At 39.8% G+C, this 124,032-nt stretch overlaps 2 protein-coding genes, 1 non-coding gene and 1 pseudogene across 6 annotated transcripts; 2 read left to right on the top strand and 2 right to left on the bottom strand.

Moving 5' to 3' along the window:
* Window positions 1-6,516: 6,516 nt before the first annotated feature.
* On the top strand, window positions 6,517-18,129 carry Tor3a (torsin family 3 member A). Its single transcript, XM_026388473.2, has 6 exons — window positions 6,517-6,757; window positions 7,255-7,368; window positions 9,519-9,784; window positions 11,674-11,852; window positions 16,723-16,847; window positions 17,336-18,129. The coding sequence occupies exons 1-6, from the start codon at window positions 6,517-6,519 to the stop codon at window positions 17,584-17,586; spliced, it is 1,176 nt and encodes a 391-aa protein (XP_026244258.2). The 3' UTR covers window positions 17,587-18,129.
* Window positions 15,735-15,806, bottom strand: Trnaa-agc (transfer RNA alanine (anticodon AGC)). The gene has a single exon. It is a non-coding gene; the product is annotated as a tRNA-Ala (tRNA).
* A 9,275-nt stretch (window positions 18,130-27,404) lies between the features above and the next one.
* On the bottom strand, window positions 27,405-122,815 carry Abl2 (ABL proto-oncogene 2, non-receptor tyrosine kinase). Of its 4 annotated transcripts, none has more exons than XM_026388426.2 (13): window positions 122,431-122,815; window positions 48,551-48,613; window positions 47,240-47,410; window positions 44,150-44,445; window positions 40,654-40,926; window positions 39,510-39,594; window positions 38,202-38,379; window positions 37,411-37,595; window positions 35,984-36,136; window positions 35,177-35,266; window positions 33,406-33,579; window positions 32,641-32,874; window positions 27,405-32,331 (listed from the first exon to the last, which is right to left on the bottom strand). In XM_026388426.2, exons 1-13 carry the CDS (start codon window positions 122,585-122,587, stop codon window positions 31,151-31,153), a joined length of 3,240 nt encoding a protein of 1,079 aa, XP_026244211.1. In that variant the 5' UTR covers window positions 122,588-122,815; the 3' UTR covers window positions 27,405-31,150. The 4 variants fall into 4 exon arrangements, with proteins under 4 accessions (XP_026244211.1, XP_026244212.1, XP_026244209.1 ...); XM_026388427.2 differs by lacking the exon at window positions 122,431-122,815 and adding an exon at window positions 53,488-53,599; XM_026388424.2 differs by having other exon boundaries at window positions 27,405-32,874.
* LOC113182521 (ATP synthase F(0) complex subunit C3, mitochondrial pseudogene) lies at window positions 85,573-85,965 on the top strand (annotated as a pseudogene).
* Window positions 122,816-124,032: the final 1,217 nt, after the last annotated feature.

The following is a 124,032-nucleotide window of genomic DNA, read 5'->3' as shown; positions in this document are numbered from 1 at the left end:
GAACTAAATTGTGGATTAGTGTTCTTTTCAAGTATATGCTGCCTTTGGTGTACAACAAAGAGATGAATAAGAATTGTTCTCAGAACAGGAAATTTATTCATAACATCAAAGGCAGAAGATTCTGCTAAGGGAAAAAACAGGAGGGAAAGCTTTTTTGGCAAATGTTCTATCTGACACATGCCTGTATTCCTAGCTACTCACAAGACTGAGGCAGGAGGATCATAAGTTCAAGGCCAGCCTCAGCAACTTAGGGAGACCCTGTATCAAAATAAAAACAGCAGAGAATGTTGTTGAGTGGAAGGGTGCCACTGGGTTCAATCCCCAGTACTGTGCAAAAAAAAATCTCGTGCTTTCTTCAGAGCATTTGTAGAAATTGTACCATTTCATTCTTTTCAAACTCATGATCTTAAAATGTGTTCAGAGCCATAGAGGTCAGAATTAGTACTGAGCTGAAAGAGTGGTATGACATGCTGAGAACATAAATTTATGTTCTAAGTTAGAATTGGATTAAGCTGGAAAAGTGTGTTTAGGTCAATCTTAGAAAAAAATCACCATAATCTTATAGCCCTAAAACACAAATGCTATGTTCTGTTTAAAAAAGATCTTTTTAAAAGTTTTGTAACACTGGCCTCCTTGGGTTTGTTATTAGAATCTGGGGCTATTGCAGTCGAACCATTGGAAGGTTTTTGTCAGCTCTAAGTTACGTATGCCCACTGAACATCTAGATAGATGCAGATATATTTAATACTATAAAAATAGGAAAATCAGAACTGATTGTCATTTTTGCTCTCCTCCTCTCCTCCCACTCCTTAAAAATATGTTTTCCAAAGTTTGTAGAAATTTGGGCATATAGTTTTCATTTTTAAACTGTTCTTTAATGATATAAGACTGAATTGTGATTTGGCAGGAAAGGTATAAATAATTCTCTGTGTAAAAAAAATAACATTGTTGAATATAGTTTAAGGCATTTCTCCCTATTGGCATTCAGGGTTAATATGTCAGATGAAATGCAAGAAGAAAATGGGGAAAGTCAATCCTGTACAAGCCAATTTTTTAATGTCACTTGAAGGCAGCATTTTCTTCCACAGAAATCCATCTTTTCTTTAAAAAAGAAAAAAGCACTTTGGCCTTTCATTCCCTTGCACTGTATTCCCCCAGCCTCCCTTCCCAGTCTTCCCTGTATCTATTCTCTTTGCCAAGTAACTGATCACCCTTTGGGGATGGTAATGCCTCCCTTGGTGAGTTGTCTTGTGCAAGCGGTCCTGTGATCTTGAGCTTCAGGAAACATGGGTGAAGTTGTTTGTATTGATAGTCACATAATTCTAGCAAGGAAAATGTATTTATTTTGACACAGGAAAACACTGGCTTACATTGCGGAAGGACTTGAAGTTTATAAAATGTTTTCTTCTCAGTCTCTGTGCGTGGACCTTCAGTAATACATAGACCATCCGTTCTGCACACACCTGCCAGGCAGGCCTGGTAAGCCAGTTGGGGACACTTGTCCCCGGGAAGCTTGCTTGGGGTTGGGAGGTGGGGGCTGGGGCAGCTTTTCTCCCTTCCACTCTTTCAGTCTGGGCGAGAATAGGGTTTGGGTACTGTACTGAAACAGAACATTGGGGGAAACAAAATATTACTCGGAAGCTAATTTATTTGCTTAAAAGGAGGTGTAAGAATCATCACCCTCATGTTTGATCTGCCAAGGATTTCCTCTCAGAGCTGTTGCACAAATAGAGGATGTGCTTGGTAAGACACCACACAATACAACTAATGTGTTCTATGGGTTTTGATGCTGAAAATAAAAGATTTTAATAAATATTGGGGTATCATCTTTTCCTATGAATCTCTTTTCCTGACTTTCAGGATTTTACCAGTGTTTTCTATTCCAGTTTCCTCCTTGTTTTTGGCGAATAGATTCTATCTTTTGCCCCCACTTAAACTTCCACAGGATTACTTCACAGCATCTTATGGATAAGACCTTTGAATTTCCTTACTAATCTAAAGGTCCCTACAGTTGTAACTATACCAAGTTTCTCATAGAATCATTTATCGTCGGGTCAGGCATGGTGGCATATGCCTGTAATCCCAGCCACTGAGGCTGGAGGATGGCAGGTTCAAAGCCAGCCTCAGCAACTTATCAAGGACCTAAGCAACTTAGCAAGGCCCTATCTCAACATAAAAAAATAAAGGTCTGGGATGTGGCTCAGTGGTTAACCACCCTTGGGTTCAATCCCTGGTACAAAAAAAGAATTCTCTTTGCTTTTTGTATATTAGTAGTTAACTTCATTCTTGCATCTTCTTAGAGGTAAGCATTTTGAGTTCTAAAGAACTTGTCAACATAGTACCATACAGGCAGAAGAGAAGGCTGATTGTCCTGATTAGAATTCTTAGAACACACAGATTTTTAACTTGGGACATGGAAATTCATCCTAAACCTCAACCAGACAACTGTGCAGAGTTCTTGAGATTTTTCCCTTTAGTTGCAGCGTATCTGCCAGTTTGGTCATGTGTCCTTAAATACATGCAGGAGGCCAAAGCCTGATTTGTGTTCCTCACAGGCTCACCACATACAAATCCTCTTGCAGGCTAAGTTTCAGGGTCTGTGTGCTTCTCAAATGTATTAGAATGACTGGTATTAGAATTTGAAAAGGGCAGCCAGGAGTGAGGGGAGATGTTCTGTTACTGGGTAGATCTTACCTATTGTGTTTGCCTAAAAAACAAACTCCTGCAGCCCTCATTTTGTAAGATTGGTTTCCATAGTGGGGTTTTGTGGGGTAAATAGCAATAAAAACCCCAGGGAACCATGGCATTAAGTCACCATTTGTAAGGTTTTGGTCTTGCGTAGACATTGGATATTGTGCTGTGAAATGGAAATGACAGTGACATCCCACTTTTAAAGAGCCCCTAATCTCATCCTGACAGAGCCACCAAATGCTTCAGGAATGATGTAAATTAACTTGAAAATGAAGGAGCAGGAACGCAGCAGGTGTGGGGTTGGCAGTAGGCACACCACAGAAGGGGACGTAGATCCAGACTTGACAGGTGGCATGTGGAGAGCCCCTCGCTGAACAAATGTAGTGTCTCCCAGGCCTCCAATAAGTTTAGAACCTGAGTGGCCAGGAAGACCCTCAGGAGTGTCCATGGTCTCATCAGGAAGCCTGGCTGTGCCCTGCCTATAGAGGGGTCAGGCTCCACCCATGATGCCCCCCAGTGTACCATGGCAGAGATGTTAAAGCAACTATTGGCTTATAGATGAACCAGGAAACATTCATCTCCTGTTTTCAGAGTTTTATTGATTGAGAGAGAGAGACTTGATTTGTACCCGAAGATCATTTTCAAGACAGATGGTTCTGCCCGCCTTCAGCAAGTTTGGGAATATCACATAAAGCTTGTTCTACTCAGATGACTTCAGAAAATGTGTCACATACCCACTTTATTTTAGGAAGACATTATTAAAATGAAGATTTTGATTCTGTAGGTCCAAGAGTCTGAGAGTGCCTTTCTGACAAGCTCCCACACAGTGCCAATGCCAGGATGCTTGCTGAGGAATCCTAGCTGTTTGTAGTTCTCACAATGGCCTCTAGATGTCCCCATCATCCTAGATACTACAGCCACTACTCTCCAGCCTCTGAGAATACTGTGCTAACAGTTTGTTGAAATATTCAGAGATTTGTCTAGATGCTGGTGTTTGGATTTATTGTCTCTATTTAGGACTCTTTGGTGAAAAGAATTTGCTGCTGCTTTTTTTTTTTGGTATCAGGAATGATGTAAATTAATTACCTGAAATTGAACTCAGGCACTCAACCACTGAGCCACACCCCAAACCTATTTTTTATTTTATTTAGAGACAGGGTCTCACTGATTTGCTTAGTGCTTCACCATTGCTGAGGCTGATTTTGAACTCAAAGGCCTCCTGCCTTAGTCCTGAGCCACTGGGATTAAGGTATGCACCACCACACCCAGTTCCTCTTTTTTTTTTTTTTTTTTAGGAAAAAAAGTTTCTTGAAATCAAGTTCCTATTAACCTAGTTTATTTACCATTAAATGCTAAATCCAAACTAGAGCATCTCAGAAATTAGCAGTTATCACTAGATGACAGTTGTAAGTAGAGATAGTTGTTTCCATAGTCTTAAAACTTGTTTTTGTTTTGTTTTTTTGTACTGGGATTGAACTGAGTGGCACATAACCACTGAGCTACAGTCCCAAACGTTATTTTTATTATTTTTTTTTTAATTTTGAGACAGTCTCTTACTAAGTTTCTTTAGGGCCTCACTAAATTGCTCAGGCTGGCTTTGAACTTGAGATGCTTCTCCTCAGCCTCCCAAGCCACTGGGATTACAGCTGAGGGCCACTGGTTTGTTATCATAATTTGAGAATAAGTACAAGAGATTGAACCCAGAGCTTTATGCATGCTAAGCAGACTCTCTACCATGAGCTTCACCCCAGCCCTGTTATTAGTAATTTTATTACCATAAATTCACCTATAAATATCAATATTAACTAATGGCAAGCAAGCTTCCTCCAGTAGTCTATTTTATATATCATATAAACAAATATGTATGAAAATAAAGTATTGAGTGTTTATGATGCACTCAAATTAGCTCATTTAATCTTAGCAGCATTCCCATGACTGTTTTATGAGTGGGGAAATTGAAGTTACACAAATAGAAAGTGGTAGAACCTGTTGAGTTATTCACTATGCTAAATTGCCTTTCATGCTCAAAACAATATTTGCTGAATGAGTTAATGTTTTTAGTTTTCAAATAAGCAGAAAGATATATTAGCTCCTTGCCACTATAACAAATACCTGAGATAATTATAAAGGAAAATTTATTTTGGCTCATGGTGTGGGAGATTCTATCCATGGTCAGGCAGACCCATTGCTTTTAGGCCTCTGGTTGGGGTAAGAAGGAAGCAGTGCATCATGGCAGGAATATGTGGCAGAGCAGAACTGCCCACTTCATGGTCAGGGAGCAAAAAAGGAAGAAAACAGGATCCCATAGTCCCTTTGGTCATGTCCAGTTATTCAAAGACGTCCCACTGGCCTCCAACTACCTCCCAATAGCACCAAGCTGAGGACCAGTTCTCTACCATGTGGGTCTTGGGGTGGCACTTAAGATCCAAACTATAAGACTGGGGATGTAACTCAGTTGGTAGAGTGCTTGCCTTGGGTTCTATCCCCAGCACCATCACCACCAAAAAAAAAAAAAAAAAAAAAAAAAAATCCAAAACTATAGTGTGGTGGGTCAAGTTAGCTGTCCTCTGAATGATTCTACTTGGTTTTTCCAAGTAAGTCATGCTGTACTGGTGGCTTTAACTGCTGCTCTGTGAAAAGTTTAGGTTCCCTTTTGACATCACTGTGAGACACAAAATACATAACTTTGCTTGTCAACTGAGTTTTCATGGTGTCCTGACAAAGGTGCTTATCTGGCCTCTGTGGCTATTTGAATAAAAAGGTAAATTTGGTGAGCTGTTGAGATTGGAGCAGACCTGGCATTGAGTGTGATCTAAGATTGGCATGAACCGAGGGGGCAGTTTGTGATGTTTGCAAGGTCTGGTGCTCAGATTCATTGACCAACTGGAGAGCCCAGCCTCAAAGTCACCAAACAAGATAGTGGCCAGGTGGGTCCCTTGATCTGACTCTAGAGTGGTTTCCAATGAGGACAAGATAACTCTGAAAACTGCTTTAGGCTCTTCTGAAATTTAAAACAATCTGTCCTGTGCTTCATATTATGAAGAAGGAAATCCAAGGGAAAGAGGCCCTCAAAGGCATGCTGGTGGTGTCTGATGGCTGCTCATAGTCACAAACACTTGAAAGTTACAAACCTAGCTGAGAGTGCACAGAGCTTGTAGCCTTCTTTTTCATGAGATATAATTACTCAACAGGAGACCTCATGATTTCCCCAGAACTTGGAGGGTGGTTTCCAAACCCCAAATAGCTCCAAACTTGAAACCTTTAGCTTCCTCTTGTTTTTGGTGGAAGCCTGCTGGTTATTTGCTGCAGTGTTTCATTTCCCTCTGCAGAGGATCAAGGGCCCCCTCCGCCTGCACGTTCTTCCCAGGGCCTCTGCTCAGTTGACTCCCCTGGCTGAGAGGGTATCCCCAGCTGCCTCTAATAGTTTGGCAGGAAGTTGACTGTAGACAAGGGGCCATGCACGAAAGTGTGTCCTTATTTGGTAGACCTCAGATGGACCAACAGAGCTACCCGAAAATAATAAGAGAATGATTGACAGTGGGCATTTCAAGGCCTGGTGTCACCGCCTTTGCAACCGCAATCGTGCCCCAGAAATAGACTACCCTGGAAGCTGTCGGGGTGGACAGGACCTGAAGTCGGCCTCAGGACGCCATCCCGGGACACCAGCCCGGTTTCGGTTTCCCGCCCGGGTCACGGGTTGAGAGAGCAGGCAGCCGGGCGGCGGTCGCCGTGGCAACACCCACCCCGGGCCCACGCCCGCCTCACGGCCCCGCCCGGGCCTTAAAGAGCCGCAGCGGCCGCGGCGGGAGGCGGCAGAGCCCGGCCATGCCCCGCGGCCCGCGGCCCCCGCTCGGCCTCGGCCTCGGCCTCCTGCTGCTGCTGCCGCTCGCCGCCGCACCTGGGCACGGCGGCTTCGAGAGGCCGTGGGAGGGGACGGACGAGCCGGGCTCGGCGAGGGCCTGGCTGCGGGCGGCCGGAGCCCTCTCCAGGCGGTACTGGACGCTCTTCAGCTGCCAGCTGTGGCCCGACGACTGTGACGAGGCCGACGCCGCCGCGGGGCCCGGGGGTAAGCGCCGTCCGCGCGGCCGACCGCCGGGGCCACCTGCCGCTCCGGGCGCGGGGTGCCCCTCCTCGCGGCACCCGGCTGCCCCATCGGCCAGCGCCGGGCTCGCCAGCCTGTGGCTCGCGGCTGGGGGCAGGGGCCGCCCGCCGCCCCACCCGGTCCCTGCGCCTCCAGACCCGCCTCCGCCGCGTCCTGCGCGGTCTCCAGCCCGCCCCGCAAGCCCAGGGTGCTGCCCTTTCCCGCCTTCTGGGGACTTTAAGGAAGGTCCGCCGCGGACGCAGCTGGTGACTGCCCTCCAGCCCCGGAACCTCTCCTCCCCAGCTGCTCGCGGAGACGCGCTGGAGCACGTGCAGTGGGCGGAACCTGGGCAGGGGGCGTGGGGACTCGAGTTTGGGTTCTGGCGTTGTCATTAACAAATGGCGTGGTATGGCTGTCGCTTCTCTGTTCACTGCCGTGGGCCAAAGGCTCTTGTCCTTGTCTCACAGCCCCTCTTTTTCCAGGCTGGAGCCTCCCTGGTTTGGGTCAACGGTACCTGGATATCCTCACTACGTGGTACTGTGGCTTCCAGGACTGCTGCAGTGGCGGGGACTGCAGGATCTCCAACAACTTTCCAGGTTGGACCCAGGCTTGGTTTCCAAAGTCAGGGATGTACGGGGGCGGGGGGGGGGGGGGCGGGGGGAGGCGAGGTCACTACTGGGGTGCAACTCCCCTAATGCAGGAATTGTCACACTGAAATTGCACTCAGGTCTGCAGTTATTTGAGAATCTTCTTTGGACAAGACATGAAACTACTAGGCTTTCCAGAAATAACACCCTCCAAAATGGGAACAATGTGAGACCAACATTAGTGGTGTCCTTAATGGATTTTGCATTCACTCATTTAAACACAGAGGCCAGAGCACTTCTATTCTCTGTGGGTTTTTTGTTTGTGTTGTACTGAAGATGGAACCCAGTGAGTGACACTGTTACTTGAATCAAGGAGAAGTCCCTTTTTTACCTATTGTTTCATGGCTCAGCTTGTTGGAATCCATGGGAATACCATGACCATGTCATACCAGACTTAAGACGGGAGGAAGGGACACTACCAGGGTAGGCCAGGCTGCTGAATGCCACTGGCGGTCCCTTGTTGAGACTGAAGATTGTCCTCTGCCTATTTGCCATCTCTCACCATGTTCTACCATGGGAATTGGTCCTAGGAAAAAGAGAAGCTAATGTCTATGGAGCTCCAACTATATACTAAGCATGGTGCTAGGAGTTTTGCTGGGATTAACCCTTAATACAACATATCTGTGACCCTTGGGAGAGTCAGGCCCAGAGCACCTTGCTTCTCTGAACAATAATAGTAACCTCGCAGAGGTTCAAGCAAGAGAACCAATCAGAATTGTGTTGTGATTCCAAGTGTCCCTTTCTAACCTTTAGCCAATAAATGTCTGGGGGAAACAACTTGGGTTTCCAGTTTATTTTGGATCAGTGACGATGTGTCAGCAGCTGACAGAAATAGGAGATGGTTTCTCATTATAAACGAATCCATATTAGCGATCACATGGATTGAAAACTGTTCTACCCATGTGCCTGCAAATGTTCTCCTTCAAGTTCAACTGCATGTGAAGTTCTGCTAAGTAATCTTCCTCTCTTGGATGTTTTATTCAGTTCAGGTGACTTTATTTGCATACTAAAGGGATTTGCATTTAACTCTCAGAGGGCAATTCTTAGTCTAGCCTGTTAAGGGACTGCTGCATTGGTGGTTTGCAGAAGTTCCCTCTTTTCCCCAGGAGTAGTTTCCTGCCTAGAGTTTCCCTGATCCCAGCATTTCCATCTCCAGAAATGAGACCCACCCTAGATATTAGGCCACTTAATTGGAAGAAGTGCCAGTGACACAGTATGTCTAGGGACATGGCCTGGCACAAGACCGAATACCAGACTGCACAGAGATCAGGGAGTGTGAATTTGGATTTCTGCTGATCAGAATAAGACTTTAGATGTGAGTCGGCAGGTTACCTCTCTGAAAGGTCTGGGAGTCCAGATTGTTCTGCTAGGGAATCAGAAACACCTGTGCCGGCAAATTTTGGACAGTCCTTCCCAAGTCTGTTTCCTCCACTTTAAAGGGGGAATAATAGTACGTGCCTTACAGAATTACTGTGAAAATCAAATATAAAACAGCACAGTTTTGAATACAGGAAAAATAGCAGTAGAAGTTAATTTTCCCTCCTGTGACACTACTAGTTTTGAAGTGATGTGATACTTCCAGTAGACCTTGACCTGGTTGGCTCAAGGTGCCAAACCAGTTGATCCAGAACTCAGAATGGCAGTGCCTCAGGCCAGCTGGCAGCACACCTCACCTCCACCAGGATGCCCAGCGCAGGGCTGTGTTCCCAGCCGGCATTATGGACAAAGAGTTTGCTGAATTGAAATAGAATGAATAAACTGAGGTTTCTCCATAAAGCTTTCCAGGAGGCCTGAAGATAAAGAATGGGGGCAGCCTAGGGTGCGGGCAGGGTCCTTCCTCCAAACTGGTCTGTGCCCACATCTGGGATGTCTTCAGAAAGGGTGATTCTGTTCTCTCCCTGAGTTCAATCTTGATTTCTCAAACTTCAGAAAATGGCCCTTGAATCCATTCTGCTGCAAGGTCTGCCCCCTAAGGCCAAATGGCATGAATCAGTGATCCACCTTAGGAATGACCAGAGATGCTTGGCTGACCACACCCCTACCTGCAGGAGTCATGCCCCTGTGTGCCTCTCACTGTGGCCTCCTCTTTCCTGCCCCAGGCTTGGAATCGAACCTGAGTGTGCGCCTGCATGGCCAGCATCTGGCCCGTGAGCTGGTCCTGAGAACGGTGAGGGGCTACTTAGAGAGGCCCTGGCCAGAGAAGGCCCTGGCTCTGTCGTTCCATGGCTGGTCTGGCACAGGCAAGAACTTTGTGGCGCGCATGCTGGCAGAGAACCTGTATCGGGAGGGGCTGAGGAGCGAGTGTGTCAAGATGTTCATCGCCACGTTCCATTTCCCACACCCCAAGTATGTGGACCTGTACCAGGTGAGGCGGGCGCACTGGGAATGCACCCAGGGCTGGGGCTGGAGCGAGGCCTCTGCTGAGGGAGACCCCGAGCCTGAAAGGAGGTGGGCTCTGGGAAGCCTCGGGAAGGGCAGGACCAGGACGCAGGCAGCGGTGTGTGACAGAACCTGTGACAGTGGCCCCGATCCTTCAGAGGAACAACTGCTGTTTTAGACTCCACAGTCATGCATGAGAGAGAAGCCAGACGCAGCTTCCCAGAATCAGTGGTGTATTGACTTTTGTGTTAGGGAAGTGGGGAAATGAGAGGAAAGCAAAACCTTTGCCATGATCTCCGGGCACGGACCCAACCTGGCTGGCTCGCAGCAGTGTCCGCATGTCTGCCCTTGCCCCGAGCTGTCCCACACTATTGCAGTTTTCTTTTTTTTAGAGAGAGAGAGAGAGAGAATTTTAATATTTATTTTTCAGTTTTTGGCGGACACAACATCTTTGTTGGTATGTGGTGCTGAGGATCGAACCCGGGCCGCACGCGTGCCAGGCGAGCGCGCTACCGCTTGAGCCACATCCCCAGCCCAACTATTGCAATTTTATTGGACAGAAAGTTGCATATCCTGGGCTGGGGTTGTGGCTCAGTGGTAGAGCGCTCACCTTGCACGCACGAGACCCTGGGTTTGATCCTCAGCACCACATAAAAATAAGTCAGTGAAATAAAGGTATGTGTCCAACTACAACTAAAAAATAAATATTAAAAAAAAGAAGCATATCCTGCCTTTTTAAAACAAAAAAATGTGGTGCTGGGGAGGGAACCCAGGGCCTCCAGCATGCTGGGCCAGCCCCATCCCCCGTGGTGTTGTGTTTTAAAAGGAGGCAGCCCTATCAGGTGGTTTCCGTGTCTTCCCGTAACCGCTCATCGTAGCCACAAGTGGGTGGACAGAAGGTTCCCTTGCTGCTCTGCTGGTCCGGTTTCTTCCCTGTCAGACCTGCAGCACTTAAAATTGGTCAGGAAAATGTGCAAACTCCTTCAGCTGCAAGACTAAGGACATGACTGCTCCTGGCTTTAGCTTTTAGTTGTCACAGACGTCTCTGAGAACGGAGGTTGCCCTTTCAGTATGACCTAGAGGGCAAGGGCAGGGTGGACTGTCCTGAACTCCAGATGGCCTCAAGGCAGGCGGCCAACAGCTGGGCCTTCTCAGGAGAAATTACCTGACTCTGTGGATCCCAACTTCCCTGCTGTAAAAATTGGCGTGTCCACACACACCCGTGCACTTGGGTGATGGGGCGCTGAAGTCAGACTCCGAGGAGGTTAGAGAGGGACAGGGAGTGTAGGCCAGGCTAAGAAGTTGGGAACAACAGCTCTGGGAACACAAAGCAGCTTCTGTTCCATTGAGGGTTTACTCTCTTGGCGGTAACAGGAGCCCACCATCTCTGGGAGCCCCTGCATTACAGGTTGTCTGGGCCCCAGAAGGCGCTCAGGAGTGTCACCTCCCTGAGATCTTGGCCCAGCCTGGGAGCGGTGGGCTGCTCCTGGGAGCGCAGGCAGGGGAGTGGCTGCCTCTGGCCCTTGAGCCCCTCCTGCCTGTCACCCCCACAGCAGAGCCTGACCCCTGCCCTTGGGGAGTTGACAGGTACTTCCAGGACCAGGACGGGACCTAGGCCTGGAGAGGAGGGAGAAGGCTGGAGTGGGGGCTTGTGCCCAGGGACACAAGGGGTTCTTTCCATTGCCCCCAGGCCCCTTCCTCTCCCCAGACTAGGGCTGCCGACCTTCAGGTTCAGGAAAATCGCCTCCAGGGCATGGATCCCAGTCCCAGGCAACCCACGTGGGAAGTGCTGGGGAAACTGGTGCCCTGACCCGGACTGTGGCTGGAGGGTGGGATGTGTCCCCAGGTCTCCACAGCTCCCTGTGTCCTGTGCAGGAGCAGCTGACCAGCCAGATCCAGGGGACGCAGCAGCGCTGCCCACAGAGCCTGTTCATCTTTGACGAGGCTGAGAAGCTGCACCCGGGGCTGCTAGAGCTCCTAGGGCCACACTTGGAACGCCACGCCACTGAGGGCCACAGCACTGAGTCTCCGAGGAACATCTTTCTTTTTCTCAGGTGAGTCTGAGTGAGGGGAGGTGTGGCGGGTGTTGGAGGGCTTCTTTGCTATTCCAGACAGCAGACAGCTCATTAACTCAAAACCAAGTACCCATGACCCTGAGAGCTCCCAAGGCAGCTGCTCAGAGGGCCGAGTAGTTCTTCCCCAGCCCCAGAGGCCTGAAGGTCTCTTTCTGCCAAGAGGAAGCGCTGGCCAAACCCTGGGTGAGTGTGGTTAGATCTGTGATACCTGCAGGACTTGCCACAGGGCTACATTTCCCTGCTTCTGTTTTGCTGAGTGTCCCAGGCTCTTGAAGTGGCCCTGCAGGAAGCAAACAGAAATAACTTGTTCCACTCTGTCTCTTTATGGAGGCTTTGGCTTGAAGCTTTGCACCAGCTTCTTGCAGACTCCCTAGAAGTCAAACCAGTTGCTTCCCCACAGGCTGCAGGCTCCTCCTCCCCACCCCTGGCCGCCCCTGTTGCAGGGGGTTTTCAGGGCACACCTGGTGAGGACGGGGAGTGGGGACGATTTCGCCCAGGCTGGGAGCATGGAGGGGTGAGCTGCGGACAGCAGACCTGGCTTCCTGCGGACCCTTGGGACAGGTTTAAACTAGTGCCAGGTCAGGATTCTGGTGTGATGGCGAGTCCACCCTGCTGTGCAGGCTTGTGGGACGTGAGCTGTGAGGCGGAGGACGAGGGTCCCCGAGTGAGTTGAAGAGAGACGTCTGATATAGTCTGCGTGCCCAGAGTCAGGAGTTGAGGACAGGTCGCCTCTTGGGTTCTCAACCTTCTCCCCAGGTTCTAAGCAGCAGGCTCAGGGCTCCTCCTGGGGCAGTGAGTCAGAGGAGGCCAGATAGAGGAGTGGCCTTGGCCCTAAGGCTTCTCCACGGAAGCCCCCAGGTCGTGGGGCACGGGTGCTGGGGACCCTCTGAACTGCTGCTGCAGAAGCCAGTCCCCTCCTGCAGGATGAAGCTTGGGGACCACCTTTCACTTTTTTAAATGATTTGTTAGAATGTGTCTTTAGATGTAGATGGACACACGCCTTTATTTTATGTATTTTTGTGTGGTGCCGAGGATGGAACCCACAGCCCCACACATGGCCTGCGAGCGCCTGCCACTGACCGCAGCCAGTCCACCCCCGGTCACGCAGGGCCACATCCAGCAGCCCCACCCCCACCCCCGGCTGCCCTGAACTCCTGAGGCCAGGCATCCAGCGACGGTGGGTGGGGAAGACGTGTATGTGGGAGCTGAGGTCCATCGTGGAATCTCCTCCCCTTGGTGGTGAGGAGTACTGTCCTGGGTGACAAGCAATTTGAGCTGCAACGTGACTGAGTCACACCCGGGGAACACCTGCCATTTAACCCTGGGAAATAGCCTCACCTGCTGTTTGCACTGAGGCCCCAGTGGCTTTGGTGGCCTGCCCTCTGTGGCACCTGATGGCAGGTAGGAAGGGGCGACACCTGGCAGGACCCATGCCCAGCGCCTGTAGAAGCCAACATGGTGGCCCCAGCTGTGAGCAGGAGCTGGGTCGGCTCCCCCAACAGACCTCCTGCCCTCGGGAGGTGTGGCTCCGGAGGCCGGGCACACTGGCCTGCACCTGTACACCAGGCCGGGGACTGGTGGGCGCCCTGGTCCATCCTGCGACCACCAAGGGTGCCCCTTCTAATTTAGGTTCTGTCCTTCAGGTTCTGTTTGGGGACACTTCCCGCTCTTCCCCCCCCCCCTCGGGAGGTCGTTTTAGGGCGGGTCCAGGGCCTGTCCTGAAGCACTGCTCACTGGTGGTCAGAGCCTGGAGGTGCTGTTCCAGGGTGCGGTTCCCGAGTGGCAGTGAAGCAGGGAGTGAGCCTGTGGGGCTTGGGGTGTCGGAGCCTGGCCCTAGGTCGCCAGAACTCGGTGCCTCCTGTCTGGTTGCCAGAAACCGACCTCGACTACTCCTGCTCGTTTCTACCCGGGTAGAAGGCTCGGGAAGGGTCATGGGCAGGACCCCTGTGGGGCCGGGGAGCTGTAAAGGAAGAGGGAATGAGGCCCATTTACCTGGGCGGCTGCCAGGCGAGGCAGGGACAGTGCCAGCACAGGTGGGGAGGCCTGCGACTCTGAGAGCTCCGGACCTCCCCCAGTGACCTGTGTGTGGTGGCTGCCTTTTCTGACTCGGGCACCTTTGGTCAGGTTTCCTTCTCTCAAAGAGATCAGGGTCGACCTGCCTCTGTTCTCCAGGGAGGAGCAGTTGGTGCTGCTCTGTTCCGGGTCGTTGTCGGGGATGGCTGGTCCTGGAGAGAACCTGAGTCCCTTCCTCGGGGTCTCGGGCCGAGGGCTGCGAGCTTGGACGTTGTCCTGTCCCAGGCCCTCAGAGGGCTGGTGAATAGAGGTGCCTGCTGGGCCGGGTTGGCAGGGGGCCTGGGGGGTGAGGTCCTTCCTGGGGGAAGTGTCTGTCTATAGGTGGCCTGGTGGTGGCAGCCCTGAGGAGCTGAAGACGAGGGGAGGGGGCATAGAGAGGGGCCTCCTGGTCGTGCCTCCTGGTGAGGTAAAGACGGCAGCGTGGCCTGGGGAGGGGGAGGCAGACCAGAGGGGCCATTCAGAAGGGAGTTGGAGGTGGCATGGACAGATGTGCAGCCATGTCCATTTATCTAATGCGCACTGTGGAGCCCCTGCTGTGTGCCGAGCACTGGGCTAGGTGCTGGGGCTCCTTAGAGAAGCAGGCCACGCTTCCTGTTCCCCACCCACTTGGAGTCTGGTGGCCTCCTGGGTGGAAGCGGGAAGGCCCTGGGGTCTGCCCAGGAGCTGGTAGTCAGCCCCGCTGGTCTGGCCCTTATCCCAGGAGCGGCCTTCATGCCAGTGGAGACACAAGCACTTGCCTCTGCCTCCTGTGGGGAACGCGGGAGGGGGCAGTCCCTTGGCAGCAGGGTGACCTTGCCTCTGCTGAAGGCCCTCGGGCGTCCAGATGACCTGTGGCCCTTCCTACAGAGGTGGGGGCTGGGGAGCAGGAGCAGTGCTGTGAGCAGCTTCTCCACACGCAGGTGTCTGGACAAGTCTGGCTGAGCACTGACCTGGAGGAAGGGGAGGGGACTGCCCTTGTCCCTGCAGTGCCCACAGCCCCCGGTAAAGTCTGTCTTCAGAAGTACATTGGTCCCTTCAGGAAGGAGGCTGTGGACCATGTGGTGAGACAGCCCGTCCGTTCTGGCTTAGCTGCTGGGCAGGGGGGTGCCCCCGGCTGGGGAGATGTGAGGGGGAGCACCCAGCCCCTCTCCCTGCCTGGGCGCCTTGCTCAGGGGTGTGCTCAGATGCTAAATGAGCCCAGAAGTGAGTTGACACACAGGAGGGTGTCCCAGGGGACTCCGGGTCGACTGGAGGGGAGGAATGGAGGCGCTGGACCCTGCTCCTTGCTGCCTGCGTGCCGCAGTCCCTCGTTGCTACCTTCCCCGTCCGGCTGTGGAGAGGCAGGTGGCAGAGCCAGAGAGGCCCAGGCGGAGGTGGCCAAGGAGCTGCCTGGGGCTGCAGCCTAGGTCGGGGGCGGGGGTGGGAGGGAGGTGGGTGCTGCCCTGGGAGGGGGCTGCGCTCCGGCCCCAGGTCTGTGCACCTCTGTGCTAGCTCCTGTTGGTGGCTCTCTGGGTTCCTCGCCTTATCCCCTGACTAACCCCATCCTGTTCTGTGCTCCAGACCCCTAATTCCCATTGCCCAGTGACATCCCAGTCCCCCAGAGCCATGGAAGAACACTGGAGCGTGGGGAGCACATTGGCGCCTGTGACGGGAGCACATTGGCGCCTGTGACGGGAGCAGTTGGAAGCCCAGGGCAGACGCGTGTCCTCTCTCACTTCTCGTGTCCATCAGTGACAGGGTCTTGTCAGTGGTGTTTTCTTTCTTTCTATTTTTTTTTTGTAGTGAGACACAGTACCTTTATTTATTTTTATGGGGTGCTGAGGATCGAACCCAGGGCCTCGCACGTGCTAGGCGAGCGCTCTACCACTGAGCCACACCCCAGCCCCTCTTTCGTTTTTTTTTGGTACCAGGGATGAACCCAGGGGCACTTTACCACTGAGCCACATCCCTCAGCCGTATTTATTTTTTATTTTGAGGTAAGGTCTCACTAAGTTGCTTAGGGCCTTGCGAAGTTGCTGAGGCTGGCCTTGATCTTGTGGTCCTCCAGCCTCAGCCTTCCCGGTGGCTGGGATCACAGACAGGCACCACCACACCCGGCTCAGTGGTATTTCTTAATTCTTCTGTCCTTCTCTCCATCACCTGTCACCTCTGAGTGTGGACTGCTGGCAGAAGGCTTGGGGACTAGCTCTCTGCAACCATCCATGGCCCTTCAATCAGTCTCTGTAGCCCTGAAATGATCTTCTCAGAACGTAAAACCGACCAGGTCGCCACCTGACGCTCCCCAGCTCCAAGCCCTTCGGTGGTTCCGTGGCCCGTATCTGCAAACATGGCGAGGGCCCCCCAGAGTCTCAGCCTGCCTTTGATGCTTTGCTGCACAGCCCCCTGGGCCTCTGCGTCGGGCCACGCCCCTCCTCCTCGGCTCTGAGGACCGTTACTCGCCCTCTGCCTCAACGCGAGGCTCTCCTTGGGTCAGACACTTGCCATGCTGTCCTGGAGCCTCACACACGTGGCCCTTGTCCCACAGAACTCAGAGGAGGAACCACATCTAACCATTGCTGTGCCCTCTGCGCCTGGCAGTTTCCTAAGCTTTTGTCAAAGGGAGCTGGGGTGGCAAGGCAGGACGTCCTCTTTTCTGTGCAGATGCTAGTTGTGCCAAGGTCTCCCCCGGAGGGCTGAGGCCGGCCCGCAGCCTCCACTCTTCCCACACCGGGGTTTTGGCCTCGTGGTCAGGGAACCCATTGGGAATCTAGGCTTAAAAATACAGCCTCTGTCAACAGGCCCTTCGTGTCTCTTTCAGTAACCTCGGGGGCAACGTTGTCAACGAGGTGGTCCTGACACGGCTTAAGGCTGGACGGCCCCGGGAAGAAATTACGATGGAAGACTTAGAGCCCCGCCTCCGAGCCGAGATCATGGGGTCCACAGGTGAGTGACCCACGCACAAGACAAGCCACAGTTGGAGGTGATTAGCGTGAACGCTGGTGGTGTGATTGTGAGGTGCACAGGGGCCCTGACCATCCAGAAGACACGCTCCAGTCATCCCGTGTTGTCAACTGTGGGTGGCACAGGAAGAGCGCCTTTCTGAAAATGCTTTGAAAGAGGCATTGGCACTGGCCCAGGAGACACAGAGGCTCTGAGCAGAGTGTCACTGTGAGACCCTCAGCGGTCAGCCTCCACGGCCTTGTCCAATGGAGGATTGCTCCTGCCACTGGACAAGGCCAGGCACCAGCCACCGCTCCCTGCTCACCTGCTCCAGGAGACCCAGTGGTGTGGCTCTTGGCACGCGCTGCAGACAGCCCCCCTGGGGCTTCACACGAGACCAAATCTGCCCATGCTGCGGGTCCTGGGACTCAGTAGAGCCCCACTGGGTTCAGCCTCGGGGCAGCTTCCATGTGACTTTGTCTTGATTTCAGACAGTGGCTTTGGCCGCAGCCGTCTGGTGAAAGAAGACCTGATTGACGTCTTTGTCCCCTTCCTGCCGCTGGAATACCATCACGTGAGGCTGTGTGCTCGCGACGCCTTCCTGAGCCAGGAGCTCCCGCACACAGAAGAGTCCCTGGACGAGATCGCCAAGATGATGACCTATGTCCCCCAGGAGGAACGACTCTTTTCCTCCCAGGGCTGCAAGTCTGTTGCTCAGAGAATTACCTACATCCTGCCCTGAAGACAGACTGAGGACTTCCCGGAGCTGCCGGGGTGCCAGCGCATCCAGCAGTTACTAACTAACGAGTAACAGGAAGGCCTTGATCAGAAACAGAGCCAGTTCTTCAATCACTTGGTGCCTTAAAGACCCACGTTCCACAACGTGGGCCAGGAGGCTGGAGAAGGTCAGCAGGAGGCCACAGATCCCGGGCTCGCAGCCCTGCGGGTGCTCTCCCTGGACGGCCCCCTGGCCTCGCAGCTGTCCTGGCAGATGGCTGGACTTGGGGGTTGGGCCCGAGGCTGCAGGGTTCTTGGGTTACAGAACAGGGCTGTGGTGGCCCAGCATGGGACTCACCTGGGCTGGCAGGATGGGCAGGCTGGCTTTCAAGCCGCTACCCCCAGAGCAATGATGAGCAGCGAGTGGGTGGGTCAGCACAGAGCCTTGGGCTAAGAGGAAAAAGGCAGAGAGTGCCCGCAAAGTTCTGAGTGGAGGCTCAGCCCTGTTCTGCTCTGCAGGTTGGAAAAAAAAGTTTTTAATTCGGGGCTTTGACAAGACTGTCATAAGTAGAGATTAAAATTTTGTATTTTTCTAACCTCCTTGGCCTGCTTGCTCACTGAAACCTAGTATTGTGCTCACTTAGCAAAATTTCAAATCCAGGGCATCCTGACGGGGACTGGCAGAGAAGATGGATGCTGGCACCCGGAGCTGGCAGTGTGTGTGGCGGGTCTGCCAGCTTCTGCTTGCTTTGGGACCATGTCAGCTGAGCTGGGTTACACCAGCCTCTTACTGAAGAGGCTCCCAAGGCACGGCGCTCTTGCACATGAGAACAGTCCCTGCCGTGGCCTGGAACAGGAACGAGTCCCTCAGGTCTGAACTCGCGGCCCCATGCCTCTCCACCTCCGTGGTCCCCTCCGTGTCCCCCTCCGTGTCCCTTCCCTTCTGCAGTCCTGGAATACCCCGCAGGCCTGTGCTTCTTTTGTCGTCATCTTTTCATTTGAAGTCCTCCTTGACCCTCTCATCTTCAGCCCTGTGAAATGGAACACGTCTCTCTCCCTCGCTTAACACTTTATCAGGCTCAAGAACCCAAATAACTGCCCAAGGTTAGGGAGTACTAGCCCTGGCTACGTTAGGCACTCAAGAAGCTGCCCAATAAATGAATCAAAGGAACTTAGTTTCATACCACTCACGGGACAAAAGTAAACTTGGCCTGACTGCACAATCCGATGAGGCCAGTGGGTTTTCCCCCTTCTTGATACCAGGGATTCAACTCAGGCACTCAGCACTGAGCCACATCCCCAGCCCTATTTTGTATTTGATTTAGAGACAGGGTCTCACTGAGTTGCTTATTAGCACCTGGCTTTTGCTGAGGCTGGCTTTGAACTTGCCATCCTCCTGCCTCAGCCTCCCAAGCAGCATATGCCATGGTGCCCGCCAGATGAGGCCAGTCTTAGCTGCAGGTTAGCTGTCCTCCGGTCTGGAGCACCTCTGGAAGAATGTGCACCCAGCACTAAATGCTAAATACACACTTCAGAAAGAATGTTCTGTGTTTGTTTTTAAGTCTCGAGACACAAAACAAAACAACCCACATTCTTTTAGCACTGGCCGTTCTTTTGGTGTCACAACTACAGGCTCTGGACCGCCCACATGGGAACAGAGACAAGCAGTGGCACACGGTGTTCTGGACACATTCCCCGCCAGCCTCCCTGGGCTGGGGTTGTGGCTCCACCAGTCACCTCTGTGAGACACCAGGGAACTATTTAACCTCATTTTAACTTTGACTTCCATTTGGGCTCAACCACCAACCTTCCTGAAAGATCTGATGAGTTCATCTTCACGAAGTGCTCAGGACACAGCTTGAGGTGTAGTCAGAAAAACTTCCTGTTCCCTGTGGATACCAACTGGGCATCCTGCAGCTGAGTTCTGACATCAACTACCTGGAGTGAGAGTAGGTTACGGGCTGGGTCCTGCAAGACCGCCTCCCGTCACGAAGCAATTGTGGGGCTGGGGCTCAGTGGAGGAGCCCTTGCCTAGCATGTGGGAGGCACTGAGTTTGATTTTCAGCACTGCACATAAATAAATAAGGTCTATCCAACTAAAAAAAAAAAGACACAATTGGGGGTTGGGGTTGTGCTCAGTGGTAGAGCACTCGCCTAGCACATTCAAGGCCCTGGGTTGGATCCTCAGCACCACATAAAAATAAATAAAACAAAGATATTGTGTCCAACTGCAACTAGAAAATAAATCTAAAAAAAAAAAAAAAAAAAAAGATGCAATTGCAAGTAGTGGTTACCCACACTTCTGTCCAACTTGGTTACCAGTCAAGGTGCCCACAGCCCTGGAGATACAGGAAAACCCTTCACTGTTGCTGGCCTGTTACAAAGGATATCGCTCAGGAGCAACCAGAGGAGGAGAGGCTCTGAGCCGAGCCTGGGCGCCAGCTGCAGTGCGGCTCTTCCAGCCTGCTCCAGGCGCCACCCTCCCTGTGCTCCTGCGAGCTCTCTGAGCCCGGCACTGGAGGTTTCTATGGAGGCTTTATTGTGCATTCACAAGGGATGAGATCATTGGCGGCTGGTGATGAAGTCCAAGTCCAGCCTTCTCCTCCCACCACAGGTCGGGGAGTGGGGCTGAAGCTTCTAGACCTCTGAGCACGTGGTGGCTTCCTCTGGCGGCCAGTCCCCGTTCTTCAAGAGTCAACATGTTAGCACAAACTCTGGAGGGCCTGGGAAAGGTTTGGAATAACAAAAGGGTTTGGGAATAACAAAAATAAAATAAAGATATTGTATCCAACTACAACCAAAAAATAAATATTAAGGAAAAAAAAGCAAACATCCCAACAGGCTCCTGCCTGCCACTTACACACATTTCACAAGTGCCTAATGCATTGCAGGCAATGACACTTGTCCAAATTTAAGACCAAGTCAAACAAGAATAGAACGTTCCTGTAGAAGGATCTTCACTTAATCTATTAATACTGCTTTGCCTCAAAACATTTTTAGAACTTAATTGAAGTTGTCCTCATAATGGATTTTAAAATAATTAAATGTCTCTTTGTAGTCAACACATGTTGGAGACACACAAACACATACACACAAAAAAAATTCACCTGGGCACCAGCCTGGGCTCCAGAGAATGCCTTCTGTCCACTTCCAGAGATGAAGACAGGATATGCAAGGTGCTTCAAATAGAAGACAACTAGAAGACAACAAAATGGCAGTGATAGTCCTCACCTCTCAATGATCACCTTGAATGTAAATGGATTAAGTTCTCCAATTAAAAGACACAATGGATTAAAAGCTAAAGATTCCATGTGTCCTCAAGAGCGTCACTTCACTGGTAAGGACACAGTGGACTGAAAGGGAGTGACGGGGGAAAAAAAAAAAAAAAAAGATTCCATGTGACCAGAAACCAAAGAGCAGGAGTATATCAGACAAAACAGACTTTAAATAAAAACCATAAAAAAAACAAAAGGGCACCACACTGTCATCAAGGGGACAGTCCTGCTAGAGGTATGACTGTGAGTGCATAGGTACCCAGCATCAGAGCACCTGAGTACACAAAGCAAACACCAATAGAGCTAACGGAGAGAGCGGCTGCAAGAAAATAATGGGTGGGGGACCTCAACACCCCAAGTTCAGCAATGGACAGATCATCCAGACGGCAATCGACAAGGAAAGGCCAGACTTAAACTGCACTCCAGCCCAAACAACCTAACAACATGTATGCGACTCTCCACTCGCCTGCTGTAGAACACACATCCTTCTCAACTGCACCTGGAGCCGCTTCCAGGATGGATCACAAGTTGGACCCAAAACAAATCTTAGCCGGAGCAGTGGCGCAATCCGGTAATCCCAGAGGCTCAGCCAAAAAAGTGAGGCGCTAAGCAACTCAGTGAGGCCCTGTCTTTAAATAAAGTACAAAATAGGGCTGGGGATGTGGCTTAGTGGTCGAGTGCCCCTGAGTTCAATCCCTGATCCCCACCCACCCACAAAAGATAAACATAATAAAAACCTTAGCCAGATTAAGAAAAAAAGAACCAAATAAAAACAGTAATGAAAAAGGACACGTTACTAGAGATGCTACAGAAACACAGAAGATCATAAGAAACCATTATAAACAATTAAACACCGACGAATCACTCCTGGACATATACAACCTACCAAGAATTGAATCATAAAGAAGCAGAGAATCTGTACGCCTAGAAGGATTAATGAGATTGGATCAACAATAAAAAGTTGCCCATCAAACCGAGCTCTTCATGCTGAATTCTCCCCTTTAAAGAACATCAGTTTTAGTCAAACAAACTACTCCAAAAAAAAAAAAAAAAAAAAACTGAAGAGGAGGGTGTACTTCCAGACTTGGAAAAAAAAAAAAAAACAGACAAGGGCATAACAATAAAAGAAAAGTAAAAGCTAATAACCCTGATGAACATAGATACAAAAACCCTAAAAAAAAAAAAATACTACAAAACCAAATTCAATAGCACATTAAAGAGATCACCTGCCATGACCAGATAAGATTCAGCCCAGGTATGCAAGGTGGTTCAAAATATGCAAAGCAATAAATGTGACTCATCACAGCAACAGAATGAAGGACAAAAACCATATGATCACTTCAAGAGATGCAGAAAAAAAATCATTTGACAAATTCAACATCCCTTCATGATAAAAGCTCCCAACAAATTAGGTACAGAAGCCCATATATCATAGGTCCACAGCTCATATGTTGAAAGTGTTTCCTGTATGGCCCATGACAAGACAAGGGTACGTCCTTTCGTGTTATTAGCGTAGTACTGCAAGTTCTAGCCAGAGCAATCAGGCACCAGAAAGAGACGGCATCCAACTTAGAAAGGAAGAAATTAAACTATCACTGTTTGCAGATGACAAGAGAAAATCCTAAGACTCCACTAAAAAAAAAATTTAAAAATAACTTAAAACACTCCAACTGTTAAACAAATTTAGTAAAGTTGCAGGATACAACGTCAACATAGAAAAATCAGGAGTGGTGTAATATTGAGATATTGTCCTCGCATGTGCTAGGAAAGTGCTCTACCACTGAGTTGCATCCCCAGCCTTTTAAATTTTTTTATTCAGAGACAATGTCTCACTAAGTTGCCCAAAATGAAAAAATAAAAAGGGCTCAGTAGTAAAAAAAAAAAAAAAAAAAAAGAAAAAGAAAAGAAAGTTCCCTCCTGTGTGTCTATATTTATCCTATTAATGTTACTTTGGCTCAGAGTATTTTTAGAACTTTGTATTGTCCTCAGTGTTGGGAAAAGGTATAAGGGCAGCCACACCCCAAAAACCCCAACATGGTGCCTGAGGAGCTTCTCTTCCTTTCTCTTTCACACCAGCGGCGCCAATATTCAAACCCTGCTAGCGGGAAACCTTAGCCCCAATAGGAACTAATTTTGTGGGCCTCGGAACTGACATCTGGAAGAACTTACCAATAAAAGTGACCCGTCATTCTCCTAAGCCCTGCCACCTCTCCTTAGATCTTTATAAGCCCATAGCCTTTTGTAATAAAGTGGAACTCCTCCCGTGACTTGTCTCGAGTCGGTTCTTCTTCCACTCAGGATGGATTTTGAGTCAGGTTTGCTTTTATAGTCATCTCACGTTGGAGAGTCACACTACCTACCTTATGTACACCAGCCTGGCTCCAGGCCTTATGTAAAAAATGTGAACCACCAAAAGATGAGATTTACCCTTCGCTCCAGAGTTCACTAGAGGGATGCTTGCTAAAATCCGCTTCTTTACATTAAAAATGACATTTATTTTATGTAAAGGGAAATTCTGCTTAGATTTCCTGTCAATTAAAATCATGGGAGAAACACTTCAAACTCAAGTTCACTTTGTCAATAAAATATTGCAACCTTTATTTAAAACAAAACACAACTTGCAAACCTTGTGAGACGACAGGCAGAGAGCAGTCCCTTTCAAGGGCATTATTTATTTACATCAAGTTTAACACTGTTAGCAGTTCACAGTCAGACAACAGAGTGAGAATTAAATTAGAAAAACAATTGAAAATATATTACAATAACAATAAAGAACAAATACCTGACAACACTGGTAGTGTGACCCATGATTGAAGTGTTTTCAGTTAAATCCCATACTGTCTCACTGTGCACTGTGTCCCCGTAGCAACACATAGCACCCTCTGTGCACCACACACCTGCAGAGCATAACCTTTGGTATAAACATTGAACACTTTTTCTGAATTAGCATGTTTCAGGACAAAGTTCTGTCAACAACCATGAAATGTCCAAACTTTTTTTTTAATCAAGCAAGCACAAAACTGGGGTTTCTCCACTGATAGTCTTTATAAAATCAGAAAGCAAAGAAGGAAAAGTGCAGGGTCTGTGAGGGAGACGGGCTGTCTGCATCAGTGGCTCAGCCAGCCTGCCTGTGGCCAACACACCAACCCCGCCACTGCCCCTGTGCACAAGGCAAGATGCGACTCACTCCCCTTGCACTTACACCCCTGCTTCTCAGGGAGGGCGCACAATAGTGCGCATGCGCTGACTACATAAATGTGTGCACAGGTCTGACAGGGGAGGGTTTTCAAACACAGTTCCTTAGGGAACTACAAGGTAAGTGCCTCATTGTTCTATTTCTGTATACTAATTCCCTGGAAGACAGTCAGCCTGATCAAGGTGATTTCTCAAGATCTCAGAAAATTCTTCTCATAATGGAGTCCAAGTGGCCACAATGAAAACTGGCTGTCTAAATGAAGAAAGCTGGTTTAGGGAGCCCTCATCTATCAGGAGTGTCTCTCAGATCTCTCTCTCTCTCTCTCTGCATTCTTGCCACGCACAATACATGGTGTGGGACTTACAAACGACAGAGCAGTACTTGGAGTTCATTACCAAGGACCCTAAAGCACTGAGCATCATGCGTTCAATTTCTAAACAAGATTAAATTTATTTGGCTTACTTATTTTTGTTGTATAATAATTACTGAAAATTAGGTACCCATATGTGGAAAAAAATTATTAAGCACAAGTCCTCTTCTCCAACTAAATTTTATGGTACCTAAACATGATTTAAACCTCCTATTCTGAGGCTCGGAAGCAAATCTAACCCAGTTCCAACCAAAGAACTCCTGCATTTCCTTTATAACACTTGTTGGCATGTGACAGTTTGCCTTTACCAGTTCCTTAAAGGGTTAAGTAGTATGTTTGGAGACCTCAAGCTCTGTGTGCACAGCTCAGTCACTTGCAGAAACTTATACGACCTTGAAATTTGCTCTTGCAATGGTGAAAAAAGAATCTCCCAGAAAGTGCAGAGTTCAGGTATCACAATTCTGCCCTAAACGTGGTCTAGTCCGGGGACAAGACTGTGCCTAGCCTTTCAACTTAAAGACTGTGTCCCCTTATATGGTCTGCAGGTTTGAAGACCCACTCAACATGCCATCTGTCCACTCTGTCCCAGTTGAAAGGGCTTTGCTACCGTGTTCAGTTTGATTAGTAATGGGGAGGTGAAAAGACATTTTCCTAGGAGAGGTAAACAATTTCAAATCTATAGCTGTACATAGGAGGAAAGAAGTACATGCATCTGGAGGGGGGGCAGGGTCCAGGAAGAGCTCCCCTCCCTCGGCTCACTCAGGGACAGAGAAACCTGCAGCGTTCCTTCCCATCAGGGCTAGCTGTGAGGAAAGCCCTCAGTGGCGGTGTCTCACCGCCTGAGGCTTTGAGCTCCACTGAAGCCCATTTCTCCCAGACCTAGCTCAATCATGACGGCAACCGAGCAGACAAACCTTTTCTACTGCAAATCATAAACCCATCTTTGAAGGTACAAATCTTTATGGGTGGCCTCTGCTGCTCCAAGTCAGCTTAGAATCCAGATGCCTGCTGTAGGCCTCCTTACTCAAGGAGAAGCACTGGATCTTCTTTTACCCCAATTACAAGGGTAGAGCTTCCTAATTTCCTGGCCTATACATCTAGGATCATGAGTCAGAAACAAAGGAAATACTATCGTGCCCACACTCAGGTCCAGTCCCTAGCCCTGAAACTTGCCCATGCTTCCTAAGAGGAGGGTAGGGATGGCAGTGAGGTTGTGCTTAACATGGCAGTAACAGTCACCATTATTCCAGGCACTGCTGACTGGCATCCAACCCCCAAAAAGCTGGCCTTGAATTATTGGACTTTGAAAAGTCTGGAAGTTAGAAAACTGGAACTCTATACAAAAGATGTAGATATCCTGTTAAGAACAGAAGTTTTAGAACCAGCCCAAGACCTGGCCTTTCCGGTGAGGTTGTAGCCAGCAGTTTCCCGAGGTTGTCACATGGAAGGTCCCTAGATCTCTCGCTTGCCCACAAACTGAAGTAGGCATTTTCAAAGAAGCTGAGCTACTGATTTAATAGAAGCTAAGAAATACAGCCTGGGGAGTCTATCAGTCCCTGAAAGGAAACTTAACCCAGAGACCCACCTACTTAAGAAGGACTGGTCATAACAGATGCTTGAGACACAAAGATGGACCCCAGTCCTGGTGGAACAGGTGAATGCAAGCAAAAATGGAAAGGGGTGGGAGGGGTCAGAATGAAGCACAGCTGTAACCCACAGCAGCCCCACTGCAATTTACTCTTCAGTATTTAATAATCTAACAGGTAAATTAAGTTCATCTACTCTTCCTGGGATAAAAACAAAGATGATAAATGTCAATGTCACAACTAGTAGGAAATCCTAGAAGTAATAACCCAATGCCCTGGTCCTAAGGTCATCCAGCCCCATGCATCCTCCCACCACAAAACCACAAAGGACGTAGGTTAAAAAAGACACTGTCAACACTAACAGATAACGAGTCTGCTCCACCACATTTAGGATACCAATGGCTGGGCAGGTTGTAGACAAATATTCAAGAGTAAGAGGCCTCATCCTTCTTGAGCCAAGGTCCCCAGAAGAGCTTCTGTATTCTGAAGCCAAGTACACTTCATTACTTTTTAAAGAGCACAATTAAACCAAAAAGTTGGTCCCTAGTTTTCCTGAATTTATTCAGCTCTGAACTACAACTGTAGCAAACCATGTGCTATACCTGCACATATTCTTGTAGCAGTTTCATGTTTATAAATGTATAAATTACACAGGTGATTCTTCATATAGCTGCAGTTTCAGGTCCCCCCCCAGGTAAAAGCGTTTAGGTCAATCAGCACTAGTGAAATGTTTTCTCTTCTACACAGACATTCATAATACAACTTTATAGTTATATTAGATTTGATACTTTTCCAAAGTGCTTTCATATACATTATCTCAGTCATTAAAGTGATATTGAACAATAAAGTCGTTTAAGAAAAAGGAATGTAGGACTAGTTAAAAAAAAAAAAAAACAACTTTTAAGTTGATATTCCTTTACTACAAAGTGCAGACGGTTGTTGGTGAGATCAGTCCAAAAGAACGACCCCAAATAATCTTTTAAATCACGGAGTTCTCCTGAACGCTGCTCTGCCAGAGCTGCCATTTCTCAACAGTCAAGCCCCTGAAGGTCAGAGTGTGCCACAAGCCTGTGCTTTAGAGAGTGTGCAGCGCCCTGCACACTGATTGTCTCTCTGAGCCACTTTCTTCACAGTGTCCCACAAGGCAGCAGGTGTGGTGAAGAGCCACAACCAGCAGTCAGAAGCCCTGAATTCAGCCTTGGCCCAGTCATTGACTGTTAAGATAATGCTAGAGTGACTTGACCATCCTCTCCTCTGATCTCCTAATCTATGAAGAAAAGGTCACTGACAGTTTTCAGATAGTGTTGGGTATCTCAAATACCTGGTGAGATTCTTTGAAAGCACACTGGCTGAGATCTCACCCCACTGGGAATTCTGATCTGGAATGGGAATAATTCATCAGTTTTTCTTAAAAAAAAGCAAAACAAAACAAAAAAAACCCCTAAACGATTCTGTTGTACTTTCCTGGATTAGGTGTTAATAATAATACTAGTTGACAGTTATGGAGTGCCATTGTGGGCTAGGCACTTGAGCTAAGGATTTTATAAACATTACCTCATTTAATCCTTACAACAACCCTGAGGTAGTTACTATTATCATCCCTGTTTTACAACGAGGAAACTGAGGCTCAGCAAAGTTAAATGACTTGTCTTCTTCACTGGTTTTGAGCCCGAACTCTAAACCACTATCTATACTGCATCTTTTAAACGCAAAAGATCTATGACTTTAGTTAAATAAACATGGGCTGTGCCTTAGCATAGGCAGCATGTTTTATGAACTAAGAACTATTTTACTGCCAACTTTCAATTGAATTGTAAGAAAATTTTTATTTTAAACCTTAAAATGCATCTGGGAAAGGGTGTCAGCTTTAATGACCTCTATGTATATATAAGTCATCTAGAAAAACATTCTTGCATAACAGAGCTCACAGCTTGGTATCAAGTTCACTGTAAGAACACATAAAACATCTTTTTGGCCCTGGGTACTTAATCCAGGGGTACTTTACCACTAAGCTACATCCCCAGCCCTTTTGTTTTTTGAGACATGCTGCAAATTGCTGAGGGCCTCACTAAGTTGCTGAGGCTGGCCTCAAATTTATGATCCTCATGTCTCAGCCTCTTAAGTGGCTCGGATTATAGGTGTGCACCACTGCACCCCAACTGGGCCAAAATTTTTAAGGCTGTATCTCTGAAAGTCATGATAGGAGTCTGTAGGAAAAACTGTACATGTTAACTTTACACAAAGCCTTTTAGAAGAAAACTCTGTGTAATGCACAATTGATATAGTCAACACAAAACATTGCATTTTAAGGTAGAAAATTTAAACTCAAATCATATTACCTGTACATGAAAGGAAAACACGCCATGGCAACCCAAAGGTATGCACATCTATAGAGCCACTTCAGACACTCGTCAACACAATGTACAAGGCCTTTTCCCTTACTACCTGCTTTTAGATTAGATAAATTAAACGACATTTTTAATCTCTAGAAGCAGTTTTCTCTGCTTTGGATTCAAACCTTTTAATTCACATAAAGTTTTGATTCTTTTTTTTTCTCTTTAAAACTGGTCCTTTACAAGCGTAAAAAGGAAAATCATAACTTGTACTTTTATAGCAAGTTGACAGTGCCTCTTCAACCTGAGCCCTGAGCCCTCACCCCTGACGTCACACAGTCCAAGCATCATGTGGATGGGGTGTGCTGCGATAGTTAATGCTACTTGTGACAGTGCTGAGAAGAATCAATTCAATTTATGGATTTATTGAGCACCCACTGTAAGCAAGACAGAAATAGGTGCTGCCCTGAGTAAGATGCAGCCCCCACCCACCACCCTCAAGATCGTTTTTCAGTGAGAAAACCAGGGAGCTGAAATACACTCAGTAGTGTTTCTGCAAGGCTTATTTTCAGAACTCTTAAGAAAAAAATACAGCCTTTGTTAAAAAAAAAAAAAAAACTCCCTTGAAAACAATTATAATCCCTTAACTTGCATTCTACAACAGCAGGGATAAACTTAAAAAGCAGCATAACAATATTCTAAATTTCAGCTTTCTCTTCTCCACCTTTAAAAGACTAACTACTAAAATAAGTTCAAGTTTATGGTATTTGATAAGGGGGAGCAGTAAGGAAAAAGGGTGGTTTCAAATCCAAGTTCTCTTCCAATTACTACAAAGATATTAACAGGACCACCAGTTGCTTTTGTTACAGCTACTGGTCACATACTGACACGGATCACTCAACACGTGCCAGCATACCTGGTACTGTCTCCTCCCTGCGAATCCTTCTCTTAACCTGAGCCTCCTTTGGAGCAGCAGTGATAAAAAACTAACTTGGTCAAAAAAATGCCAAACTCTGATGAAAACAGTTTCTTCCTCAGTATTCTAGCTTAATTAACACAGCTCAGCAGTTCTAAATTCAGTAGCATCTGCCACTCTGCAAAGAAAGAAAAACAATTCAACATAACAATGCATTAAAGAGCTTTCCAGGGAGGCTATCAAAGGGTTAGCTATACATTTATTTGAAAATGCCCTTGAGAACATGCACTGTTACCATCATTTAATGGATTAAGAGACAGGGCTGAGGCCTGACAGGGGATCGATTGGACGGCCAGGAAGAAAACTCTCTGCTCAATGTTGAATTCCTATCTTCCTATGCTAATATTCCTTTGGGAGAAGAAAATAAAAATACTTTGTACTGGGTTCTCTTTGTACTGGTTCCTCCCTGTGAATGGAGGGAGGGTTCATAAAGCTTTCTAAAAAGAATGAAGCAGTAACTGGAATTAGACCTGATACCAAGAACATTAATAATATTTAACCCATTAGACTCAACTCTATGCCATAGTTTTCCATAATCATATCGAATAGGGAAGAGAAAGGCCTATTTTTCAAGGACAAAACCTATTTAAGGGTAAGTCATTAGGTTTCCAGGATCTAACTGGTACTCCCTGAAAAGGACCTACTCCTTCAATTACGTACTCTTAAAACAGAGATGAAATGGTAAAATAAATAAAGAATATTCCCAACATGAACTACACAAGTACAACGATGGGGGATGGGGCAGATATGTGAGAAGAGAAAAGCATAATGGGGTAATTCAAGTGGGGTGGGGGGGTTGCAGGGCTGGGGGATGCCTTCCCCTACTGTCTACCCGGTTGGGCTGAAGGTGATGAGGGAGGGAGAAACAGTCATTACAACCAAGCCAGCTTCTCCTCTGTCACAGGCTTGGCTGTGCAGTTTCAAGAAAGGACCACCTCCTTGGTATTCTAGTTGGTAAAGAAATATGCAGTCCTCGGCCAGTGTGTCAATATGCAGGGGCACTATGTCAGCAAAGGCTTCCCCTGTGAGAACCTGCAGTGACCCCTGCTTTCAAGATCAATGAGTGAATGCCCTGAATGCTGCCAGAAATAAAGGAAGACAGCCTGCCCTGCAAGGGACAGGGCAGAACCACTAAGGAGACCCCTACACCTACAGTAAACAGACAGCCACCAACAAGCAGTCAGCCAGTCCTGGTCCATGAATAATGTATCGACTGGGGATGGGACCGATAAGGAGCATTTCAGGAGGAGGCTTCAACTTCCCAGACGACACCTCCCAGCACTCTTTACCCCCTGCACCAATGCACCAAAGGCAGGCAGACAGGGGCAGGCAGGCGGCCACGTTTCCCAGTCTGTGCTCTAGCAACCTGACCCGCAGTTCTTACCTCAGCAGCGATGACCTGTGGAAGCAAAGCAAACAGGGCTCCCAGCTGCCTGGAGCAAACCTGCTCTTGGCACAGGCCCAGCTTTCCTTTTCTTATCCCACCGAAGCTGCCAGGTGAACCGGAGCACAGTCACCCTTAGTCCTACCAGTGGCCCAGTCCAGCACCTCACAGGGTTCCAGGTAGGGACGGACTGCATTTCTGTCACACCCAAGTTCCCCGAATTCCGGTGCGTTTCCTTGTGCACCACTGCGCCTTGCCCCTACCTAATTCACCTCTCCTATGTTCACGTGATTTGTGTTTTATTTTTGAGATGAACCTGTAAACGTGAGAACTCAGGGATCTGAGGTACTTCACATAAACACACTCAAGTATCAGTCTTTCATTTTTTGAAAACAAGAACACAGGAAAACATGTCCCTTTCCCTCTCCCCCAGAAATGTGTACGCATCTTCCCACCAGGCTAACAGTGGCTACCTCTGTACCACATCACTGATTTCCTGTACACAGGACAGTAAGTTATTAAGGACAGGGTTTGCCCCGGGCACACCAGCAGCTGCTGAGGACACCTGCAGCTCCTGCAGGCTGAGCTCCAGTTTGCTCACAGCCTCTCGGAAGGCGAATTTGTTGCGAGTCTGGGGGATGCAGTCCACGTAGCCTGAGCAGTAGTCGAGCAGCTGGTGTCCAGTGTCGACCAGCTGGCTATTGGGCACAGGTTCCGTGATTGCACTGGACAGTAGGTCAGCACATTCCAGCAGGGCCTCTTTGCTGATTTTGTCTGCTGAGATTTTCTCAGCTGCCTGTTTGGTTTTTCTCAGAGCCACCTTAGTACCTGCTGTGCCATTGGCCATCTTGGCTGGCGAGACGGAAGATGTGGGCAGAGGCACTTGGGGTGGAGGCATCACCGGCCTCCCAGCTTTCCCACTGATGGGCACTGCCCCTGGAGCTGCCTTTTTCCCTCCTTCCTGTGTTTCTGACGTGGACTGTCCTGCAGTCAGGGCAGCTGGCTCTTCCGCAGGGTCTGAGCACACGGACGGATGCTGCAGGAGTCTCATCACCGGCGGTGGAGGTGGGGCACACTTTGGTTTTACCCGTCGGGGGCGATCCTTGTCTGCAGAGGATGTGACCTGATGCTCAGATAAGAGCTTGAATTTATTCCCCTGAGAGTCTGTGCCAATGAGCTGCACGTCTGCTGGAGTGTGTTTGAGAGTGGGCGAGATGAGGACTGGCACTTTGTGGTTGTGAGTGGTTGGAAGGACGGCCGCAGCCTTGGCTGGAGAAGACCAGCCTGGCTGCTCTCCATCCTCTGGGACTCCAGCAGTCCCAAGGCGTGCCCCACCATTCCTCTCCTTGCCCTTGGGTGCAGCTGCCACTCCAGCCGCTCCCACCCCTGGAGAGTCCTTCTCGGTCATGGCTGGGTCCCCAGAAGGGGCTCTCAGAGGAAGCGCTGTGGCTCCTCTGGGCAACAGTTTGGCTTTTGGTCTCTCCCTGGCTGGAGCAGCACCTTCCTCTGATTTTTTTGGAAGCATGTCACTGGCCCTGTCCACATTCTCTTCTGGCTGAGAAGAGGCGGACACTGTCCTTTCCAGCTGGAGTTTGGACCTCTGGCAGTTCCTGGGAAGGGTCATTGCCATCCTATCCTGCTCTGGAAGCCCTGAGGACATGGAAGATGTAGAGTTGGACCTTGGAAAAGGCTTGGAAGTGTCATCACTGGCTGTAGGTTTACCTGCTCGTAAGCCCAGTGTCTTTTTGATTAAGCGAGGTGTAAAGAAGCCTGTGATGCCAGACCACCCACCCCCAGCAGCGCCACTGCCCCCACCCCCGCCACCGTCGTCATTACAGAGGTTCCTCTGTGCAAAGCTCCCCCCATAGCATTTGGGTGGCACCAGGTTCGTCTCTTGCTGGGCAGGAGTGAAAGAGAACCCGTCAGCATGCTGTAGAGAAGCAACAGGTGAGAAGTTACCCGTGAGTTCATATTTCTTGTGGGGCTGATTCTCCATTTCTCGGAAAGAGCTGCTGCGTTTAGGGGGTGTGGGAGCATTTCTCTTTTTCATGAAGGAACTGAAGAAGCCTCCCTTCCTATCCCTGGTGAAGCATGTCTCTTTGGCATCTTCCAAGAGGCTGCTGGGTGACTTGTCTCTCTGTTTTCGAGGCAGTGCTGGGGACCCACTGGAGGCCTGTGCACTTCTAATGAACCCTAATGAGAAATGGACAATCAGTATGATGTAAAAGACAAGAAGAGAATCCATTAGAGTAACTAAGACTGAATTGTAAAATTTTGTCAGCATCAATAAAGTGTCAAGTGTTGGGGTACTTAGAGGAAATTAATAAATACATTATCATTTCATGGTGATTACTCTTCCAAATGTGGTGTGGGTGTAAGTGAGGGGAAATACCCTGCTGGTTCTTACCTCAGTATTCATTTTGTTTCTAAAAACAAATGTACCTGGCATCACCTATCCGGCTTAATGAAGACATTTTCACCAGAACTGTAAAGATGGTAACTATGCAGGAGCCAGGGCTGAGGAAATGGAGCCGGTGACAGAGTCTTATGTTGGACAGACAGATCAGAACTACTAGCAATAGCAATGCAGGACCAGCACTAGAGGTAGAACAGAAGCCACACTGTCTTCAGGGAAGACGGGCATAAAACGGGCACAAAAGCATCGTATCTACGCTTCTTTAAAAAAGGCAGTTTCAGCTTTGGTTCTACCTCCTCGGGCCTCACCTGGTGCTGAACTGGAGGCAGGATTTTCTGCGGCATCTTGTGCTCCTTCAATGTTCTCTTTGTTCTCCGCCTGTTTTTTCAGGGTCCGCATCTTGGAAGGAAGTATAGGTAATCGGGGCAGGTATGGAACCACCGACGAGGAGGAGGCAGCTCTCCCAAGCTCCTCGGCTACCTCTGTGAAGAAGACAAGAGGCCTGATGAAAAGAACAATTTTATGACAGAGAAAGGGAGTTTTTCTTTTCAAAAAAAAAAAAAAACACACAGCTAATGGAAAGCTGAGACAGGAGGATCATGAGTTCAAAGCCAGACTCAGCAACTTAGCAAGGCCCTAAGAAACTTAGTGAGACCCTGTCTCAACATAAAATATAAAAGGGGCTGGGATTATAACAAATTAAAAACCAAAACAACTAAAGAAATTTAAAAATGGGGGGAGGGTTAGGGTTGTGGCTCAGGTCAAGCACCCCTGGGTTCAATTCCTAATACCAAGATAAGAAAGAAAGGAAAAGAAAAATCAAAAACCATACAATTGAGAAAGAAATGAAGAATAGATTGCTAAAGTACAAAATTCACCTGGGTGTAGTGGTGTATGCTTACAGCTCCAGCTACTTGGGAAGCTGAAGCTGGAGGATGGTTTAAGCTCACTAAATTGCATGGGGCCTCACTAAGTTGCCCAGATTGGCCTCAAACTCGATAATCTCCTGCCTGAACTTCCCGAGTGGCTGGGATTACAGGTGTTGTGCCACCATTCCTGCCCATACCTTGTTTTTTAAATAAGAAGTGGTTTATCTCTGTTGATAGCTTAATTTATCTCTTCTAAACCTCTTTCCATGCCAACAGGTTTAAGAATACAATTCAAAGTATTCAATAATAATATAATAATTAACAGCACAGTAGATGTTTGGTTGTTCTTAAATTTTTATACCTTGTAGCTAAATTTATGCTCTTATTTTCTTAAGATATAGTTCTAGAAGATGAATGATAGAATATTGCTTTCTTTTATTAGACACAATAACTTTATTTTATTAATTTATTTTTATGTGGTGCTGAGGATTGAATCCAGTGACTCTCACATACTAGGCAAGTGCTCCATCACTGAGCTACAGCCCCAGCCCTGAATATTGCTTTTATGACTTGGTATGTGGTTCAAATAATTTGGTATTTTCATATTACTTTTTCTTCTTTTCTTCCCTTTATCATAAATGTTGATACATAAAGAATTTTCAAACTTGTTTTCTTTATGAAGAGACTACTTTCTTTATTTTTGAGACACCATATTTCTTTAAATATTTATTTTTTACTTGTAGTTGAACATAATATCTTTATTTTATTTATTTATTTTTTTATGTGGCACTGAGGATCAAACCCAAGGCCTCGCAAGTGCTAAGCGAGTGCTCTATCACTGAGCCACAATCCCAGCCTTAACCGAATATCTTGAAACAGAGCTGTCAAGTGTAAGAGCAGATCCCTTTTTTTGTTTTGTTTTGTTTTGTTTTACTTGAGTACTGGGGCCAGTACGAAAAAACCCAGGAATGTTTTACTGCTGAGCTACACCCTTAACCCTTTTTATTTTTTAATTTGAGAAAGGATCTCGATAACTTACTGAAGCTAGCCTTGTGTTCGGATCCTCCAGCCTCATTCTCCCAAGTCACAGGGATTATAGGCAAGCAAGTGTCACCATGGCCAGAGGAGCTGAATACTTTTGGAATGTAATGACCCACCACTCCCCACAGGCCAGAACTAGCTACCAACACTAAATCCACCAGATTCTTACCTTCAGAAATGCTAGAGTCATGGAACATGGTTTCAAAAGCTTGATGTGTTTCAGCAAAAGAGGGCCTGTCAGCAGGGCTCCATTTCCAGCCTATGTGACAGAAGAGAATTAGTTCCTTGCCAGAATTACATATCCAATGGCATAGCAGACAATGAGGCTCATGCATCATGATGTGGGTTTATTAGTTACAACATGTTCATTATGGCAGACATGTAACTACCTCTCAATTCTAGACCCAGAGGTGTAAGAATCCACTTAGTAAGGCTGGTCCTTCTATCCAGCCTCAGTTCCCATTCCCTCTACTGTAAAAATGAGAAGGGGTGTAAAATCACTTAGAAAATGGCAAGTTTTCTTCCAGCAGAAAAATGAAACAAGTGAAAACTGTCTTTAAACGTTGTGAAGAAACAAGTCCAAATATATCCAGAAATTTAATAGGGTATAAGAAAGGAAACATTTAAAATTCACTTTTGCCAATGCTCAATGAGAAAATAATATAAAACCTGTATTTGAACACAACTGTAATTTAATCTACTACTCAACACTCCTCTACAAACCCAATTCTTGTGATCTTATTAAATACACAATTTTTTGAGAAATTGGGTCAATATTTGGGCTGCAGACAACTATTCTTAGGATTCCAGTAAGTCTCATTGGTAGAGCCTATCCTGTTTCAGCTAGCTGATAAATGACAAACTTTTAAAATGCCATGAAGCTAGATTCAATCTAATACTCAAAGGAATATTTCTAATTTTGTTAACCATCCCAACTTGTTGGCATTTCAAAATTAAAATATGCACAAATACTCACATGCCCTCATAAGTTCATAAACTTTAGGAGGGCATCCCTCAGGTTGTTCCATTCGATATCCTTTTTCCAGTAGATCATAGACCTGAGACAGGTCAATACCTGGGTATGGTGACATTCCATATGTAGCGATTTCCCATAATAGTACCCCAAAAGCTGCATAAGGAATAAGGGGGGGGAAAAAAAGCTTAGTGTTTTGTCTTATTGTTTATTTTCTATCACTAGGTAACGTCTCTTTTGATTCACAGTCAGGCACAATGATGTACATCTGTAATCCCAGTGACTTGGGAGGCTGAGGCAGGATGACTTCAAGTTCAAGGTCAGTCTCAGCAATTTAGGGTCTTGCTAAGTTGCTTAGGGCCTCCCTATCTCAAAATTAAAAATTAAAAAAGGATGGGAATGTAGCTCAGTGGTAAAGTGCTAGAACCAAAAGAAAAAAAAAATTGTTAATTCCCAGTACCCCGCTATCCAATTTTTTTTTGGTTCATAATCACACAGCAACATTAATATACCCTTTTGCCAATTTTTATAGCATGATTTATTTGTCTAAGGTATCTGCCACAGAAATGCTGCCCCCCCCCCACAAAAAATAATCTCAGGACAATTCTAAAATTCACAATTTTTATTTAGGTTTTTCCTTTATTATACTAAAGTATAACAAACTAAGATGATATAAAGCCTATGACATAATCTAACTACTCTTAGAACAGTCTCTGATCTATTTAATGAATTACATGATTTTTAAAGTTGGCTAATAATCAGAAAAGTAATGAAAAATAGATTCATTTAAAATCAGGCAAAATTAACAGAAAAAAAAAGAATTTGCTTGATTATATCACAATTTGATTATCTTTGAGTTGGAGCTTTCTGGAAAGAAGTGACTTAGAATCCTACAACAATTTCTGCCTACCCACAATCTACATTTTCGGACTTGCTCAGTCTGCTAGGTAGACTCTATCTAATAAGTCCTTCTGCTCTCAGGGTACTAGAAACAAGATCTATTAGAAGGACTAATACTAGATGTAACCTCCTCATGCCTTCCTTGAAAAGAGTGTTCTGTGTCACATGCTCTGGAAATGAGCAATAAAACCTATGTGAACAGCAGGGAGCTTTACAAAGAATGGATCATTAGCACTCCAATGCATATGAGTTCTATTCTGTGACTTCTTTGAAGGTCTAGACCTTCCCCCCCCCCCCCCCCCCCCGACATAGGGTCCTGTTATGTTATCCAGGCTGTTCTTAAACTCCTAGTCTCAAGTGATTTTTATGCCTCTGCCTCATGGAGTACAGACATGAGATACTATGCCCAGGGTCAGTGCCCTTTTTTGATTGACTTTTTAAAGGTCATATAAAAGAGAAACTCAAACGAATTAAAAGGATTTATAAAGAAAATAAAATGACACACAGGAAAATCTCTCTTCCAACCTTACCCCAGACATCTGATTTAATTGAGAAAGTATTGTAGGCAAGACTCTCTGGTGCTGTCCATTTAATAGGAAATTTGGCTCCAGCATGAGCAGTATAGGTATCTCCAGTCATCAGTCTACTTAAGCCAAAGTCAGCCACTTTTACCACATGGTTTTCTCCCACTAGGCAGTTTCGTGCTGCAAGATCTCTGTGGGAAAGAGAATAAATTCCAATGTGATCCTACTCACATGGTGAGAAAAATGGTCATAAATCTTCTATTCTTGCTTGTTTGTGCTCTAAGAGTTGGTAAGTACTAACAATCATGGTAGTTATTTTATGATAATCACTAACAAAGACAAAAGGCACTAATTTGTAACACTTATAGAACAGTCATCAAGAGGCAGTTATATGATGCTAGGATAGAGCAGGTTGTATAAAATGGGTTTATAAGTATTGGGTCAGGTTTCAAAAGTAAGTTAGAGATGCTTACGAGGCTTTATCCTCAGCACCACATAAAAATTAACAAAATACTTCCAGAGACAGATGCTATTTTTTTTTAATTCAGCCACTAGATGGAGCAAAAGGACCTTGGATACAGTGCTGGGAAAAACAGGAGCTAGTACATGTTGAGAATAACAAAGATCTCTCATTAGTACTTTTAATCAGAGCACAATAAGTTTACAAGCTAGAAATTACATTTAATGAGCCCTGTGATAGAGATAATTACTTTCTTTAATTATCTGAAAATTTCTGGGAAGGTTTTCTTTTCTTCATCTTCATATCAAGCAAGAAGGCAATAACAGGTTTCACACACCTATGGATAAAATTCTTCTTCTCTAAATACTCCATTGCAGAAGAGATCTGAGTGGCCATGTAAAGCAGTACAACTGCAGTCACCTCTTCTCGGTTGCATTCTCTGAGATAATCAAGCAGATTTCCATATGGCATGTATTCAGTCACAATATAAAATGGTGGCTCCAAAGTACACACACCTGATAGATGAAGAGAGAGGCTGTTTTATTAGTATACATTCCAATAATCCAAGTCATTATGGCCAAGAATATTTCAACAATTCTTTGTCTGGTTTGGCTAATTTTTACCACATTCTGTGAAATTAACATAGCAAAAATTAAGAAATTGGTTGATAAGGAAGTCTTTGCTTCCATTTATATTATTCTCTGGAAACTCATCTGCCTTTGTGTAAAAGAGGTACTTGTGTTAATTCCGCAATGGGAAAAGATGACCACATTTTATAGAGTTCTGGACATGCCTTTGATTCTCCCACTCAACTACATTCTAACAATGCTTATCTAGAAGTAATAATAGTTTGTGAAAAGATTTTAATTGTTTCCATAGTCAAGAATTTTCACACAGCAGATTCCTCATGAAGAGCCAACAAGAAATTATTTTCTTTCAGATAGTTTGATTCTATTTGAACATCCACAGAAACTGGCCCAATTTTATATAGAGAAAATAAGGGTTTAGTCAAAAGCTTCTCTGTGATCTGAATGGGTGAAATCAATCTATCACAGTATAGCATTTCCTGCTTGGGTAAAGTGATGGGTGTGGTAACAATTTTCTAATCTGTTTCTTTTTTTACTGTAAAAGTTTCCTTATTTTGTGAAATTATTGTGATAAGTTTTTGACTTAGTACCATTTTGAATGCTTCTGAATTTTGAATGGGGCAGCCATCATTTATGCTTGGCAGTTTCCTACACAGAAATGAACCTAGGCCACTGTCTTTTTCTTTAATTTTTGGTACTGCTGGGTATTTAATCCAGGGCCTCATATGTGCTATGCAAGCACTCTATTGTCAGCTATATCCCAGCCCTGCCCTGTTTTTTTTTTTGTTTGTTTGTTTGTTTGTTTTCAACCCAACCCCTACTGTTCAAAATAACATTTGGGGGGGGTGGTGGTGGTGCTGCTGGAGTTTGAACCTAGGGCCAAATGCATGCCAAGCAAGAATTCTACTACTGAGCTATACCCCCAGTCCATGACAACCATTTTCTGAAATGGATTCTCATTGGGAGTTTTTATCACAATGATTCCAAAGAATGATTAGAAGACAACAGGGGCTGGGGGCAAGCATCTTTATGAAAACTTATGGTTCGGGTTTATTCACCTAATAGTTGCACCAGATTAGGATGCTTGATTTCCTTCATCACTGCAGCTTCTTTTAGGAATTCTTCAACCTCCATGGTATCTTCCTGGAAAACAGGGAAGGTAAGATAGAAAAAAAACAAAGAGATAGATCCTTATCTTAATCATTTGAATCAACTAATAATTCTATGGCTTTAGTTTTAAAAGTAAAAGGGAGTGTCCCTTGAATATTTTAGCATTTCACTTTAAGAAATTTTATTACAACCAAAATTTTTTTTCCTGACAACTTAATATGTTCAACAGAAGTTCCTGAATTTATCCAATATTAGAAACTGGAATAAAAATTAGGAGGGTGAGCAAAATTCAATAGCACATCCTATATCAACCAAAACACAGGAGACTTAGATTGGAAATTCTTTACTTCTTTAGATACTTTGGCATTTCAATGAAAAGCGCAATTAGCTGTTTACCTGTTTATCTTCTAATTAAATCACACACTTAAGGAGCAATGCATATTTGCAAAGCCTCACATATTGTCTCACACTCAAAATATGCTTAATAAACAGAACTGACAACTACTCATTGTTGGAAAGTAACCTGTATGAGTGATTTCCCAGTCACTGAGATTCTGGGATAAGATCAGTAAATTCCATGAGTGATGACCCTGTAATCTGATCCTGGGATGCTTAAAGAAGAGAGAGTAGTATTAGGAAAAAGATTTCTGCAAATTTAAGAACAAGAAAAAACTATGTAATTGCATGGAGATAGGAGGAGCAAGAGGCAGGGAGATATAGAACAGAATAAGAAAGACCCATGATTCATAGACAATGCATGAAGAATTCTGTCCAGCAGGGGTCTTTGACAGGAAGCAAAACAGCTTGTTTTGTTTTTGTAACTTATAATTTGCTTTTCAACTCCCACCAAGATCTACATAAACATTCTCCAGAAACGAACCTTTCCCACATGTGGGTTTCACTGCATTGCAGTGAATAATCTGCCCTGTGTTGTCAGCAATGTCACTAGGGTTAATCATCACGATTTGCTGATGTGTTTGGCACCAGTGGGTGGAAAGTGTTCCAAAGTTAAAAAAGAGCACACTGGTACTTCCAAGTGATTCAGTACACAGGCAAAAAGATGCCTGAAAACTGTAATTCTCAGCAACCCACCTTCAGTGTTTTCACAGCAACTGTAAGGCTATATTTTTTCCAGACACCAACATAAACCTCTCCATACTGACCGCCCCCAAGTTTGTGCTTCATGGTAATATCTGTTCGTTCCATTTCCCATTTGTCATGGATGGGGGATACACCATAGACTGTTGGCTTATTACACTTGGGTGCTGGGTAGTGTAATGTTGTCACCAGCCCATCAGCCACTGTAGAATGATGGTGAACAAGCTCTGCCAAAGTGCTAAAGCGGCTCTCAGCAGTCACATACACCTGGTGAAAAAGAAAAAATAAACAAACTTGAAAGACATTAGGATTTTTTAAAAAGCCTTAAGATATGAAGATGGAAGATATATATATTAGTTGTAGATGGACACAACACCTTTATTTAAATTCATTTTTATGTGGTGCCGAGGATCAAAGCCAGTGAAGTGCCTCACCATGGTAGGCAAGCACTCTACCACTGAGCCATAATCCCAGGCACCCCCCTTACATCTTAATTGAGGTAAACTGTTAAATGCTGATGGCCAGGGGCAACAACAGAACTTCAGTTTAATGTTTAAATCACCCCCTATTTTTAAAGTTGAAAGAGACTTCCAACATGTCTCTCTGGATCATCAAGCTCACTGGTCTTCAAGTAGTTTCTAAACAATAATGTTATAGAATCCAAATATATAAGGTGGGTAAAAAGAGAGATGTTCTGATTAAAGTAGATAAGCAGGGGTTGGTCTCCTGTCAAAGTTAATGAAATATTACCCCCAAATCTTACAGAGAACATAAATTGATAACCACTGATTTAGACTGGAGGGGGGTGAGGAAGGCATTATGATTCTTATTTAATTATCTTAATCATTTTTAATTACAACATGTAAGGGGTTTTTGTTTTGTTTGGTTTGGTTTGGTATTGGAGATTGAACCCGAGGCCCCCACTGAGCTACATCCCCAGCCATTTATTTTTTAATGGCTCACTAAATGGGGGGAAAGTGGGAATAATTACTAATGGTCCCCTAAGGGACCCTGCTAACTTCTGAGGCTGGCCTTGAACTTGTGATCCGCCTGACCCAACCTCCTGAGCCAATGGGAATACAGGCTACAATGTGTTTTCTTGAATGCCTAAGCTGTTTTAAAAAAGAGAAAGGGAGAGAGAGAGAGTGCACAAGAAAGCCCTCGCATGCTACATTTGGGTTTCAGGGTTATTAACAAAACAGTTGTTTATTTGTGATAAGCAATAAGAAATGTAAAGGAACGCAGTCTTTGGCTTTATCTACCATGGGAGCTTATTTTTAAAAAAGAAACTTTTACTTGATTACATACAGAAAAGTATATCAAAAATAGAGAATCGGTGATTTTTATAAAATAAACTCACTCATGAAAATATCACCCACACCAAAAACATCATAAGCACTCCTGAATCCTCCCTCTACCTACTTAGTCCTGCAAAGGTAACCACTAGCTGACTTCAAACATCTTAGATAGCTTTGACTGAACAGTATACAAATGAACTATACAGTATGTCTGGTGTCTGCTTTCTTTCATTCAACGTTTGTGTTGTAAGATAGCATAAAATTCACCATTTTAAAGTTTATAATCCAGTAGTTTTTAGTGTATTTTAAAACTGCCCAACCTTCACAACTCCAGAATATTTTTAATCACCCCCTGCCAAAGAAAACCCATGCCTATCAGTAATTATTCCCACTTTCCCGACATCCCGACCCCCAGGCAATCACTAATCCCTTTCAATCGGCTTCATGTGTATGAGACTTTTTGTAGCAGAAGCCAGCAAACTTTTCTGTAAAGACGTAAAAAAATAAATATTTTAGGCTTTTGGCCATAGGGTCTCTTGACACAACTATTCAGCTCCGCCTAGTAACAGAAAGTAACTACAGATGAATACATGTATGAATACATATATAAATGGATGTGGCTGCATTTCAATAAAATTTTACTTATAAAAGCAGGCAGTTGTAAGCCATAGATTTCCACATGGTGTTGGGTATAGAACTTTATGTTCATTTTGTTGTTAAAAGACATTTCATTTTATGAACGCACCACAATTTGTTAATCCATTCTACTGTTGTTAGACAACTGATTCTACTTGCTTGGGCCATGATACAACATACTACGTCTGTATGGTGGGGCAAAAGAGAAATAGAACTAGTAATTTATTTATTTCTTATTTTGTACCAGCTATTATATTTTACATAAATTACTTTATTTAATCTTTACAACAACCTATAATGTGGGACATTTTTCCCTCTCAGGGAACACTATGAATGAGCTACAATCTCAGCCCTTTGTTTATTTTTTATTTATTTTTTTATTTTTATTAATTTTTTTAAAGAGAGAGAGGGGGGGGGAGGGAGGGAGAGAGAGAGAGAATAAGAATTTTTAATATTTATTTTTTAATTTTCGGCAGATACAACATCTTTGTTTGTATGTGGTGCTGAGGATTGAACCCGGGCTGCACGCATGCCAGGCGAGCATGCTACCGCTTGAGCCACATCCTCAGCCCCTTATTTTTTATTTTGAGACAAGGTCTCACTAAGTTGACGAGGCTGGCCTTGAACTTGTGTCTACCTCAGTCTCCCAAGTATCTGAAATTACAGGCAAACAGGAATGCTTGGTCTAAAGCCCATGCTTTTTCCCTGTTATGCATATCACACAGGGAAAAAAAATGGAAAAAAGGGTTTGATCTAAATTTTCAACAGAAGAACTGACACAAGCTCTCAGACTTCCTAATTTATAAAATATAATAATTCCATTCTAAATACATTCATTCTGGCTAGACATGGTGGTGCAGACCTGTAATCCCAGCAACTGTCCCTGGTTCAAAGCCAGCCTTAGCAACTTGGCAAGGCCCTAAGTAACTTAGTGAGACAGGTCTCAAAAGATAAAAAAAAAAAAAAAAAAAAAAAAGGCTTGGGAGGGTGGCTCAATGGTTAAAGCCTCTGGGTTCAATTCCCAGTACCCCCCACCAAATACAAATAAATAAATAAGTTCATTCTAATTTGTGATCTTCCCAACATAAAAACTACTAAATGACTAAAATGATCTATTTATATCAACATACAAACATACATTTAATGATCAACGCCAGTCTCAAAAGTCTTAACTCATACTCCATGAACTTTCTAGAGATCATTTTTATTTTCCATGAAACAGGGTTAATATAAATTCTTTGTCAATATACTGGGTGTATTTTTTTGTGTTGATGATTAGAACAGCTTACATAGCAGTTCCCTTCATTCTTTACCTTCGCATGTAACTCATCTTTAAACTATTAATATAGTCTTCTTTTTACTTTATATTACTTTATTGTTTTGAAAAGAGCAAGCTCTAACATGCCAAATATCCTAAACTCACAAATTCAGCAAATATCTTATTTCATGTGAGACCAAAAAAAAAAAAAAAAACTATACTCCACTTTAGTCAGTGAGAGTACTCTTTATACAGAGCAGCCAGTCCACAAGTAGCAGTGGTTACTGGCAAGTCTTACCTTGCCATCTGTGGTGGTATTGATCCTGTAGTGATACACACGCCCCTCATACCTGAGCGAGATGGAAAGCTGCCCAGGGCTGCTCTCACTTTCTCGCACCAGGAAACTGCCATTGATTAGACTGCTGAGTAGATACTCGGCTGCACTGCGTGATACAGGCCCATGGTACCAGGAATGTTTTTCCAGGCTATTTACTGGGGTGATATAGTTGCTTGGCACCCAACCCTGTCCATTCTTAGAACGAACTTCACTCCACTCGCCATTCTGGTTATAACCAAGAACTCGTAGTTTTTCACCTAACCGTGAAATAATCACAGAACAAAAAGAAAAGAGAAGACTTTATTTCAAACCAATGCAGTGCATTGTCAAACTTAAAACTCACTTAAAAAGAAAATAAGAATTTGATGGCAAGATGTTTCGTAAATAACAAAAGCTGGCCATGTCCTGATTGATCTCTGATTTGTAGCTTGAACTATAAGAACAGAAAATATTTTCTGGCATTTATTACAAAATTTTAAAAGTTTATATAACCCCTTAAAAATGTTCCCAAGAACCTCTATGGTGCTAAGAAACATACAAGACAGAACAGTTACTCAACTGGCTAGAAAATGATAGTGCAAGAAAAATAAAATTCACTTTCCCTCAAAATAGCTTATTATGATAATGATAATCGAGAATTAGAGGTAAGATGTGAAATACCAAGTTGCTTCTAAATATCATTTGGCACCAAGGCAACAAAACTACGGATATAAACAAATAATAATAAAAAAACACACACACACAAGAACAAAGAGTTTTCAGCAATGTTTTCTCTAAGAAAACTAGGAGAGCAGGAGAAGGCAGAGAGGACTCCCAAAGCACAGCTACTTCCAGGATGGTATAGTTTCCCAATATAGCTATGGTTTCCCTCCTACTCTCCACAAAGAATGAATCCCCTATCTTTTCCTCTAAAATTAGTGTATGGAAAGGGAAGATGACTTTGAAGATGGAACCCAAATCCCAAGTCACTTAGTGAATCTTTGCTACCAATTTCCATGTTCTTGATTTCTCTAGTAAAGTTGTAACATAAAACTTAGATTTTTAAAAATTTTTTGCATTACAATTCTTAATACACCATTATAAACTTAAGATTTTAATGTACATTTTGTCCCTGTATTTTCAGGTATAGATTAGAAGTGTCTTTGGCAAAACAGGGAAGGTAAAAAAGATACCATTATTATTTAGGTAATGTATAAGTATTACTAATATATAGCTCTATTTATGTACTAATATATAACTCTATTTATGCATTATTTAGTAATGCATAAAAGTTAATCTAATGAAATATTGTAGTGCCTTAGGCTCTTATCTCTAACAGATGCAAGGCTTTCTATACAGAGTTCACTCCTACTTTCTGAGGGTCAAAAATCAGAAGGATGCCAAATCAATCACATGGCCCAGAAGTTACCAGTCAAAGGCTATTGAAGAAAAATTCAAAATAATTTCTCTGGTAGCCATCTATCTTTTCCCAGTGACCTCCAGAAACTTTTACCATAGCATAACTTTGTAGTCCCTACTATCTTACCTGAAACACCTAGATGGGAAGAAAAACCCAAAAGCACACGTATACACACACATGGGTATATAATATACATACAATGTACACAGACAAAAGTGTGTCTTTTGTGGCAGTGGACATGCACGAGTGCACAGATGAATACTAGCCAACTATATTTCTGTACTTATAGGAAAACTTGTTGCCCTGCTGCTTTTCTATATTAGTCCACAGAACTAGAAGACCAAGTTTTGTGTATTTTCATACTGCCTCTTCCTTAAATAGAACTGGTAATTACAGACCATCATAATTAGGATACAAACATGACAGGTTTTTTTTTTTTTTTTTTACCTTTTTGGCAGTTAGGAGAATTTTCAACTCTAGAAATTTTGACTACCATAAAAATTGGGCCTATTGGCAGAGGAATTCTAAAAAGAACTTTCTTTTCTTTCCTTTCTTGAGACAGAGTCTTGCCTGTTGCTTGGGCTAGTCTCAAGGTCTTGGGCTCAAATGATCGTCTTATCTCAGTGTCACTAAGTAGCTGGGCTATAGGCAGGCACTGAGTTCAGCAGAATTCTTCTTTTTACTGTAAGCAAAGTATCACCTTCAAAGAAGAAGGAACTAGCCAGGCACACACCTGTAATCCCATCTACATGGTAGGCTGAAGCAGAGGATCCCAAATTGCAGGGCAGCCTGGGCAACTTAGCAAGACCATGCCTCAAAAAAAAAATAAAAAGGACTGGGGATGTAGCTCAGTGGCAGAGCACCCCCGGGTTTAATCCCCAGTACCAAAATACAAGGGAAAGAAAGATAAGAAAAATCTGACATTTCATGGATTTTAAGAGAAACTACTCTTGGCCATAGATAAAGGGAATCCTAGTCCTTAAGCAGTAGACTAGCAGCTGCTCTAACTCGTAAATGAGAAATTAAGACTTTCTATATTGATGTTCCCTTGGTGACTGCGCTATCTTGGAAAATACCGACAAGAAATATAAGGGTAGCATTCCTCAAATGGGGAAGGGCTGCCTTCCTTACAGATGGGTGACCTTCCTTGAGTGGGGACAGGCTGCCTTCTTGGAATGACCACTCTCATTTAATTCTCCATTCTTAAACTTGTAAGCAAGAGGCATCTGTTTGACAAATAATCATTTAAGTTCCAATTTTATTTAGTTAAAAATTATCCTGAAATACATTTTCCCCAGTGGGAGCCTTTATAGATTCAAGAGGCAAGAACAAACTTAGATTTTAATATATATGTGTACATACATATATACATATATATATATATATATATATATATATATATTACATACATAACATATACAGTACAGATTTCTGAGAATTCCTAAGGTGTTTTAATTCGGTTTTATCCTTAATAAACCCTAAAAAATAGAGTTACACTTTATAGGGCAGAACTCTTACACAGCTAAAAAAAGGAACAAACCAAAAGTATCTGGGCCCAAATCAGAAAGCTAATTATAGTCAGTGGCAGAAGCCAGACAGTCTCCTTTATTCTTAACCACTAATAGAAACTGGATGTTATATAGAAGCCTCACCTTTAGTGATGCTGAGTGTGTTATCACCACTCGCTACAAAATCATAAAGTGCAACAAAGAGATTAGGGTCACTCTCAGTGGCTCCAAGCAAGTTCTCCTTGGAACTCCACCTGATAGCTTCGTTCAGTGCCTGGGATTCAACATCACAACCATAAGGGCGGTGCAAAGCTTCTGAAAGACACAAAAAGGGAAAAGAATTCACAATGAGTTCCAGCAGCTGAAAATTCACTTGAATTCAGTACATACACATTATTTCACTTGCTGGCCTATACTGACAACTCCAAAGAGAGACAGAACTGTACAGTTAATGGAGTCATGAAGAATGAGCAATTAGGCACTGTGTCTCCTGAGCATTAGACAGAGAATTACTTTTTGAAATGGTAACAAGATAGAGAAAGGACCACAAAGTTTAGCTCTGATTTATATGCATGCACCAAAATCAGATATGGCATAGTTTTCTTAAAATGTAAAAAAGAAAGCTCAGAAAGAAGAGGCTCCTACCTTTAAAAAACACACAGCATATTTTGTTGTGGTGATGGCTTTAAATAAAGAATAGTTATGTTTTATAAATTCTAAACTACACTTCTTCCATTACTCTTTCCAAAGAAATCTAACTATAGGAAAAAGAAATATTTCAGAAATATAGAAGTACTGAATAAATCCAGACCTTCCATCATGTATAAAAATTACAGAAATAATGCTTTCAGCAAAATAGTCCCAAATTTCTGCAAAGTGAAAGAAACATGTTTTGGTACAATACAAAGTATTCTTGACATTTCAAACAATCTTTTTAGGTTAAGAACAGTTTGTAACTGTTCATGGTTTTAATGACTTAAAAAACCCTCTAATTTCTTTTCCTGAGCATTTATCTGTAAAATATTGAAAATTTAATCAGTGAATATTTACTGAGTTTCTATCATGTGCAGTGGATGAAGCCTAGTAAGACCGGTTTCTTCCTCAAGGCTTTATAGTTCCTAATTTATTCATACGCATAGACAGGTGATACCTATATTGTCTGAAAGATCACCTGTCTCACATAGCCCAGATTGGCTATACAAAAAATAATTGTTCTTCCAAAATTTTCTAGATTTCTGGGACTGATTTTAGTGGCTGTCTGCTAAGGCAAACCATCCAATTGTCTGTTATAGAACAACATTTTTGTATTAAGTCTCTCCTGACTTTTAATTTAAAATTATTTTTTAACATATTTGAAGGGAAAAACCTTTAAATCTGGGGTCTTATTTTGTTTCAAATCCATTCTTCTTTCCACCTCTACTTTCAAGACCTCGGTTCAGATCCCCAACATCTCACCTGGACTATTGCCTCCAGTCTTGTCTCCCTCAAATCCATCCTCCACACAGCTGGCAAAGTGATCTATTTAAGACAAAAATTTGACCACATCACTCTTCTTAAGCCACTTCAAGAGTTCACCATCAAGCTGAAGTCTCCTTATCATGCATGGCCTTTGAGACCTTTCACAATTAGTAGATGGTTGAGATCTACTTCTCCAACTTTGTCTCTCCCCACTCCACACCTCACATTTAACATATGCCACTCTGCTTCCCACCTCTTGGTCTTTGTTGAGTCCTGTATACCTAGAATGGGTTCTCATTCCACTTTCTTCTGACTAGCTGGCTTCTCACCTTACCACACTAGTTAGCTCCCCTATAAATCTATAACTTCCCCTAGGAAACCACACACCTCTCTATGCTTTCAAAACCTGACATTTGTCCCATCAATCACCTCCATCTATGTCTATTTCCCACACTTTACAATGGAGACTCCTTAAGGATAAGAACTGAATCTTCTGTCTAGTTTTCATAATATGTGTTCAGTAACTATTAGCTGAATGAATTGCTAATTACACAAAAATATATGACAGGAAACAAATGAATTTTAATCTTAAAATCACACTAAACAATGTTTCATAACTATCTACATGATATTGACAGAAATTCCTACTGCAGGCGGATCTGTAATTATCTAAAGAGTGGCATAGTTTCACTTTATCACATTCATTTCTTCTCTGAAAAGAAAGAAATGTCTGAATTTCTAGAGTTAAATTTTGTTTTGTATTAAAAGTATTATGATAGACTTAAAAGGTATGTTCAGGTGTCCCAAAAAGTCAATTTAAAGCAAATACTTGCTCCCTGTTTAAACAAAGTTACAATGGATGAAACAGTTAAATTATATATAAGATAACTAATTTAGGATTACCAAATAAACAACAACAACAAATCATAAGAAACATTCTTTGAAGTGGTCACATGTACTATATTTTTATTTTAATGAAAAAATTACTTGCTCTAGCAGATGTTCCACTGGGTCACAAATGCCAGTCCTTCATTAAAATCAAGAGCATTGTCAAAAAAAAAAAAATAACCCATAGTAAATATTCACTTTTATCAATTTAACAAGGCCACACTAAACACCCCAAGATCCATACTGATAAATGATTTTGTCAGAAATAATGTGATAACACATTACAATGTTTTGTAATTATTATTGTCTAATGATTATCAAAGTACAGTTTCAAATACACTTCATTCTTTTTAGATACAAGCTGCCTGTTTGAAATTATATAAAAATCTCACCTCTGGAGAACTTTTCTATCATCAATGACAAGGTTAAAGATACTGTAGTATTAAGCAGACATTGTAGCCAACTTAAATCCTATTAGGACAAAAACAGCAAATGCTATACATTTATACCTAACTTTGTGAAATCCAGCATATTAGAGTTTAAGATTAGGGCTGGGGATGTAGCTCAGTAGTATAGCACTTGCCTAGGCCAACCTTTGCACCTCCCCCCCCCAAAAAAAAAAAAAAGTTTTAAGATTTACAAAACTAGTAACTTGTGTGAACATTTACTATATGCTAGATATTATGCTGGATTTCAGAACATAAAAGACTAGAAATCTCTAATAACACTGTTCAACTTAATATACAAAACTACTCTCTATTCTCCCCACCACCACCGCAAATCTGTTTCTCCTACAGAATTCCCATCTCAGCTGATGATAATTTCATCTTTTCAGGTGCTAAGGCCAAAAACGTTGTAATCATTCATGACTTCTTTCTTGCTCACACATACCACATCCAATTCACAGAACTTCTATTGGCACTCCTTTCAGAAATATCCAGTCTATCCATCTCTCACTCACCCTCTCCACTACCACCATCCTGTTACAATAATCTGTCACCTAGATTATTTCATGAAGCTACTGATTTCCATGCTTCTATATTGTCTTCTTATTGTTTGTCAACACTCCAGTTATCTCTTAATGCATAAACCAAACTGTTTAAAACTCTTTCAATGGCTCCCCATTTTAGAGTAAAAACCAAAATCCTTAAAGAGCCTATGAGGTCCTTCACTCTGTGTCTTGTGCTCTCTTAACTACTCTCGCCTTAGTTTATATCATTCTGACCACTGGCCTCCCTGCTATCATTTAAACATGGCAGACACACTCCTGCTTCGGGATCTTTGTGCTGGTTTTCCTTCTGCCTAAACACTTGTCCCCATGACATTTTACTCAAATACTACCCTTCCCAGTATGGCATTTTCTGATTACTCTATTTTAAAGTTCAACTATTCCTAACAACGCTTCCACATCTTCCACATTTCCTTTCTTGATATATATTTTTCTCCACAGCTCTTACTACCAAACATATAATTTACTTATTAATTACTATACTTATGCATATCATCTAACTTCCCCTACTAGAATACAAGTTTCACGAGGACAGGAATTTTCTGTTTTGTTCACTGAACAGTGAATGCCAAACAGTGCCTGTATATAAGAGGTTTCAAAAAAGAATAAATCATGTAGACTGCCATACTCAGAGGATACTATAAGAGGACAAAATATAAAACAAAACTCTGGAGTCAGGCAAGGTTTCAAACTTTGAATTAAATAAGCATTTAAAATGGATGAGTAAGAATTCTGTTCTGATGACTGTCAATGTGCAAGGACATGTTCATAACATGTGATTCATCTATCGGGGGAGGAACTCCAAGCCCAAGGGAAGATTTTTAAAGGCAAAGTTAGCTTCTTTAAAACCATGTTATTTAGCTAGGTGCAGGGGCACATGTCTATAATCAGGAAACTGAGGCAGGAGAATTTCAAGTCCAAGGCCAGATTCAGCAATTTAGCAAGACGCTGTCTCAAAATTAAAAAGAAAAAAGACTAAAGATGTAGCTCAGAGGTGAAGTGTTCCTGGGTTCAATTACTAGTACTAAAAAAAAAAAAAAAAAAACAAAAGAAGAAGTTATCTGACAAAAGGAGAAAACAGGATAAGACCCACAACACAATGTAACATAAATTTTAAAATATCTAAAGGTCAAACAATACTACATATTTCTTAAATATACAAATCAATAAACACAGGATAAAAATAAATTTTTTTTTAGGCAAAAATACTAAAAGAACCACTATTTGGAAAACAAACCTTTTCATTTCCCACCACCCCCTCTTCCCATCTCTGGTTTTATGGTCCTTCTGACTGAGTCAAAAGATCTTCCTTCCTTCTTTTCTTCTTTCTTCCCACTCACTCTTCTGTTCTCATAGAACTGAGGGTCAATTTCCTGTAAACCAGTCTACACAGGATATCCCACTGAAATCCCATCCTACCTACTGGTACCAAACAAAAAGAGAACTTTTTTAAAGAAAAGAAATTCAACATTTTTCTGGGGACGAGAATGAACATGTATTGAATCACAGTGTTAAAAGAAATAAATAGAAAAGAATCAGCTAAGGGTTAATGCAAAACCAAAATGAAACAAAAGCCTATGGGCAGAGCAAGTAAAGTCAGTGGGCCTAGTCTGTGGCACTTTCCTCATCAGTTAAGATAGACATGTCTGGATGATTCAGATGTACTGCGCAAGCCTCAATGGAGATGTGTAGGCTGCGAAGTTTCATTTTTGAACAATGTGAAGTGACTGCTCTATACTAAATTAGATAGCAACTGAACTAATCTTCTAGTTAATTACTGCTTTTTTTATAGAGGTAGATGATGGACTTAAGACAAAACATTAGAAAACTGAATTTTACTTATGTATGTAAAGGAATCAAGTGGCAGAACTATTTTATGACAATTTTAAAAAGGGAATTTTGTTACTTCTTTCTTTCTCCATCCCCTATGCTCCTTTTTTTTTTTTTTCTTTAGTACTAGGATGTTGGGACTGAACCCAGAGGCTCTCTAGAACTGAGTTACATCCCCAGCCCTTTTAATTTTTTCTTTTTTGAGACAGGGTTTCAATAAACTACCCAGACTGGCCTCAAACTTCTAGTCCTCTTGTCTCAGCCTCCCAAGTCACTGGGCTATAGGTATGTGCCACTGCACTGGGCTTTGTTAATTTTTTAAAAAATTTTATTTTAGTTGTAGATGGACACAATATCTTTATTTTGTTTGTTTTTATGTGGATCGAACCCAGTGCAAGTGTTCTGCCACTGAGCCTCAACCCCAGCCCTATTAACTTTTTCCTATTGATAAATGTGCAATATACAACAAAAGTAAAGCAAAACAGCAATAATAGCTTGTTCAAAATAAATTACTATGATTAAACAAGTTAAAACCTAGAATAATAAACTCACAGAGAAATCCAAAACTTTTTTAATACCTTTGTTTTATTTTTATTTATTTTTATGTGATGCTGAGGATCAAACCCAGTGCCTCACATGTGCCAGGCAAGCACTCCTACCACTGAGCTACAACTCCAGCCCCAGTAATCTGAAACTTAATGCTTAATTTTATAAAAACACTTCCAACAATTAGTTATTCAATAACTCTTTATCAGTTTTATTACAAATCTTTCAGGTAGTAATTGGAAAAATTAAAATACAAATTTTTCAGGTTAGGTAGTTTCGAGTATTTTATAAACCTTTCTCTTCACAGAATTCTACTTCACCTGACTATATTCTCTACAAGCTAAAAATTTTAATCTCTTTTAAAAACTAAGTTGGATAAAGTATTCAACAGTTTTTAACACAGCTTAAGTTCTTCACATCAAGACATATATACAACTTCATATCATAAAATATCATTTATATATTCTTCCATTTGCTAACTATTCAATAAATATTCAATAAACATTACACTATGAAATACTAACAAAAAAAAACAACATAAACCTTTACTGACAAAACATGTGGATGATAACAATAGCAGGTAAGATTAATTTTTTAACATCTCCACACTTGACTCTTGTGGTTATCCACCCTTTCTCCAACTTCCAACTCTGACCCATACCTGTCAAGTTGGGTACAGCAGATCCTGAGGCCTCACTGCACAGGCAGCAAAGTGATGTGTTCTGATCTCTGCCATAACTATTAGGTGGAAGCAGAACTGTCCCCAAGACCATGCCGCTGGTCAGAAGCACAAAGTTAAACTGCTCTATGTAAAGAGGAAGTCTTAGAATTCCACTCTGACAAGCAACACCACATGCATGTGACATTTACTCATGTACTCAGTGGCCAGAGTTAACCAATAAGAGGATAAACACTCACAACTCCCAAAATGGGTGGAGGGTAGCCTAAAGGAAAATGTCTTGTAATCAGCACAAGACTGAGTCAGAATTGAGTTACTTCTGAAAGTTCTGGGAATATTAAATGTAGAAATGTGCGTGTGTGTATAAAATAAAAACACAAGGCTATTTTCATCACACATGTGAGTAACATATAGCTTCGTAATAAACTAAGTTATCAGTTCATATAGGAAGGTTTTCATTTCTAAGGGTGATGAGGTAAGACTACAGAGAAATGTTTCCTTGGAGAAAATCTGTTTATAATAAAACACTAAATAAATTTTTAAAAGAGGAAACGCCTAACAAGACTCATCTTTTACATCACTCAAGTTAGCTCAAGAAACCACAATTTCAAAACCAAAGAAATAGTTACTATCTGATTCATAGCCAAAAGCCAGGAAATAACTGCCTCCACTAACATTTTTGGCTCTATAGCTTAATACAGGTTAAAGAATAGCATGATTATATTGAAAAATTTTCAGTGTTAAAACTTTCAAAAACAAAGCCTAATCTTTGTTAATAATAGAGGAAGAAAGTTAAATAAAATTTAAGAACTTGAAAATAAGAGTGTCTTACAAAAAATTAGTAAAATCTATAAATAAGGGATGACTTTAATGATATGATCTACAAAAATACAAGGGTGTTTATAACTGTGTAGCTGAGAACACTCACTGATTTAATATCTATCAAGCACTTACTATATACATCAGCACTATTCTAGATCAATAAAAATAATAAGGTAAAATTATAGATGGCCAGACTGAAGTAGCCTGCAATAAAGTAAAACATAAATTATAATTTAATATTATTATGTATAGGTAATTGTTAACAGTTAAAAAAAAAAAAAACACAAAGCTTGCCAGGTGTGATGGCACATGCCTGTAATCCCAGCTACTCTGGAGACTGAGACAGGAGGATCACAAGTTCAAGGTAGCCTCTCAGCAACTTAGTGAGACCTTGTCTGGACATGGCTCATCCCTGGGTTCATTCCTTAGCAACAAACAACAACAACAAATAAACTAACTTATGCTTTCAATGAAATTAATCTTGATAAAGCCAATGCTGTCCATATCATGGAGAAAACAAGAATTAAATGACTAATGGTAACCTCAAATAATGACTCAGAATTTCAAATACTAGGTTGACTTTCTCCTCTGGATTATAAAAAAATCTATGGTGAAATATGTAGATTCTAAACCACATGATTTACTACTTAATTATTTGCTATTTACGTTATCAATACATTTAAATTGCTCTTGTATTGTAACTAAGAGTAAAGAAGAGATAAACGAATAAACAAAATGTATCCTATACATTTAATGGAATATTATTCAACTCTAATAAGGAATGGACTTTTGATATGTGATACAACACAGATGGATTTTAAAAACAAACTAAGTGAAATTAGAGACACAAAAGGCAAATATTGTATAATTCCATTAATATGAAACATCTGGAATATTCTTCTCATTCTCAAAACCTACTTCTGCAAATATTGTTGTACAACATTGTAAATTTATTTATGTATACCTAAAAGTAGTTAAAATTGTAAATTGTGTTATGAATATTTTATCACAATAAAAACTAAAATTAAAAATATGCAACAGATCTCCAAAGATCTTTGGTTTATGTGGGTTAAAAAATTTGTCATTACACATTACCATAGCTAAAATTAAAGCTGAGAAATCTTAACAATATTTATTAATTCTAAAACAACAGTAAACCCATTATTTAACATAAAACATTTTGTTTAATAAATAACTTTCAGGGCTAGGGTTGTAGCTCAGTGGTAGAGTGCCTGCCTTGCATGTGTGAAGCACTGGGTTCAATCCTCAGCACCACATAAAAAATAAATAAATAAATAAATAACTTTCTTTCAGGGCTGGGATTGTGGCTCAGTGGTAGAGCACTCACCTAGCACGTGTGAGGCCCTGGGTTTGATCCTCAGCATCACATAAAAAGAAATAAAATAAAGATATTGTGTCCAACTACAACTAAAAAATAAATATTTTTTAAAAATTAAAAAATAGGCTGGGGATGTGGCTCAAGCAGTAGCGCGCTCGCCTGGCATGCGTGCGGCCGAGGTTCGATTCTCAGCGCCACATACAGACAAAGATGTTGTGTCTGCCGAAAACTAAAAAATAAAAAAATATTAAAATTCTCTCTCTTTAAAAAAAAATTAAAAATAACTTTCAGAAGAGAATTAAAAGAACAGCATTGTTATTTTTTGCAAATCTCGTTAATAACAGGTTAAGGCAGGAAATTATACTACTTAAATAAAGTGACAAACTAAAGCTGGAAGCAAAAGGAGCATCCAAGCAAAGAATGGATGGGGAGGGAGGGCAGGGAGAATGAAGCACATGCAAAAACCCTAAGAGAGGAAAGAACCTGGTATGCAAAGAAAATGAAAAAAGTACTACTGTGGATGTCAGGAGTTGACCAGATCAAATACTTAAGGGTTTAGGCTTCTATTCCAAGTATAAAGGAAATCCAGTGAATGGTTTTAAGCAAGGAGATCAGATGGTTTGACTTCCATCTTTAAAAAATTAGAAACAGAAAAATATGCAGAAAAGGATCATGTTGGCTTGGAATAGGATGGTAACAGCAGAGACAGAAAAGTAGAAGAACATAAAAGATATGGTTTGCAGATGGAAATCCACAGGACTTGCAGATAATGTACATGATACAACATACATGGGGGTGCTTGGGTGGTTTGTTGGCTACTAAGTTTCAGGCTTAAGTACATGGTAGATGGCCATGTCACTCACTCAGAATAGTAGTATATCTCAAGTTCCATGGACAAGTAAGTTTGAGAGAGATAACTAAGATCTGTGATATATAAATCAGGAGATCAGAGATAATCCTGGGCTGTAGTCTTCAGCATTATATGGTATTTAAAATTATGGACCTGGATGAGATCACTTAGGGAGACAACAGTCAGACAAAAGTGTAGAATCAGATTTATAGAACGATGATTCAAGTCACTTAAGATTTCTCATCTGAAACTATGGAGCCTAGAAAGCAGAACACATAATCTTAAGTGCTAAGAAAAACAAAGACTGGGGAGGTAGCTTAATGTTAGAGCATTTACTTGAAGCCCTAGGTTCAACTCCCAGCACTGAAACAAACAAACAAAAATTCTGTCATAACCCAAAATTCTATATCCATTATCCTTCCAAAATGAAGATAAGATAAACACATTTTCAGTTGAAAGCAAAAACTTGTTGCCAGAAGACTTGCTCTAAAGGAATTGTCAAAGGTTTTTCTGATAAAATGGGCAAGAATATTAGAAGGAAATTTTGGAACATTAAGAATAAATAACTAGGGGCTGGAGGTGTGGCTCAGAGGTAGAGCGCTGGCCTACCATGCCTGAGGCACTGGGTTCGATCCTCAGCACTACATAAAAATAAAATGAAGATATTGTACCCACCTATAACTAAAAAATAAATATTAAAAAAAGAATAAACAACTACAAAAATTGATTAACATCTGGGCAAACAAAATACACTATTCTCTTGGGTTGTTTAAAATATGTTTGATGACTAGAAACATAAAGTATGTAGTACCATCTGTATGGGCCCTTCAATTTATGTACATATAATAGATATAACATGTAACAATTATAACATAAAGATGAAAAAATAAAAAAGAACTATATGATGATAAGGTTTCCATACTTCACTTAAAGTGGTAAACACTCAGTCTAAGCAGTATGTGAAAAGTTCAACATATATATTGAAATCCCTATATGGACAATCAAACGAGAGATACAAACATACATAAAATAAATAAAATGGAACACTAAATAACAAGGTTCAAATAATTCAAGACAGAAAAGAGCAAACAAGAAATGATAGACCTGGAGGCTGGGGTTGTAGCTCAGTGGTAAAGCACTTTCCTAGCACATGTGAGCCACTGGGTTCAATCCTCAGCACTACATAAACATAAATTAATTGAAGGTATTGTGTCCATCTACAACTAAGAAAAAAATATTTTAAAATATTATGGACCCAAATTCCAAAATAATTTGGATTATATTATACCACATACAAATGATCTAATCACATTTATACGAGATTGTCAAAATGAATGTGTAACAATCCAATGAAAGGCTGTCAAAAAGAAAAATATAGGGCTGGGGTTATGGCTCAACTGTAGAGCGCTCGCCTCACATATGCGAGACCCTGGTTCAATCCTCAGCAACACATTAAAAAAAAAAGCGAATGAATAAAATAAAGGTATTATGTCCAACTATAACTAAAAAAATAAAGAAAAATATAATCATACAGGTAGTAGAAAAATTAAAGGATGAAGTGCCTGATTTGCTCTGGAATTTTTCCATGTGCTTTTTCCTTTTGATGGTTCTGCTGCATTTCCTTCCACTTTAATAAATCATAGCCATTAGCATAACCAAAAAAATTTTAAAGATGAAAATATATCCACACAAAATTTGCACACTATGATTCACAGCATTATTCATAATGACCCAAAGTGGAAATAACCCATGTTCACCAACTGATGAATGGACATATAAAACTATTCAGGAATAAATAGGAATGAAGTACTCATACATGCTGAAACAGACATGCCTTGAAAACCTTATGCCAAATGAAAGAAGTCAGTCAAAAACTAATACATACTACATGGTTCCGTTTAGTGAAAGGTGAAAGATACAATCTGAAGAGAAATCAGAGTATTGTGATTCCATTCAGGTGAAACATCTAGAATAGGTAAATTCATAGAGAAAGTACATAATGATAGCCTAGAGCAGAGGTGAGGAGAGGAACACAGAATAACTGTTAAGAGTTTCAAGGTTTCTTTCAGGGGATGAAAAAAAAATTTCTAAGATCTTAAAAAAAAAATTAGATTGTGCTGATGGGTTGAAAAATTCTGTTAATGTACTAATAAAAACCACTGAATTCTAATAGTATAAATGGGTAAATTTTATGATGTATACTACATCTCCATAAAACAATTTTAAAAGCCTACATATTTCAGAACTCCATTCATATGAAATGACCAGAAAGCACATTATTGTTACCTGGGACTAGAGATAGGAACACAGACCAACTAGTACAAGAGATCCACTGGGTGATAAGAGATGCTCTAAAACAGGACTGTGGTAAGGGTTGCACAATTCTGTACATTTACTTAAAATTATTGAATTGTACACATTTTAAGACAGATGAATTTTATGGAATGTAAACTATAACTCAACAAAACTGTTTTTAGAAATGTATATATTCTGAGACTTTGTTAGGAGAATAAAAAGAAAAGCTATAACCTGATAAAAAAAATTTGCAAATTATATACCTAAGGACACACATTCAGAACATTTAAAAAAACCTCAAACTTAAAAATATGAAAATAACTTAATTTTAAAATGGGTTAAAAATCAACTATAAACTCAGTTACTCAGAGAGAGCACCAAGGGAACAGGCAAGCAAACCTTACTCCTTCCTTCAGCCAAGAGGATATAGGAATGATAAATAAAATGTTCAACATCACAGACACTAAAGAATGCAAATTAAAGCCGCAAAAAGATACTACTACATATCTATTACAGTGACTAACAAAAATATTATAATACCAAATGCTAACCTAGGATAGTTAGACAAAACCTTCACACATTGATAGGCGAAATGCAAAATGGTACCACTACCTTGGAAAATAATTTGGCAATTTCTCAGAAAGTACACCATATACTTATCATATGATCCAACAATCCATTCATGAGCAGTATTTGTCCTGGAGAAATGAAAATTATGTTCAAACAAAAACCTGCACACAAAGTTTACAGCAGCTCTATTCATACTTATTGAAAACAACCTAAATGTCCATCTACAGACAAATTGGATGAACATATTGTGGAACAAATACATAACAGAAAATATACAGTAATAAAAAGGAAAAAATAAAAAAGATATCTGAAGTACTGATACGCACAACTTGGATCAATCTCAAAAGCATTATGCTGAGTTTCCCAAAGAAGCCAGTAACAAAAGGCTACATTTTCCAAAAGATAAAACCATTGTGGTTGCCAAGGGTTAGGAAAGGTGTGATCCGCAAGGTGTTTTTATGATTATTATTTTTTAATGGGGTAATGGAACTACTCAGTATCCTAAGTGCAGTGACAATTACACAAATCTATACATGGACTGAAATTTATCAAACTGTATACCGCAAAAGGTCCATTTTATTGGATGTAAATTTTAAAAATTTAAAAATTAAAGTGAAGAATTTAGGAATAAGCACTGAAAAACTACACTTAGAAAGCTCACACAAAAAGACAAGGAATCAGAAAAGGAGACTAACAACATCAAGCAAGGACGGATGAGAAAGTTACCAGAGACTAAAAAGGGATGACGGAATGACCAAAAGTCACCTCCTATTGAGGTATTAATAAGTGAGTAAAGCACTTATTTCTTTTAAAAACTACATTGTAGGGCTGGGGATGTGGCTCAAGCGGTAGCGTGCTCGCCTGGCATGCGTGCAGCCCGGGTTCGATCCTCAGCACCACATACCAACAAAGATGTTGTGTCTGCCGAGAACTAAAAAATAAATATTAAAAAAAAATTCTCTCTCTCTCTCTCCTCTCTCTCTCTTTAAAAAAAAAAAAACTACATTGTAAGAATTTTCTCATATTCTAATAAATCTCTGAAAATTTATATTTCATCTTGCAGATGAACACCATCATTTCCAACTCTGGACTATTATCAAATAACATACATTTGTACATCCTAATTTTTTTTCTAATATTACTTCATTAGGACAAATTTTCAGGTTAAGGGTATTTTCAAAGCTCATGATAAAGCCCTCAAAAAATGTACATCATAATAACCTTCAGCTATATATGAATACTCACTTCACTAGGGTGAAGAGAAAGTTGTATAGGAAACAACAGTAAGTTATTTAAAATTCATTAGTAAAGAAAACCAGAATGTTGCCCCAAAATATGCCTCTGACATACAGATTATTTTTTAGTTAAAAACAATTAAGATATAACAAGTAGAGGAAACCTCTTCTCATCCTCCTGCTTTTTCACCTAATGGTAGAACAGAAATCCTTCTTCACTGGTGATATGTCTATAAACTCAGTTACCCAGAGAGCGCATCAAGGGAACAGGCAAGCAAACCTTACTCCTTCCTTCCATAAATTTATCTTTCCACAAAATGTAGACTGTAGTAAGAATTCAAAGTCAAATGAAAGCCGTTCTAGATTTGTAGAAGGAGTAACACATTGATTATGCTCTGGTCTAGAAGACTCCAGGTACATCACCTGGAGTTAAGAGATAACTCAAAGTCTACAACAGCAAACTGAACTGAGGTGAGGAGGACCTGACCACAGAACAGAATAATATACAAATTCAAGAAATCTTTTGAAACAAATTGGATAATTACTTGGAAAGAGGTTATGGTAACAAATATTAAATCTCTAGTTTGGAGCAAGATGAATATAAAGTAACATCCAGAAGATATCTAAGTAAGAGTGACAAAAGCAAGACTAGAAATCACTAAGATGCAAATTTGGAAGTTAACATAGTTCAACATCTAATCAAAAGATAAAGGAAATTATTAGCATTCCATCAAAAACTTTTTATCAATTAAAAAACTGGCAATAATTATAAGGTTTTATATTCAGTTTCTGAAATACTAATTCAAAATAACATGTCTGAGTGGTACCAGATTACAAAAACATCGCCTCTTCTTCTCATGCTGTGCATTCTCCACAGGTGAAGTCATTCATACCTCTCTTTGTCATTATAAACTAGACAACTGGCTGCTGTATTAGTTTCCCTATCTGCTATAACCATAAAATAGATGGCTTAAGGCAACAGAAATGCTTTCTTTAATAATTCAGGAAGCCAGAAGACTGAAACTGGCACACTGGGACAAAAATCAAAGGGTCAACATGGCCACAGCTCCTTTGGAGGCTCTCTGGGAGAATCCATTGCTGGCTTCCTCCAGCTTTCAGTGGCTTGTGGACACATCACTCAAATCATCGAAAGCAGCACCTTCAGATCTCTCTGCTTTATCTGCACATTGTCTTCTCCTTTCTCTCTGCTTTATCTTAACATTGTCTTTTCCTTTCTGTCCCTTACACAGCCATGGCATTTAGGGCCCAACTCAATAATCCAGGATAAGCTCCTCATCATACCTCTAAAAGACACACACACACACACACACACCTTTCTCCCCACTCTCCCTCTCCCTTTGGCCACAGGAGTTAACATTTACAGGTTCTGGGAATTAGGACAAGGCTATCTTTTAAAGATATTGGCCTACCACAACTGCCAAATAAATCCTACTGGTCCGAAACACTCTCCTGAGTAATAGATCACTTGACTCTTATGGCCTTTGGATAAATACACTTAAGACATCCTTAAAAGCAACCAAACTCATTTTGCTCCTAATTCTGTCTTATTTCTTAGCTCTCTCTGACCTCCCTGACTTCCACCTCACTCTGCTCCAATCTAATATTCCAAATTGTCTCTAAACTTGCATTTTGAAAAGGCAAATCTCAAGTTACATTTCTATAAAACCTTTGATGGGTGTATAGTAAACAGAATCCTCAGTATACAAAAATCTTTAGTACCCTTAGTATACAAAAGATGCTCCATGGTCTGGCCCTTCCTTACCTTTCCAATCTCATTTATTATCATTCCCTTTCTCAGACTTTAAGCTATACAGTAGTCCCTCAGTAACCATGAGGGATTGGTTCTCAGAACTCTTGAAGATATCAAAATCTGTGAATGTTCGAGTCTCTTATATAAAATGATATAGAATTTAAACTAAACACATCTTCTAGTACACTTCAAATCATCTTTTGATTCCTTATAATGCCTGAAACAATACAATGTACATGCTACGTAAATAGGTGTATTTATAATGTATAAAATATTGCAAAATACAGAAAAATATAAAGTACTATTACTTATATGTCTGTCCCACTCCCATTTCTGCCCATTCCTACCCAATCCCACTCAGTGGCAGATATTACATGTCTTATTCATATTCATTTTCCTAGCATATGTATTTAATAAATATTGGTTGACATCATTTTTCCTTACTTATAGAAGTGTGTAAGTGCCTATTTTCTAGAATTTTGAACACAAAGCAATGAAGGCAACTGAAAGCAATTAGGATCCCTATACTTATGGTTTGACTGTGTCCCCAAATTTCATGCATTAGAAACTTAATCTTCAAATTAATATGTAAATGATGCTTAAGAGGTGGAACCTTAGGGAAGTCTTTGAGTTGTAAGGGCTCTGCCCTGTTAACAGATTAATCCATCTGTGGATTAATGGATTATCTCAGGAGTGATTTCATTATAAAAGTGAGCTTTCTCTGGTTCACTAGCCCTATTGCACCATGAATGCTGTCTATGACCTAGCAATAACGCCTTCACCAGATGCTAAGCAGATTCCAGCACTAAGCTCTTAGACTTCCCAGCCCTCCAGAACCATCAGCTAAATAAATCCCTATTCTTTAGAAATTATGGATTCTCAGGTATTCATCATAGCAAATGGACTAAGGGAATTCCATTATCCAGAAATAATTACTGATAACATTTTTCATACATTTTAATCCAGTCTTTTCCATATCCTGTTCTTAAAGACTTCTCTAAGGCATACTCAGCAATTTTTAGTTTTCAGGCTAAAATTAAAATACCAATTCCTATAATTTAAGATTTGAGGGATAAAGATGTAGTGGTAAAGTATGTGCAAGGCCCTACGTTTGATCTTCAGTAGGGGGGGGGAGGGACACTTGGCAATAGAAGAAATTTAATTTATGTGGACTCCATGCTAATTTATTTATTTATTTATTTCAAGGTTTTGTTATATATTCCTATACATAGATCTACAAACAGTGATAGTTTTATTTTTTTTAATTTTTTTTCAGTGATAGTTTTAAAAACGAAATTCAAAGCAAATTCTACCAGTGGCCAAGGAGTTTTTAGGAAAATATAATTGGTTTAACCATTCTTCAATTTATAAACAATGAACAAAATTTAAAATAAGACATATTGTGATCGATTTCTAAAGTACACCCACACATTCCATTGTGTGACCAAAATACTAACTACCAGAAAGTATGAATAGGTCTCCAAATCAAGTAAAATTTTAAAGTTGGAATATTTCAGAAACTAATGAATTTAAAATTTTACTTATACAGAATGCTTAATTATGTACTGGTCTCTGTGAAAGAGAAGCTGAATTTTTCCTCTCTCTTCACCCAGCTCTTCATTCTTCTCACAAGAATTATCTTTTGACTCTACTTTCAAGCAAATGGAAAACTTGTTATGATTTGTTATATTCAGAGACAATGATTGTGCCACACTTTTTTCTGTCCTGCTTCTTTAAAAGAACAGTCTTTTCATCCAACAAGGAAGGTTAAAAAAAAAAAATGTATAATTCAGTCCTAGCTAACTAAATTTCTTCAATGGTGTTTGAAATAAAAAATTACTGCTGATGACAGAATGTGTTACCCTGGCTTGCTTAATTCCATGTGCAGATGTCATTCTTGAAAGAGAATCTTGGATGAATGAATGATCTAGGGTGGGACTCAGGAATTCAAGTGTTTTGTCCCAAAGAATCTCTTAATCATCTCCCTAAAAGCATTCCTTTTTGATTATTTATTACATTTTCATTTGCCCTCCCACCCCCACAATTTTTTAAAAAAATCGGTGCACCGTAGTTGTACATGATAGTTGCCCTCTTTTTGAAAGTGTACTAATTCTGAGAAAATATCAAGGTATTTGCATTCAGGAAGAACTCATCTAGCCATCTGTAGATAAGTTTCTTTAAACAGCTGCTTGCATTCCACAATAAGATCACTGGTTTTCCTCTGTGTTAACACTGTAGTTTGCACATAGCAGGCACTCCAGTAATTTAGACATATTAAAACTTATGATATCACTACCTAGAGCTCTGAAGGACAGGCATTATCACCAATCTACAAATGCTCAGAAATGTCAAGTCATTTATTTAAGTCCAGGGCTAACTGGTGAAATCAGGATTCAAAACACAGGTCTTACTGAACTCAAGGCCCATGTGCTTTTCACTATATCAGGAAACCTCTCTAATGCAATAGAAACAGCACAAAAAGAACTGGAAAAAGTTCTTGCTATAGTTTGGATCTTTAATGTCCCCCAAGGGCCTATGCACTAAAGGTTTGATTACAAGTTAATGGCACTACAGGAGGTAGCGGAACCTTCAGTTGGTGAGGTCTAGTGGAAAGAAATTAGAGGTCACTGGAGATAAGCCCTTGAAGGGAATATTCACATCTCTTGAGTCCCTTTCCATCTCTCTGATTCCTGGCCATCATGTGAGTAAGCAGCTTTACTGTATCATGTGCTTCCTGCCATGATGTTCTCCATTACTGCAAAAGCAATGGAGTCAACTCACCATGGACTGATAACTCTGAAACTGTGTGCCAAAATAAAACTTTCTTCCTTTAAGTTAATTCATCTCAGGTATTCTGTCACAGTGATGGAAATCTGAATAACAATCAAGTTCCCAAAGTGGGCTGATTGTGATCCATCCATCCATACACAGGATAACATTTTAAGAGTCAACCCAAAGAGACTAATTAGAATGATATGCATATGCTTACCAGTCTGTTCCATCAAAGGAAACTGGGACTATCTACCATTTACTTCCAACAAAATAATCACAATTTTTTCCTGAGTTGATGCAAAATGATGCATTAAAGTTTTCAGAAATTTGTACGAGTCATTCCAGAACGTAGCATCCATTCAAAAATATAATCTTTTCTCTAGTGATTGGACAATTTTCATCTCTTCTTCAAACAACCTTATTTAGACCAAAAATGGAATAGAGTATGCTTCCTTTTAATTTTTCCTCAAAGAAAGGATGATTAAAAACAAAAAAGTCTTCCCTTCATGTATGACTTTCTCTCTTTTTTTTGGGGGGGGGGGGTGTACTGAGATAAACTTGGGGCATTTAACCACTGAGCCACATCCTCAGCCCTTTTTATGTTTTATTTAGAGACAGGGTCTCACCAAGTTGCTAAGGCTGGCTTTAAACTTGTGATCCTCCTGCCTCAGCTTCCCAAGCCACTGGGATTACAGGCCAGCATGACCACACCCAGTTATGACTTATCTTAACAACATCGCAGCTAAAAAGTAATATATATGTGGGTATTCATTAGGAGATAATATACTTCTAGTTTCTGTGTGTGTGTTTGTGTGTTGCTGGGATTGGATGTGAGGCAAGCACTATACCATCTGAGCTATATCCCCGCCCTAGTTCTAGTTTCTTTAACCCAATTCTATTTGGTTATCTTCACTGCCTTGTTATAGACAACAATCCTATCATGCATGTGATGCCAAAAGGTAAAAAAAAAAAAAAAAGTTGGCTCTTCCTGTTTCAGACTTAAAGTGCTAGTTCTCCAATATCTATGAAGAGGTATGTTTATGCGAACATACACTCACCATATTACTTGGGTCCTGGCTACAATGGCTAAACACAGATAATTGGAATGCTTTAACTAAGATAAAAGACCCTGTTCATTATCTTATTTCAGCAGCTACTGGCTGTCAAAAGCAATAGAATCTTTTTTTTTTTTCCCCCTCTTTTCTGTTTTTACAGTACTAGAGACCAAACCCAGGGCCTTATGCATACTGGACAAGTGCTCTACCACCAAGTAAAACACCCAGCAATAGAATCCTAATCCTCCCTATAGCATGAATGGTACAAGCAAGAAGAAAAAAAATCATAACTTCAAACTACAAAATTCCTTTGGTTCAGAACATAAATTAATCTTCTGTTGTCCTGATAAATTAATGAAAGTTTGGAATTCAATCTCTGTTATGTTCACTGCTGACCTCTATTCTTCTACAACCTAAAACAAGACTATCAGTGAAATTACCAAATTAATGGACAACTTCATGACATACTTTAGTAAAGCTCTCTATGAAATTCATTTTAATAGAAGATCCATCAATATCAAACTATTAATGATTCATAGTAAAGATCATCACTGTCACCTTTTAATCTTACATTATATTACACATAACCAAAATCTGCTTTCACTCTACCATCATCATTAATTGTGTCCTTCCAGTTCACTGATTCACAGACCAGGTGAGAACTGAAAGGGGTTTTAAAAAAATAAAGAAAACAATTCTTTTTTTGTGGGGGCGGTGTGGGGGTATACTGGGGATTGAACTTGGGGCACTCAACCACTGAGCCACATCTCCAACCCTATTTTTGTGTTTTATTTAGAGACAGGGTCTCACTGAGTGCTAAGCGCCTAGCCATTGCTCTTCCTGCCTCAGCCTCCCAAGCTGCTGGGATTATAGGCATACGCCACCATGCCTGGCTAGGAAAACAATCTTTCAAGGACTGGAAATGTAGCTTAGTGGTAGAGCACTTGCCTAGCATGTACAAGGGTTCAAAACCTAGTACTGAGAAAAGAAAGAAACAATGGAGGGAAGGGAACAGAAAACAAAAAAGAGAAAGCATGTATGTGCATTTCTAATATCACTCAGAGATGATATTGATGCTACTAGTCTGAGGACCAAACTTTCAAACCCTGCCTAGAACTTGTTTTAGAAATGGGAGGAGTCAAAAACAGAAAACAGTTGAAAAAAGAAAACCTGGGGCTGGGGTTGTGGCTCAGTGGTAGAGCGCTAGCTTAGCATGCATGAGGCACTGGGTTCGATTCTCAGCACCACATACAAATAAATAAAATAAAGGTCCATCAACAACTAAAAAATTAAAAAAAAAAAAAAAAGAAAACCTCAGTAAGCTGCATAACCCATCTCAAGATAATACTTAATATATTCTAAATGCTTATTTCAAGTCTTAAAAGCTAAATTAGATCATGCATCTATCTCTTAAGTTTGATAAACAATGAGTATTTATTGTATGCCACACGATGTGGAACAACATGCTAAGTAAATCAATATTTGCCAAAGTGTGTTCCATAACAGTACATTAAAGAGATGTCACAAGACTATTAAACCACTGACAAGAAAATGCTGAATTACAAGTCGTACAACAAAGAAATGTCTGATTTTTAAAACCACTAGTACTCCCATGTTTATAGTAATCCTCCAAAAGCCATCTACAGCATGCAGCATGTGTCAGGTTTCTTTTCTCACACTCTTTTCACTCAGCATCTCAAAAGACTAGCAATCCAGGAACTGAGTCTAGGAAATGAGAGAAAGGACAAAGTTTTAGTACAGCTGTGTATCAAGCACTTCATTAATTAAAATTATTCAATTCTCATAATAATCCTTCAGGTAACTAATCTAAGATCACAAGGTGATTCAGAGGACCAACAGTTAAACTTGGCCTTTGTTCCATCTCTGAAGTTCTAAGACATCGTCTTTTAATAAGACAGTAAAAAAAGTGATGAGAACAAGAAACATTATTTACTGATGTTGTTTACAAAGGCCAAACAAAAATGGGTTGAGGCACTAAGTAAACAACTTTTTAAAAAGTAGGCTGATGACCTGAACAGACACTTTACCAGAGATTCTATGAATAACAAATAGGCACATGAAAAGGGTTCAACCTTAGTATCCTTTACAGAAACACAAATTAAAATCACAAAATGCAGGAGGCTCTGGGTTCCATCCCTGACACAGCAAAAACAAAACAAAACAAAACAAAAAAACCCACAATGAGATACTACTAAATGCCTATTAGAACTGCTAATATAAAAAAATACAATATCAAGTACTGGGGGGAATGAAAAATGGTTCAGCCATTCTGGAAAGTAGTTTCTTATAAAGTAAAACATTTGCAGTATGACCTAGCAATCCCATTTCTGAGTATTTAGACTTGAGAAATGAAAATATAATTTGACACAAAAATCCATACACAAATGTTTATTGCAGTTGTATTTGAAATTACCTTAAATAATATTCATGTCTTTCAATAAATGAAAAGATATGCAAAATGTGCTACATCCCCACAAGGGAATACTACTCAATAATAAAAAGAAATAAACTCATGATACATATGTGGATGAATGTAAAAGTCATTATGAAGAAGCTATTCTCAAAAGGTTGTAAACTGTATGGTTTCATTTATATGACATTCTTGAAGAGACAGAACTATAGTGATGGATGACAGATAGGTGGTTGCCAGGGGTTAAGGCTGAGGAAAGATGTGACTACAGAGGGATTCACTACATGAGGACATCTTGGATGATGGAACTGTTCTGCTGATCGTGGGGTAACATGAATTTACACACGTTAAAATTCACAGATAAACAAAAAAATACAATTTTATTATAACTTTAAAAATAAAGAGAAAAAAACAAAAAAGTGTTGACTATGTTGAATTACATTTTCATACCAGTTATGTGAAAAATAATACAAAATCATATCTTAACTATCACAGAACACTAAATTTTAGCAATACTCAAAGATGAGAATTTGAAGCTTAACCTGAATTGTAAATTTCCACATTTATTTTAGATACAAATAAATACTTCTGCTCATATTGTGACAAAGGTTTAGGTGAGGTTAAGGTCCTTCCTTAAATACCAGTCTGTGGTTAACAGAAACACATCACTGCCTGTGTTGCTGAGGCAAAAGATAATGAAATATCTAAGGGATGAAAGGAATGTGCCAATCCTCTTTCCTTCGTGGAATTCCCAGTCAGTGTAGCTAGCACCTGGTACAATGACTTCAATGCAAGCTCAGAGCTGACATTCCTAAGAAGAGACTAGCAAATAAACCTAGATCATTCCTAAAGATCTATAATACATCCTTTGTAATCTAAGCAGTCAGCTGTTCCACTGAGACTACGGAAGCATGCAACAACTGCTTACACACACACACACAAGCACACTACTATAGCTTCTGTGCATGGAATGCATATGAAGGTATTTGTGTACACATAAAGAAACAAAGCAACTCAATACATAGGAAATTCTAAAATGTAAAACGATCCACAATCCTTCAATTAATTATTAAAATATCTGTTGAACTTTGTACAAAGCACTATAATAAGAATCAGGAATATATCAGTAAGATGAAAAGATGAGATCTATGACTCCATGTATCACATCCAGTTTAATACACCAGCAAGTTATTTTTCCCACTACATATTTATTTTTAATTTTTTGTCATTTTAGTTATACATAACAGTAGAATATATTTTGACATATAACACAATCATGGAGTATACCTTCCCATTTTTGTGGTTGTTCAAACATAGGAAAGTTATGTCCGATTAATTCTACTGTCTTTCCCATTCCTAACTCTCTCCGGCCACTTCCCCCTATCCAATCCAGTGACCCTCTCCCCACTCCCCGCCTATTGTAAGTCAGCATCCACAGATCAGAGAGTACATTCAGCCTTTGGTTTTTTGGGATTGGCTTTTTTCACTTAGCATGATAGTCTCAGGTTTCATCCATTTACTAGCAAATGCCATAATTTCATTCTTCTTTATGGCTGAGTAATATTCTATAGTGTATATGTACCACATTAGCAAGTTGTTTTTATATTAACCATCTAAAGCTTAGGTAAAGTGAAGAAGAAGAAGGCATTCCAGATAAAGAATAACAACAAAACAGTATATTATATATTACATTCTAGAAATAAAAAATTATTATGACCCTGGGACTTCTAATTGTTTTTGTGTCAGTGATGTGTATGTATGAAGTGAAGTACTAGTGAAGCAAAAATAGGAAAAGTAAGCACAGATTTTATTGGGGGGAGGGGTACTGGGGATTGAACCCAGGGGTGCTTTGCCACTAAACTACATTTCCAGTCCTTTTTTGGGGGGGGTTCTGAGGATTGAACTCAGGGGGCACTTGATCACTGAGCCACATCCCCAGACCTCCTGCTTCAGCCTCCCAAGCTGGTAGGATTACAGGCGTGCACCACTGCACCCAGCTCACTTAGTAATATTAATAGGACAAAAATATTTGATAAGCAATGGTAGAAATCTACTCTATGAACCAAAATAATATACAGTATTGAGTTCAAAGCCAGCCTCAGCAATTTAGTGAGGTGCTAAGCAACTCAATGAGACCCTGTCTCTAAATAATACAAAATAGGTCTGGGGATGTGGCTCAGTGATCAAGTTGGGCATTAATTCAAATAAATCTAAAAAATGATATTTGACACTGAATGGATATATGACTATACAAAAACAAAACATAAATGTAAAATAAAAAGTAAATTACAATGCTACCTATCCTCTCCAAAAATAAAAAAATAAAACCATTCTGAAGCATGATAAGGCTACTTGTAGGAAAAAAAATTACATTTTCATTGAGCATCTCAAAAGACTAGTAGTCCAGGGAACTGCCATATATATATGCCTTACAAGCAGCTATATAACACCCCCCCCTCACTTAAAGTCCTTTGTTGTCCTCTGGCTTTTCTTTTCCTACCCTCATATCCTGGGAATATAGCACAGTCTTCCCTTAGTATTCATGAAGGGTATTGGTTTCAGGACACCCTATCCCACATAGGATACCAAAATAAAGGATGTACAAGTGTCTTTATATAAAAATGCATAGTATTTGCATATAACCTATATATGTCTTCCCACATACTTTCAATCACCTCTAGATTACTTATAATACCTAATACCATGTAAATGCTAATGCTTATAGAATAAGGACAAGGGAAAAATGTCTTACATATTCAACATACACAAAATTTTTTTTAATATTTTTCATTATCAGTTGGTTGAAAGCATGGATACAGAATTCTTTTCCTCACCTTGGGATCAAGGACTAAGAAATTTACCCCACCTTCAAATGTGCATATAGTTTTTGGTATTCCTCAATGACCTCCCCTGTTCCTATATGTACAACTAAGAATGAGTCTGAAATACTTTGATATATACATATATATATATATATGTGAATAAATTATTACTTCAAATTCAGTGCACAGTATAGTTTTAAAAGCTCTGACATCTATTTTAAGCCTTATTGGTTTTATTATTTTTATTATTTTCCTATTGGTTCTAAATAAAAAGGAGAATTTGGAGAAATACAAGAGCTCACTCTGACCTCCTCTTAATACCTTTCACCTTTCTTACTCCCTGTGAAACTTCTTTCCTTTCCTTTCTTTTCTTTCCTTTTTCCTTTTTGTGGTGCTGGGGAATCAAACCCAGAGCTGCACACATGTTAGACAAATGCATTTACTCTGAGATACAGGCCCAGCCCCTCTCTGTGAAATTTCTTAAACCATGATTTATTTCAAAAGCAGAATAAAGATATGAGGTAGGGGTTTTTGTTTGTTTCCTTTGTTTTGGTACCAGGGATTGAACCCAGGGGTGCTTAACCACTGAGCCACATCCCTAGCCCTTTTTAAAAAATATTTTATTTAGAGACAGGGTCTCAATGAGTTGCTCAGGGCCTAACTAAGTTGCTGAAGCTGACTCTGAACTCCAATCCTCCAGCCTCAGCCCCCTGAGCTCCTGAGAGGAAGGGGGTTTATGTTTGCATTTTGTGGGTTGTTTTGTTCTTAACAATGGGTAAGGTAGATGTATGTTTATACATGGCCACGGAAGCAATAGAATGCTAAAGACAAAGAAAGAAAATAAAAAGGGACAAAATGTTATACCAGCTGACAGATGTTGAGCTAGATCCTTGATTCACTATACCCCTTCTGTTCCTTGCACTGCCCCCAGAACAGAAAGGCTACACCAGTCCCTTGGAACTGGTAAACACCATACTTCTACTCCCAAAATATTTCACAATAAAAGCTGCAGGCTTAATCAGAATACTAGACAAGTCTGAGGCTACCTAAAGAAAATAAATTAGCTATTTAAAAAAGAAGGGCAGGAGAGGGGAACTCCTTTCCTTAATTGGCTATCCTTAAGGAATAAACATCTAGCTCTTAATATAGTCTCCTGGCAGACAGATTTCCTACAAAGTTTTACTATTGTCGGGCATGTCTAATAAATGAGAATAAATAATGCAAATTAACAATGAAGATCACGTATTAAACAAAATTTTTCCATAATCTCTATGGTCAGAAGGAGTTATAAGGACTTGATCAATATCAATCACCATTCCTTTTTAACTATTTGCATGAAAGATTTCTTAACATTCTGTTTAGAGTATCTCACTTTGGGAGATGAAGACAAATATCTGGCATATTCAAGTGCTAATCAAGAAAGCAAAAATAACAAGGCTTTTATTAACAAGTTTTAGAGTTTAAAGCCATTACATTTTCTTAGCTTAGGAAAAAGGTAAGCAGTTGAACATTTTTTGAAGTAAAATCATGCTTTTGATGTACAAAACCTAGGACTGACTGAATCAAGGGAAAAATAAACCTTATAATCCTGGCCTAGGAAAAGAACTAGATGAATGAGGAACAGGTTCCTATTTCTTACAAGTAAGGATTGAAAATACTTTGAGATTAAAAAAAAAAAAAAAGCACTGTCAGAGCACTGAGCCTTGGCTGCAATTCAGGCTGTTACTACAAGCATCCCAATTATTTCAAAGATGCCCTGAAATCCAACCCAACCCTTCTACTTTCTGCCAGAGGCTCAGAAACAACCAAGTCAAGTTCCAAGAATAGTCATGAATGACATACCATATCCTTTCAATTAAAGTCACCTTCAGGGAGACTGTTGGTCTTTGGGAAGTTATCTTGTTCTATTTCCTACCTTATCCACTTAGAACCCAGTAAACGTAGAATAAGAAACCTGAAATTGAACAGCAATTAATTAATGGCAATTGATTCTATTTGGAGGATGAGTGGCTAAAACTGCTACCTCTTTGGTAAATCTGGTCTCCCAGGCTATCTGGAAAGCCACAGGTGCTAATATCAACTTTCAAAATATTTAAGTATAAGGAAACAAGAATGTGAAGAGATAACCTATAGAATGTTAGAAAAATCTTTGCTAGCTACTCTTCTGACAGAGGATTACTATCCAGAATATATAAAGAACTCAAAAGCTTAACATCAAAAAAACTCAATAAATGAGCAAACAAATTAAACAGACATTTTTCCAAAGAGAAATACAAACAAACAACAAATAAATGAAAAAAAAATCCCAATATTCAAAATGTCAATCAGAGGGGTCTCCAGGCCAATCCTAGATCCTAGCCAGCTCGCCCCCCCCACCAACTCCAGTAGGACAAGGGACTCTAAAAACCCCTTTTTCTGTCCCAAGCCCTCCCTTCCTGCCCTAAGCCCAATAAAAATTCCAGCCTGCCTTTTGGTCGCTGCTGCCTGACCTTACACAAAATAATTAGCAATTAGGGAAATGGAAATCAAAACTACACTGAGATTTCATCTCAATCTAGTCAGAATGGCAGCCATCAAAAACACAAACAACAACAAATGCTGGAGGAGATGTGGAGAAAAAGGACCATTTTTACACCACTGGTGAGATTGTAAATGATATGTAAATCAGTGTGGAGGTTCCTTAAAAGACAAGAAATGGAACCATCACATGACCCAGCTATACCACTCTTTCAGTATTTATCCTAAAGAATTAAAAGACAGTATATACCCATGTATGTAGCAGCACAATTTACAATAGCTAAGCTACGGAACCAGCCTACGTGTCCAACAATAGATGAATGGGCAAACAAAATAGAGTGTTCTGTTTGTTTGTGGTGCTGGGGACTGAACCTAGGGCCTTGTACATGCAAGGCAAGCACTCTACCGACTGAGCTGTATCCCCAGCCCAACAAAATGGAGTTTTATTCCACCATTTTAAAAAAATGAAATTAAGGATGGAAAATGGATGGAACTTAACTGATGATAAATGAAATAAGCCAAACTCAGAAGGTCAAGGGGTCGCATGTTTTCTCTCATGCATATTATATAGAATGCATATGAAAGATATATGTATCTTTCATGCATATAGGTAAAAAGGAATGATGATATTGATTAAGTCCTCATGTGGAAGTTAGGAAAAAGGAAAAGAAAGGTGTGGGGGGGGGGTCCTCATGAAAATTGAAAAGAGATCAGCAGAATAGAGAAAGTGACCAGGGAGAGGTAGAAAAGGAAGGAAATGGAAAATACTAGGAAATAATATTGGCCAAATTATATTGTTATACTGTATGCATGTACAGATATGTAATAACAAATCACACCATTGTGTATAACTACAATGCACCAATAAAAAAATATGGAAAAATACTTATGTATAAAAAGTGACTGATAATTTCCCTGCAAAATTGAAGCCTACTATGTATTAACAGATTATAAAGCCATTTTAAAGAGGACTTTATGGTCAGAATATAACTTTGAACATCAAGGTACAAGGGGGTTTTATGCCTTCTAACAGAATGCCTGTAATGTGGATCAGGGCTCTGGTTTCCCTACTCATTTTATGTATAATACATTGTGCTATGAATTTGAGGTGCTGTGCAAATATACTTGTACTACATCTGCAGGGATACGATTACATAAAATGGACTACATAAAATTTACAAAACATAAAAATTCCATTTAAAGTTAACAATTGTTCTAAAGCTTGTACTGACTCAAACCTTTATATACTAACTGAATACACTTCTATTTCAAATTTTCTTTTTGTTGTTGTTGTTGTTGTTGTTGTAAGAAAAACTCTTCATATTTAAAATTTGCAGTTATTCTGGAATTCCATTTGTCTCAAGATTTCATTAAGAGATAACTATGCAATGCTATATTCTTAAAAACAACCTGTTTTCTTATAAAAGTCAAGCATATGCTATTCTACATAATCACTCATGTGGATAGTGTGTATAGCAAGACCCTTTTGACAAAAGATTTTTAAAAGTAACTCTCTCTGATCAGCTTATAATTTTTATAGCCAAAGTACAAATTAATAATACATTTCATTATAAATCTACCTGAAAAGTCTTTGATAACTAAATCTTTTTAAAGGTTCATATATAACAAATAAAAGTTAAAGAGTATTTGAAGACTTATATATACTTGTATTCCCAAGTATACAAAAGTTATCTCTACTTTACAATTAACCTGCTCTTTAAAATAAATACATGTAGGGAGATAAAAATCACATCAAATATGAACACTGTGGCAATTCCGATGTTATAAATTGTTATAAAATTTAGAGATAGAATTTATAGATTATACAATTCAAGCTCCATTTTTAAAAAGACGTCATTATACTTCTTAATGGAAAACATTCTTTTCTTGTCAGTATTAAATTATTAATCCCTCACAGGAACCTATTTTTACATATTAGTATATAAAAAAATTTAAGAATAGTTATATACACCTTTCAGAGTTTGAAGAAAACATTCATTCAGATCTCCAAAGGGTGCTTTTCAAAAAGTTAAAGTTGAATTTTTAATTTTTTTGTTTACATTTGTACTATTCAGAACCACAGTGAACTTATATAAAATTATCTTCAACTTCAACTTTTTGTGAACTATTATTTGTGGCACTTTTTCCACACATATTAGATTCTAAGTAAACAATTACCCTTTACAAGATATATAAAAATTCAGAAATCTGAGTAATAGATATTTTAGAAGGTCACTTTACTTGCTTTTGATTTTGCTAGTCCTAAAGTATTTGCTGAAATACATCCTTAAACATATTAAATTTAAGGGCTGGGGATGTGGCTCAAGCGGTAGCGCGCTCGCCTGGCATGCGTGCGGCCCGGGTTCGATCCTCAGCACCACATACCAACAAAGATGTTGTGTCTGCCGAGAACTAAAAAAAAAATAAATAAATATTTAAAAAAAAACATATTAAATTTAAGAAACAACTTTTGGAATACAGTCAGTGCTTCATATATTTCAGTATTTAAAAGTACATAAATCCATTTTACTTATATCTTTAATACCAATGTAGATGGCAGCATAATGGCTATTTAAAGCATTAGTTATGTGATCTTAAGAGCAAAAAGTATGATTCACGTATAGATTCAGAAGTCACTTTGGGGTTGTTTATTTCTTTTTAAAGAAGGCTTGTTCTTATTAGAGTCCCATTTCCCAACTGAGAAGCAGTCTAAGCATTCCACGTTGGGGAAAGATTGTTGCTGCCATTGAACAGCAATGTTGTGATCCCAACTCTGTCTTCTCAGTTTTGAGCAAAGTTGTATTATTTGTTCCTACTTATACCTAAAGACTCAATAACCATTTCTGGTTGGCTGACCAAATAGCAACAAACTTTTATAAGAATTAATTCCCTCATGGGCTCAGTGGTAGAGTGCTTGCCTAGCACATGTGAGGCACTGGGTTCAATCCTCAGCACCATAAATAAACAAACAAACAAGCATATAAATAAATGGCACTGTGTCCATCTAAACTAAAAAAATATTTAATTTTTGATTTTATCAACTACTGCCAGTCCTTCCAATTGGCTGTGTAATGTTGATAATAGCTTAATTAAAATTTCTCCCTCTAACAGTCACAAGAATGCAACAACGGTAGTGGGGCAGTGGCGCATGCCTATAATTCCAGCCTCTCAGGAGGCTAAGGCAGGAGGATCGCTTCAAAGCCAGCCTCAGCAACCTAGTGAAGCTCTAAGCAACTCAGCAAGACCTTTTCTCTAAATAAAATATTTAAAAAGGGCTGGAGAGGGCTGTGGCTGTTTCTCAGTGGCAGAGCACTTGCCTAGCACATATGAGGCCCAGGTTCAATCCTCAGCACCACATAAAAATAAACAAAATAAAGGCATGCTGTCCATCTAAAACTATTTAAAAAAAATTAAAAATAAAAAAAGGGCTGGGGATACGGCTCAGTGATTAAGCACCCTTGGGTTCAATACCCTTACCAAAAAAAAGCAACAATACATTGAAAAATATTTATACATAGAATTAGAACTCTTCTTTGAAGAAGTTCAAAATATATTTATCCAAATTCTTACAGAATATTCTAGCACTGAAATTCAATTATGACACCAATAAAGTGTCAATATTCACAATATTTATAAATAAGTTTTTAAATATTATTATTTTTATGGTGCTAGAGATTAAACCCAGGGCTCACGCACAACAGGCCTGCACTTTGTCACTAAGATACATTTCTAGCCATACTATGTCATTTTTAATTATTAATTTTAAATAAAAATGCAAAAATAATCCTAATAACTCTATGGGGGAAATAACATTAATTTAAAAAGAGAAAACAAAATCTGGAAATTTTAATACATTTAATTATGGTATACATACCATACTATCCTTACCAAAGTGACATCTTAAAATTAAATTTATACTGGGCATGGTGGTGCACACCTGCAATCCCAGCATCTTGAGGGGCTAAGGCAGGAGGAGGATGGCAAGTTCAAAGCCTGCCTCAACAACTTAGCAAGTCCCTAAGCAACTGAGGAAGATCTCGTCTCAAAATAAAACAAAAAAACAGCTGGGGAATGTGGCTCAGTGGCTAAGTGTCCTTAGGTTCAATCCCTGGTACCAAATAAATAAATAAATTTATTTATAATACTGGAATGCAAAACAATTAGAGTATGCTTAATCATAGATTATAAATATATTTATAAAATATATTTTAAAATATATAAAAATTTAATATAAATATATAAATTATTGAAAATATAAATAATGGAAATATAGTTAATATAAATAATATAAATATTAATAATGGAAAATATAAATAATGGAAAGATTAATTCAACTGTAATAAATGAAAATAGAACAATAAGTGTCATATATCCAGCAGATACTATGAAACAATAACTGGTGCTGAAATAAAATTGTATTAACTAAAATTTAGTTTTATCTGTAATCTTATGATATAGAGTAGGGATTCGCAAACTACCACATGGGAGACAAATCTGGTTCAATTACAGATCTTGAAAATAAAGTTTTAAGCCAGGCCTGGTAGTGCACACCTGTAATCCCAGCAGTTCGGGAGGCTGAGGCAAGAGGATGGAGAGTTCAAAGCCAGCCTCAGCAAAAGCAAGGCGCTAAGCAACTCAGTGAGATCCTGTCTCTAAATAAAATACCAAATAGGGCTGGAGATGTGGCTCAGTAGTTGAGTGCCCCTGAGTTCAATCCCTGGTACCCCCCCCCCAAAAAAAAGGGAAATAAAAAGAAAATGAAGTTTTACTGGAACAAAGCCATACTTTTTCTTTACGTAAGATCTAGGGCTGCTTTTGTGCTACAGTGGCATCAAGCTCCATTTTTTAAGATGAGGTAACAAAGAAAGACTCATTCAAGGTCATATAGCTATTAAAATAATTTGTGGGTAGAATTATCACCTCAGAATGAATCCCTGTACCTTGCTCCTAGGATTAAAATGGTGAAAACAATCTGGCGATTCCTCAAAAGCTTAGCAGAAATGGCACATGATCCAGCAATTCCTATATATATACACACACACACACACACCCCTCCCCCCAAAAAAAACTCAAACATCCAGGTACAGCAGTACATGCCTGTTATCCAAGCAACTAAAGGGCTAAGGAAAATTAATTAAAGTTCTTCCATGTGCCTACTAAGACCTTTGCACACATTTGACGGAAAATCTGAAGAATCCAAATTAGAATAAGACATACTCCATGTTTGTATATCAAAACAAACCCTACTTAAAAAGAATGCTGACTTCTTGGTGGGTTTGGCTCACTCAGGAGAATTCACAAATATTGACTTATCTCAAGGCCATGACTCCCTTCCTTTGGGGACCCTGCGAGTCCTTGGGAGAATAAAATGTCCTTGAGGGGATCATTAGGTCACACAGATTATAGAAAGGAGTTTGCTTTGTTCTAACTTGTATTTAAGGGACCCCACTGGGAATAAAACTTTGGAGTCTCACCTGTGGAAAGGTGTTAGGGTCCGTAAACAAGTCAAGATGGCGCCTGGCACTTTGCCAGAGGGAGTGGTTTGAGAAGTAATGCCAGCGAGCCATTAAGATGATAGAGATTCCTTAATGACTGACTGCTGTGTCTAGATTATGTCAATTAAGTTAAACTGTGTGTAATCATTAAGATGATGATTCCTTATTGGTTGACTGCTGTACCTAGTTTATGTTAATTAAGAACAAGTTGTGTATTCAGTTATGTCCTACAATAAATGGCTCCCACTCCTGCTTTATCAATCTTCACAAGTTGCTTGTCACTCTCCGGTTATTTTGCTGCAGCCAGACTGCGGCAGAAAGGACACTCTGTTCAGGACTTCCTAGTCAGAACCTTGAAAAGCTAATCTGAAACTCCCAGCTCATAACTTCAGGTGTTGATGTTTCCCTCATCTGATGATATATTTTCTTCTCTTTTTCTCTTGCCAATCACTTTTGCTTTTGCCCTTGCTTCCATATTACTAAAGTAAATGCTATCTTGTATAAAAAGAGTGTCTTTATTGTCTATCAGATCCAACTTGCCAAATTCAGCAGCTCCATACATAACACTTTTAACCATACAGCAGCTCAGAAGGCCGAGGCAGGAGAATAGCAAGTTCCAGGTTAGCCTCAGAAACTTAGCAAGACTCTGCCTCAAAATAAAAAATAAAAAAAAAAAGGGTTGGGGACTTAACTCAGTGGCAAAGCAGCACTGGATTAAATCCCTAGTATTAAAAAAAAAAAAAAAAAAGAGGGCCTCAAATAGATATTTGTATGTGCCAGTGTTAACTAAGGCATGTTTCACAATAGCCCAAAGGTGAAAACTCAAGTGTCTATCAACTGAAGAATAGATACACAAAGTGTAGAGTCATGCACATATAGTAGAATATTATTCCGCCATATCAAGGAATAAAGTTCTGATAAAGCCAGGCACGGTGAAACACGTCTATAATCCCAGTGGCTCAGGAGGCAGAGGCAGGAGGATCTCAAGTTCAAAGCCAGCACGAAGCAACTCAGTGAGACCCTGTGTCTAAATAAAATACAAATTGGGCTGGGCATGTGGCCCAGTGGTCTAGTGCCCCTGAGTTCAATCCCTGGTAATTTCCTACCCCACTCCACCCCCGCCCCCCAAAAAAGTTCTGATAAATGCAGTACATGGATGAACCTTGAAAACATTATGACAAGTGAAAAAATTTAGACACAAAAAGATAAATACTGTCTGAGTCCCCTTATACAAAATAACTAAAATAGGCAATTCTTAAAGGCAGAAAGTAGATGAGAGGTTACCAGGAACTGCAAGGAGGGAGGAATGGAGAATCATTGCTTGCTGATGATGGAGTTTCTATGTGGGATGGTGAAAAAGTTCTGGAAACAGATAACAATGGGTTGTACAACATTGTGAATGTAATCAGCGCCACTAAACTGTGTACTTTAAAATGGGCAAAGGAAAAAATTCTGTTATATACATTTAAAAATGTTTTTTCAAGGGGTGAATCTCATAAAAACTGTTCTTCTGTAGATAAATAGCACTTGCATGAAGAGTTGACCTATTCCAGGAAAAAGTGATCAGAGGTATTCTTAATCCCACACTCTAACGTGTTAATTTTTTAAAAATTATCTGGATAAATCTAAATTTGGATTTTCACACCATTGTGTTTTTTTAATATTTATTTTTTAGTTGTAATTGGACACAACACCTTCATTTTATTTATTTTTATGTGGTGCTGAGGATCGAACCTAGAGCCTTGCACATGCTAGGTTAGTTTTCTACTGCTGAGCCACAACCCCAGGGGCCCCCACACACCCTTGTTTTTAGAGTACACTTTTGCTGTACTTAGATTTGTGCCCTAAAAATCCAAGACATTTTTAGCATGTTTATGATTTCCTTGATTTGCTCTCCTAAGTAAAATGAAAGAAAGAATGAAAATTTAAGGTAAAATGATTAAGATTCTGGACTTTACAAAAAGGAAAACCATCTAAAAGAAAGTTTTCTTGTGGGAACAAATAATCCATCACCCATTAAGTCATTAATTCTAAGAAATACCCAGATTATACAACCTTTAATGTTAGAAAATAAAATTAAAAAGCAGCACTGATGAGTGTAAATTATAAATTAGGAAATACGACACTAACAATAGTTAGAGTTGAAGGAAGAAAATAATTTAATGAGTCGCCAGTTTAAAATGTGCAGCTTAGATGTACTGACCTCAAAGGGTAAGGCTTACATAATCTTGTCCAATTACTACAGAACTCAGATAATTCTTCCACAAGAAAAAGAACTCTGCAATTCTAAAATTGCCACTCAACATCCCAATCCCGTAAGAGGCAATTACATTTAACTAATTATGATTGTTATAATATGTAGTCATCAGAATACTGATTATTTTGCAAGTGTTTAAGCAACTTTCACCTTGTGAAGGCAAGGAAGGGCTGCTTTACCATCTGCTTATCTGTCACTTCTATCAGTAGAGTACTAAGTTTGATCCTCAACACATACCCACACACAAAAAGGCAAGGAAATGAAATTTAAAACATGGATATTCGGTATATAACATTACAGACTATAAATATTAGGAAACCAGACAACAGCAACTTAGTGAGACCCTGTCTCTAAATAAAATATTTAAAATAGAGCTGGGGATGTGACTCAGTGGGTTGAGTGCCCCTGAAGTTTGATCCCCAGTACCAAATATAAATATTATAATATAAAACATTTACAGTATATTAAAAATTAAGAAGATAAAAATTGCAAATAAAAAGATTAACAGTTCAGTATGGTGGTACATGGCTGTAGTCGTAGCTGTTTGGGAGGCTGAGACAGGAATATTACTTGAGCCCAAGAGTTTGAGGCACCTGGACAACATCAAAATCCTGTATTTTTTTAACCCCTTGTTGTCCTAAGGATTGAACCCAGAACCTTGAGCATGTTAGGCATGTGCTCTTCCACTAAGCTATATAATCCCTGCCCAATACCTTATCCCTTAAAAAACAAAAACATAAGCCATATACATATTTAAGTCATTTTTCTAAGTGTGATGACATGAGAATATATTATCCTATTTCAAAAACTTTAAGAAAAAGATATGAAAGATGTCAAACATAACAGAATGTCTAAATCTTTTTATTTTTATTTTTGTAGTTGTAGACAGCATATCTAATTTTTTAATATTTATTTTTTAGTTATAGGTGTGACACAATGTCTTTATTTTACTTTATGTGGTGCTGAGGATCGAACCCAGTGCCTCACACATGCTAGGTGAGCGCTCTACCTCTGAGCCACAACCCCAGCGCTATTTTATTTATCTTTATGTGGTGCTAAGAATCTAACTCAGTGCTTCACACGTGCCAGGCAAGTGCTCTGCAGCTGAGCTACAGCCCCAGCCCCAGAATGTCTAAATCTTTAACCTACAAAACTACAGTCTTTTTTTTTTTAAATCTTTTTTTAAGGTGGAAACGATATCTTTATTGTGTTTTTAATGTGGTGCTGAGGATCGAACCCAGTGCCTCATGCATGCTAGGTGAGCACGCTACCACTGAGCCACAACCCCTGCCCAAAACTACAGTCTTGAATCTGATAATGGTTACTAAGTACAGCTATTCTCACTAAATCTACTTACTACTATATAACTAACATATAATCTTTTTTTAGTCTTAGAAACTTTTTGACTGCTTTCTATGGTTGTTTCTGGACTATCTACAGAGCTATATTTATTGATTGCAACTGATTTTGCAGCACACTTTCCACTTAAAATCTCCCTTTCAAATAAATGAGGCAGACCCTGATGTTTCTCCTACAAGAAGTTTTCAAACTTTGAAATGGATGTGATTAATCAAATACTACAATGTATATTACACAGTATTCTAGGTAGGTGTACATCACCTTAAAGATAGGACGCTTTTAAGACTGAGGTGCCCTTTCCTTTGCCACTGATCGGTTTTGACTTTCCTGCCCATTGTTTATTTTATAACTGTCAGGACAGCTGGCTATGTTTGCCTATGATTAGTATCAAAAACTGCTCAAGAAAGCAATTTCTTCCAAAACTCATCCATAGTCAGGGCAGTGATACATGCTTGTAATCCCAGTGATTCTGGAGGCTGAGGCAGGAAGATCACAACACCAGTCTCAACAATTTAGTGAGGGGCTGGGGAGACAGCTCAGTTGGTAGAACTCTTGCCTCACATGCACAAGTCTCTGGGTTCAGTCCTTAGCACCACCAAAAAATAAAAAGAAACAATTTAGTGAGACTGTCTCAAAATAAAAAATAAAAAGGGCTGAGGATGTAGCTCATGGTAAAGCACCCCTGGGTTTCATCCCTGTAAACTCCCCCCAGTAAATAAATAAATAAACACACACACAAATAACAAAAGGAATCTGTAGAAATTAAATTGAAGACTGACAAATTCTAGTCTTTTCTCTGCCATACTACATATGAGAATTTATCACCATTCACATTTTAGGGATGGGAAAAAAATCACTCAGTTATTTTTAGATAAAAAATCTTGAGATTTCATGAACCAAACTGAGGTATACTGTATTTAAAATATAAATAAAAGGGTAGTTATATAATAAATTTATAGCAAAAATAAAAACTTATGAAAGGTCTGAAAAGATTATTAATAAGAACATATTTGTCCTCATGAGAAAGTTCTTTCTATAAACACCTTTTTTTTACAAAGTTTGTTTTACATTACCCCCGACATCAAATCATCAACTTGAAATACTTAGTTACTTTTTAAGTCATATTTTAGAAAGTCTAAACAAGCAAACCAAATTAATAGAAATTAAGAGAAAATTAGTAATATTCCTCTAGACTGAAACTGCTTCATGAATAATATAAGTATTAGAATTCATTTTCAGTTCTTTTTGAGCATGTGCATATGGTTATGTTATTTGACTGTCTTTACTAACCTTGACTGGAACCAGCAAATTCTTATTTAAAAAATTTCTTAAGCTTTCTGGGCTGGGGTTGTGGCTCAGTGGTAGAGCGTTCACTTAGCACATCCAAGGCCCTGGGTTTGATCTTCAGCACCACATAAAAATAAATAAAATAAAGGTATTGTGTCCAATTACAGATTATATATATATTTTTTTAAAGAAGTTTTTTAAGCTTTCAATATTGTAGGCTTTCCCTGAAACCTAAACGTTCTATTTCTCTTTTCTTCCAAAACAATTTCTATTTTAAAATACTTCAAAGTGTCTGCTTTTCTACTTCCTACCTTTTTAACCATCTTTTCCCTTATCCATTATTTCCTTGATTTTTAAAGTACCTCTACTTACCCAGGTAGATATTAAGAGTTCTGAAACATCCTCAAGTTTCAGGTTTATTTTCTATGTCGTACCCTCTTTAACACAAGAGATATATCAGGTTGCCAGCAAATTCAGATATATTATTCAGTCACTGAAAAGTTTAAATTTTACATTTTTATATCTCATTTATTTTCATCACTAGCAACCTGCTTCCTTAAGGTCTAAAGATTTTTAAGACTTTTTATAGCATTTTGACACATTACCAGAGAAATCAAAGCAGTTTCAAGTTCAAAATGTCATCTAGCCAAAATGGAGTAGAAAAACAGCACCCAATATTTAATTTGTCAAAACTGTACAACACACTGGGTGCAGTGGCACACACCTGTAATCCCAGTGGCTCGGGAAACCGAGGCAGGAGGATTTGAAGTTCAAAGCCAGCCTCAGCAAAAGCAAAGTGATAAGCAATTCAGTGAGACCCTGTGTCTAAACAAAATACAAAATAAAGGTGTAACTCAGTGGTCAGTGCCCAAGTTCAATCCCCAGTACAAAAAAAAAAAAAAAAAAAAAAAACAAGCTTTTGGGGAAAGCCTAAGGGGGAAAAAATTGTTGCAAGACATAACTATAAAAGGTACAAGCTGGGCACAATGGGTGCATGCCTGAGATTCCAATGACTAGGGAGGCTCTGGCAAGAGAATCTCAAGTTTGAGGCTGGCCTCAAACATTTTTTTTTTTGGAGATCCTGTCTCATGGACTTCTGATGGCGCTGCCCACACCACGTCCCAGGAAGAGAGGAAGCGGGAGAAGAGCCCAGGTCGCCTGTCACCTAGATCCTCCAATCCTGCCGCCCCATGTTGGCCTGCACCCCCGCTCTGATCCCAGCTGAATCCAGAGTTGCTTACAGACCAGAGACTAGACCTGGAAAGGGCTCTACAGTTTTTAATGGGGCCCAGAATGGCGAACATCAGCTAATCCGAAGGGAGTTTCAGACCAGTGTAATCAGCAGAGACATTGATACTGCTGCCAAATTTATTGGTGCAGGTGCTGCAACAGTAGGAGTAGCTGGTTCTGGTGCTGGTATTGGAACAGTCTTTGGCATCCTTATCGCTGGTTATGCCAGAAATCCTTCTCTGAATCAGCAGCTGTTCTCATATGCTATCCTGGGATTTGTCTTGTCTGAAGCTATAGGTCTCTTTTGTTTGCCATGTAACAGAAATTACTGCTTGAAATGTTGGCATTCATAGTAATTATGGATGTAATTCTGTGTAACTTACTGTGACTCCGAAAACTGTAGTGTTGGTGTCATGGAAATGTACGTTATTTCCAAAGTCATTTCATTAAAGATGAAAACTTTAAAATAAATAAATAAAAATAAAAAATAAAAAGGACTGGGTATGTAGTTTAATGTTAAAACACCCCTGGGTTCAATCGCCAGGGAGAAGGGGCAGGGGGGACTAGGTGAGGTTTCTTTTGGGAATCTTACCATATTTCTGCAAGATGTAAGTGATATTTGAAATCCAAACAAATTTAAATTAGTACAGAATTTAATTCCTAAAGTTACCATTTATAAGTATAATAATATGAGTTTATTCAGGGGCAGAATTCAAATCTAGAAGGAAAATAATACCTAACTAAATTTAATAAAGCTCACTGTATCTGGCACAGTGTTGTATATTCTAGTTATTTTAGTCTCAATAACTATTCTGTTTTCACTCTTACTCCCAAGAATTTACACTCCACAAAGCAGCCAATCTAAGCTATCCCACTCAGAACAAAATAATCCTGATTCCTACACAAACCCTGCATGAACCAGCCATCAGCAATCCCCATTATTACAACCACTGAACTCTCCTGCTCTCTTCCTCCTTTTATGTATTATCCACTAACCCTCTCCACCGACATCAGTACTCTTGAGTCAATCTAACTTCCTCCACCATTCTGAAAGGACATATACCTCTGTACACACACTGTCCAGAACTTAGCCCTTGATGGTTCTTTTCCCAGAATGCTTTTCTCCCAAAAGCACAAGTCTAACTCCTTTAGATCACAGTCTCTGCTTAATGTCACTTCATTAGAGGCTTTCTTTCAACAACCCTATCCAAACACCTCCTCTGCCATGAACCTGTCCCTTTACCCAGCTTTCAGTTTTCTTCCTAAAACCTATCACCATATAAATAGTAATAAATATTTATTTAGAGTCTGTCTCCACTTACCACAATGTAATCTCCATAAAGGCAGGGACTGTGATTTGTTCAGAGTTGCATTCCCAGTGTCACGAAAATGTGGTAGATGCTCAGCAATTGTTGAGTGAACAAAAATTTCAAATATCTGACTCTAGAATCCATGTTGTCAACTTTAATTATTTATGCATACCAAAGAAGTCCTTTAAATAATAAATGTTAAAAGTATATTTATGTTGGGAATATTGATTGCTTCTTAGGAAAGAGAACAGGGTAGCTAAAGGAAAAGAGAGAGAGATTAAATGTATACTTCTTAAATTTGGGGTCCATATTAATATTAACTTTTCAAAAGTTAAATTAAATAATTAAAAATTTAAATTTAATAGCACTGATGCTTGAATTACATTAACTTTCCAGTTCATCTCAAATGTAGAACATTAAAGGCAAAAATATAGTATTCTTTGTGTTGTTCTGGGGTTTTTTATTTTGCACATCAGAACAGGTGGGGGCAGGTTACTGGGGATTTAACCCAGGGGTCCTTTACCACTGAACTATATCCCCAGTCCGTCCGTCCATCCTTTCTTTCTTTCTCTCTTTCTCTTCTTCCTTTCTTCCTTCCTTCCCTCCCTCCCTCCCTCCCTCCCTTCCTTCCTTCCTTCCTTCCTTCCTTCCTTCCTTCCTGAGACAGGATCTCATTAAGTTGCCAAGGAGCTCACTAATTTGCTGAGGCTAGCCTTGAACCTGAGATCCTCCTGTCTCAGTCTCCCAAATTGCTGAAATTACAGGTGTGTGCCACTGCACCTGGTTTCTGGGGTGTTTTAATACAATTCTTTGAGAATTTATCAGAGTAAGATGTTGAATGTTCCCTTCTTATGTGGTCCCTTACTCTTCTATTATATTATAACATAACTAGCAATTACCTATCTAGTCACTAGGAAGTTTTTAGTTAGATTCATCCAGTCATCAAACTTCAAGTACAATATTGCCTTCACCAATTATAAAGTCTGAGGACAGGTTGTCTGAGAAACAACCAAAGTGTTTTTCCTACTCTCATACAGCACTCTTCTGACATCAAATACATGGGGTATTTCCTTACAAAATGAGCAAGCAATTCTGACCACGTGGGTGTCCTTCTTACAAATCAACTCAATTGTTACATTACCTGGGACAGCATCAGATCCCTCATGCTGAGGACCCATTCCCACTTCAGAAGCCAGCCACAAGCACATGTTGGGACCTCTGCTTCCAACTGCCAGCCATAAACTGAGGTTTCCACAACACTCTCCCTTTGGTTTGATTAATTTGCCAAAGTGACTCACAGAACTCAGAGAAACCCTTTAATTACTTTGTTCACCCATTTACTACAAGGTATATTACAAAGGATACAGATCAAGAGCCAGGCAGAAGAGATGGACAAGGCAAGATATGGGCCCAGTTGTGTGGAACTTCCATGATGACTCTGGTAGTGCCACAACCTAGAAACCACCATACTTCAAGCTACACAGAAAATCTCTGAATCCAGTCCTTTGGGGTTTTTTAAGGGGAGCTACAACACGTAAGAAATTAGATTAAATATAGCCATTGGTGATGAGCTTGACCTTCAACCCCTCTCCCTTCCTCAAAGACTGGGGGTAGGTTTCAAGGTCTTAACCCCCAAGTCATGCCTTGGTATATCCAAGACCAGTACCCATCCTGAAACTATCTAGAGGTCCCCAAGCACCAGGCATTTCATTAGCATACAAGAGACACTCATCACTCTAGAGATTTCCAAGAATTTTATCAGGTTTTTTTTTTCCCTTTTGCCAAGAAACAAAACAAAGATCAAATATATTTTCCACAATGTCACATAAGGTTTCACTGATATCAGAAACTTTGTCACCAAAAGCTGCAACAACAAAGAATACTCCAGGACATGCTCCAATATATTCAGATTTTAAGGTCACAGGCCTGTTAATGGGGTTGGGTGGAACAAAAGTTGACAAGGGAAAAGTAGAAGCAGCAACCCAGCCACTTTTCATTACTCCTCTAGTCCCCTATTAGACAGGAAGACATATTCTGTTCTCTTGAAACAGTGTTCCTCTCAACTGACAGGAAAGCCACAAGATGAAGATCGTTATCAGAAGAGAAAATCTAGAATGATAGTCCCAAAATCCTTCACTGACCAATACTAGACTTAAGGGCCTTCACAGTATTTTTTTACTCTTATTATATCACAAAGAATGAGATTTATAAACCATAATTAAAAAGAATAAGCACTTGGGGCAGGAGTTGTAGCTCAGTGGTAGTGCACCTGCCTAGAATGTGTGAGGTACTAGGTTTGATTCTCAGCACCGCACATAAAAAAATAAAATAAAGGTCTATCAACAACTAAAAACATAAATAAATAAAACAAGAATAAGCACTGATTTCTGTCAGTTAAAATGAATAAGCTTCAAGCAAAGAGACTCTAATTTCCAAATGAAGTTATAATGCTATTTGGCTGCCCATTCTTCTACATCAAATTATTAAATACTGTATGATAGGACAGCCTTTCTGTACAAAATCACTTCATATACACATATTTTCCCATCACTTATCACTTAATTTATACTCATAAAAACTCATAATACTATTTTTTTTAAATCACAAGCCTTCCCCCACCCCAAATTACTAAAACACAGTCTATGTAGTGCTAAATGAAAAATAGAACACTCACTCCCTCAATTAGAGGAAATTAGAAAATTTGATAGTCAGTTGAAAACTGTCATAAAATTTTAACAGTATGGACCTCAGCAAAAATATTAGAAATGGTCTTTTGGTTTGGTTTTGTTGGGAGTCGCACCGGCTCCAAAGACTAACTTCCTCATCCCCCAAGATGAGCTGTCCAATGGTGAGCCCTGCTGGCTCACATGATCCTGCTGGCTCACATGATCCTTACCCACCAATCAGACTAGCCCTGCTGGCTCACATGATCCTTACCCATCAATCAGAAAGCACCCCAGCCAACTGTCAAACCGTTCAACCATTAAACTGTTATAACTGTCAAACCGCCCCCGGCTCTATAAATATGCAGAGCTATTCCTCAATAAATGGGCATTTTCTCCAACAGCAAGCCTTGATCATTCTTTCAGGTTTGGCTTACAAGCACTCTACTATTAAGCAACATCCCCAACCCTTTTTATTTTGAGGCCATCTTCCTAAATTGCCAAAGCTTGCCTTGAACTTGGAATCCTTTGGCGTTAGCTCCCTAGTAGCTAGAATTATAGGCCTGTGCCACCATCCCCAACTTCTTTCCTTCCTTCCTTCCTCCTGCTCTCCCCTTCCTTTCTTTTATTTTTGGTACCAGGGATTGAACCCATGGGGTGCTTACCCCAGTCTTTTTTTTTTTTTTTTGAGACAAGTCTTACTAAATTGCGTAGGGCCATTCCTGCTGATGGGCAGAATTACAGCCTTCAGGACAGGAGTCCTCTGTGTTTCTCCTTTGCTAGCAAAGCAGTAAACCTTCTTTTTCCTTTTTCTCAAAAAAATTGCTCAGGGCTTGCTAAATTGCTGAAGCTGGCCTCAAATTTGGGATCCTCCCTGTCTCAGAGCCTCCCTTTTGCTGGATTTTCAGACATATGCCACCACACTGACTTCTTTTGTTTTTATGTATTGCCTTTATTTAAAAATATACATATTATTTCAAAAAAATGAAAAAGTATAAAAGTAGAGAAAAACCACCAACCATAACACTGTAACATTTTACCCTTCCCCTCTGGCCACAACATAACAAAATATGAACTGATCATATCTGCCTCATTCATTAGTCATTGCATAAAGCAGGAAGCTTACCTATACCCTGTAGTTACAGAACAGCAATTGTCAAAATGGTCCATAGGAACAAGGTGTCTCTGACTCTGTACCAAAGGTACTACTGGGAACACTAGTCAATCTAACCAGATACACAACTAAAAGACCTAATTATCCCAACACTCTTCAGCTCTTGCTCTCCTTTTTTTAGGAAGATAAAAAATGTGTCAAATGTAACCCTTCCACACAACACTACTAAATCTATTATATCCAAAATCTATTACCCAGCACTAATTAAAACAAGTTCTCATTATTCTGATATCACCTTTACTTTCCTTCTTTTTTTAAAATATTTTTTAGTTGTAGTTGACACAATACCTTTATTTATTTGTTTATATGTGGTGCTGAGGATGGAACCCAGGGCCTCACACATGCTAGGCAAGTGCTCTACCGCTGAGCCACAACCCCAGCCCCACCAACTTTACTTTCACTGGACAAATAAGTATACTTGTTTTTGTCCCACACTGCCTGAATTTCCAATTTCCAAATCATGGAGTCATGACAGTACACACCCTCACCTATTTGTTGTATTTATAAAATAGCATAAATCAATGAGTTAAATCTGATAATTCACTTAACCTTAAGTACTTACACGTCGGATGTAGAGAAATGAAATACACTATATGCAATAAAATTGCACCATCATACCACACAGAATTTTTTAAAAAGTTAAGAAAACTAAATTTATAATAAATAAAAACTTTTAGTCAGGTATGGTGGGTGGTGAGCATTTGTAGTTGCAGGTATTAGGACACTGAGGCAGGAGGATTGCCTGAGCTTGGGAATTTGGAACCAACCTGGGCAAATTACCAAGACCATGTCTAAATAAATAAAGGCTTTTTGGTTGAAAAAAAAATATTTTCTGAACCATTAAGTCTGATAATCTTTTCCTAATATATACAAGAGCTAAACTTTTTTTTTTTTTTTTTTTTTGCAGAGGGTGGGGGGTCCTGGGGATTGAACTCAGGGGTGCTTTATTATTGAGTTACATCCTGGGCCCTTTTTGAAACAGGGTCTCACTATGGCCTTCAACTTGTGATCCTCCTTCCTCAACCTCCTGGAAGCTGGGATTATAGGCATATAATTCATGTCTGGCTGCACTGGAACTCTTCTCTTAAAATTTTGCTATTTTAAATATGAAACTCAACTTTTGATACATTTTTCTTCAAACTATAAGTTAAATTGTATCTACTTAAGTTGGCAGGAAGAAATCAAGATATTAAACTGTTAAATATTTGACAACAACAAGAATGATCCTGTTGTCTGTACCTAAGGTCATCTATTTCATACTTTTTAAGACAATTGTTCAAAAGAGAACACATGATGTAGTAAAGAAAATTATAATAACAAACTCACCAAGAAATTGGCTTTCCTGAACTTTCAAGGAAAACTAAAACTTAAAATGGGGCTGGGGTGGTGGTTCAATGGTAGACCGCTCGCTTAGCACATGCAAGGCGCTGGGTTTAATCCACAGCACCACATAAAAATAAATAAGTAAAATAAAGATTGTGTCTATAAAAATAAATAAATAAATAAAAGATATTGTGTCTAACTACAACTTTAAAAATATTTTAAATGAAATAAATGAGATGCTGGGTGCAGTAGAATCCCAGTGGCTCAGAAGGCAGAGGCAGTAGGATTGAGAGTTCAAAGCCAACCTCCACAAAAGCAAGGTGCTGGCTGAGGTTGTCACTCAGTGGTAGAGCACTCACCTAGCACATGGGAGGCACTGGGTTCGATCCTCAGCACCACATTAAAATTAAAAAACAAATAAAAATAAAGGTATTGTGTCCAACTACACTAGGGAAAAAAAAAAAAAAAAGCAAAGTGCTAAGCAACTCAGACCCTGTCTCTAAATGAGATACAAAATAGAGCTGGGGATGTGGCTCGGTGCTTGAGTGCCCCAGATCCAATCCCTGATACCCAAATAAATAAATAAATGAGAGACATTATGTGCTTGTGCAAAGGAAGAAAAATATATAATTATCAGTTTAAAAAAAAAAAACATTGAGGGCTGGGATTGTAGCTCAGTGGTACAGTGCTTGTCTAGCTTGTGTGAGGCACTGGATTTGATTCTCAGACCACATAAAAATAAATAATAAATGGACACAGTACATCTATAACTTAAAATAAACATTGAATTCTACACCTTTTTTTTTTTTCCTTTTTTTGCTCTGCTGGGGATTAAGCCCAGGGCTTCATACATGCCAGACAAACACTCCAGCACTGAGCACTTCCCAAACCCAATAATCAGTTTTTCTGGATTGCTCAAGAAGTTGGTATGAAGAACACAATAGATAATGTGGCCAACCATTGATACTATGAATTTCTACATTTTAAAAATGCAGCAAATCCTTTTGAAAGGTGAATATTATTGTCAAATTAATAGCCTAGGCCAGCCTAAAATCTACTTTCTTTTATTCTATGTCAACAAACAAGAAAAAGATAATTACACTAAGTGGGAGATAATTTTTAAACTATAGTGGCAATTAGATTTTCTTCCTAAGTACTGGAGTATCCCCTAGTGGACTGGTGAGGAACACCAGTTTACTAAATTAAACATTCTAAATCTATGATCCTAATAAATTCACTTAAAATCCCACCTAAAATCTCAGGGTCAAAGCAATGTTAGTACTGGTTTTCATAAATTCGACAATTTTTAATTTAACAGGAGTCCTGCAAGACAGAAATACAGAAACATTGTTTTCAAAATCTCTAATATTTAAACTCTTCCAAGAATTCTATACAAAAGCATGAATTTAGAAATTTTAACTCTATCTTAATAGTTTCCTAATAACATAATTTAAAGCAAAGGAAATCATTGTGGAAAATAAACTACTTCACTGATCTAAATGTCAACAATCAAATCATGAATATTAGAGTACTTTCTGAAAAGTCAGTGACTGCCAAAGTGTGTTTGAGAAACTAACAGTGGCTTGAAAAAAAAATTTTTTTCACATCGCATAATTTCTGCTAAAGTAGAAGAAAAATGACTATAAACAACTTGTAAGTCATCGATGCCCTCTACACAAATCAAAAATAAACAATGACCACCTTTTGTTTTTGCTAATAAGCAAAATCTACTGAAGAATACAAGGAAAACAAGGGCTTTTCAATCATACTTGAACCCACTGAAAATAATACTACCCTGCTTCCTCATTCACATGGTCTTTGCACATTCTGTTTCACTTAAAATACTCTCCCTACCTCTCTATTCATCCACCTACTTAATTACTATCTATCCTTCAAATAACTAAATCAACAACCCTGAGTAAAATTCCACTATTAACTGCTCCTAATAGTACCATGTTTCCTACCTTTTCTTGACTTAAATTCAAGTTCTGGCCACTAATATCATGAAAGGGCTATTTAAAGGACTCTGTTATCTTACACAATTGTTATAAAGATAAAATGATAAATTTATAAACCATTTTGAACAAAGGCAGACATCATGTTAATATTATTGGCATTGTTAATATTATCGGTATTGTCAATATTATCTGTATTAGCTAAAACCAGCCAGCTAACCGGCTATGGTGGCACATGCATGTGATCCCACTGGCTTGGGAGGCTGAGGCAGGAGGATCATGAGGCACTGGATTTGTTAGTCTCAGCAGAAATGAGGTGCTAAGCAACTCAGTGAGACCCTCTCTCTAAATAAAACACAAAATGGGGCTGGGCTCAATGATCAAGTGTTCAATCTTCAATACCAAACAACAACAACAACAAAATATATAGCCAGCTATATCACTCTCAGATTTCTGACCCTTGGAAATTAAGTGATAAATATTAAGATGCTAAATTTTGGAATGACTCTGCTATGAATATATGACATTTAATATGCTTGAAAAAAAGTAAGGATAGTATATAAGAAAACTAAAGGACATGATCAAAAAAGAGTGGGGTTGTGGCTCAGTGGTAGAGCGCTCGCCTAGCACGTGCAAGGACCTGGGTTCGATCCTCAGTACCATATAAAAATAAATGGATTTAACTACAACTAAAAGGTTAAAAAAAAATCCAACAAATTGACAACAAAAAAAGCAAATAACTTGATTTAAAAATGGGCAAAGGACTTGAAAATTTCTACAAGGAAGACATACAAATGGTCATTAAAAGATGATCAACACTGTCAGGCACGTGGCACACACATTTAATCTCAGCTAGTCTACAGTAGTCTACAGTTTGCAACTTAGCAAACACTCTCTCAAAATAAAATAAAAGTAAAAGAGCTGGGGATGGAGTTCATTAGTAGAGTACTTCCCTAACATGTATAAGGCCATGGATTCAATCCCTATTGCAGGGGGTGGGGGGGCTGTTATGGAAATGTGCATCGAAACCATACTGATATATGACCTCATACCCATTACTATGATTTTTTAAAAAAGATTTATTAAACAGAAAATAACAAATGTTGGTGAGATTTAGAAAAATTGGAGCCCTTGGGGCTGGGGATGTGGCTCAAGCGGTAGCGCGCTCGCCTGGCATGCGTGCAGCCCGGGTTCGATCCTCAGCACCACATACCAACAAAGATGTTGTGTCCGCCGAGAACTAAAAAATAAATATTAAAAATTCTCTCTCTCCTCTCTCACTCTATCTTTATTTTTTTTTTAAATCTGTCTTTATTTTTTTTTTCAAAGAGAGAGTGAGAGAGGAGAGAGAGAGAGAGAATTTTTAATATTTATTTTTTTAGTTTTTGGCAGACACAACATCTTTGTTGGTATGTGGTGCTGAGGATCTTACCCGGGACGCACGCATGCCAGGCGAGCGCGCTACCGCTTGAGCCACATCCCCAGCCCTCTATCTTTAAAAAAAAAAAAAAGAAAGAAAAATTGGAGCCCTTATACACTGTGGGTAGGAATGTGAAGTGGTGCTGTTACTATGAAAAACAGTATAGTGGGGATCCAAAAATTCCACTTCCAGATATATACCTAACTAAATTGAAGCAGGGAAACTCATATTTATAGGTTCATTATTCACAATAGCCAATAAATTGAAACAATCTACATGAATGGGCAAACAAAATATATATGCAGACAACAAAATATTTATCAGTCTTAAATTCTGACACATGATACAACACAGATGAAACAAAAGGACAGTATGTTAAATGAAGTAAGCCAAATGCTGAACAAATGCTGTAAGAGTTCACTGGAGTAAGACACCTGGAGTAATCAAATTCATAGAGACAGAAAGAAGAATGGTGTTTGCCATTGCTTGAGATGAGGGAGGAAAGGTTTTTTTGTTTGGGGGTGTTTTTTTGATACCAGGGATTGAATCTAGTGGTCTTAACCACCGAGCCACATCCCCAACCTTTTATTATTATTATTATTTTATTCCAATGCATTATTTATTTTGATTAAAGAAAAACCTTGGGCTGGGGATGTGGCTCAGGCAGTAGTGCGCCCGTCTGGCATGCGTGCGGCCCGGGTTCGATCCTCAGCACCACATACCAACAAAGATGTTGTGTCCGCCGAGAACTAAAAAATAAATATTAAAAAAAAAAAAAAAAAAAAAAAAAAAACCTTGTTGGGCTGGGGCTGTAGCTCAGTAGTAGAGCACTTGCCTCACACATGTGAGGCACTGGGTTCGATTCTCAGTAACACATAAAAATAAATAGGTAAAGATATTGTGTTAAAAAAAAAGACTGAAAAAAAAAAACCTTTTTTTAATTTTCTTTATTGCCTTATGTTAAGGGAACATTTAGGTTTTGTATTTGCATGACTTAGTCTTATTGATGCTCTTATGTCAAATAATTATGGAAAAGAATTTTAATTGACTATAGGAAAACCATTCACCAAAATAAGTGATGTGTTCACTGTGTGAAAGTTGGTGTCAACCCTTCAAAACAACAGAGCTTTCTCCCCCCAAAGCATTATAGTTACTGTGTCAGACTAACAATTGTGAATAAAGGTGGACCCACACAGATTCCAGAACAGCAAGCTCCTCCCTTTAGGAGGAGGAGGGTGGGGGGAGGGGGGTGCAAAACCTTCCAGAAAAGCTATGCCTTCTTTTCGGCAGAGTTTGGGTAATACTTTCATTGATTTTTAAAGAAAGTCCTTGCCTCAAAAAGTTTATCCTAGACCCTTCCCTTTACTCAAAACCATACCCACACTACCCCTCTTAAATAATTCAGATACTCTCCCAGATTTTCCTAGTGAGTCCATGTGAATTAATTTTTTTATTTTTTTAAATTTATTTATTTTAATTAGATATATATGACAGCAGAATGCATTCTGATTCACCACATATAATTGCAGCACAACTTTTCATTTCTCTGATTATACACAATGTATTGTCACACCATATGTATGTCTATCTCATTCCACCATCTTTCCTACCCCCATACCCCTTCCCAGCTCCTCCCTCCCCTTTGCCCAATCAAAGTTCCTGCATTTTTCCAATGATTTCCCCACCATTATGGATTAGCATCTACTTATCAGAGAGAACATTTGGCCTTTGCTTTTTGGGGAGTGGCTTACTTACTTACTTAGCATGATATTCTCCAACTCCATCAATTTACCTGCAAATCCCCCAGATCTTTTTCAGCTTCCCCAGAGGCTAGGATTACAAGTGTGCAACCACACACATCCAGTAGGGTTATTCTTTTAATGGATACAACGTTTCAGTTCAGAAAAATGAAGAGAGTTCTGTAGATAAACGGTAATGATGGTTGCATAACAACAAACACACTAAACTGTAAATTTAAAAATTGTTAGGATGTTATTTTACAATTTATGTTATGTTTACAGTATTCTACCAAACGGGGGGGGGGGGGGCTGGGTATGGTGGCACAAAACTGTACTGACTCAGAAGGCTGAGACAGAAGGATCACAAGTTTAAGGCCAGCTTCAGCAGCTTAGTAAAACTGGTCTCAGTAACTTGGGAGACCCTTAGCTACTTAGCAAGATCCTGATTCAAAATTGTGTGTGTGTTGCGGGGAGACTGGGAATGAAACTCAACATGACAACAGTGGGTTAGATCCTTAATGCAAAAAAAAAAAAAAGAGGCCAGGTGCAGTGGCTCAGGAGGATCACAAATTCAAAGCCAGCCTCAGTAACTTAGCGAGACACTAAGCAACTCAGTGAGACCCAGACTCTAAATAAAATATAAAACAGGGCTGGGGATGTGGCTCAGTGGTTGAGTACTTGCCTATCAGGCATGAAACCCTGGGCTTTGCAGTCCCCAAAACTATAAAGTAAAATAAATAAAATATGACTTGCAGAAGTGAAAAATATAATTGAAATGAGAAGCTCAGTGCAAGGCTTAAAAAGTCATTAAATCAACAAAGGGCACTATGAAGAAATAAAGTTTTGCACAGTTGATATAAAAATTAAAACTATGGAACAGAAGTTCAACAACAAAGGCAGAACACAAAGTCTAACATATATCCGAACAATATTCAAAAAGGAAAGAAGAAAAACTGAGAAGGAGGCAATATTTGAAGACATAATTGCTGAGACTTTTCCAAAACTGCTGTAGTTTCAATACATATGAAGAATTGCTAGCAGAGTAAGAAATCTATACCTAATTACTTGTAGCGAAAATGCAGGATACCAAAGACAAAAAGATTCATAAAACTGCCAGATCAAAATGACAAATTGTCTCCAGGACAGTCAATTTACTGTCAGTTACTTTTCTCAACAGCAACAATGGGACCCAGGAGATAATAAAATATTTAAAAAGCTAAAGACTAAATCAAATACACTTGAAGAATGTGCAATTAAACCTACTGCAATTTTGAGGGTCCTTCTGTCCCCATCAAAAGAATATAAACTTATCATCATAAAGAACCCTTTCTTTTTTTTTTTTTTTTTTGAGACAGTCTCTCATTATGGGTTGGCCTCAAACTCAAAATCCTCCTGCCTCAGCCTTTTGAGTAGCTGGGATTACAGGCAATGTATAATAAACTAAATTTTAACCTGATGTATATATCCAAATCATCAAGAAGAGTGTTTATTTTATTTCTCCAGAATCCTTCTTGGTTCAACAGAACACCTATTTTTTTAAAGTATTTTCCAGGTGATTTTTATATATATTTCTGGTTAAGAGAAGGAAAAGATAAGAGGGAATGGTCTAAGATGAACAAGACAAAATATTAACAAATGGAGAATCTAGGCAAAAAGTAACTGAAAGTTCTTTGTGCTATTCTTGCAACTTTTCAACACTCTTCATTTACTGAAACTTGGTAACACACAGGTATCAACTAATTTATGACAACCTCAAGATAAAGGTATAAAAACAAAGTTCCATTGAACCCATGTACTTTCTACATCATAGCACTTTGATCATATTTATGTGTAGTTCTTATCCCACAATTACATATTTATTTTTTAGCTGTAGATGGAAACAATACCTTTATTTCATTTACTTATTTTTATGTGGTACTAAGAATCAAATCCAGTGCCTCACACATGCTAGGCAAGCTCTCTACCACTGAGCTACAACCCCAGCCCCACAATTACATATTTCTATAAAGTAGAGAAGCTTAGCACATAGCAAGACACCAAAATGCAGTTTCACAAAGATAAAACCTTAAAAGTTTTGACTCACAAGTTTTTACTTCTTTAGACTCTAATTTTTAGTTTTATTCATTCTACCTACTACCCTAGACACAATTTAAAGCAAAAAAAAAAAAAAAATCTACTCACCAGATGGTTCCACACAGAGGCTTCATATGAACATGGTAGTTTCCAGTTATTTGTGTATCTGATTGACTGCTGTGTCAGGGGATCCCAAGACCACCTCCAGCCTTGATGACTCACTAGGAGGTCTCAGAACTCAGCAAATAAGTGTACTCCTGGCTGTGAGTACACTTATGAGCAAAAGAACACAAAGCAAAATCAGCAAATGGAAAGGGCACATCGGACAAGTTTGAAGGAAACCAGGCACAGGCTTCAAAAAGTTTTCTCCCACAGAAGCATGTAGAACTCACTCAATTCCCCAGCAATACATATAAATATGAGTTTGAAGGTGGGGTAGATGGATGGATGGATAGACGGATAGACAGATCAATCAATCGATCAAACACATAAAATGTCTCCAAGAAGCTGGGTACGGTGGCACACACCTGTAATTCCAGCTTGGGAGGCTGTTGCAGGAGGATCATGAGTTCAGAGCCAGCCTCAGCAAAAGTGAGGTAGAAAGCAACTCAGTGAGACCCTGGTCTTTAAATAAAATACAAAATAGGGCTGGGGATGTGGCTCAATGGTCAAGTGCCCTTGAGTTCAACCCCCGGTACCCAACCACCCCCCACAAAAAAAGTCTCCAAGGAAGCTCATTCGATACTTAGTACCCAAAGATTTTCTTGGGAGCCAGTCACATAAACATCCTCTGCCTATCTGGGCACAGAGGCAAACACCTGTAATCCTAGCTACTGGGTAGGATGAGGCAGGAGGATGGCAAATTCAAGGGCAGCCTGGGCAATTTAGTGAGATCTGGTCTCAAAATAAAATTGTTTAAAAGGGCCGAGGATGTAGCTTAGAGGTAGAGTGCTTGCCTAGCAATGCTCAATGCCCTGGATTCAATCCCCAGTACTGGGGGGGGGGGGGAGAAAGAGGGGGGTAGGGTGGGGTGGGGAGGGAGAGAAAGAAAAGTCAAACTCCCAGAAAGAAAGCAGGGGTTCAAAATAAACCACAATGTTTGTATAAACAGGTTAAGCATAATGAGCCACTCTTCATTTGGCGGAATAATGGGAACCCACCCAAAATCTGAGTTCCCAGATGTCAGCCAAGGGTCAACTTTCAAGCAGACCTCCCTAAGGATATGAATCTCAAGCCTGCTATGTTTGCTTTTTTTTTTGCCTAATTGAGATGGTCCATTAGGAAGTAATGTGGGGTTTTTTTTGTTTTTTTTTTTTTTAAGTATGTGGAGTTTTTTTGTTAAGAGAGAGTGAGAGAGGAGAGAGAGAGAGAGAGAGAATTTTTAATATTTATTTTTAGTTCTCGGCGGACACAACATCTTTGTTGGTATGTGGTGTTGAGGATCGAACCCGGGCTGCACGCATGCCAGGCGAGCGCGCTACCACTTGAGCCACATCCCCAGCCCTAATGTGGGTTTTTTTGTTTTTGTTTTTGGTGATCCCCATTTTCTGTCCAAAATGTGACGCTATTTACTGATATTTGTATTTGGTAAGTCAACTATTAATGCTCAACTCTCAAAAACTCCTACCAGTCACAAATATACTAGATATACTATGGGATGATTAAATTCGAAATTCTATATTTAAATAGAATGCCTTTAATATTTAAAGATGATAAAAAAAATTAATCACACTGGGATAGATATCATTCGATGCAATTTAATAAATAATACTGGCCATCTACATTGTATTTAAAAAAGAAAAAACCCTGATAACTGTTAATACTTTTTTCTTTTCTTTTTTGGTGCTAGGATTGAACCCAGGGCCTGTGCATGCGAGGCAAGCACTCTACCAACTGAGATATATCCCCAGCCTGTACATACTTTTACTAAAAGGAAAAAAGTGTGAGTTAGTTCCAATATATTTCTATTTATTACCAGTTAAAATGTACATTTGCAAATTAGCTATTAACAATGTGGGAGTGCTATTCCTTTATAAATAACCACCTAAAATCTAGACAGGAAACCCACGCTTCCTTCTTGAAAGAAATTAAACTGATGACATTTAAAAAGGAATAACATATAACTTTGCTGTCCTCCTCCACATTTGTGTTTTCAACAGTTAACAATGACTTAGACTAAGTATGTTCTGTTCAAAGGCCACATAAAAAATTAATATCACAATGATATTTCATTTCAGTTTAAAAAACAGGAAAGGACTTAAATGTCTATATACAAATTATCATCATCATCTCCATTTTACAAATAAGGGCATTCAACTACAGCAATGTTAAGAAACTTACCCAAGTTCACAAAGCTAAGGAAATAGTAAAGACAAGATTCAAAGCCAGGTGGTTTAGCTCAAGTCTAGATCATTATCAGCATGCTATACTGCATATTATAAAAGTATAAAAATTAAACAGTGTAATAATAGATCATAATTAAACAAGCAAATCAAGAACAGAATGGCTAGAAATGAAATCCAATGCACACAGGATGTCAGTACAGGTTGAGCATACTTAATTTGAAATTCTCCAAAATCCCAAATGTTCACAAATCCAAAACTTCTATTTCATATTTTTGAAGCATTTCAGATTTCAGAATTTTTAATTAGTGATTCTCAATCTGCATAATATTCTAATGTCCCAAAACCCCAAATTTGAAACACTTCTAGTCCCAAACATTTCAGAAAAGAATATTCACTCTATAAACAAAATGGTGGATAAAAGTTTATTCAAGGGCTGGATGATTGCTTAGTGGTAAAGTGACTGCCTAGCACACAGAAAGAGCTGGGTTCAATCCCCAGCGAGCAGGTGCGTAACAGCGCGCATACACACACAGAGAGATGTATAAAGTTATTCAATAAATGGTTATTACAAAATCCCCATGTTCCTGCTGTCAACAATTCCAATTCCAGGCATTTATTCTTGTTTTTGTTTGTTTCTTTAGGGGGTGTCAATTGTTCTGTTTTTTGTTTTTGAGCAAGGGTCTCACTAAATTGTTCATGCTGGACTGGTTGTGATTCTCACCTCAAACTTCCCAGTAGCTGGGATTACCACCACACCAAGCTTCTGAAGCATTTATTCTATAGCTCTACTAGCACTTGTCTAAAGTGATACACACTCCTCCTTAGAACATTGCAAACATCCTAATTTATAACCCATGTATACAATGAAATTCTATTATATACTAAAAAAAAAAAAAGCAGGTTCTTTTTTTTTTTATTTGTACACAATACCTTTATTTTGTTTATCCGTCTTTATGTGGTGCTGAGGATCCCAGGGCCTCGCACGTGCTAGGCGAGCGCTCTACAGCTGAGCCACAACCCCAGCCCCCCCTCAAAAAAGCAGGTTCTTTATTTATAGACAAGGAAAAATCTCCAAGATAAAGGGGGGAAAAGCAAGGTGCCAAACAATATACATAATATGTTATCATTGATCTAAAAGAAAAAAATAATACATTTCTGGAAACATAAAAAAAATAGTGATCTGAATTAAGATGGCTACAGGAAAAAAAGTGGCAGGAAAACTTTTACATATCTTTTGATTTTTTTTTTTTCTTTTTGGTACCAGGCATTGAACCCAGGGGCACTTTACCACTGAGCTACATCCCATCCTTTTCTTTTTTTTAATTTTTTTAGACATTTATTTTTTAGTTGTAGGTGGACACAATATCTTCATTTTATTTTTATGTGGTGCTGAGGATCAAACCCAGTGCCTAATGCATGCTAGGCAAGCGCTCTTCCTCTGAGCCACAACATTTTTATTTTAGACAAGGTCTCAGCAAATTGCTAAAACTAGCCTCAAACTCAAAATCCTCCTGTTTCAGCCTTCCAGAGTTGCTAGGATTACAGGCATGTGCATGCCACCATGCCTAGCATACCTTTTGGATTTTGAACCACTTAAATGTAGACTCTTCAGTAAATAAAATAATTTTTAAAAAATCATTTAGCAATAGGAATAAATGCAAAAAAAAAAAAAAATACCCCGAGAGTTGTCATCATGAGCTGAGCTGAAAAACCATTATACTCCACAGACAAGCTGAAATGGAGAAAGCCAGCTGGAAGACAGGAAAACTGAACAGATGTACAGAGCAAGAGTTGCCAAAACCTTGTGGCCCTTGAATGAGAAAGGCGGGGTATACAGTCTTATTTTCTAATAGCTTACCAGCTCCAGTTTCCAAGAAGCCCAGCTATAAAATGACTCTTGTCAACAGAGTGCCATGATCCTCAGTACACCCACATATAACATTACCTCCACTCACCTTCCGGACTTAGTTCCACTGGTTCTCTATTCCTTTTTATTTATTTATTTCTTGTTTTAAGGCCCTGACAACTGGATTTTTTCTATGTATAATGAGAATGGGGACTAGGGTTGTGGCTCAGTAGGAAAGTGCTTGCCTAGAAAGTGTGAAGCACTGGGTTCTGAATCCTCAGCACCACACAGAGACATATAAAATAAATTTATTATGTCTATCTACAACTAAAAACATTTTTAAAAAGAGAGTAAGAAGGTATTTTAGGATCAGAGAGCAAAGAAAGAAAGACTGTGATTTACCTAAGTGGTGAACACATTCAATCAGAATGCTGGTTTGTAACAACACAAAGCAAAATTATATTTTATTTGTGCTATGAATGGATAATTATGAATGTAATGCACTCTACTATTGCCATGTACATAAGAAATAAATTTTTAAAAATTTTAAAAAGGCAAAGAAAAAAATTATATTTTATGTTTATCTACATATACAGAAGCATAAAAATCTGGTAATTAAGCCTAGGCACAGAACATACCTAAAGAAATTGTACTACTTTGTATTACGATCTCAAAATTACATGCCTTAACATCTTTCAGATTGTTTTCAATTATATTTAGAACTGTCTGAAAGTACTTTAACCAATAAAAATGAAAACAACTTTTAAAAAGTAATAACAGAAGGGCTGGGGTTGTGGCTGGGGTTGTGGTTATGATGGAGTGTTCATCTAGTATGTGCAAGGCGCTGGGTTCGATCCTCAGCACCACAATAAAGGCATTGTGTCCAACTACAACTAAAAAAAAAAAAAAAAAAGTAATAACAGAAACCAGGTTACACACACATGTAATCCTAACTAATCCAGAGGCTGAGGCAGGTGAATCATTAATTTGAGACCAGTATGGAGTATTTAGTAAGATCTTAACTCAAATTAAAAAGTAGTACCCCAAAACAACGGTAGATGACATGCCTACCACGCGTGAGGCCCTGGTTTTTTTTTAAAGTAATAATAGTTATCACTGAGTATAATTTGCCATTCACACTCTAGGAATTTTACAATTATTTCTTGCAACAACTTTATGTAAAATTTTTACATTAGTCAGGAAAGTCATTCTATTAATCTCTTAAATATACCTTTAATTTTTTTTGTTTTTAGTTGTAGACAGACATATTATTATGTCTATTTATCTTTATGTGATGCTGAAGATCGAACCCAGAGCCTCACAGGAGCAAGAAAGGCGCTCTACCACTGAGCTACAACACTAGCACCTTAAATATACTTTTTTAAAGAAGTATTTTTCTACTAATAGTAATTATTTAGGTTTCTTTTATTAATATTTTAGATTTAAGTCCAAAAATAATGAGGCACAAAAATAGTATATGAAGACTAGTCTCAAAATGAAAAAGTCAGTTATTTATTAATCTTAATAAAGTGAATTATATTTGATTTTTCCTTTTATTATATTATGGTGAAGACTTTGTGAAAATAGTGTAACGTCAGTACAGGATCATCTCCCTTAGGTGCAGCAGAGAACTGGGGAAACCACAAAACCTGAAGTCAAGCTCTGCTACCTACTAGTCATGTAGGCTTAAGTCAAGAAATAATTTCTTTCAGCCAAATATTTTTGTCTGAAAAAAAACAGAAAATATGTACAGATCCTAGAGTTAATTTCAGGATTAAATAAGATAGACTAATGCATCTGGCACACAAGCACCTAACCCTTAAACCATCATCCTACTATTAGACATAATAATTAAGAGCATAATTTTTGGAAATACACATATCTAATTTTGAGATCCATTTTCATAACTTATTGTATGGATTAAATAAAATAATTAAAGTCTGCAGCACAGTTGGTACATAAGTACTCAATAAATATTGTTATATAATAAAAGTACCAAAAAAAAAACAGATGCCAATAAAAGATAACTGGAAACTGTATCTAGAAAACAAGGTTGGATCCCAATTTTTCTGTGCTCTATGACTGGGTTCTGGGGATACCACCCCAAAACACAGCAACTTGGTATCTAAAGAAATAGCAGAAGCAGGAAGTTCTCTCTGACCTTCTCCCACCTTTCTATCTTGAAGCAGAACATTAAAAAGAAATCTGACCTTCCTGTCTGAAGCGGATCATAAGGCCCTCCTTCTAGAGGTTCCTCTATACTTCATTCCTCTAAACCAAAAGGAAAGGCATGCCTTTATATCTGAAGATACAAGAAAAATGAAAAGAATCTGAACCAAAGGTCTTGTAACTAAGTTTGTTATCATCAATTGATTCTCCCTTTGTTCAATTACAGTTCTACACAACTGTCTAATTTTAATCAAACATAAACATTAAAATCACATTCACGGGCTGGGGCTGTGCTCAGCAGCAGAGCACTTGCCTAGCACGCATGAGGCACTAGGTTTAATCCTCAGCACCACATAAAAATAAATAAAATAAAGGCATTCTGTCCATCTACAACTACAAAAAAATAAAATTACCCCTATTTCTGTTTCTCTGGGCCTGCATTTCTGAAGGACTCAGTGTCACATATACCTAAAACAAATTTGTATGCTTTTCTCTTGTTATTCTGTTAGAACAGTCTCAGCCATGAACAGGGACGAGTGAGGGAAAGATTACTTTTTCTCCCCTCATCTACTCTATATATACATGGCCACTTGTTTCAACTCTCCAAGTATCAGTCTACCTGTCTATAAATCAAGTGTATTAGAATATACTATTTCTAATGTCTCTTCCAGTTCTAAATTTTTACACCTAGGCCTATGCCACCAAAATCATAAATATTATCTTAAAAACAACCAACATACTGGGGCTGGGCTTATGGCTCAGTAGAGCATTTCCACGCTTGCCTAGCACATGCAAGGCCCTGGGTTTGATCCTCAGCACCACATAAAAATAAATAAATAAAATAAAGGTATTGTGTCAATTACAGCTAAAAAATATTTTTTTAAAAAACCAACACCCTTACACATATATATACACTCACTCTTAGGGTTTAAAAAAAAAAAAAAACCAGTGGGAGATTCAGAGAAATGCAGACAATTGTCAAAAATGGTAAGCTCTATAATTCCAGTGAAAGATTTCAAGTAGTAAAAAACATATTCAAAACAAATAAGAAAAAAATCTTATTATTTATTTATCTATTTTTGACACTGAGGATTGAACCCAGGGACACTAAGCTACATCCCCAGTCCTTTTTATTTTTTATTTTGAGACAGGGTATTGCTAAGTTGCTGAGGGTCTCCTTAAGGTGCTGAGGCTGGCCAGGAACTTGTGATTCTCCTGCCTCAGCCTCCTGAGTCACTGGGATTATAGGTGTGTGTGCCATTGCAATCAGCTAAGAAAAAATAATTTTAAAAGGAACATCCAAACTAGGGACTTTTAGCACAGTGGTAGAACACTTGCCTAGCATGTGCAAGGCCCTGCATTCAATCCCAGTACTGCTAAAAAATAAATAAAATTCCAACTATTATGAAAAATAAGTGTTGAATTTTGGAAGTATCTACCCAGCCTCCTAAAGATTCTTCCAAAATGTCCTCACACAGTAGAGACTATAGCACTCAAATACATTCTAGGTTACTGGTTCTCAGCCGAGTTAGTTTTATTGCTATACAAACATCTGGCAATATCTGGAGACATTTTAGTTTGTCAAAACTGGGCAGGAAGTGCTACTGAAACTTAGTTGAGGATAGGATGCTACTCAATATTCTATGATACACAATACAGTCCCCACAACATATATTCATTAAGCCCAAAAATCTCAATAACATTGCAGAGGCTGAGAAACCCTGTTAATAGATAAGGTGACCAAAAATCACAGTGACACTCCTGGAAACTTGGAGCTAAAACTAAGAAATTAATGTTTTTCATATAGACTGTCCTCTTCATCAGCGTAGAGGGTTAAAAAAATGGGAAGTATGATATGAACTGAAGGTCTGAGAGAAGAATAAAATAAGCAAATAGAAGCCAAAACAAGAGACAGAAAATAAATACTGACTGAGTTTCTAGTGGTCTTTGACTTCCTGTTTCTGGACAGGCCTAGCTGCATTCCTGTCCTTGAGACCCTGTGCTCCCACTATCATGTAAGTTTTCTATGTATCACACAAGCTGGAGTTGGTCTCCACCCAGAGAAAATCACTGAGGTAGAAGAGTCAACTTCTACAGAATATAAACAGCTCAACACAAGCAGAAATTAATCTGATGACATTTAACAATGAAAAAACAACTCTGAAGTCCAGAAAAGAGATCAATGAAAATTAATTTACAAATATAAGGCTATTGGAGAAAATATTAAAAGGCAAATAACAGTGTAAATCAGAGAAATAATGAAAATGTCTTGAATAGAAAGATAACCAAAATCTAAAGACATAGGTGTAAAGATTCAATATAACCCTGTTTAAGACAGACTTCTCAAATATCTACAAAAAAATAAAATAAAATTACATAAGCTCTTAAAATTTTAAGAGGAATAATTTTAGCTGGGTGGCAAAAGTCTGTAATCCCAGTGGCTCAGGAGGCTGAGGCAAGAGGATCACAAGTTCAAAGCCAGCCTCAGCAATTTAGAGAGGCCCTAAGCAACTTAGCAAGACCCTGTCTCAAAAGAAAAAAAGAAAAAAAATGACAAGGGATATTGCTCAGTGCTTAAATCCCCCTGGATTAAATAATCCCCAATACCTCCCAAAGAAAGGGAGGGGGAATGATTTTAAAGAATAAAAAGGATAAAATGGAAAGATTCCATACAATGCCAAGAAGAAAGAAGAAATAATATTAAATATAAAAAGATAAACACAAGCTCAGACTTGAGGAAACAGCTTGACAGAATATTAGCTCAACGCTGAAGCCACCTTGACGACCGCGCCCATAGCCAAGATTAATGAAGACAGTTAATAATTTCAAGAAACGGAAAACTTGAAACAATTATGTCCAAGAACTTAAAAAAGCATTAAAGTTTTCTCAAATAGCAGGGTTAATTATAGAACAAAATAAAGACAGGATTTCATAAAGTTTCATTTAAAGTCTTAAAAGTACATCTAGGCTAAAAACAAGGTAATCAAAGGAAGTACATGCACTGTGGAATAAAGGCAAATTTAAAATATTTTTTTTACAAATCAATGACAAGAAAATCTCAGGTCAGTTCAAAGCATGCACTGTAACATGCCAGGTATAATATCCCTGAGCACACAACAAAGAAAAATGCCCTCTCCCTATTTGCTAAATATATCAATTCATTTAAATATTTATTGTCTACTGCATACACAGCAATGTTTAAAGTTCAGGAAGACGGTACATGCCTAATTCCAGCAACAAGGGAAGTTGAGGAAAGAGGATTACAAGTTTGAGGCCAGTCTCAGCAACTTAGTGAGATTCTTACTCCAAATGAAAATGAAATGAAAGGGCTAGGGATGTAGCTCAGGGGTAGAGTGTCCCAAGGTTCAATCCCCAGTGCTGAAAAAAAAAAAAAAAGTACTGGAACTACAAGACCAACTTCCTGCTCTCACAGAGTTTTTATTATCTAAAGCACCATTGTTCAACAGAAACATAATCAAGTCACATGTCACTTACATTTTCTAGTAACTGTATTAAATTTTTAATTCATAACATTAATTTTAATAACACTTTAAATGGGAGCTGAAGGTATATCTTTTTTTTTAAAGAGAGAGAGAGAGAATTTTTTTTTTCAAAGAGAGAGTGAGAGAGGAGAGAGAGAGAGAGAGAGAGAGAGAGAGTTTTTAATATTTATTTTTATTTTTTTTTAGTTCTCGGCAGACACAACATCTTTGTTGGTATGTGGTGCTGAGGATCGAACCCGGGCCGCACGCATGCCAGGCGAGCGCGCTACCGCTTGAGCCACATCCCCAGCCCAGAGAGAGAATTTTTTAATGTTTATTTTTCAGTTTTCAGTGGACACAACTTCTTTGTTTGTATGTGGTGCTGAGGATCGAACACGGGCCGCATGCATGCCAGGCGAGTACACTACCGCTTGAGCCACATCCCCAGCCCCTGAAGGTATAGCTTAGTGGTAGAACACGTGCTTAGCATTCATACAGCCTTGGGTTCAATCTCTAGCACCAAAAAAAAAAAAAAAAGAAAAAACTATACATATATATATATATACCTTATTTATTCTGATATATCCAAACCATAATATGTAATCACTTTAAAAATTAATGCAGCACTTTACATTCATTTTCTTCATACTGTTTTTGAAATTGTGTGTATGTGTTTTGAGACAGGATTGCTCAGACTGACTTGGAACTTGTGATCCTCCTACTTCAGTCTCCCAGTACCTAGGAGTACAGGCATGCAATACTATGCTTGGCTTCAATACTTATATTACTTATCAATTAGGAGAAGAGACATTTAAAGTGCTCAATAGCCATAGTGGCTAGTTGCTGCTATACCAGACAATGCCAATATGAAGGGACATGGACAGATGCTGCTCTTTGGTTTTTCACTTTAAACCTTGTTATATTGACTTTTTAAATTGCCTATATGCCTAAAAAATGTCTACATGGCTAATAAAAATAACTAAAAAAAAAGTTTTCCAGTCAGAATAGAACTTCAAGCACCTATTCTATGCAAAATTGGAAACAATCTCTCAGTATGAAAAATTCTAAATAAACAGTGAAATCCTACATCAATATGAATTTCTACATATTTATATACCATAAATGCCATGTATAGTAAAAAAAAATTGGAAGAACATAGTATGGTATAGAATTCGTATAAATCTTTCAAATAAACAATATTATATACTGTGACACACATCATAAATATTTATGATGTGTGTCACTGTATGAAATAAATTTAACTGTATGGAAGAGAAGGATAAACAATATCAGGGAAGCGTTAACCTTAGAGTAGGAAGAGAGAAGAATGGGTTTAAGTAGCAAAGGTTGCTCAAACTTCTCTAATATGTTCTTTTTCTAAAAAAAAGCTACAAAATATTAACATTTTTTAAACCTGAATGGTTATTCCTTTTACCTTATATGCTATGCTTTTCTTATGTTTGAAACATTTCCTTTTAAAAATATAATTTCTTGGGGCTGGAGGTGTAGCTCAGTGGTAGAGCACTTGCCTTGCATGCGTGAGGCACTGGGTTCGATCCTGAGCAACACATAATAATAACAAAAATTATAAAACACCCACAAAAAACCCTAACAAGAAAGGTTCAAAAATAATATGAAGAGTATTAAAAATCTTTAACTGAAGGACAAAGAATTGCCTGGACTGGCAAAGGAGATAATGTCCTTTGACATAAGAACACAATAATGCAACCATGTCAATTCATCCCCTAAATAACCTATGATTATGATCACTATCAAAATCCCATCAAAGTTTCCAAACTTTATAACCTAACTCTAAAGATTTTTTGGAAGATATGAGATGCAGCAACATCCAAATAAATTTTTCAAAAGAACGCCATGACTCAGGAGCTAGTCGGATAAACACATAAACTATGTAGGCTTAAATAACTAAAACAGGCCAGGTGTGATGGTGTGTGCCTATAATTCTAGCAACTCTAGAGGCTGAGACAGGAGGTAAAAAGTTCAAGGCCAGCCTTAGCAATTTATAGAGACCCTGTCTCAAAAAAAAAAAAAAAAAAAAAATACTAGGGATGTAGCTCAGTGCTAAAGTGCTCTTGGGCTCAGAATCAAAATAAATAAATAAGACAAGCATGCAAACAATATGCAAGAGACAGATCAATGGAATGATACAATTTTTCCAAGGCCTGTAATCTATTCTCATATGTTCATACGAGAATTTTTTTTTTAAAGGGAGAGTGAGAGAGAGAGAGGGGGGACAGAGAGAGAGAGAATTTTAACATTTATTTATTTTTTCTTAGTTCTCGGCGGACACAACATCTTCGTTTGTATGTAGTGCTGAGGATCCAACCCAGGGCGCACGCACGCTAGGTGAGCGCGCTACCGCTTGAGCCACATCCCCAGCCCCAGAATTTAATGTAGGTAAATAGGCTCTTAGTGGAGAGTTGATGGACTACTCACTCATTAGTATTAGTGCAGGAGAATAAAAAACATCAAGTTGGTTCCAACCTCAAACATACATAAATTTCAAACAAGAGATAAAAGGGAAAAAAATACCAGGGTTAGGGGTGTAGCTCAGTAGTACACTGCTTGCTCAGCATTTGTGAGGCCCTGGTTTCAATTCCTAGCACAGGAAGAGGAGGAGAAGGAAGAGGAAGTAGAGGAGGAGGGTGGGTGAGGAGGAAAAAAGGCCAGAAGAAAGATTTTTTGAAAATTAAATCTTATAAACAAATATTCATCAATAAGGAAGTAATTAAATATAGTCAGAACATAAATAATTATAAGGGTATCAAAAAGAATGAGAAATCTATACATAGTGATATAGAAAGGTCTTCCAAACATGTCAAATACAAAACCGAATTCAGGGAGAAAATTCGTATGGCTGTATTTATAAAACTTCAAGAGAAACATACTCATTTTATACACACACACACACACACACACACACACACACACACACTTCTGAAAAACACTCAAACCATGAACAGTAGTTTCCTTTAATAAAAGAATATGTATGGGGAGCAGTGATATCAAAGGGGACTTCCATGGAAACTTTATGTGCCTCTGCTCTGTTAAGAATTATTTTTTTTTCTATTTTAAGAATTTAACCTTTATTTATTTGTTTTTATGTGGTGCTGAGGATCAAACCCAGTACTTCACATGTGCTAGGCAAATGCTCCAAGAATTGTTTTTCACACTGAGATCTTTGTAAATTATTATGCAGTCAGACATGCAAATTTCAAAATTAATCCAAGAAAGCTATGAAACAAAAACCTTCAGTATCAACCTTTCTTTTCAGTGAGGAACAGATGGGCGATACAAACTGTGCTTGTTAGTACTGTTAGCTTTAAGAAAATGTTTCCTTAGTAATTACCTGGAACCACAGAATGCTAAGTAGCAATCTTCAATCATATCTCAATATTGCTACTTTAATTTGCTGGAGTTAGCATATAAAGAGGAATATGTTAACAAAATTGTATGGGCACATACCACTTATCTATTAAGTTACAGAACATTTTCTTTGACCTTGTCCACATCAAGTAAAAGGTTTTTAAACCCTTCTCCTTGGACAGCAAACCCAGGAATACAAATGACTGGGCCCACTGATCAACAGCCAAGGCTGGCAGAGTTCACTATGGAGGAGCCTGGAGTACCATCACACAGCCTCAGCAAAATTATAGCACAAAGCAAAGTGGAGAAATGCCCAAAGTTGTTCTCAGTTCTTGAAGCAATCGAGTTTAAACTGGGTATACTATTATGTTTAATGTGTACTTATCATGCATTTACTTGAGTGAAAGACCAGTCAAAAACAATATTCAGGAAATTTTCTTATTAATAATAATGACCACATATTGAAATTATGCACACAAATAAAAAAAAAGACAGTGATCAGAAACCAAGAGATACTATACAGAATATCACATTTTCACACACAGGGACACACAAAACTTTTTAGATTTTTAAATAAGGATGTTCATCAAAATCTCTCTGAGCAGTAACATTCTTCTGGACAGCAGTTCTGTCTAAATTAAACCTAAAAATTCTCTCAGAGATGTTAACATGAACAATTAGTACAGAAGAAATGAACACGAAATAAAGAAAGTGTTTAGGAGTTTTAAGCTAAAAAAATTTTTTTTAGTTCTCCCACCACCTAAAAATAAAAAGATTATTAGAAATCATGTATTATAATAACAAACTAAATATATCACTTTAAGGGGGTGGAGTTGTGGCTCAGGGGCAGAATACTGGCCTAGCCATGTGGGAGGTCCTGGGTTCCATCCTCAGCACCACATAAAAATAAATAAATAAAATAAAGCTATTAAAAATATCACTTTAAGTGGTTAATATTGATTCCAATACATTTATTAGAGTACTTCATTTTTAATATTAACATTCTGTACAATAATACCCCTCCCCACAAATACCTCAGAAGCTCCTACATCTAAATATTCTGATATCAAGAGGAGAAAATAAGGAAACTAGTGAGTTTTTATGTAAAATTTTACTAACTAGACATACTGTTATTTAAAATGTTTTTCACTGACACTATTATAGAAATATATAAAAAATATATAAATGTTAAATTAGGAAAAAAAAACTGTTCCAAAATTAAGAGTATCTACTATGTAGCAGGTACTATGTGAAGGATAAAGGACAAAGAAATCAATCCTTACAACCCAGTATCTCAGAATCCAAAAGCTATTCACACAAATATATTTATGCAATCAATACCTGTAAGCACACAATATTACTAGTTATTATTTATTTAAAAAACTTTCTACCATCATGGTATACTGATGAAATTAGAGAGCACAGGTAACTAATATTGTATACTCTTTTCTACATTCATAAAGAAACATAGCTTAGGGCTGAGGATATAGCTCCGTTGGTAGAGTGGTTGCCTAGTATACACAAGGTCCTGGGTTCAATCCCCAGCACAAGAAAAAGAAAAGGAAAATGTATAAGTATATCCATTCTCCTATAGTAGCCCAATATACTACCACTGACATCTGCAAATCTTTGTGTGGATAAAACCCAAGGCATCATGCACACTAAGCATACTGTCTCTGAGATACACTCCCAGTCCCTATAAGTCTTCTTGATAATTTTCTTTAAAAAACCAAAAGGATAAAATAAGTCTTAACCTATTTATGGGGGAGGGGTTTATGTAAGTCTTCAATAATATTAGTAACCCTAAGCCTAGAAATTAAGATAGTAGGTAAATGTTACCATGAATTCCCAAATAGCTGTAGTGTGTACTGCTCTCTTCAGTACAATAGCACATATATATGTCTCAATTCATAGTCACAGACTATACAGTTTTAACCCTTGACCACCATTCTGAAAACTTCATCACTGGTCTCAAGAGCAATGAGGTAAAAATCTTTGTATATACATGTATATATGTGCACACATACACAAATACATATAAACTACAAAAGTAACAAGTACCATTATATACCAAAACCATAGAATCATAAATAGATATCCCAATTTCTTTGGTACCCAAACTTTTTCAATTTGGGCAAATAGGGTTTTATGAGGTTTGAGTTAAAAATTGGATATAAAATACTTAGAACATGCCAGATAATAAATGGCAATTATTTCATCACTTCATTCTTCCAAGAACTAAATGAAGCCCACAGTACTGTAGCACAAGTCTGCCAGAAGAACCTTACGTTCCCTACCTTTCCTTTTCTCGATGACTCCAGAGTCTTTCAAAAGTACATCTCTCAACATATGAACTTTTAGAGATAAACCACAAATGGTGGTAAAAGAGAGTGGTCACTTACATGCAGACACTAGACTTGGAACAAATGGAATTTTGCACTAACTTTTAGTAGAGAATCAGTACATTATGTTTTCTGACAATATCTAAGTCACCTTTGATCCATTACACTTTTTCATCTCCCATTACCAACAGCTTTCAAAGTATGGTCCCAGACAGCTGCCCTAGCAACACCGGGAAATTCTGTCAAAAATAAGAATTCTCGCCAGGCACCCCAGGCACATGACACACACCTATAATCCCAACTATTTGGGAGGCTAAGTCAGGAGGATCTCAAGTTCAAGGCCAGTCTCAGCAACTAAGCAAGACCCTGTCTCAAAAATAAAAAGGGTTGGGAATGCAACTCAGTAGCAGAGCACCTCTGGGTTCAATAGGAAGGAAGCAAGGAAGGGAAGGAAAAAAGCAAATTCTCAAGACCCTCCTTAGACCCAAATCAAAACTCCTGAGGTGGCACCTAACAATCTATGTTTTAACAAGCTCTCCATGCTAAAGTGGCACTGTCAAATTTCCTATTCTAGGAAAAAAAAAAAAATCCAATGAGATTGGTGAGGCTCTTAAGCATTTTGAAATCTCTACACATGGAGTACCACATTGATAAAATGTCCAATTTGACAACTTCAAGAATACAAAAGTCCTACTACCACAAGCTTCTAATAAGAAACTTTACAACCAGAGATAAAAATAATAAGGGGGCAAACAAAAGAAAAGGTCTCTGGGGATATCAAATGAGGGTCATAGTATACATCATAAGTTTTTATCTGCAAAAAAAGTCATTAAATTTAACTAGCAAATCGATGTCAGCTTAGAATGAGGTTCCTATCAACTTCACAATTATGATGGCCAGTTCCCGGTTCAACTCTCAAAAATGGAAAAAAAAAAACACCCATGAGAACCATGAACTACTTATTCTCGGCCACCCAACCCCTGTAACAATTGTCTTGAAATAATATCAATTATCTTCAGGCAGATCTAAAGTGATTTCCAATTCTCAAAATTCCCCTACCTTTTTGCTGCTTTCTGAAAGCCCTCAAATAACCAAAGTTACTTAAAGTGGAGAGAAAATAAAGACTTAAAATGTAAATACTAAGGTGCTTCTACATTTCAGTCTGCAGTCATAACCATATCAGTACTTTAGAAGTTTACAAAACGCTTTCACATACAACTCATTTAATATTCATACTCATCTTGAAGTAAATAACAACAACAAAACTGCTACTTATTGAGCACTAGTGCCTGGCACTTCCTAAAGAGTCTTAAATATTTCATTAAATTCTTTCAACACTCTGCTGAGTTGGAGTAATAAACCATATACCAATGTGACACAAGGCAGGATCTGAATCCAATTCTATTTAATTCTAAAATTCACCTTCTCCAAATCTTTACATAATGGCAAGACTCTGAGGAAAAAAACTGATTTCAGTTCCAGTTCTATCACTTAACAGAACTGTGACCTTGGGAAGTCACCTAGTTCTCCTAACTCATTCATCTAAAAAATGGGAAGATTAAGACCTGCCTCATTGGGCTGGGGGTGTGGCTCAAGCAGTAGCGCGCTCGCCTGGATGCGTGTGGCCCCGTCAGCACCACATACCAACAAAGATGTTGTGTCCACCAATAACTAAAAAATAAATATTAAAAAATTAAAAAAGACCTGCCTCATCTATTTTTTGCTGTACTTGTTAATGTCAAATTAGAAGAAATAAAAAACTTCATAAACTCTTAAAAAGCTACTCAAATATTATCATCATTCTTTATTCTGAGAACAAATGAAAAGGGGGAAAAAAACATACAAAGGGGGAAGACAGACCCTCACAGAGACTTAATAATTTTATGAGTGCTTAATGTCAATTGGGCTATAATAACAGAACCTGTACCACAATTTATTTTGTCACTTCACCAAAATTACAGACACAACTATACATTTGTAACAGTGATTTAGAGGTTGATAAGAATCTAAGAGCTGATTTCTTTTTTTAAATTAGAGTTTTCAAGTCTGGCAGTAGAGCTTAGTAGTAAAACGCTTGCTTAGCATGTGCTGGGTTCAATCCCTAGAATGACTAAAAATTTAAATTAAAAATTTTAAATAAAATTTAGTTTTCCTAAGAATTAGTGACCACTGTCAGGTACTGTAGCCTACAAGCCTGTAATCCCAACTACTCAGGAAGCTGAAGCAGGAAGATTCCAAGTTCCAGGCCAGCCTCAGCAATTTAGGGAGACCCTAGCACCCCCCCCCAAAAAAAAATGGCTGGGGATGTAGCTTAGTGGGTAGAATGTGCAAGGTCCTTGGTTCAATCTCTACTACAGGAGGGGGGAAAAATAGATTTGGTGACCACTATAGTAGGCTGTCATATCTTTTTAGAATATCATTTTCAACCTGGGGTGCCTATATCTTTCATAGATTCAAAAGAAAAAAATCAGATGACTTTAAATAATGAGTTTGATTAAGAGAAATTTTTAATTCAGAATCTCATAACTTGGTTTATTTTTACTAGAACTTTCAGAAAATGAGAAGAAAATAAAATTAAAGTGAAATCTTTCAGCTGTCTAAAAGTTATGTCATATGTTCACTGGTCGCAGTATCATACACCTGTAATCCCAGGAGGTTAAAGAAAGAGGTACAAGTTCAAGGCCAGCTTCAATTTAGCAAGGCTGTCTCAAAATAAAAAAGAGGACTAGGAATGCAGCACAGTGGTAAGGTGACCCTAGGCTCAATCCCTAGTACTGCAAAAAATAAACAAAAACCTACACATATACTCAAGAGATTGTCAGACCTGGCCTGGTGGTGCACACCTGTAATTCCAGCTACTGAGGAGGCTGAGGAAGGAGGATCACAAGTTCAAATCGAGGATCAGCAACTTAGTAAGACCTTGTCTCAAATTTTAAAATAAAAATAAATTAAAAGGGCTAGGAATGTGGCTCAGTGGTAGAGTGTCCCTGCATTCAATCCCCAGTACAAAAAAAAAAAAAAAAAAGACTGTCAGACCTAACTTTCATAATGAAGTTACATGCCAATATCTCAACACTGCAAACAAGACAGTGATTTATACACTACTTCTAGGGTCTAGATTTTTTTCATTTATGTCAAATGGTATATCCAATGAGGAGCTTTTGAATCTCATTTATTCATTCAATTCAGAATCTTCCCTGTTTCTAAGTAGTAATTATCAAATAAGGATAGTTTTTACCACCCACCAGACCCTAGGATTTAGCAATGACTGGACAATTTCTTTTGTTTGTTTGGTACCAAGGATTGAACCCAGGGGCACTTTGTTACGGAGCTTCATCCCCAGGCCTTTTTATTTTTTATTTTAAGACAATTCGCTAAGTTACTTATGGCCTCCCTATATTGCTGAGGCTGACTTGTGATCCTTCTGCCTCAGCCTCCCGAGCCACTGGGATTACAGGCCTGTGTCACTGCAATCAGCAAATGGAGACATTTTTGCTTGTATGTGAGAAGCCAAAGTGAATGCTAATGGCATCAGTAGTGCCAGAGATGCTAAATAAATATCCCACAATGCTCAGGACACACCCCTAATACAAATTTTCAGCCTAAAATGTCAATACTGTCAAGGTTAATAAACCCTGATCTATAGAAAAGTTTTTGAATACTCATCTAAGAGAGTACCAATTATACCTTTGTTTTCTATATTATTTGTTAATTACATTCTTTTAATACTATCTTTGACAACAAACTTATCCTATTCCCATCCTTTCAATCAGCTTCCAGTTTCTAAACTTGTCAATAAAATCACCATCATCCTAGTTAGCCAGGTTCAAAACCATGGTGTAACTTTTTTTTTTAATATTTATTTATTTTTTTTAGTTCTCGGCGGACACAACATCTTTGTTGGTATGTGGTGCTGAGGATCGAACCCGGGCCGCACGCATGCCAGGCGAGCGCGCTACCGCTTGAGCCACATCCCCAGCCCCATGGTGTAACTTTTTGACTCATCCCTGGTTTTTTTTTTTTTTAATATTTATTTTTTAGGTGTAGATGAACACAATACAATACCTTATTTTTATGTGATGCTGAGGATCGAACCTGGGTCCCGCCCGTGCTAGGCGAATGCTTTACCACTAAGCCACAATCCAGACCATCATCCCTATTTTTAACAATAATATCAGTAGTAGTAGTAATAGTAGTAATGGAAGCAGCTAACACACGGTGAGCTCTTAATATATGCCAGGCACAATTCTAAGCAGTTTGAATATAGAAACTCATAATTCTAGGTATTATTATTATTATCCCCATTTTACAAATTGAGAATCAAAGGAATAAAAGTTAAATAATTTGCCCAAGGCCACACAACTGAGTCAGGTTTTAAGTCCAGGCAGAATGGCTCCAGAGTTCATGCCTTTAACAAAAACTCTGAAACAGCCTCTCTTCTTTCTTCCTCTAGATCAAATCATGAGGGCTTGAACTGTAGCTCAGTGGTGGAGTGCTTGCCTAGCATGTGCTAGGCACCAGCTCGATTCTCAGCACCACATATAAATAAAATAAAGGTCCATCAACAACTAAAGAAATACTTTTTTTTAAATCATGAAGGTAAGGATTCTGTTATGGTTTACAACATCATCTCCAGAGCCCAGTAAATAGATAAATGAATGAATTGTCCCCTGAACTACACACCTCCTGTATCCACTGCTTCCAAATCCACTGCCTTCAACAAGGTCAGCATTTTATACTTGGGTCTATTGAGAGCTCTTATAAACTAGCCAATCAGTAAAACTGATAAAAACTCCAGATTTCCCATAACCCAGTCCAATTGAGCTATTCAAAGTTTTCTTCCTACTACTTCTCAATTAGAATCATAAAATTGTAAAGAAGCAAAAGGCATCTATTAGATAAAGAAATTCAATGATGGTGACTAAGTCATCCAGCCAGGTAGAGACAAAATCTGAACTTGACACTTTCAATTTTTGTTCTCTGATTTTGTTTCCACCAACTCATAGGTTATTCACTCCTGACAGATGTTTCTCCTCACTATCCCATCAACAAATTAGGTCCATTCCCATTGTTCCTGTTCAAGATGTTTCTCCTGCCCAGCCTGCCCTCTTTTTCCTGCTCCACAGATCCAAATCCTGTCCATCCTTCAAAATCTCTTTGTATTCCATTCTTCACGACTTCCTCCTTTTCTGAAAATCTTATGTCCTGAATAAGACACCAGAGGAACAAGATCACTGTCGCCCACTTGGTCAAGTTTAATGCATAGTAACACTTTCTATAATGAAGCAAAGGATGACTTTTTCCCTAAAAACTATTAATTCATTTTTTCTTGTGTTTTTAGGAAGTGACTTCAATAAAGACTAACTCATCTAGCACCCACATAAAATATTCAGATATTTTATGAAGGAATGCTGGAGCACATCTTTAATATTAGACATGTAAAACTTGGATGGCACCAAACCACCTATAACTCCTCCATTACAAAACAGCAGTTTAGGCCAGGCATGGTGGTGCTCTCCTGTAATTCAGCGACTTAGGAGGCTGAGGCAGGAAAATCACAAGTTTGGGGCCTGCCTCAGCAACCTGGTAAGACCCTGTCCCCAAAATAAAAATAGAGAAAGGGTTGGGGATAAAGTGCCCCTGGGTTCAATCTCCAGTACAAAAAAAGAAACAACAGATTATTTATTTAGAAGTTTAAATACTTCTGACTACAGAATTTTCTGGCACAACTCACCTGGTAGCCATAGATTCTCAGACTCATCTCTCTTTGCATGGTACCACCCATCATTACATCCTCCAAAATTTCATTTCTAATGAATAGTTCACACTGTTTTTCTTCTTCCCTAACCTGTGTAGTATAGAACACCCTGCCTCCTTTAGTCTTTATTTTCTATATGCATCCTCACTGAAACTCCAATTTGCTACTTCTCATCCAATTTCAATTATCAGTCCTTTCTATAGAAGTCATATCTATATCTCCAGCCCCCCCTTAGGTTTTGGGGTACCTACCCATAAAGGTCAATTTTGTTTTCTCCCCTCCACTACTCTTCCATCCTCTAGAAAAGTGGTCTCAAAAGTATTGTTGAAAACATGCAAAAGGATCCACTGAATTGCGGGGGTGGGGGGGGGAACAGACTTTTTCTCTTTTTTTGAAGTACTAAGGCGTGAACTTCATGCGTGCCCATCAAGCGTCTGCTACTGAGCTACATTCTCAGTCCTTTTTTGTACCTTTATTTAAGACAGGATCTCACTAAGTTGCCCAGGCTGGCTTTGAACACACAACCCTCCTGCCTCAGCCTCCAGGGTAGCTGGGATTACAGGCATGCACCACCAAATCTGGCCTTAAAACTCTTTAGTTCTCTTGTTATTCATAGTAGTGGTGCTGGGGTTTGAACCCAGGGCCTCTCACATGTTAAGCATGCACTCTACCACTGAGCTGCACCCCCAGGTCTATACTTATTTTTTTTCTTTTTTGGCACTGAGGATTGAACCCAAGAACACTTTAGCACTGAGCTACATCACCAATCCTTTTTTATTTTGAGACAGGTTCTTGCTAGGTTGCTGAGAGCCTCAATAAATTAGAGGCTAGCCTCGCACTTGTGATCCTTCTACTTAAAGTCTCCTCAGTCACTGGGATTAAAGGCATGCACCACTGCAACTAGCCATCTCATTCTATATTCCTCTAAATGTTTATAAGTTATGTAATATATAATGAAAACACAAATTATTAGAGAGCATGCTCTAATTTTTGCTAAGACTGTATGACATAAGTGTTTGGAGACACTCTTCTAAAAATACAGAAATAAGGCAAAATAGGTCCCAGATTACATAGAGAATATATGCGTGTATGTATGTACATGCATACACACACATACAGACACACAAACTCTTGTTCACAGCCACAAAACCCAAACCATGCCCACCAACTCACAGCCCCTGCCAACCATATCAGAATCATGTGTCCTACTCGAAGGCGCACAACATGTGTATGGTCTGGAAAAGCCCTTCATTTCTAGTTTGAAATGCAAAACAAAAATGTCAAGAATGATGAGATGCTTCCCTTACTTTTCCTACAGAAGGATATGTCAGGGCACTGTTCACAGTTCACCACTCTGACGCTGCTCATTGCCTGATTTCTACACATAACCTTATATGCCACAATCTCCTCTAAGATTCAGTCCTATTCCCCAATCCCTTGGGGCACAACTCCGCCTCCCATCGCTAACAACCGGTTTACCCTCCCATCTCCCAGACTCATCTCCTACCTCCCTTGCCTTTCCCTCCCCGGGGGATACCATCCACTGTCCTCCAGCTCCACCGCCCCCGTCCCACGGTAGAGGACAGTCCATACACGGTGCCTAAGCCCACGGCTCTCCTCCGCCCCCAGGAGCTGCCAGCCAGGCTGGAGACGGGAGGGGGAGGGGTGTGACTCGCCTCCCGTGACTGGCCCAGATGGCAGCGGATTCCGCCCCCTCTCTCAGGCACCCCTCCACCCCTGAACCCCCAGGGCTGCCTGTCCGCCTCCCACCCCGCCCCGACCCCACCCCCGGCCTCCCCCACGCCCTCGCGTCGGCTCCCGGACACACTCACCATGCTGGGTGAAGATATTGAAGCCGGTCTCCGTGGTGCGCCCCGCCGGGTCCCGCCTGCGGCCCGAGGGCCTGGCTGCACTGCTGCCCCGAATCCCGCGCGGCTGGGGCTGCTGGAGCCCCGGAGCCTCCCCGACGCGGCCCACCTGCTGCCCCATCCCTGCTCTTGCGTACTCCCGCGCCCCCGCCGACCCCTGGTCACATTCCTCTTCGGCTCCGGCCTCGGGCTCCAGGCGCGGCTCCGGCCTCTCCCGCCCAGCCCAGACCCGGGGCCGGGCCGCCGGCGGCTCCGCGCCGGGACTCCTCACGGCAGCCGCCGCGCTACCTCTCGGCTACTCACAGATTCTCCTTCTCCCTCCCCCTCCGGCGGCTCCGCGCCCCCAACGCCGCCGCCGCCATCTTTAAACCACCGAGCACTGGGCGAGCGTGGGACAGAGCGTCCCCCGCCCGCCCAGTCACCGCCGCTACCCGGAGGGCGGGCCTCCCGCCGGCCCCGCCCCCGAGACTGCCGCGCTGGGGGCGCCCGGGGCCCACCTCGTCCGCTTGTCTGCGGCGGCCGAGAGCTACGGGTCTCTGGGTCCCTCAGCCTCCCACGTCCGAATCTGCCTTAGCCGACCCACGTCCAGCTGCACAACCTACAGCCTTTCGGGGTTGGATGGTCTCTGGCCTGCCCTGTCCCACCTCCACCTGTCAAATCAGAGCAGGGCTGAGTGCCCACCACGTGCGCATCTCCGTAGCAAACACAGCTGGGGTTTTAGAAGCCTGAGCTTCTCCGCGGTACAACCGGGATCCCTCAGATACCCAAGAGGATCTCTTTAAACACCATTGTTGGTAGCAGACCTAGAGTCAAACTAAAATTGTATGAAATGCACAAGAAGATAGTACGGTGCTACATTATTATTTTATGCTGGAAATTGAACCCAAGAGGAGCTACAGCTGAGCTACATTCCCAGTATTTCATTTTTCATTTTTGAGAAAAGGGCTCCCTAAATTACTAAGGCTGGCCTTGAACTTGCGGTCCTCTTGCCTTAGCCTCCCAGAGTCAGTGGGATTACAGGCTGATGCCAAGGCTCCTGGTTAGTTTTAATTGTTTTGATATTAGTTCTTGATGTTAAATTGCAATTGTCTGGGTATGTGCACTCTACAGTCTCATTGGCAAAGCAATTGCAGTCCATTTCCTCATATTACCATGAATCCCTTTTTAAACTGCTTTACCATGTCTCTAACCACTATTTCTGTCTCCCTTACCATACTGGACAGTAAAATTAATCTTCCTACTGGTATGCTTTACTTATTGTACACGTGGTCAGGCCTTCTTTTGATAGCAAAGGAGAGAAAAATACATATCTGTGTTTTTGAGTCAGAACTCACCCATCGTTATCTTAATATCATCTAAAGGGAGTGAATTAGGTAGAAGTGATTTTTATACACACACTTCCTGGTATGCAATTCACTCACCATCCTTCTTCCGCTGTGCATTCTTGTATCTAAATAGCCATCCAGGTTTTTAAATTTTCAACTTGAGATAGAGAGAAAGGATGGGAGAGGAGGGGAGGAGTAGGGGGGATACGAAGGGCAGCATAATAGAATAGACAATATGATT

The sequence above is a fragment of the Urocitellus parryii genome, chromosome 9 (assembly GCF_045843805.1).
Source record: "Urocitellus parryii isolate mUroPar1 chromosome 9, mUroPar1.hap1, whole genome shotgun sequence".
Taxonomy (NCBI): Eukaryota; Metazoa; Chordata; class Mammalia; order Rodentia; family Sciuridae; genus Urocitellus; species Urocitellus parryii.
Note: the sequence above shows the minus strand (reverse complement) of the source record. Positions and strands in the feature narration are given on the sequence as shown.

Bases quoted from the DNA above. Each gene is read 5' to 3' on its own strand.
- Tor3a (XM_026388473.2), top strand. From the start codon at position 6,517: ATGCCCCGCGGCCCGCGGCCCCCGCTCGGCCTCGGCCTCGGCCTCCTG. The intron at 7,369-9,518 runs GTTGGACCCAGG...TTCCTGCCCCAG, and splicing joins GATCTCCAACAACTTTCCAG to GCTTGGAATCGAACCTGAGT. The intron at 9,785-11,673 runs GTGAGGCGGGCG...TGTCCTGTGCAG, and splicing joins AGTATGTGGACCTGTACCAG to GAGCAGCTGACCAGCCAGAT.
- Abl2 (XM_026388424.2), bottom strand. From the start codon at position 122,587: ATGGGGCAGCAGGTGGGCCGCGTCGGGGAGGCTCCGGGGCTCCAGCAG. The intron at 38,380-39,509 runs GTGAATAAACCC...TTCATCTATCAG, and splicing joins TAATCTGGTGCAACTATTAG to GTGTGTGTACTTTGGAGCCA. The intron at 33,580-35,176 runs GTAAGAATCTGG...TCTTCTTCACAG, and splicing joins TGACTCTAGCATTTCTGAAG to AGGTAGCCGAGGAGCTTGGG.